Genomic DNA, 112,058 nt, shown 5'->3' on the forward strand with positions numbered 1-112,058 from the left:
AATCTCTTCTATAGGGAGAGCAGACTACAGCAAGGCTAAAGCTGGGATCGAGAGAACAGAACACCCATACTAGCCAAGCAAGAGGGAGATGTTTGGTGTTTGTGCGTTGCACATTGACCTTGGCTTTATCTGTGCTTACAAAAATTCATTTAGCAGCCTTGCTTTATCTCTTCTTATCATGGTCTCTGAGTAACCTTGTTTGAGGCTCGGTATTCTGCAAGACTGTTTGTGCCCATTAAGAGAACATGGCCCAGCTGTGAGTGCCAGGCCGGCGTGCAAATGTTAGAAGCTGTTGTTTTGTTCTTTTTTCCCCCCTTTCTCACAGGTTTCTAGCTTAATTACACTGTGGTCAGAGATCATGTTCTGAATAATTTTGATCCTTTGAAACATGTTAAGACTTGCTTTAGGTTCCAGTATATGGTCAGTGTTTTGTATGGCTTCCATGTGTGCCCAAAAGAATGTGCCGTCTTGCAACTAGGTGCAATGCTCTGTGCTTGTTCATTAGATTAAGCTGCCAATGGTTCAAATTCATATCCTTATTGATATTTTGTGTTCTTGATCTGCCAACTACTGAGAGAGGTGTGTTAAAATCTCCCAACTCCATACATGAATTAGTCTTGAAAAAAAAAAAAAAAGAACTGAACCCAAATCTGATCAGCCTTCTGATTCCTGCTACTAATTTATAGGAAATATCAAGTTCAAAGGAACTTGTTGAACTGTCCCACAGAGAAGCAGTCATCAACATCCAGGCCATGGGAGCTTTACAGTAGAAACAACACAGTTTTCTCAACAAATAAACTGCAAGAAAAAAAAATAGAGCTAGAGGAAGAACCTTCATATTAAAAAACACTTAAAAATATATCATTCCACATATGGACACCAATTGGTTCCTAATTCAAACAAACAAGGAAGAAAGAAAGAAAAAATGACAGTACACAGGACACAAAATCAGTATACAGAAATCTGTTGCGTTTCTATACACTAATAAAGAAGCAGCAAAAAAATAAATTAAGAAAACAATCAATTTATAGTTGTATCAAGCATAATAAAATATGTAGGAATAAGCTTAACAAAGGACGTAAAAGATCTGTACTCTGAAAAGTGTAAAACATTGGTGAAAGAAATTGAAGACAACACAATGTAATGGAAAGACAGTCCATGCCTATGGACTGGAAGAACAAATATCGTTAAAATGGCTATACTGCCCAAAGCAATCTACAGATTTAATGTAATTTCTATCCAAATACAATAGCATTTCTCACAGAACTAGAACAGTCCTAAAATTTGTATGAAACCACAAAAGACCCCAAACAGACAAAACAATCTTTAAAAAAGAAGAGCAAAGCTGAAGGTATCACAATCTCAGACTTCAAAATATATTACAAAGCTGTAGTAATTAAAAATATATATAGGGTACTGGCACAAAAACAGATGCACAGATCAGTAGAACGGAACAGAGAGCTCAGAGATAAGCCCACGATTATATGGTCATTTAATCTTCAGCTAAGGAGGCAAAAATACGTAATGGGAAAAAGACAGACTCTTCAACGAATGGTGTTGAGGGGCGCCTGGGTGGCCCAGTGGGTTAAGCATCTGCCTTCAGCTCGGGTCATGGTGCCAGGGTCCTGGGATCGAGCCCTGCATCGGGCTCTCTGTTTGGCAGGGAGTGTGCTCCTCCCTCCCCCTCTGCGATTTGTCTCCCTTTCTCTCTCTCAAATAAATGGATAAAATCTCTTAAGAAAATGGTGCTGGGAAAACTGGACAGCAGCATGCAGCAGAATGAAACTGGACCACTTTCCTACACCACACACAAAAATAAATTCAAAATGGATTAAGGCACTAAATGTGAGACCTGAAACCATAAAAGTCCTAGAAGAGAGCACAGCAGTAATGTCTCTGACATCGGCCATAGCAACATTTTTCTAGATGTGTTTCCTGAGGCAAGGGCATCCAAAGCAAAACTAAACTTTAATTTGTTCATTCATCTTCTTTATCATTGGTTTGCACTCACAAGTTTCCATGTTTTTAATGGTTTATAATTCATTACTGTCCTGACTTATTTGGTGCTCAAACCATCCCAGATTTAGCCAGTGTAAGCTCCATGACGCTAGCTTCAGTGTCCTTTTGACACACCACTTCCTTACTCAGTGCCCCAGTTCTGAGATTTGCCATTATTCTGAGAACCCCTGGTTTCTTTCAGTCAGGAATGGTAATAGGGATCAACATCTGATTGTTGGTAGTGTGCCTTTTCAGTGGAAAAAGCCAAGAAATATATGCATCGACTTAAATGTATACATGCTCACAAGGGCTCCTGGGTGGCCCAGTTGGTTAAGTGTCTGACTCTTGGCTTCGGCTCAGGTAATAATCTCAGGGTCCTGGGGTCGAGCCCCAGTGAGAACCATGGCCGCAAACAATGACACAGTCACGTGCCCAATCCTATCAGAGATAATTTCAAAATTGCTTCAAACTTCCCACTGCCAAAAACAAACTTACTAAGAGCTTGGGAATCTCTTGCTACTGCAACCTTGCCCAAGACTGAGAGTAAATAGTCAAAAAACTTTAAAGATCTTCCAGAAATAGTGTTTATGAGTTACTTGGTATTTTCTTTCCCTTTCAATGGGGCTATGGTATACACTTGATATACAGTTAGATTCGTTTACTTTCAGTTTTAAGCTTTTTCCCTTTCCCATCCTTACTGATTGTTCCTTCTGAACATGAAGAACATTAGTATGATCACAAAAGTCAAAAGTAATGAAAAAGGCCAACTCAGAGAAATACAGGTCCTCTTGTAAGCCTTCTGCTCCACTTCCCCCACTGCCCTGTGGATAACCTTGTTTTCTGGGTTATCTTTTTCATGCTTCTTTTTGGAATGATCAGCAGATGCGTGCATTACGTCCCCGTCTATATCACAGAGAAGATATGACCCTCTCTGTCATCTTTTCACTTCGCAGTTTGCACTCAGCAGTCACCCCTGCACCCCACTCTGTGTCAGTGCACACACAGCTTCGTCATTCTCGCACGGCTGCACCGTCCTCTATTGAGTGCATGTACCGTGGTCGCTCTGGTCCCTCGTGTGTGTTCAGACGTGTGGGTAGTTTCCAAATTCCAACATTTTTCCACTATAAATAAAGCTGCAACAGGCTACATTGTGTATGCATTTCCAGATTGCTAAAAGCGCATCTGGAGAGTAGATTCTTAGCAGTGGGATTGCGGCTTTGAAGGATAAACATTATATATATGTTATATAACACGATATAATATAAATAATATAATATATTATATACCAATATATCTCACTGCTTGTCACTGCCCCCTTCTTTGTACACTCTTATCTCCCACACCTGCTTCATCTTACCTCTTCGCACTTAGCACTGTCCGGTAAGCTATGCCCACGGCCACCATCCGCCTCCTCTCTTTAGTCCAAATGGATCTCTGGGCAACATTTCATCATATAATTACAACATGTCTTATTGGGCGCCTGGGTGACTCAGTCATTAAGCAGCTGCCTTCTGCTTGGATCATGATCCCGGGGTCCTGGGATCAAGCCCCGCTTTGGGCTCCCTGCTCGGCGGAGAACCTGCTTCTCCCTCTCCTGCACCCCCTGCTTGTGTTCCCTCACTCACTGGGTCTCGCTCCTCCTAATGGATGTTTAGATTGTTTCCAATTTTGCCCTGTTACTTAAAACATGTCTCAGGGAAAATCCATGTGTATGTCTCCCTGTAGGCAAGGACAAGACTTTCTTGGCATGTACCATACAGTGTTGGCTCTTGCTTTATGTTTTACTGTCAAATTGTTCTGGAGAACAGAATGACTCTATCAGTTTACATCCCCCTCAGAAATGTGAGAGAATACCATTTTCCCAGCACCCTGCCAGCACTTGAAATTTCTTTGGTCAGCTTGGTGAATAAAAATGGTAACTTACTGATATTTTAACTTATATTCCCTAATATCTAATCATATCTAATATCTCTTTATACATGTATTGGTCATTTTTATTTCTTCTTCAGTGAATTTTCTGCTTATATCTCAGGCTATTTTTCTGCTGCCTGATTAGTCATTTTCCTCCTGATCTCTAGTAGTTCTTTATTGAAGTCTTGAAATGAATTCCCTGTCTGTTTTATACATTGGTAATATCTTCTGCCCATCTGTCATTTGATTATATGCCATGTTAATGGTGATTTTCATTAATTCAATTTTTAAATTTGATGTAGTGAAATGTGTCTCTTTGTCTTTGTGCTTTTTCTGTCTTATTATAGAAAGGTTCAAAAAATTCCTACTACCAGGCCATTTGTCTTGTATTTTATTTTAATGGTATTTGAATTTTGTTTTTTCACATTTATGTATTTAATTCCTCTGGAAATGATTTTTGAGAATATAGTAAGATAAGAACTTATTTTCTTTTTGTCCACATGGAGCACTGAATTGTCCCATCATCATTTATTAAAGACACTCTTCTTTCCTACTTGCTCATGATCCCTCCTTTGACATATACTAGATATACAAAGATCCACTCTTTCAGAGCCAATATAAGGCTGCTTTAATTACTAGTGCTGAAAATTTTCTTGATATCTGATAAGGCAAGTACTCGTCTTCATTCTTTTGAAAACTCTTCTGTACAATCTTTACTTTACTCCTCGATATACATTTTAAGATCTGTTTGTCAGGTTCCCACAAATATATTGAATTTATATTTAATTCAAAGATTAATTTGGGTAAGAATTTTCATATTTGTAATGCCAAGCTTTCTCTTTCATGAGTATACTATATCTCTTCAAATATTTACTTGGCAGTCTTTTACATTCTTTGCTTAAGTTTGATAATTTTCTCAAAAATTATCATTATCAAAAATTATCAAAAAAGGTGTTTCACATTCTCTGTTAGGTTTACTCACAGATACCTTTTCATTGGTATTGATCTTGTGAATTGTATCTCCTTTGTCTCTGTCTCACTCTCTACTTGGTGACTGACAGTGTTAAAGACTATTAATAATTGGGTGCCTGGGGCCTCAGTTGTTCAGTGTCTGCCTTCAGCTCAGGTCATGATCCCAGGGTCCTGGGACGGAGCCCTCCCTGCTTGGTGGGAGGCCTGCTTCTCCCTCCCCCTGCTTGTGTTGCCTCTCTCACTGTGTTTCTCTCTGTCGAATCAATAAATAAAATCTTTATTTTATTTTATTTTATTTTAATTTTTTATTTTTTATAAACATATATTTTTATCCCCAGGGGTACAGGTCTGTGAATCGCCAGGTTTACACACTTCACAGCACTCACCAAAGCACATACCCTCCCCAATGTCCATAACCCCACCCCCCTTCTCTCAACCCCCCTCCCCCCAGCAACCCTCAGTTTGTTTTGTGAGATTAAGAGTCACTTATGGTTTGTCTCCCTCCCAATCCCATCTTGTTTCATTGATTCTTCTCCTACCCACTGAAACCCCCATGTTGCATACCACTTCCTCATATCAGGGAGATCATATGATAGTTGTCTTTCTCCACTTGACTTATTTCGCTAAGCATGATACACTCTAGTTCCATCCATGTTGTCGCAAATGACAAGATTTCATTTCTTTTGATGGCTGCATAGTATTCCATTGTGTATATATACAACATCTTCTTTATCCATTCATCTGTTGATGGACATCTAGGTTCTTTCCATAGTTTGGCTATTGTGGACATTGCTGCTATAAACATTCGGGTGCATGTGCCCCTTTGGATCACTACGTTTGTATCTTTAGGGTAAATACCCAGTAGTGCAATTGCTGGGTCATAGGGTAGTTCTATTTTCAACATTTTGAGGAACCTCCATGCTGTTTTCCAGAGTGGCTGCACCAGCTTGCATTCCCACCAACAGTGTAGGAGGGTTCCCCTTTCTCCGCATCCTCGCCAGCATCTGTCATTGCCTGACTTGTTGATTTTAGCCATTCTGACTGTTGTGAGGTGATATCTCATTGTGGTTTTGATTTGTATTTCCCTGATGCCAAGTGATATGGAGCACTTTTTCATGTGTCTGTTGGCCATCTGGATGTCTTCTTTGCAGAAATTTCTGTCATGTCCTCTGCCCATTTCTTGATTGGATTAATTGCTCTTTGGGTGTTGAGTTTGCTAAGTTCTTTATAGATTTTGGACACTAGTCCTTTATCTGATATGTCGTTTGCAAGTATCTTCTCCCATTCTGTCAGTTGTCTTTTGATTTTGTTAACTGTTTCCTTTGCTGTGCAAAAGCTTTTGATCTTGATGAAATCCCAATCGTTCATTTTTGCCCTTGCTTCCCTTGCCTTTGGCGATGTTCCTAGGAAGATGTTGCTGCGGCTGAGGTCGAAGAGGTTGCTGCCTGTGCTCTCCTCAATGATTTTGATGGATTCCTTTCGCACATTGAGGTCCTTCATCCATTTTGAGTCTATTTTCGTGTGTGGTAAAAGGAAATGGTCCAATTTCATTTTTCTGCATGTGGCTGTCCAATTTTCCCAACACCATTTATTGAAGAGGCTGTCTTTTTTCCATTGGACATTCTTTCCTGCTTTGTCGTTATTAGTTGACCATAGAGTTGAGGGTCTATTTCTGGGCTCTCTATTCTGTTCCATTGATCTATGTGTCTGTTTTTGTGCCAGTACCATGCTGTCTTGATGATGACAGCTTTGTAATAGAGCTTGAAGTCCGGAATTGTGATGCCACCAACGTTGGCTTTCTTTTTCAATATCCCTTTGGCTATTCGAGGTCTTTTCTGGTTCCATATAAATTTTAGAATTATTTGTTCCATTTCTTTGAAAAAGATGGATGGTACTTTGATAGGAATTGCATTAAATGTGTAGATTGCTTTAGGTAGCATAGACATTTTCACAATATTTATTCTTCCAATCCAGGAGCATGGAACATTTTTCCATTTCTTTGTGTCTTCCTCAATTTCTTTCATGAGTACTTTATAGTTTTCTGAGTATAGATTCTGTGCCTCTTTGGTTAGGTTTATGCCTAGGTATCTTACGGTTTGGGGTGCAATTGTAAATGGGATTGACTCCTTAATTTCTCTTTCTTCTGTCTTGCTGTTGGTGTAGAGAAATGCAACTGATTTCTGTGCATTGATTTTATATCCTGACACTTTACTGAATTCCTGTACAAGTTCTAGCAGTTTTGGAGTGGAGTCTTTTGGGTTTTCCACATATAGTATCATATCATCTGCGAAGAGTGATAATTTGACTTCTTCTTTGCCGATTTGGTTGCCTTTAATTTCCTTTTGTTGTCTGATTGCTGAGGCTAGGACTTCTAGTACTATGTTGAATAGCAGTGGTGATAATGGACATCCCTGCCGTGTTCCTGACCTTAGCGGAAAAGCTTTCAGTTTTTCTCCATTGAGAAAGATATTTGCGGTGGGTTTTTCATAGATGGCTTTGATGATTTTGAGGTATATGCCCTCTATCCCTACACTTTGAAGAGTTTTGATCAGGAAGGGATGTTGTACTTTGTCAAATGCTTTTTCAGCATCTATTGAGAGTATCATATGGTTCTTGTTCTTTCTTTTATTGATGTGTTGTATCACATTGACTGATTTGCGGATGTTGAACCAACCTCGCAGCCCTGGAATAAATCCCACTTGGTCGTGGTGAATAATCCTTTTAATGTACTGTTGAATCCTATTGGCTAGTATTTTGGTGAGAATTTTCGCATCTGTGTTCATCAAGGATATTGGTCTATAGCTCTCTTTTTTGATGGGATCCTTGTCTGGTTTTGGGATCAAGGTGATGCTGGCCTCATCAAATGAGTTTGGAAGTTTTCCTTCCATTTCTAATTTTTGGAACAGTTTCAGGAGAATAGGAATTAGTTCTTCTTTAAATGTTTGGTAGAATTCCCCCGGGAAGCCGTCTGGCCCTGGGCTTTTGTTTGTTTGGAGATTTTTAATGACTGTTTCAATCTCCTTACTGGTTATGGGTCTGTTCAGGCTTTCTATTTCTTCCTGGTTCAGTTGTGGTAGTTTATATGTTTCTAAGAATGCAACCATTTCTTCCAGATTGTCAAATTTGTTGGCGTAGAGTTGTTCATAGTATGTTCTTATAATAGTTTGTATTTCTTTGGTGTTAGTTGTGATCTCTCCTCTTTCATTCATGATTTTATTTATTTGGGTCCTTTCTCTTTTATTTTTGATAAGTCGGGCCAGGGGTTTATCAATTTTATTAATTCTTTCAAAGAACCAGCTCCTAGTTTCGTTGATTTGTTCTATTGTTTTTTTGGTTTCTATTTCATTGATTTCTGCTCTGATCTTTATGATTTCTCTTCTCCTGCTGGGCTTAGGGTTTCTTTCTTGTTCTTTCTCCAGCTCCTTTAGGTGTAGGGTTAGGTTGTGTACCTGAGACCTTTCTTGTTTCTTGAGAAAGGCTTGTACCGCTATATATTTTCCTCTCAGGACTGCCTTTGTTGTGTCCCACAGATTTTGAACCATTGTATTTTCATTATCATTTGTTTCCATGATTTTTTTCAATTCTTCTTTAATTTCCTGGTTGACCCATTCATTCTTTAGAAGGATGCTGTTTAGTCTCCATGTATTTGGGTTCTTTCCAAACTTCCTTTTGTGGTTGAGTTCTAGCTTCAGAGCATTGTGGTCTGAAAATATGCAGAGAATGATCCCAATCTTTTGATACCGGTTGAGTCCTGATTTAGGACCGAGGATGTGATCTATTCTGGAGAATGTTCCATGTGCACTAGAGAAGAATGTGTATTCTGTTGCTTTGGGATGAAATGTTCTGAATATATCTGTGATGTCCATCTGGTCCAGTGTGTCGTTTAAGGCCTTTATTTCCTTGCTGATCTTTTGCTTGGATGATCTGTCCATTTCAGTGAGGGGAGTGTTAAAGTCCCCTACTATTATTGTATTATTGTTGATGTGTTTCTTTGATTTTGTTATTAACTGGTTTATATAGTTGGCTGCTCCCACGTTGGGGGCATAGATATTTAAAATTGTTAGATCTTCTTGTTGGACAAACCCTTTGAGTATGTTATAGTGTCCTTCCCCATCTCTTATTATAGTCTTTGGCTTAAAATCTAATTGATCTGATATAAGGATTGCCACTCCTGCTTTCTTCTGATGTCCATTAGCATGGTAAATTCTTTTCCACCCCCTCACTTTAAATCTGGAGGTGTCTTTGGGCTTAAAATGAGTTTCTTGGAGGCAAAATATAGATGGGTTTTGGTTTTTTATCCATTCTGATACCCTGTGTCTTTTGATTGGGGCATTTAGCCCATTAACATTCAGGGTAACTATTGAGAGATATGAATTTAGTGCCATTGTATTGCCTGTAAGGTGACTGTTACTGTATATGGTCTCTGTTCCTTACTGATCTACCACTTGTAGGCTCTCTCTTTGCTTAAAGGACCCCTTTCAATATTTCCTGTAGAGCTGGTTTGGTGTTTGCAAATTCTTTCAGTTTTTGTTTTTCCTGGAAGCTTTTAATCTCTCCTTCTATTTTCAATGATAGCCTAGCTGGATATAGTATTCTTGGCTGCATGTTTTTCTCGTTTAGTGCTCTGAAAATATCATGCCAGCTCTTTCTGGCCTGCCAGGTCTCTATGGATAAGTCAGCTGCCAATCTAATATTTTTACCATTGTATGTTACAGACTTCTTTTCCCGGGCTGCTTTCAGGATTTTCTCTTTGTCACTGAGGCTTGTAAATTTTACTATTAGGTGACGGGGTGTGGGCCTATTCTTGTTGATTTTCAGGGGCATTCTCTGAACCTCCTGAATTTTGATGCTCGTTCCCTTTGCCATATTGGGGAAATTCTCCCCAATAATTCTCTCCAGTATACCTTCTGCTCCCCTCTCTCTTTCTTCTTCTTCTGGAATCCCAATTATTCTAATGTTGTTTCGTCTTATGGTGTCACTTATCTCTCGAATTCTCCCCTCGTGGTCCAGTAGCTGTTTGTCCCTCTTTTGCTCAGCTTCTTTATTCTCTGTCATTTGGTCTTCTATATCACTAATTCTTTTTTCTGCCTCATTTATCCTAGCAGTGAGAGCCTCCATTTTTTATTGCACCTCATTAATAGCTTTTTTGATTTCAACTTGGTTAGATTTTAGTTCTTTTATTTCTCCAGAAAGGGCTTTTATATCTCTCGAGAGGGTTTCTCTAATATCTTCCATGCCTTTTTCGAGCCCGGCTAGAACCTTGAGAATTGTCATTCTGAACTCTAGAGCTGACATATTGCCAATGTCTGTATTGATTAGGCCCCTAGCCTTCGGTACTGCCTCTTGTTCTTTTTTTGTGGTGAATTTTTCCGCCTTGTCATTTTGTCCAGATAAGAGTATATGAAGGAGCAAGTAAAATACTAAAAGGGTGGCAACAACCCCAGGAAAATATGCTTTAACCAAATCAGAAGAGATCCCGAATCGTGAGGGGGGAGAAAGGGGATAAAAAGAGGTTCAAATAGAAAGAAAGAAAAAAAAAAAAAGAAAAGAGTTTAAAAAAAAGAAAATGAATAAAGAAAAATATAAAAAAGAAAATATATATATATTAGATAAACTAGTTAAAAAACGTTAAAAAAGAAAAGGGTAAACGTTAAAAAAAATTTAGCAGAAGAAGAGAAAAAAAAATGAAAAAGAAAAAAATTAATTAACTGCAAGACTAAAAAAAATCACAGGGAAAAAGCCATGAGTTCCGTGCTTGGCTTTCTCCTCCTCTGGAATTCTGCTGCTCTCCTTGGTATTGAAACCGCACTCCTTGGTAGGTGAACTTGGTCTCGGCTGGATTTCTTGTTGATCTTCTGGGGGAGGGGCCTGGTGTAGTGATTCTCAAGAGTCTTTGCCCCAGGCGGAATTACACCGCCCTTAGCAGGGTCCGGGCTGAGTAATCCGCTCGGGTTTGCTTTCAGGAGCTTTTGTTCCCTGAGCGCTTTCCGTAGAGTTCCGGAGGACGGGAATACAAATGGCGGCCTCCTGGTCTCCGGCCCGGAGGAGCCGAGAGCCCAGGGCCGCACTCCTCAGTGCGCCCTCAGAGAACAGCGCCCAGTTACTCCGTCTGCCTGACCTCCGGCCGCGCTCCGAGCTCACCGAGCCTGCGACCGGTTCAAGGTAACACCGAGCTGTGAGCTTACTGTCGGCTCTGTCTCTGCAGCCGGCTTTCCCGTTCCAATACCCGCAAGCTCTGCGACACTCAGACACCCCCGATCCTTCTGTGTCCCTGCGGGACCTGAGGCCACGCTGAACCCGCGTGGGCTTCGCCCCGGTTTAGCCTCTGGAGCGATGTCCCTCAGCGGAACAGACTTTTAAAAGTCCTGATTTTGTGCGCCGTTGCTCCGCCGCTTGCCGGGAGCCGGCCCCTCCCCCCGGGGTCTGTCTTCCCGTCGCTTTGGATTCACTTCTCCGCCGGTCCTACCTTTCAGAAAGTGGTTGTTTTTCTGTTTCCAGAATTGCTGTTCTTCTTCTCTTCGATCTGCCGATGGATTTTCAGGTGTTTGCAATCTTTAGATAAGCTATCTAGCTGATCTCCGGCCAGCTGAAGTAGTCTCAGCCTGCTACTTCTCCGCCATCTTGACTCCTCCAATAAAATCTTTTTTTAAAAGAGAATATTAATGACTCATGGGGTTCCTGTGTGGCTCAGTCGGTTAGGTGGCTGCCTTTGGCTCAGGTTGTGGTCCCAGGGTCCTGGGATCGATCCCCTCATCAGGCTCCCTGCTCGATGGAGAGCCTGCTTCTCCCTCTTCCTCTGCCTGCTACTCTGCCTACTTGTGCTCTCTCTCTATCTCTGTCAAATAAATAAATAAATATCTTTTAAAAAAAAAACTAATGATTCATATTTACAATGGACTATTACTCAGCCATCAGAAAGGATGAAAACCCAACTTTTGCATCAACATGGATGGGACTAGAGGAGATTATGCTGAGTGAAATAAGTTGAGCAGAGAAAATCAATTATAATATGGTTTCCCTTACTTGTGGAACATAAGGAATAGCATGGCGGACATTAGGAGAAGGAAGAGAAAGATGAAGGGGGGAAATCAGAGCGGGAGATGAACCATGAGAGACTGTGGACTCCAGGAAACAAATGGAGGGTTTTAGGGTGGGGGGGATGGATGAGCCTGGTGATGGGTATTAGGGAGGGCACGGACTGCCTGGAGCACTGGGTGTCGTACACAAACGATGGATCACGGAACACTGCATCAAAAACTAATGATGTACTGTGTGGTGACTGACATAACACAATTAAAAAAATACTAATTATTTATATATGCTGATCTTCTATTTGACTACATTGGTGCAGTTTTTAAAATTTTAATAAGTTGCTCATTGATTCCCTTCTTTTTTGTAATATAGAATCCACAATTCAATAATTCTCAAATGCTGACAAGTCTTCTTTTTTTAAAATCCCCATCCTGCTCATTTTTTTCTCTCACTGCATTGGCTAGTACTTCCAGTCCAAAGGTAAACAGTGGTGGTAACAGGCAGAGGCAATTTTTTCTGTAGGCTGTAGGGGTTTTTTTTTATATATTTTATTTATTTATTTATTTATTTGAGACAGAGACAGGGAGAGCACAAGCACAGAGAGGAGCAGCAGGAGAACAGACTCCCTGCTGAGCAGGAAGCCAGATGTGGGGGCTCAATGCCAGGACCCCGAGATCATGACCTGAGCCAAAGGCAGACATCTAACTGACTGAGCCACCCAGGCATCCCTGGTGTAGGCTTTTGGGTAGCTAATCTTTTTTTTTTTTTTTTTTTGAGATAGAAAGAGCGCAAGCAGGGAGAGTTGCAGAGAGAGGGGGAGAAGCAGACTCCCCGTTGAGCAGGGAGCCCCATACGGGGCTCAATTCCAGAACCCTGCAATCATGACCTGAGTTGAAAGCAGATGCACAACCAACTGAGCCACCCAGGTATCCCTTGGTAGCTAATCTTTATTAGGTTAAGGAAGTTGTCTGTAATCTTAGTTTAATAAGAATTTTCATCAGGTGTTAAGTATTGATTTATATCTAATGCCTTTTCTGGATCCATTGAGATGGTTATATGATTTTTCTTTTTTAGTTTGATATACATTAAATGACAATGATATATTTTTTTGATGTTCAACCATCTTTATGTTCCCGGGATATATCTTACTTACTTGTAATGTGTGTGTGTGTGTGTGTGTGCACACGCGTGCATTTAATATACTGTTGGATTCAGTGTTTTTGTAACAACTCTGAGATATAATTCATACACTGCAAAAGTCACCCTTTTAATATACAAACTAGAGGTTTTCATTGCTGAATTCAATTTGCGGATATTTTCTTCAGGATTTTTTTTTTAGCTCTAACTTCCTATACTCGTCCATTTTTACGTTATACTAAATTCATAAAAATAAATTTTGGTAGATTTTCCTCATTTTCTTATACCCAGAATAGTTTGTATAATTTAGGAAATCCTTGAAATCTTGGTAGAAAAAAATGTTTTAATGTCTGGAGCCTATTTTTTCTGGGAAATTTCTGAATACTGCTTCAAGTTCTTAAATGGTGATTTTTTTAAACTGAGACCTCCTCCCATCCATCCTTGCCTAAGGGCTGCTTCCAAGAGCAAGGAGCTCACCCATTCAGATGGAATCACAGCCAGCCAGCAGCTGGGTCACAGGCTGGCAGGATCCTGAGCCGAGGAGCAACTAAGCCCACACTCCTACCTCAGGGAGACTGGGAGATAATAAATGTGTGCTGTCTTAAGCCACTGTTTTTGAGAATTTGTTATACAGCAATAGAAAACTAATACACCTGTTGTAGATAGTTGAATGGTGGTCCCCCAAAAGACATGGCCACATGGAAGCTGTGAATGTGAGCTTGTTTTCGAAAAGGGTCTTTGCAGATACAATTAAGTGAAGGATCTCAGTATGTGATCACCGTGGATTGGGGGGGCCCCAAACCCAACGACCGGCATCCACACAAGGTAAAGAAGATGAGAAAGACACACACAGACACAGAGGAGAAGACTGTGTGATCAGTGGGGCAGAGAGCGGAACGAAATGGCCACAGATCAAAGAATGCTTAGGATTGCCGCGGCCATCCGAAAACGGAGGAGCAGACTGTCCCTCAGAGTTCTCAGAAGGAACCAACCCCGCCCACGTGTCCATCTCAGACTTCCGGCCTCCAGAGCAGCTGGATGAGTCAGGGCAAGATGGGACTCACACTAGTCGAGGATCTCTCTGCTCCTGGGTGGAAAACGGCTTGGAGGAGACTGACCTGGAGGCCAGGCAAGCAAGAGGAGGCCATCAGTGGTCTAGAGGACAGAGGGGAGACGAGTGAGCAAAGTGAGTGGAGAGGGTGACACGTGGGAAAGTTGAATCCGCCAAATGGCAAGAGAAAAGGAGGTGAGAAAAAGGGCCCTAGGCCTTGAGCTGGGGTACAGAGAACCTGAAGCTGACAGGAGGGACAAAACGCAAAGAGCCCTTCTGACGCCAAAGAGGGGCCTCAATTTTTGTGCCAAAGTAAACATTGCTTAATGCTTGCTCATCTAAAGAAGCAGGAAAAGCAACCTCAACGGGAAACAAGACAGTTGTGCGAGGCCATGCCTCGAGCCTGTCCGAGCCCCTGGTACTCCCCAGTGGACTGATCAGTTCACCAGCTCCATCCCTGTTATGTGACTGCAGTGGCGATTCCCTCCATGGGCTGTGATTCCAAGGTCATTGGATTCCAGCTGGGCCATGGCCTTCCCAATCTTTCCCTGTTCACAAATAAGCATTATCAGCTTCAAGGTACATGAGACTCAGCTGTGACAGGGATTAAATATTTTAGACCTGTTCCCCAATTCTTACATTCCTTTTGAATTGTGTTATAAATCTGGGCAGAGAGCAGAATTTTCCAGAGGGGGCAGGCTTTGCTCTGGCTGTGCTCCCAGGCTTCTGTCTCTCTCTGTATTTCTCAGGGCCCAGGTAGCCAAGGCCAGTAGACATGTGGTGGCCCCCCAGAATGTTCACATTCTAATCCCTGGAACCTGTGAATGTGACCTTATACGGCCAAAGGCACCACAGATGGGACTGAGTTAAGGACTTAAGATGGGGATGAGATCCTAGATCATCTGGGTGGGCCCAAATCGCAACCATGTGTATCACCTTAGAAAAGGTTGGTCTGAAAGAAGTAAGAAGCAGAGAGAGATTGGAAGGTGCTCTGCTGCTGGTTTTGATGGTGGAGGAAGGAGCCATGAGCCAAGGAATGCTGCTCCAGAAGCTGGAAAAGACCAGAAAATGGGTTCTCCCCTGGAGCCTGCAGAGGGAACACAGACATGCGGACACACTGACCTTGGCCCGGTGAGACTGAACGCCCCCACTCCCACCCCCATACCTGGCTGTATAAGCTCCAGGGTCCTCACTGACACAGGCTCCTTCTCTGGTCCTGAGATGGGCCCTAGCAACTTTGTAATCATAACTTTGTAGTTATAATTCTACATTCCCTTTATTAAAGAAGGCCCTCCAAATTGCATAAGCTTTAGGCCCCAAAAACCATAGATCCACCCTCCCACTGGCCAACAGAATGAGACCCCCATGAGTGTTTCGCTGGGTCAGCAACATTCCAAAACAGCCCTGACAGACTCTCCTGGATCAAACTCTATGCAGGCTCTTCAGAGTCCTCTTCCTGACTAGGCCTCAACCTTGGCCTATAAAGACTTAAACAAAACACTAATGTAGTGTCTACAGCTCAACTCTGTATCCCTAGGATGACCCTACCCTCTCCTTAAAGTACCTGCCTAAGAAAATTCAAGGTTGCCAAAAGAATTTCCAGCATTGGTGGTAGAGTGGTGAGCATAGCTGCCTTCCAAAAGAATTTCCAGTTTGTTCCAGCCAATGCCAGAAGACCCTAGTCTGTCAGCCTTTGTGGGAGAATAGGAGCCTAACTTTGAGGAGCGCCAGTCAGGAAACTCAGACAGGTTTCATGTGACCCACCACACCTTCCTGCTTTTTGTGATTTTTCCCTCCCCTTACTCTACTGAGCCCACAAAACGTCTTCCTTGCTCCTTCCTTCATCTTTGAAAATGCCCACTCACCTCCTATGAGTCAAAATTGTGAGGGTTTACACTGTGCAGTAGCATATTACTAATGAAGATCTATCTTTGCCACTTTAACTAGGGTCCACTTTGATTTTCTTTGACCTCCCCAACTCTCCGCCACCTGGTTTATACTCCCTGTGTGATGCTCCAGCTTGAAAATCTACTAGGCAGCCAGGCCCACGGCCCAGTCCCAGGAGCCCTTTATACCTGGATCTAGAAGCCAGAGACAGGGAAGTCAGAGACTCAAATCATGAAGGGATTCAAGGCGAGGAAAATTCTCCTGCTGGCTTCGAAGATGGAGGGTACCACATGACCATGAAAGCAGGTGGTGTTTGGAAGCTAAGAGCAGCCCCTGACTATCAGCCAGAAAGAAACAGGAACCTCATTCCTATAACCACAAACAGGGAAACAGGGCCCATGACCTTCAGGAGCCTTCAGACCAAAGGGCAGCCTGGCAATAGCTTGACTGTGAGACAGTCAAGTGAGGCAGCCTGAGACCCACCCACGTCATGCCTGGAACTTTCAATCGACAGAACTACGAGCTAGTAAATGGGTGCTGGTGATTTGTTATGCAGCAATAGCTAACTTATACACTTGCCAGTCATCATCTGGGCCCTGGCCAGAGAGAGCTGAGCACAGGGCTCCAGATGGCTAAAGATGGGGGCTTTTCTCCTCCTCTTCCCACAGACTGTAACACAAGAGTCACTTCTTTGCTCTCCTCCTGGGCTAGATTCGCCTCCGTGACAGTTATCACTACTGGTAACTGTGGGGCTACTTTTCAAGGTCCGGACTATGACATCCATGAGGGCAAAGAGCTGATCGGTCCCAGTCCCAGCTGTATCCCAGCACCTACCAAGTCCCTGGCACACAGCTGGGGCTCAGTACATGGGATGAATGAGCGGGCACTCGGGAGGTAGGAATGCTGAGGAGGTAGTCAGAGGACAGCTCCGGAATCCCAGGTGGCAATGAAAGGGAGCCTGGAAGGGGCTGGGCAAAGGTGAGTAGAGACAGGGACTGGCACTGTCCCCCATCAAGGTCAAGAGACCGTAGAGGAGCTGGGCTGGTGGGAAGACAGAAGGAGGAGATGCGGGCCCAGAGGAAGCACCTCGGGGGCAGAAGAGGTGGAGGCAGGGAGGGCGGCAGGCCCAAGGTATGCCCTTGGCAGCTTGGAAACAAGGCCACTGTGGGAGGAGCGGGGAGACACAAACAGGGACGTTCCAGATGGATTTGACTAGATGAGGTGAGCCTAAAAGGGCCAGAGGAATGCAGGTAAGGAAGTAACACTGTAGGGCAAAGAGGGTGCCGGCCCCCTCCCTGTCTTGCCCCCGTGGTATGTGGGGCAAGAGAAGGAATGCAAGGTGGTAGCTGCTCAGTTGAGGCAGGAGGGAAAGGAGGAGGAGGTACGGGCAAGGGCAAGGGCAACAGGCACAGCAGAAGGCCTGGGGAGGATGTGAGGAGATGATGCAGGGCCCGCGTAGAGAGGGAGTGGGGAAGAAGACGGATGCCCAGCATTTCGTGTCCTCCAGCAAGAGTCAGGGGGTGAGTCTGGTGCAGTCGGCTGGGGCCAAGATTTTGCAATGGACCTTTGCAGTCACTGGCAGCCCCTGCTTGGGGTCCAGGTGTAGGGCAGCTTCCCTTCTCCCTCACCAGACTCTGAGCAACATGTCTATGCCCCACACTCCTAGCCCAGGGTGGCCAGAGTGGGTGTTGCACGAATGTCAGGGTCTTTGGAGGATCCCTCCTATGTGACCCGGCCTGCAGATGCAAAGGGCTTGGAACTAGGGATGCCTTAGGGAGACAGGCATTCCCTGCCTCCATGGAGTTTGTAGTCGCAAAGGGGAAAGGGGCCTCTCTGCAGGAAAGACATGGGGTCCCGAGGTACCGATGCTGGTGACAGAAGCTCTGAGCAGAGCAGGACTCTGTCACAAAACCCAACGCAGCGGAGCCACTCCCTGGCAGCGCCATCTCGGGCACACCATGCAGCAGCGTGGGCCTCAGTTTCCTAACACGGGCACACTTTGGTCACATGTACCACACGAGGCTTGTAAAGACAAAATGAGGTAAATTATGGAAAAGGGTTACAAAGCGCTGCTGGTATTTCCTTGAACTGTGAGATCGGAACGGAATGTGGCTTTCGGAAAGCTGGGAACCAAAGCAGTAGAGCCGAGAACTTTTCCCAGCAGGGCGCCTCTAATCACTTGGCCGCGGGAGTGCGTAAATCCCACCCCCTCCTCCAGCAGATGCCCAACCTGCCGCGGGCTCACGCACATCACCCGTGCCCAGCATGGCCAGCCTCGTGCCCAGGCAGCCCTCCGTTCTGCCCACGTTCTCTTTCCAGGCTGGTAGGGGGACCCCCTCATTGGGGTAGGGACTGGCTCACCAAAGACCATTCCAGGTGATGTCTGTGACCCCACAGGCCTGTCGGCCTTCCCCGGGTCCTCCTCGTCCCCCTCCTTCAGGCACACGGCCCACACGCTGCCTAACAGCCTCAGACTCCCACTTACCGGAACAGAGAGGCTGCTACCAAAGAGGGGAAGTGTGAGCTAGGAGGCGACTGACAACTGGCCTTGGGCCCCGAAATTAGGAGCAGGATTAAATCTTAAACCACAAGGTTTTGTTCTAGAACCATTGTCTGTCAGAACTCATTTGCCTAAAACCCACGAAGGGCGGGTGCCTTTAGTCCCGCCACGAGCTGGTGGCAGAGTTCCTCAGATGCTTAACTTGGCACAGAACAGCTCATGGCTGTTTACGAGGGCAAGGTGACATGTGAGTTTGCAGATGGAACTAAACCCTAAAGCCAGGTCAGGTGGAATGGCTCCTGTGGTGATATGTTGGTCACCATCGGCCGATTACTTATGTTGAACTTACAAGGGATTCTGTGCCTTTTAAGGATGTGGATTCCAGGTTCCACCGGAGTAAAGCCCGAATTGTCATGCCAGAAGGCGAGATCACTAGGCTGGGAGCTAGCACTTTGCAAATGGTTTTCCTTGAAAATCCCATCATGTCAGATGAGTAGTCTGCCGTTGCCGTGGTGAATTTGTGTTACACTGTGACCTTGATTCTGAGCAGAAGCGTACGTTGCCTTGACCATGATTACACAAAACACGTTGTCTAGGAAACAGAACAGGAAGGGCTAGATCATTCTTGGCTTTGACTGGAAGCCACACAGACTTATCTTGTACCCAGTGGGGTCTCAACTTTCCTTGGGGGCCTCTAGGCTTTGTGTGTGTGTGTGTGTGTGTGTGTGTGTGTGTGTGTTACAGACAAAGGCAGCAGCAGAAAGAGAGAGGCCCTAACTTCACTCTGCACACGCTGGGAAGCTTCAAGCCCAGACAAGCTTCTGTTGCTGCTGTTTGGAAGCAGAGGGTCTTGCAGTGCTCTCTCCCGTCTCTTGCTGAGAGGCTGCTGGAGAAGCGAGCAGTAACTCTGACCTTCCGCCTGTTCCCTGTTACCCGGTGCAGCTCCGGAGCTGAGGACGTGTGCTACCGTGGCAGGGCCCCACTGGGCTCTGGATTTGTTTTCCCATCGAAAACGCCTGAAGTGTGCTCACTCTCTCTCTCTCTCTCTCTCTCACTCACACACATGCACACACACACTCACACCAAGGGCAGACTGACACAAGAGTAGCTTGTTGACACTCCAGTCTGTTCCTTTCCCCCACATAAACCACACGTGCCCTCAGAGATGGTTTCCCAGGTCAGCCACAAAAGCCACCTTGACCTAGAAAGGTGCCTACAAGGAGGGATCCTATGAGCCTGTGGCCATAGATGCCCGTGTTGTGGCAGAGGTCACTTCCAGCAGGGCACACTGAGTAAGGCATTGTCTGACTTCCGGTCTAATGGCTTCCTGGCCCACTAGCCCAGGGCCCTTCCGTCTCCCAACCTGAGAACAGCCCAGATTAGGAGTACACCCTTGACTCCTCTCTGTTCCTCAGCCACAAGCTCAAATCCCTCACCAGTTACCAGGGACTGCTGTTGTCTCGACACCTGGGTAGACTTACAGCCCCGCCGTCTACCCTTCTCCACTCTCCCTGATGCTTACTGTGTCCCAGGCCCTGTCCTCACTCCATTGCCAACTGCATGTAAAAGGGATACCGTCACTACTTCCCAAATAAATAAGCAAGAGACAGAGATCACCATGAGACAAGTACCAAGGAGAGGACACAAGAGGATACACACACGGCAGAAAAAGTTAAGTGTTCCAGAAAAGTCCAGAGATGAGCTCAAATCCAGCCCAAATCCCGGCACCCAGAAATCCCCCTCATTTACATTGCCCCGGTGTGCACTGATAGAAAGATGGACAGATGTAGCAATACATAGGTGAGACAAAACTATTTCCCCCAAAGGATCATCCAGCATCCCCAGTTAAGAGGAGCCAGAATAAAAAAACCACGTAGCCATGAGAGACTATGGACTCTGAAAAGCAATCTGAGGGTTTTGAAGGGGCGGGGGGTGGGAGGTCGGGGTACCAGGTGGTGGGTATTAGAGAGGGCACGGATTGCATGGAGCACTGGGTGGGGTGCAAAAATAATGAATACTGTTATGCTGAAAATAAATAAATAAATTTTTTAAAAAAAGCCACGTAGCATATGATTCCATTGATATGAAATGTCCAGAACAGGCAAATCCTTAGCAACAGAAACAGATCAGTAGATGTCAGGGGCTTCGGGAGCAGGGAATGGGGTATGCCTGCTAATGGGCGTGGGATTTCCTTTTGGAGCAATGGAAATGTCCTGGGAGCCGACAGTCATAACAGCCATACGACTTTGTGAGTATACACAGAATGTATGGTACACATTGTGAGTATGCACTAAAGATACAGAACGGTACACTAAAAAGGTACATGGATTATGTCTCAGTAAAAATGGCGTCATGGCATATGCACCGCATTTCATCTAAAGTGTTACACTCACTCATCTCATTTGTGAACAAAGAAAAAAAACAAAATGAAAATACTGTTGAAATTGTAATAAGTGTTTCTTTACAAGAAGTCCTAGTTCCTAAGAGATCCCATGGAGGTTAAGGAAAGAAACCATGAAAAATGCTATGCTTTTTGAAATACCTGAAACATTATGCTTAATTTCATGCTCCAACACAGTATCCAATGACTACTCTAACAGCTGAGGAAATCAGCCCATGCTCCTCCTCCCGCCCCTCACTTTTCCACCTCTGCTTTGTGTTACATTAGGACTTGTACGTTGTCAAAGTTTCTAAGATTCGCACTGTGCCTGGAACAGGACAGGTGTGACTGCATAATCTCCCACTTGCCTCATATTAATTCCGCGCATGCGTGGGATCGGTGCTCGTTCTTCCACTCCTCTATTCTTTGCTGAAATGTCTCCTTATTATCCAGGGGTCATTTTGACTTGACAGAGAAGTTGAATGGAACAGGTTCTCCTCTTGTTCTCTTCTTCAGGAATACCGACTTTGTATACATGTGTAAAATTCCCTTTCCTGCCTTCTCTCCAACCCTCTGCTCTCTTGCATTTTGTACAGACCTTACAAACATGTCCCCACGTGGCCATGGCGCACGTGTTCTCTTGGATCATGTTTACTCAGAGTGAATTGCTTTTAGTGGGGCTTTCATCTCAGTAATATTTGTATTTCTCTCAATTCTTTTCTGACTTCTGCCTTTCTTTCATTTCCTTCTGTTTTCTCATCATCTCTTCATTAAACTGTCTTTTCTTTTGCGAAATCATGTTTTCTGGAATTGCTTTACATCACTGGAGGGTTTTTGGCTTTGTTTTTGTTTGTTTGGTTGGTTGGTTGTTTTGTTTTTTGTTTTTTCGAGTCTCCCTGTAGTTTTTGTGTAATTTTCCCTTGTGATGTGCTTTTGTCTGTTTGCTTCGATTCCTTTCCTCCTCTTACTATTTGTGTAATTGTTGCTGTTGCCAGTTTGCGTGTAGGACCCATGATGCACTGGGAATGTGCATGATTTTGCCAACATGTCCACATTGTCTCCGGCTTCCGCGTGGTCTGACCGCGTCTGCACACTGATGTGCCACTGCTCCTGTGGCCTGTCCCTAAGTTTCATTAGTCTAACCAGAGATTTGTTTTCTATTTGGCTACGACTTGCCGGCCTGTGATCCTTGACCTTGGAGCAGTCTGACTCTTGTTCCATCCACGCGGAGCCATCGCTGACCCAGTTGGCTCCCCAACCTCGTCCAGACAGTGTTTGGCTGGAGAGTGTCCTAATTTGTGGCTAGGGGTTGTTGCAGTTCCCAATGCCGTTTCTTTGAAGCTGCCTTTGAAGGAAAGCCAGCCCATCATTCCTCCGTAAGACTACAGAGGAAAGGAGCCCAAGGCCTTGAAGGAATTTCCTTTCTTGAGTCGGCCTCTTTTAGAGGCAGCGGAGACTCCAGCATGAGCACAGAGCTCCACCCGCCCTCTGGCTGAGCAAGTCACGAGGGAGTCCTGGACTGGCTCTGGCCCCTTTGATGGGCAAGATAAGGCTTCTTGGGCAGTCCCGAGTCTGAGCTGTTCTTAAACCGTAACCCAGCAGGGCGTTAGTTCGTGGAACTTCTCACTCACTTGGGAAGAAGCTAAAGAGAATGTGGCCTGAAGTAACCCCCGAGAGGCAACAGCAATAGGGACTGCATGGCAGGGGGCCCTGGCTGCCAGAAGCTCACAGACTGGAGCAAAGGGCAACAAGGAGCCTGCGGCCGTGGGCAGGGGGTGGGGGTGGCAGCTAGGGCAGGACAGCTCCAGGCAGGGAGATCTCTGCGGCAGGGTGGAGGAGGGCCTGGTGGGAGCCCAGGCTGTGGTGTGCCTGCCAGCTAAGGTGCCTTCGAAATCAGAACTCACTTCTTAAGGGGTACAGATGTTGTTCCATGGGGTACAACACCCCCCTCAGTGAGGGGATCTGTTCCTTTGGGGCCTGATCTCAGCAGAGCTGGCACAAAGGAAGTGAAGATGGTGAGAAGCGGGGTGGGGGTGGTGTAAGATCGAAGTGGAAGCCGCATCTGTGTCCCACCACATCACACCCGAACTAGGCAGATGACCTGCAGAAGGTGAGTGCCCCGCCCCACGGCGCCACCCTCACACCTGGCCCAGCACTTGGAGAAGTGGTAGGAGGCGATCCGGAGGCAGCAGCAGGTCAACACCACTGTGCTACCCTGACGTTCTGAGCATGTTTGTAAATGACCCTTGCTTCATTTCTCTCTTCCAATTTTTGTGCAAATTCCTCCTGTAGCCAATCCTAACTTGGGACCATAAAGGGCAAGGAATTCTGGAAGAACTAGTTGTAGCTTAACCCACATCTGGGGGTGTCTCCCTGCTTCCTCCACCACCTGTCTACATGGTGGGGGGTCATCCACTTTGTGTTTCAGAAACACACATGCCTTTGGCTCACTGAGCCCCCCATAGCCCTGTGAGCACTTGTCTCTGTGCGTACTGGTGGGCAGGACTGGGAGAGAGGATCACCGAGGGGAAACAGCCCCTGGGCCCAGCCACGTGGAGAGAACTTCCCGGAAGTGCTGTCCCTGCAGCAGTGTTGGAGCCCGCTCAAGCACGAGTTCCTGATGCGACCCCCTTGGCCAGCTTCCCCAGTCCACCACCATCCCAGCACATTTGGAATGCACCAGAATGCTCCAGATGACGGAAGCGGGTCCTAATGGGAACAGACTTGCACTGCCTCCCCAGCCCTAAACCTTGGAGAAGATCGAGTACTGGGTCCTAGAAGGTGGTCACTGGGGCATGGGTTCACCAAATGCTCCCTCGAGGCCACCTGAGCCTGGATGCCCTCTTACCCAGAAGAAGTAAGTTGGCTCGTTGGGGACCTAGCTTCTAGAAGAGTCTCTGGAGCCCTGCTCCAGGGGACTTGTCCCCTGAAGCCCTATGAGGCCATCAGAATGTGTTGGCAGAGCAAGACTCGGGCCCCCACATGAAGCCCCTATTGGGGAGCCGCTCAAGGCCAGTTCCTGAGTGCCCTCCAAGGGGCAGGCAAAAAGTGCCCCCCCCTCCAGGCAGCCAGCAGGCTTCTCTCTTTTTCATCGTTCAGGGCACTCCATACTGGGGTACTAGTTGTCTTTTGTTGAATACAGTCACCTCCTCTACAGATAGGAGACAGGCTGGGACCGGGATAGGCATGGGGCCAGGTGTGGGTAGCAGTCGCATCTGCACTGGGCTTCGGGGAAGGCGGTCCTCGCTCTCAACCTCCATCCCCTAGGCATCAGGCCTGGATCCGACCCCACGCACTGGAAACCGTGTGACTGCTGGGGTGGAGCAGCTCTCCACTCCTCAGGGGTCCACCAGCTGCCCCCGGGTACAGGCAAGGACAGAAAGGGGCTGGATGTACGTGGACTTGCACCGTGACCAGGCAGAGGGCACAGGAAGGAGACTAAGAAGGAAATGTGAACAGTGTTATGGAGGTCTGCCTGCGAGGGTGTCTCTGACCCACCCCATCTGAGACATGAGTAAAGACCGGAAGCTCTGGGGAACCGGGAACAAGGGCTCCCCCAGGAGCCTGCTCACTTGGCTGGATGCAGTGAACCAGTGTGTTCTTCCAATTCACACGCAGACTTCACTTGGGCCTGGGAAGGGTTCTCAGGCATGCGCCCTGCTGCCGACCCCAGATTGGGGGCTCCCTTCTCTCCACCAGACTGATGCCCCCTCAGACTTCAGCTATAGCACCCTGTTCCAAGATACAAGAGGCAAAGGCCCACCTACAGTGCCACATACCCCGGGGCCAAAACCTTAAGCTCCCCTGGTCTGCTTTCCCCCAACCTGCCCTGGAGGGCATGGACATGGCCTTCCCAACTCCCAGCCGCCCAGCAGGAGCAGCAGCAGCAATGTCCTCTCCTGTGCAGAGGGTGGGAGCTCTTTCAGCAAGTGTCATTTGCAGGCTCCTGCACCACGTGTCCTTAACAATCATATCCCACCACCGATGGAAGCTCAAAGGAAATTACCTGCAGAGTGACAGGTGTCTCATGGGTGTTTGGGGAGGGCTGGAGAGCCAGGCTTGGAGGCCTTGCAGAGAGGAGCAAGGGTCTGAATCACGCTGCCCTGGGCAGGTGCCAAGAGCTCCTACAACTTTCTCCCACAACTGGGCACAGACGCTCTGACTTACAGCAGTAATACAGGACACAGGTGTTGCCATGAGAACCACAGCCCCACTGCTCCTCAAGAAACAAGTCTCGACGTCCCTGCTGTCACCAGCACACCCAAGTGCAATCTATGTGGCCCCTGCTAGTTCCCTTCTCTGGCCCCAGATTCATCTGACCGATGGGTGCTGGTCATGTGCCCAGGCCCTAGCTTAGGGAAGCTTCAGGGGAAGCTGGGAAAATGCCAACCAGGCATTTTCTGCTCCTTCCAGCCTCAGCCTCAAGTGGCAGCTTACCAGGACAGAGGAAATGAGCAGTGTCCACTGGACCCACCTAAGTGGTGCAACTGCTTCCCACTTCCCTTAGTGTGAACCCAACTACCGCCATCCCAAAACATGACCCCTTCGGAGAGCAGACCCCTCCCCTCCCCCAGCTATCGCGCATCCCCCTTTCATTGTCCATCTAAGTAGCCTCTTCTTTTTTTTCCTTGACACCAAGCCTGTTAGCAAGTGGAGGCAATAGGAAAATACAACCATTCTCCCAGAAACCCAAGTGCCTAGACTTCTTCAGTTGCTCAGTAAGTGTTAATGTTGTTCCATGATGAGTTTCACGCTTAGAATAACAAAATACATTCGGGGTTCTTCAAAAACCTATCACTTTTTAATACTGACTTTCTCAACGAGGATGCTAAGGGCGTTGGAGCTATGACAGCTCTTTGATGCCTCACTCCATTCACTGCACACCTTAAGCAATGTACAATCCCAGGAACTGGATGTCAGCGACCCCTTTAACTTAGTAAAGGAGAAAACCATGATTACCCCCACTCAGTTTCAAAAGGGAAAGAGGACAGGGCCATCCCAAGACAAGGGCCAATGGAACCCCAAAATTTTACAATCCACCTATAAAATAGAAGAAAGCTCCTGATCATATCCTAGTCTTCCCGTCCAAGTGCCTCATATAACCTCTCCCTGGAAAAGCCTCCCATATGTACTGGATAAAAATCGTCTCTCTGGCTCCCTCCCCCAACCCCAGCAAACCAGCAAACCCTTCCTTATATTGGCCCAGAGCAGAGGCGAGACTCAGCTGAAACATGCAATGAACTTTATTGAAGAAAACATTTACTGAAACCATCAAAAAAGGAATGACAACAGAGAAAGGAACATCTAACAGCCACTAGAGCCCATAGGTTATGCCCCCCCCCCACCGGGTCCCAAATGAGGTGTCTCTGCTTCCTCCAACACTGTGGCCCTCCTGCTCCCTGGCGGCCCCACCATCAACCTCTGGCCAGGACGATAGAAACTGGCCACATCCCCTCACCCCAGGGCACCCTCCCTTCTGGCTGACATGCTGGGGCCTGGTGCCACCCTAAGGCCTGCACAGGACAGTCCCAGGAAGGTGGAAAATGCAGCAGGGGACACTCGGCCAAGCCGGGGACACGGAGTCACAAGAAACAACGTGGCACATCAGAGCACGGTTCCCGTGGAGACTCCTGCTGGCTACCTCGGTCCTTGGTTGGTTCCTCCTTCCCGAGGTCACGGGGCGAGCAGCAGCCATGCCCTGGCATCCTTCCGGCCGTCTCCTGGAACTGGGCTGGGGATCTCGGAGATGGGGCTGGGGACAGCCGCTCAGAGAAGCACACACACACATCTCCACGAGAACAAGCAGCGGCCGGCTTAAATCTACACCGAGAAAGCAGCGGTGGAGCTCACGACACTGGGAGAGAGCGAGCGGAGCCCCGGTCGCCACTGAGGCTCACGGCAGGTCCCCGGGCTGGGGGGTGGCTGCCCCGGTGGGCCAGGACACCCACCGCGGGCTCCTGCACACCTCAAGGCTCTGCACAGGAACGAGACCTAGTGGGGTGGGGGAGTAACGTGACACGTGGGTCATAAGGGCCCCACAGAGACACAAGCGGGTTTCCCAGAACATGGAGCGAGGTGCCTTGGAGGATGCACAGGAGGGTCTCCCTCTTGGGAGACCCAAGAGGCTGAAACCCTTGAGGCGGCCCCTAACATCTCCCAGTCCAGTGTAGGTGGCAGATGGCTCCGGGTGCCCCTCACCTAGGCTAGGGTCAGCCACCCAGGGGTGCTTCCCAGACTGGCTGCCTGAGGTGGCATGGATTGGGACTGGGGCTGGGGCCAGGTATGGTGCTGCCATGGGTTGCGAGGGGGCACCTTTCCCCGCCCCATGTGGTGTCAAGTGTGGTCATCCTGGTCACTTGGAAGGGCTCATGGTGGTGGCTACGGTGCCTTGGGGAGGTGGGGTCCAAGGAATTTGTTTGGGCTGAGTGGGCTGCTCCCTCGGCCCTGCCCCCCAACACGGGGTGAGGCTGCTGCCCCGGCATGGCCTCCCCCTGCCTCCAGAGCTCTGCTGCCTGAGAGGAGAGGGGGGCCCTGGGCCTTCTGAGCCTATTTGCCTGAGGAGGACTTGGGGGGGATCGTGTCCCAAGCTCCATCCTCATTTCCCGACTCCTCTGGGATAGGCTCCAACCCCTCCTCAGGGGACCCTCTGGCCTCCTGGTCTCCGGCCTGGGCTAGGCCCTCTGGCTCATAGCCAGGACCTCTTGGGCCCGCCCTGGGAACTCGGCCCATCTGGGGAGGAATGGGACCCCCAGGGGCTTCTGAGGGTCTTGCCTGACCTACACTCACAGAGATGGGAGCATTTTTATCTTCCTGAGTGGCAGAGAAGAACTTGGAGCTCTCCTGGGGGGCAGGGGCAGCCCTGGCAGCATCATGGGCTTCAGGAGCAGCCCTATCAGCTTCCACAGTGCCAGGAACTGCCTCACTGGCCTCCATGTTGGCTAGGACAGGCTCAGCAGGATCTTCATTGGCTGGGGAAGCCTGGGTTTGACCTACACCCACAGGGATGCCCTCGGTGACGACCTCAAGAGCCGAATCAGCCCGGAAAGCATCGTTGTTGGCTGGGGGATCCCCGGTTTCATCTGCAACCGCAGGGGTGACCTCGGTGACAACCTCAAGATCCGGATCAGCCCGGAAAGCATCTTTGTTGGCTGGGGGATCCCCGGTTTCATCTGCACCCGCAGGGGTGACCTCGGTGACAACCTCAAGAGCCGGGTCAGCCCGGAAAGCATCTTCGTTGGCTGGGGGATCCCCGGTTTCATCTGCACCCGCGGGGGTGCCCTCAGTGACGACCTCAAGAGCCGGGTCAGCCCGGAAAGCATCTTTGTTGGCTGGGGGATCCCCGGTTTCATCTGCACCCACAGGGGTGACCTCGGTGACAACCTCAAGAGCCAGGTCAGCCCGGAAAGCATCGTCGTTGGCTGGGGGGGCCCCAGTTTCATCTGCACCCGTGGGGGTGCCCTCGGTGATGACTTCAAGAGCCGGGTCAGCCCAGAAAATATCTTCATTGCCTGGGGGGGCCTCAGTTTCATCTGCACCCGCAGGGGTGCCCTCAGTGACAACCTCAAGAGCCAGGTCAGCCTGGAAAGCATCTTCGTTTGTTGGGAGATCCCCGGTTTCATCTGCACCCGCGGGGGTGCCCTCAGTGACGACCTCAAGAGCCAGGTCAGCCTGGAAAGCATCTTCGTTGGCTGGGGGATCCCCGGCTTCATCTGCACCCGCAGGGGTGCCCTCAGTGACGACCTCAAGAGCCAGGTCAGCCCGGAAAGCATCGTCGTTGGCTGGGGGGGCCCCAGTTTCATCTGCACCTGCGGGGGTGCCCTCGGTGACGACTTCAAGAGCCGGGTCAGCCCAGAAAATATCTTCGTTGGCTGGGGGATCCCTGGTTTCATCTGCACCCACAGGGGTGACCTCGGTGACAACCTCAAGAGCTGGGTCAGCCCGGAAAGCATCTTCGTTGGCTGGGGGGGCCCCAGTTTCATCTGCACCCGTGGGGGTGCCCTCAGTGACGACCTCAAGAGCCAGGTCAGCCTGGAAAGCATCTTCGTTGGCTGGGGGGGCCCCAGTTTCATCTGCACCTGCGGGGGTGCCCTCGGTGACGACTTCAAGAGCCGGGTCAGCCCAGAAAATATCTTCGTTGCCTGGGGGGGCCTTGGTTTCATCTGCACCCTCAGGGGTGCCCTCGGTGATGACCTCAAGAGCTGGGTCAGCCCGGAAAACATCTTCGTTGGCTGGGGGATCCCCGGTTTCATCTGCACCCGCAGGGGTGCCCTCGGTGACGACCTCAAGAGCCGGGTCAGCCCGGAAAGCATCTTCGTTGGCTGGGGGGGGCCCAGTTTCATCTGCACCCGCAGGGGTGCCCTCAGTGACAACCTCAAGAGCCGGGTCAGCCTGGAAAGCATCTTCGTTGGCTGGGGGATCCCCGGTTTCATCTGCACCCACGGGGGTGCCCTCAGTGACGACCTCAAGATCTGGGTCAGCCCTGAAAGCATCTTCGTTGGCTGGGGGATCCCCGGTTTCATCTGCACCCGCAGGGGTGCCCTCAGTGACGACCTCAAGAACCAGGGCAGCCCAGAAAGCATCTTTGTTGGCTGGGGAGGCCCCGGTTTCATCTGCACCCGCAGGGGTGCCCTCGGTGACGACTTCGAGAGTTGGGTCAGCCCGCAAAGCATCTTCGTTGGCTGGGGGATCCCTGGTTTCATCTGCACCCACAGGGGTGTCCTCGGTGACGACTTGGAGAGCCAGGTCAGCCCGGAAAGCATCTTCGTTAGCTGGGGGATCTCCGGTTTCATCTGCACCCGCAGGGGTGCCCTCGGTGACGACTTCAAGAACCAGGGCAGCCCAGAAAGCATCTTCGTTGGCTGGGAGAGCCCCAGTTTCATCTGCACCCACAGGGGTGCCCTCGGTCATGACTCCAAGAGCCGGGTCAGCCTGGAAAGCACCTCTGTTGGCTGCAGAGGCTTCAGCAACCTCTTCACAGGCAGGGGCAGCCTGGGCGGCAGCCAGCCCTCCACTATCCACACAGGCCCCTACTTCCGGTTGGAACTGCTCACCGCTAACTGGGATGGCCTCCCATGCTTCAGTCTCCCGAATCAGCCGCAACATCCCCAGGAAGCCAGGTGGTCTCCTCTCCAGTCGCATCCTCCTCAGCTTGTTTTGGAGCAGCTCGTTCGGCCGGGCGCGCATCAGCACCTGCCTGGCGCGAACCTGGTCCGCGACGACAGGGTGGAAGGCCCCCTTCTCCACAGCCGACTGCAGCAGGCCCTCAAGGCGCATCACATAGGCAAACAAAGTCTCCTGAGGCCGCTGAGCACAAGTGAGGAACTTGAGCCGGGCTGTCACGCAGGAGTCCTTGTCCCCAAACACCTGTACCAACGCGGCCAGGCAATCCTGAGCAGGCATGTCGGGATTTTCTGCCAGGAGGCTGCCCAGGAGCTCCAGTGCAGGGCCACTCAAGCTTTCCAGCAGCCGTCGCCTCCTCTCCCTTTCCGACACGTAGCGCCACGTGTACAGCATGTCATTGGCATGGTCCAGCCAACTCTCAAAGGACTCTTGCTCTTGGTCTGGCTCTTCCAACCCAGAAAAGGCTCTCAATTCCCCAAAGGCTATATTTTCCAGCACAAGCTGCTGGGCCTGGTTCCACTGCTGGGTCCAGGATCCTCCCGCATCTATGACTCCTGAAACCCCCACAGCTCCTTCCTCCCCGGCAGTGCCTGCCTCCCCAGCAGCTCCTGCCATGCTCACAGATCCTGCCATGCCAGCAATTCCTGTGTCACCTGCCGCTCCTTCCTCATCGGACACCCCCCCTTCATCTTGGGCTCCTGCCTCCCGTGCAACTCCTGCCACTCCTGCCACACCGGCAGCTCCTTCCTCACCTGCTACTTCTGCCACACCTCCAGCTGCTGCTGCACCTGCGGCTCCCTCATGGGACACTCCTCCTTCATCTTCTGCTCCTGCCTCCTCTGCAGCTCCTGCCTCACTCTCAGCTTCTTCCTCATCTGCAGCTCCTGCCTCCCCTGCAGCTTCTTCTTCATCTGACTCTCCTCCATCTTCAGCTCCTGCCTCCCCTGCAGCTCCTGCCTCACTCTCAGCTTCTTCCTCATCTGCAGCTCCTGCCTCCCCTGCAGCTTCTTCTTCATCTGACTCTCCTCCATCTTCAGCTCCTGCCTCCCCTGCAGCTCCTGCCTCACTCTCAGCTTCTTCCTCATCTGCAGCTCCTGCCTCCCCTGCAGCTTCTTCTTCATCTGACTCTCCTCCATCTTCAGCTCCTGCCTCCCCTGCAGCTCCTGCCTCACTCTCAGCTTCTTCCTCATCTGCAGCTCCTGCCTCCCCTGCAGCTTCTTCTTCATCTGACTCTCCTCCATCTTCAGCTCCTGCCTCCCCTGCAGTTCCTGCCACACCTGCAGCTTCCTCCCCTGCAGGTCCTGCCACACCTGCAACTTCCTCCCCTGCAGTTCCTGCCACACCTGCAACTTCCTCCCCTGCAGGTCCTGCCACACCTGCAACTTCCTCCCCTGCAGGTCCTGCCTCACTCGAAGCTTCCTCCCCTGCAGCTCCTGCCTCACTCGCAGCTTCCTCCCCTGCAGCTCCTGCGCCACCTGCCTGGCAAGCCACTGCTTGACTCTGGGGCTGTGCAGGGAAATCTGGTCTATCCTGTGACTCTGAATCAGGGGCCTGGGGCAGAAAGACCACAGGCCAGGGTCCTCCTTCGCCTGGTATCTGTCGAGGGATCAAACTTCGGTTTAAATACTGAGGAAACTCGACCAAGGCGACCTTGCATCCAAGCTCCTTTCTGAACACTTTGCCCAGCAGTCGGTACCTGCCCAGGGGCCACAGGGCAGCGTGCACGGCCTCCTGGAATTCCTGGTCCCCGCAGTCATCAGGGATGCCCAGGATGAGCAGGGAACGGTGTGCGTTCACACCCATCCACCTGCACCAGTCAAGCAGCATTGTCAGTGGCATCGCCATTGCTGAGAACCTGAGGGTGGAGAGAAATGACTAGATAGGGGCACACAGACTGTCACAATGTGAGCCTCAGCCGTGGGTTTCAAGGGGTGAGAGATATGTTCATACCTACCATACCATAGGCTACCCTACTACATAGTCAAAGCCTCACATCCTTTGCAGTGGTGCCCTGGAGTGCTTCCACTCCGCATTTTGTTTGAGTTTAGAAAAGTTTTGTGATGATACATTAGTTTATTTACCAGACATAAGCCTAGTCCAATTTTCTATTCTTTCTGATATCACTTTAAGAAAGTTGGTTTTTAGGGACGCCTGGGGGCCTCAGTCAGTGAAGGGTCTGCCTTCGGCTTAGGTCATGATCCCTCAGTCCTGGGATCAAGTCCCATATCGTGCTCCTTGCTCAACAGGGAGGCTGCTTCTCCCTCTGCTGTCCCCTCTCCCTACTTGTGTGTGTGTGCATGCGTGCATCACAAATAAATAAAATCTTAAAAAAATAAGGAAGTTCCTCCCCCCCAGAAATATGTCAAGTATTCAAATTTTTGGCATAATTTTTTCCAAAATATTCCCTGCGTTCTCTTTTTAATGTCTGTCTCATCTGTAGCAATAACACTCTTCCATTCCTGATGTTGGTAATAAGTATTCCTTCCCTTTTTTCTTGATTAGTCTCACTAAAGCTTTATCAGTTGTTTCTCCTTTAAAAAAAATGTATGGCTCTGTTAAATATCTACAATTTGCTTTCTACTACTGATTTCTTCTTTTAGCTATAACGTTTTTTCAGCCAATTCATTTTGCATTTAGTTCACTCTTTTTTTTTTTTTTAAGTTTCTTTAAATGGACCATTGGGTCACTGATTTTATGCCTTTCTTTTCTAATGCACCTACTTAGGAGTAAAACATTTTCTGCTGACTGTTTCTTTAGCTGTCTCACTAACTTGAGTAAGTTGTATTTTTTAAATTAATCAGTTTGAAATATTTTCTAAGTTCCTTCGGGTTTCCTTCTTTGAGCCATGGATTTCCAAATATTTGTTATTATTATTAATGTTTTTTATAAAAGATTCCATCTGAGAGAGGCAGCACGCACACAAGTGAGCACCAACAGGGGGAGGGGCAGAGAGATAAGCCAACTCCCAGCACAAGGTGCACCCTTAGCCAACCGAGCCACCCAGGCGCCCCTATAATTCTTAATTTTAAATAAAATTCCCTGAGACCGAAGAACTTATTATGCAAAAGCAGAATCCTTTAAAATTTCTGGAGACTTTTTTATGGCCCAGCATACACTGTATGTTGGTGGAAGGGAAGGAGACTTTACGTTCTGTGGAGGACAAGGTTTGCCAACTCCCCCTGCTGGAATCCGTCCGCCATTTCAAGCAGAAGCGGGCGAAGCCCCTTCCTGAGCCCCGCACGTGCTCAGCTGCCGGCCCCACGTGCCCGCGCATCCACCTCCCCTCGGCGAGGCGCCGTGCTGTTTGCGCAGGCGCAGAGCATCCTCGGGGGCCACGCCCGAACCGACCGGTAGAGCCCGCAGAGTCTAAGGCAAGCAGGGCGCCCCCACGGGCTGAGACGGCAGCCTCCGGCTCCACGACCTCGCCACACCCGCGAGCTCGGCCTTCTCCCAGGAAGACTCCCCTCCCACACTCTCCACAGCCACAGCCCGTCACCGTTCCTGGGCTCCCACCCAAGCGAAGCGCCCTCCCGAGGGGCGCATCCGCGCCGGCAGCGGCCCGCTCGCTAGCCTCTGGCCTCCCCCCACACGACGCAGTTCCCTCCCCCAGCAGCGCCGGCAGCGGTGGCGGCGCCTTCCCAGTACCCCCCCCCCCCCCCCGCCCGGTTCCTGTCAGGGGCAGTTGGCGTCCTCGCCTCCCGGCTCCCACCAGCCCCGTCGCCCCGTCCGGACTCTCCGGCACGCCCAGTCTCCGCGAGGGGGGGCTCCCCCTCCCCCACAGAGCGGCCGTTAGCCCTCCCGCGGCAACCCGAGCCCCGCGGGGCCCTCGCCTCCCACGCTCCCGCACCCGCAGCCGAGCCGGCCCCCCCCCGCGATGCGGACGTACCCCTGCCCTCTCAGCACCCCCCCAGGGAGCCCACAGCGCCGTCGCCTCCAGCCGCCCTGAGCCCCCCCCTTCCCACGCCTCACAGCGGCTCAGCCATCAGGACTCCTGAAGCCCGCCCCCACCAGAGCGGCCCCCCGCGACCATTCCCCTCACAGCCAGCAGTCCCCCCGTCGGGCCCCCAACACTGGGATGCCCTCAGCGGCCGTTCTCTCAGCGGCCGCTCCTTCGGCCCAGAACCGCCCCCCAACCCCACTCCCACAGCGCCACACGCGGCGACATTAGTCCTGCCCCCCACCTCCCCTCACCCCGGAGCCCTCCCCACCAGACCCCATCGCTAGGAACCATTCGGGCAACCCCTCCGCCCCCCAACAGGCACCCTCTCTTCCACCTCGGCTCCCTGACCGCGGACAGCCCCCCGGCCCACATCCCTCCTTCCCCGTAACTGCCGAGCCCGTGCCCATCTACTTACTTCGTCCCACTCAGAACAGCGCCACACGCCCACTCCGCAAGGCCTGAAGAGCTCTCGCCAGCCGCACAGCCAGGAGCCGAGTGCTGCAGCCTCCCGAGCACGCGGCGCGAAGCCCACAAGCGCTTCCGGCCACTCCCAGAAGCCTCCACGCGCTGGAGGCAGAATGTTCTCGGGGCGTCTCTCGACCAGGCAAACGATTGGCTGACGAGGGCACGTGACGAGGCACCGTGTTACCGAAGCGACCTGCCTCGGAGTCTCACGAGACTGATGTTCCGAGATCCGTGTTCCAAGACGGATGCTCCGAGGCTCGCGAGCCTCCCGAAGCAAAAGCCGAGCCAGCGCCGAACGACCTTCCGCCAATGACACGCTTTACCGACAAGGCAGCGCGGACGGCGGAAACTTGCAGATGGAGAGAGCTCTTTGCGCAAAAATGCTCGAATTTTTTTCGGAAAGTTTATTTTCTCTTCTTGGTAATGTCATGAAGGCATTCTATATTTTTATTGATTTCTTATCTAGCTGTATCAGTCCCTAAGGCAGAAGTGTTAAAATATCTACCTATAATTACGAAAAAGTCTGTTTCTCTCTTCATTCTGTCAATTTTTGTTTCATACATTTTGAAGCCCTGTGATTGTATACATTTATAAATTCTATGTGTTCCTGACTAATTGACCCTGATATCATTATTACCTTTCAGGTCCTATAATTAGTCCTTAAATATATTATGTCTAATATTCATATAGCCCTTCCCACTCTCTTAGGCTTACTCTTTGCATGGTATATAATTTGTGATTCTCTTACTATTAGCATATCTGAGTCATTATTTTTTTAAATTGTGTCTCTTGTAGACAACAAAATCCTTGCTCTTTCTTCATTCTGACAAATCTCTGCCTTTCAATCGGAGTGTTTAACCCATTAACATTGAGTATAATTTTTGAATGGTAGGATTTAAGTGTATACTTTTACTATCTGTCTTAAGGGGCTCATCAGGCCCCTTAACAAAATACCATAGACTACGGTGCTTATGAACAACAAATGTTTATTCCTCACAGTTCTGGAGGCTAAGAAGTCCAAGGTGAAGGTACTGTCACATTTTACATCTGGTGAGAACCCACTTCCCAGTTAACAGACAGCCACCTTCTCACCATGTCCTCACATGGCAGAAGGGGGTGAGGAACCTTTGTGGAGTCTCCCTTATAAGGGCATTAATCCCATTCATAGACTCCTCCCCATGACCTAATCACCTCCCAAAGTCTCTACCTCCTAAAGTATTGGGCATGAAGGTCCAGCATGTTAATTTTGGAAAGGACACAAACTCTCAGTCTGTAGCACTATGTTCCCTTTTTCCTGACAGAGATAATCAATTATTTTAAATTCCATTTTAACGTGTCTGTTGCCTTTTTTAAGATTTTACTTATTTATTTATTTATTTATTTGAAAGAGAGGGAGAGCAGCGGAGTGAAAGGGAGAAGCAGGTTCCCCGCTGAGCAGGAACTCCCAATGTGGAGCTTGATCCCAGGACCCCAGGATCATGACCTGAACCGAAGCAGATGTCTCACTGACTGAGCCACCCAGGCACCCCTTGTCTAATACTTTTTTAAGTAATTATCATTTTGCATTGGTTCATTGTGTTTGTTTTAGAGACCATTATATATAACCTTAACTGTTCACTTGTCTGCTTGCAGTAAATACTGTACTACTTCACATAAATTTGAGAAGATTTCCACCAGATAGATTCATTCGTCCTCTATCTCATCCCTTATGATGTAGTTGCCATACGTATTACATCTACATATATTATAAGCTCTACAATAGGCTATTATAATTTTTACTTTATATAGTCATATCTGTTATAAAGAAATCAAGAGCAAACAAGTACTCTTTAATGTTTGCCTACATGTTTACCATTTCTGGTGTTCTTCAGCTCTACCCAAAAATCACATTTTCCCTCTACTATTGTGTTTCTTTAGATTGAAAGACCTCCTTTATCATTTCTGTCAGCCCAGGTCTACTGATAACTTCTCCTGGCTTTCATTTATCTGAAAAAGTCCTTATTTCACCTTTATATTTGAAGAATCTTTTCGCCAGAGATAGAGAGTTCTGAGTTGAAAGTTGGTTTTTGTTGTTGTTCAGCACTTTAAAATGTTGTCCCACTGCCTCCTGATGTTCTGATGAGAACTCGGTGGAGAATCTCCTGAAGGTAGTGCTTCAGCTAATTCTGACTGCTTTCAAGATTTTCTTTTTATCCTTTGTTTTCAGTATTTTTTTAAGATATTTATTTATTCATGTGACAGAGATCACAAGTAGGCAGGGAGGCAGAGAGAGAGAGGAGGAAGCAGGCTCCCTGCTGAGCAGGTAGCCTGATGAGGGACTCGATCCCAGGACCCTGGGATCATGACCCGAGCCAAAGGCAGAAGCTTTAACCCACTGAGCCACCCAGGCGTCCCTGTTTTCAGTACTCCGACATATGACTTTTCTTTGTGTTTGTCCTCCTTGGGCTCCACGGAACTTCTTGAATCTGAAAATTGTGTCTATTTCCAAACTGAAAATGTCAGTCACTTTTTCTTTAAGTAGTTTATCTTCCCCCTTCTCTCTCTTTTCTCCTCAGATCCCAAATACACATGTTAAACCTTATCATGTTGTTCCACAGATCACTGAGGTTCTGTTCTGTTGTTTTCTTTCTTTTTTAAAATATTTTTTCTTCTCAGTTTCTCAAAATGGCTCATTTTTTTCTATCTGTTTTCCAACAAGTAATATGAAGCTTCTAGATACTCATAACTATTAACAAACACTAATGTTAAAAGAAGGATGGAGAAAGAAGAGTCAATAATGGATTAAGTAAAGACCTGCAAAGCTCTAAGAGCACGTGCTGACCCTGAACCCAGGGCAGGGAGTACCTAACGCAGTGGGAGATCACGCAGCCTCTGCAGAAAACCAGTCCGTTGTAGTTCTTAGCTGCACACAACAGAAGCAGACTGGCTGTTGGAAGCGCAAAGGGAATTAGCTGAAGGATGATGGATGTCCCGCAGGCGTTTGAGGATGACTGGTGAGCCAGGTTTGGAGGCTTTGCAGAGAGGAGCAAGGGTCTGAATCACACTGCAGGGCTGGGCTAGTGAAGGCATCTCCAAGGCTGCCTCCCCTGGCTGGGCACAGACACTGGTTTGCACTGGTTCGCAGCAATGGAAGATGCACGTGTTGTCGCGAGAACCACAGCCACCCCTGCTCCTTGGGAAGCGGGTCTTACTGCCTCTGCTGCTGCCCACCCACCCTTATGGAGTATGTGTGGCCCCTGCTTCTTCCTATCCCTGGCCCCAGAGTCAGTTGGCAGCAGGTGCATCTGATTGGTGGGACCAGGTCACGAGCCCACGCACTAGCTGCAAGGGAAGCTGAGAGAATGCCGACCTGGCATTTTCCGCTCTTCTTCTGGGAGGGAGGTGGGGTTCACATCAGTTGGGGGAACTGCATGCTTAAAGGTGCTGGGGTTGAAAGAAACATGGTGAGTATCGGACTGAGAGCAGACCAGTGTGGCTGGAGCAGAGACAAACAGAGAGATGCAGGTTGAGGGGAGCACCACGCACTAAGGCTGGAGAGAAAATACCATGTGGTCTTTATGGTTGGTCTTTACCTAAAACAGCTGGGAACATTGAAAGGTTCGAAGTCAGAGGTGCAAGTGCACTCACATGTGTGTATGACACGTTCACATTGTATTTCCAGATGCTTTTTCTGGCTTTCTTTTACAAGAATTAGGAGGGGAGGGGACGAAGTGGATGCAGAAAGCCTACTGAGCAGCAGCTGGGGCTGTCCCATGAGAGATGATGGTGGTCTGAACCATAGTAGTGGCAGTGTCATGGAACTGATAGGGCAGAGATTTAACAGACCTAAAACACGCGGAGAACTAATCAAACACCAGGAATAACCGGAAGAGGAAGGTGAGCAAGGGACACATCCTCGAATTCTGGCCTTTAACATGGGTGTGTGGGGATTCTACTCACTGTGACTGGGGACTGGGTAGAAAATCCTAAGTTCCATTTAGGGCATATGAGTTGGAAGCACCCAAGTGGAAAGGTCTAGAATCCACCTGGATATAAGGGGTAGGGAGGAGAGGTCTGGACTAGGGACAGAAGTGGAGCATCATGGATGAACCCGCTATACGTCACCTGCTCCCCCTCCCAAGTGTGGGCACGGGCCAGGGGATGGGCCGCTGGGAGGAACAGACCCTGGGCAGCAGGGTGCAGCGGGGTGCAGCTGGCTGCAGGCCGGCCTGAGGCTGAGCTGCTGTCCTGGGCTGCTGGAAGTTGACCCTCCCCCTCCCCCATCTCGGAAAAGCCGGTGATCCTTCTGGCCACAATTCCTGTCACCTAAAGGAATGCCTAGAGACTGGACACAGCTGGCCGCCCTCCCCGCAGCCATTTCCCCTTTCTTCTTTTTCCGGGAGGACCCCCTTTTGGTTTAGGTGTCTGTCCCTCCCCCGTGCAGCTCAAGGCATGGTAGCCACCACCCCCCCCGCCCCCGTCCTCAAGCCCAGAGGCAGATCTGATTGGTCTAAGGCCAGCTGTGCGTGGCATTCCTAGGGCAACTGTTAGCGACCTGGGAAGACCATCCCCCAAATGGCCCAGCAGGGTGGAAGGGAAGGCTTCACGTTCTGAGGAGGGCCTCTCTGTCTTTGGGCAGGATCAGGGAAGCCTGTGGTCCCGATTGCTGCTGACGGACCTTCCCCAGCACGCACAGAGCAGCCTGATGCCACAGCCAAGACTTGACACTAGAAAGAGGCTGGGTCTTGGGGCAGCGTGGCCCCTGGGGACACATGGTGTTGGGAGCATCCACACCGGGAGGGCCAGTGAAGGGAGAGGGTGGCCACACTGGAAGGGAGAGTTGAAGGACAGTGGTGGCCACACTGAGGAGGGACAGCAAAGGGACAGCGGTGGCTCCCCTCTGGGAAATCCAGGGGCCAGAGCAACAACCACAATCATCAGGACATCTCCAGCTGCAGCCGAGCTTCAGGCGCACAAATGTCAAGGTGGCCTATTCAGAAGGGAGCGTTTTGCTCCTTTCCTACACCCAAGCCCAGCATCGTTGCCCCCACCAGCCTCCCAATGAGGGCCCCCATCAAGCCTCAGGAGCCCTGAGGGTATGAGGACAGGCCCCACACGTGCCATGACATCCGCCACCACATGAGCCCCCCACTGTTCTGACCCTTGCACAGAGGCACAGAGGAGCCCATGTGACCGGGAGCACTGATTGCCACGTGCATTCCCAGCTACTACCCAGCCTAGGGCCCCTGTCCCCCAGGGCGACACTTTGGACACCCCCTCTCCTCCACCCACAGGCTCCACTCTGTCCACGCAGACGTGAGGGGACCTGCACAGAAACAGCTTATCTTGTCTGTCTGTCCACAAATAAGCTCCCCTCACACGTTGTCAGGCCTGGGCTCTATCTGTCAACCTATGTCTGGGGCCAAGAGAATACCACTCAAGGCTCCGCGCATGCCTGGACCGCCTCCCTCCAGGAATGCGCTGGCTGAGCACGGCAGTCACAGCATAGCTGGCATGGGGGCGGGGACGGCACCCTCCTGCAGGCACTGCCCCAGGCCGCCCCCTGCAAATTTGCCCACCCCTGGCCCAGACCTCTTCCTCCCCAGCAAGAGGCTCATTCACTTTCCACTGACAACATGGGATGTCCCTGGATTCCTTCTCCAGTCCCCTAACCCACTGGGGTCCCTGGGACCTGCTGCAGAGTGGCCAAACCTGAGCTTGCTGCCCTCAGGACACCACCCCCGGCCTCCAGGATGTGAGGCTGCCTCTGTCAAGGGAGGTTCAGTGTCCTCCCACAGCAGGGAGAGGCAGGTGGGAGCAGAGCTGGGGCAGGACAGCACTGGGCACAGTCACTGCTGGAGCTGACCCGTGCATCCTCGGACTTCGGTTCGATTACTCTATCTAGGCTTGGCATGTGTTTGAAATTCCTCATAAGAAAAAAGAAAATTGAGGGGCGCCGGGGTGGCTCAGTGGGTTAAGCCTCTGCCTTCAGCTCAGGTCATGATCTCAGGGTCCTAGGATCAAGCCCCACATCGGGCTCTCTGCTCGGCAGGGAGCCTGTTTCTTCCCCCCAACCCTGCCTGCCCACCTGCCTCTCTGCCTACTTGTGATCTCTGTCTGTCAAATAAATAAATAAATAAAACCGTAAAAAAAAAAAAAAAAAGAAAGAAAAGAAAAAAAATTGAACAAAATCTAGAAGGGAAATTTTTCTCCTGGTGACAATTACAGGTTTATCAATTTCTCCTCATAGGTCTCTCACTCTTGCTTTAGGCCTTCAGATGCTCTGCAGACTCACTGTGGCCATGCTACCGCCACCTTTATGGTAACCTATGACAGCTGAACACAGTTACGTATCGGCTCTCTTTTCTCTATTTTTACGGCCCTATTACAGCACCTCACCCTCACCCCTCTCCTTCCGTAAAGGTTGAATGCCCAAGGCCGAAGGAGCTACCTTATCCAAGGGAACACCCTGCCCCCATTCAGTTACTACTAGCTGATGTGGGGCATAAAGGCCTACCCCTCTTTCCTGAGCTGGCTCGGGGGTAAGGGGGTCCAGCTCCCTCCGTTGTGTATGAGCGCTCTGGAGCTGCGGCAATAAATTCCCACAAACCAGGTGGCTTGAAACAGTAGGAATGTTTTCTCTCGTGGTTCTGGAGGCCAGAAGCCCAAAGTAAAGGCAGGGTTGCACGCCTTCCAAAGTCGTGGTAGGGAGAGTCTTCCTTGTCTCACTCAGTTTCATGAGGTCCTAAGCATCCGTGGGCTTGTGGCCGCACCAGCCCGGCCTCTGGCTTTATTGGGATGCAGACTTCCCTCCCTGTGTCTCTTTTGTCTCATAATGACCCTTGTCATTGGACTTAGGGCACCTAGAGAACCTGAGACGATCTCAAGATTCTTCACCACGTCGGCAAAGACACATTTTCCAAAAAAGGTCACAGTCCCCGTTTCCAGGAGTTCGGATGTGACACATCTTTTGAGGGGCCACCATTCACCCAGCTACACCTCAAGAACCCCGGTCCAGGCCTGCCTAGCCAGTCTCCACGTGGGAAGACAAGAGTGAGTGTCAGAGCCCACAGCGAAGGACCACAGGGGACTCCTCTGCCTCTGTTCCAGGGAAGGGCCCCCATAACTGTGCTACCCTTGGCCTCCTAGGACGCCTGCTCCCTGCAACCAGAAGCTAACCCTAACCCTAACCCTAACCCTAACTCTAACCCTAACCCTCTAACCCTAACCCTAACCCTAACCCTCTAACCCTAACCCTAACCCTAACCCTAAGTGAGTGTCCCAGCCCTGTCCCTCCAGTGAGCGGCAAGCAGATGCCCTCCCACAAGCATGGGCATGCCGAAGACCTCTCACTACAGACCAAGGCTCTCCTGGCCAGGGCCTGGGACACTGGAAAAAGAGAGAGAGAGAGAGAGAGAGAGAGAGAGAGAGAGAGAAGCCTGAGCTCTGGTTTTGTAAGGAGGGGTACAGCTCAGAGGCGGAGAGGGTGCCCACCTTGTGCTCAATTCCCACCCACCCGCACTCGGGACTGGACGAGAGGATGGTAGACCCCGCAGTAAGCTGGGTCTTCTTTTTTTCCCCCCGTTTGGTGGCCCTTTTTATAGTCCTGAGCTCAAGTCACTCATTATCAGTGGAGTACGTGTCCTGAGAAAGCCGTGCATTTCGGTCCTGGTTTTACCACGTCAATGGTGACCTGTAGGGAAACGAAGAGCTCAAGGCCCGCCCTGCGGACCTGCTCGCACGTTCCGGGCAGGGCAGGGGCTGTGGAGGGACAGGTCCTGGGCAGGGCAGGGGCGGTGGAGGGAAGACAGACGCGGCTCTTGGCTTCTTCCCTTCTTGCTATTCTCTTTCCCTCCATCTGCACACGGCCCTTCCTAAGGCCCCCTCGGCGCACCCCATTTTCTCATCTTCGTCCTGTTGGCTTACTGGGTGCCCTGCAGCATCCCATGGATCCCAAATGGCTGAACAGAGGACGGGATGGATGTAAAGCCCCGGGGTCTGACCCACGGGAGGCGCTCGGCCAAAGCTGCCCCTCCCCATCCCAGCGGCGGACGGTGGCGCGCTGACCACCGCCACCCAAGTCCTGGAAGCAGCCCAGATGGGAAGCAGAAGTGCCCCAGGGCGCTCGGGGAGTCAGCCCAGAACCCCAGTGGGACGCGCGGGGACCCGCGCGGGGCCCCGCCGCCCTCCCGCTGCGACGCGCATGCTCCATGCCCCCCACCCCCCGCGCCGGGTTCCCACGCCGCCGCCGCCCCGGCCCCGCCCGCTCCCCGCCCGCGTCCTGGCCCAGCTCGTCGGCTCAGGACAGACGACGGACGGCCTCGCAGAACGCGCCTCCCGAGAGCAGGTCGAAACCCGGCAGGGAATCCCGCCATCTCCTGGGGCCGCTGTCCCGGAGGGCTTCTCGGAGGCGGCAGCCTTGGCCTCGGGCCTGCCAGAGGCCGGGTGCGGGGGAGGGGGCCGGGGCGGCGGGGCGGTGGGGGGGGGGAGGGCGGCGAAGGGGAGCGAGCAGCGCGGCGGCCCGCGGAGCCCCAGTACGCCGGCCTGGCAGGACTGTGGCAGCCCAGAGCAGGGCTCCGTTTGGGCAGGGGGCGAGGGGGCGAGGGAGAGGGTCCCGGGAAAGGCAGCCAGTGTTTCCTAGTTTCACGCCTTTGACTGCGGTTCGCCTCTGACCCTGGAGCTGGCCAGAGAGCACAGGCCACCCGGCGGTAAGTTTGGGTTTTTGCGCTCTGTGTTTGGGAGCGCTGGGCAGGCTGGCGCTGTGAGGTCGCGGCGCTCCCGCCTAGGGGCACCTGGTGACCTCAGCAGGCACAGGCCTGGAGCGTCCCAGACGTATTCCCGTGGCTATAAAGGGTGGGGGTTTGTGCCCCCTCGGTGGTGTGAACCCTTGGTGGTGAGGCGCACAGCAGAAAAAAGGCCTAAGGAGAGGAAGCCCGCGGTGGCATGGAAGGCCCCCAAGAGCAGGAGAAGGGAGTGGGCTGAGCTGAGCAGGGGAACTAGCTCGAGGGGTCCGCCAGTCCACCAGCTCCTCGCTGAGCCACCAGTGTCCGCCAGGGTGCTGCAGGCCTGTTAGGGAACAAAACAGCCAAACTCCCCCCACGATGGGTCCAGTTCTAGTGGCACCACACCAACAATAAACAGCAAACATTTTAAATTCGGAATTATAGAGTGTGTTAAATGGTGGTCAGTGCCATGGGGAAAACAGAGCAGAGGAAAGAAGGTGAGGAGTTGGGTCGCGAGTTTATGTAGTTGGGTGGTGAGGTTTCTGAAGAACCTGAAGGAAACGACAGAGTATTCCACAGAGAGGAAACAACCAGTGCAAAGGCCCTGAGGTATGAGTGGCGGCATGGTGTGTGGGAGGGACCGCTCAGAAGACAGTGTGGCAGGAGTAGGGAGCAAACGGGTGGGAGGAGGGGAAGGCCAGGTCAGAAAGAGCCATGTGGGTAAAACGGACACCCCAGGGAGGGCCGTGAGCAGAGAAGGACAGAATCCCACTAGGAGGTAGCCATCCCTAGGACCAGTTCAGCCTATGTCCCCCACACCCCAGGGCAAGGGAGACATCCGTTGCGAGGGTGAGGCTCAGAGGGCTTTGCTGGGTCAGGCACCGTGGAGGCCCTGGGCTGACCTGTGGCCTCCGTAGGGCCCCGGGTCCTCAGGCCTTTCCACCAGGTGGGCGGCGAGTGATGCAGTCCCAGGGGAAGACCGTCGGAGCAAGTAGGAGGCGGCTGGGGTCTTAAATTGCCAGACCTCAGAGGAAGTTTCACCGGGCGGCCGGGGCGGGGAGGGAGAAGCCTGACTGCAGAGACTCTGCGTCACTCCTTGCCGGTGAAACAGCCCCAACTCTTGACCCTGCCTGCACGGGATTGCTGACCGCCTTTCCCGTTGTTTGTTTGTTTGCTGTTTTCTTTTTCTGGGGAAACAGCCCCATCTCGTGGTCTTCTGTAAGCATCAGCACTGAAGTCCACTGGCCGCCTCTCCCCTTCCTGAGCCATGATGCGTTTCAGTTGGCAGCCCAGAGCCTTTCCTCCCCCAGGGGGGCAGCCCCACATCCTCGGCTTTACTTGGCCCAGTCAGCAAGCATGGTGGGATTCTGCTACCCTCCTAACCCAGGCTGACTGGGCCTTCCTGGCTTCGGGGCACTGCTGCCTGATGGACCGTCACCTGTCTGCCTAGTGTCGGGTTGCCAGGAGACCTGAGCTTCGGGGCCTGGAATCATCCTTCAGCCTCTCCTTTGCCCCGGTCGCCCACCAGGGTCTTAGGAGAGGCCCCTCTCCAGTTCCACAGTCTCCGATTCTTCCTTAGGCATATGCCCCATTCCTGCCTGGGCGTTCCTCAGGATCAGGGTCTGTGAGAAGAACTTCCCATATCTCTCTTTGCAGGCTTGAGGGTATGGGAGACTAGGTCTCATGGATGGACACTTGGGTGTGACCACTGCACATGACTGGCCCCCCTGATGCACCTTGTGGCGTCGAATTTCAGTGTCAGGCTTTGTCTGCAGGCTAACCCTGTCCATAGTGTGTTTTCCTCAGGAAGTCACAGCTCAACAATCTCTTCTCTCCTGGGAGCTTCGAAGGGACCCCAGCAAGGTGCGGGAGGTGGCTTTCGATTTGCATATTTTCCAAAATGGCTCATGACCCAGCAGGACAGTCATGGTAAGGAAAAAAGAAGTTGGTGCTGTCCTTCAGAACGTTCTGGTAGTGGCCTGAGAAGCCTTGCTGCTATCAGTATTCTTCGCCCGCACACACACCTATAGCTTGTGCCAGTCCCCTGGTGGCTGACAGTGTGTCATCATGAGACACACGTGACCTGTGGACATCAAGATTATTTGACAGTGACACTTTTTGCCCCTCCCCCCTTTTTTTGTTGAGATGGGATTCACATAACATAAAACTAGCCACTTCAGAGCCAGTGACTCAGTGGCATGAAGCACATGAAGCAACCATCTCCTCTTTCTAGTTCCAGAACATTTTTTAAGATATTTATTTATTCGTTTGACAGAGAGATCACAAGTAGGCAGAGAGGCAAGGCAGAGAGAGAGGAAGAAGCAGGCTCCCCGCTGAGCAGAGAGCCGGATATGGGGCTCGATCCCAGGACCCTGGGATCATAACCTGAGCTGAAGGCAGAGGCTTTAACCCATTGAGCCACCCCGGTGCCCCAGTTCTAGAACCTTTTTATCCCCCAGAGAGAAACCCTTTCCAGGAAGCCAGCGCTCCCAGCGCCCTCCCCCTCAGCCGCTGGCCCTCACTGATCTGCTCTCTGACCCTCCGGATTTACCTGTGCTGGAGATGTCACACAGTTTGTAAGACTTCAAGCTTTCTTGATGGGAAATCACAGGTCAGTGACATTCGGAGTGATCAAAGGCAGACCTCTTTGTTACAGCTCCGAAGGAGAGGAGGCAGCCACATGGGGCCTTAATGGGGCCGGGGATAGGGGGTGGGTACTGGAGGAGGGGTAGGTAGTTTCTGCAGGTCCCTGTGCGTTGGCTAATCTAGATGATTTCTCAGGCACTGGGGCATGGGGGCTCCTTAGTTGTCGGGTGCCTGGCCCCAGAGCGTGGGAGCCTGATAAAGTGGGGGAGGGTTGGGGGAGTGTGTTTAGTGGTCCCAGAGAGGAGCCCCAGTGGGGGAGATACTTAGGGTGGGGGCTTAGCCAACTGGCCAAGAAAGGCCGAGAAAAGAGAACTTTTTGACGTAACTTGGAAACTAGGTCAAGACGGCTCTTGTGAACTACTAGATGACGTCACATAGGCGGAATTGCGCAGCATGTGGCCTCTCACGTCCATGCCTGGCTTCTTCCACGGAGCGTGAGTTCTCCAGGGTTCATCTACACCGCAGCACGGAGCAGTACTTCCCTCCTTTTTATAGCCAAACAGCATCCCACCATGGGCACAGACCCCGGTTTGCTGGGTCCCTGTCTTGGGTTCTTCCGCCCTCTGGCTGCTGCCGGTCAGGCTGCACTTAAGCCCTGTGCGTTTGTTTTGATGTGAACACCTGTGGTCAGTCCTCGGGAAGGCAATTGCTCGGTCACGTGATAGAGGGACCACGGGACGATTCTCCCTTTTGATCGCTTGCGCCGCCGTGCAGACGACAAACAGAGCGCAGGCGCCCACCTCCCCGGAGTTGCCGGAGGCCTCCAGCTTGCCTTATTGGCATGTTTCTCTTTCTTTCTGTTCCTCCTTTCCCCTGCCCCTCCCTCCTTCTCTCGGTCTCTCTCTCTCTCCCCGTCTCTCTTGCCTTTGTTTTTACAGAAATATTTTAAAGTAAGTTTACATGCCATTTTCTCCGTAAGTGCTTCACAAAGGACATTTCATTCCATGACCTGCTGCCATTATCCAGCCAACACATGACCAGCACTGGCCCCACAGTCACCCCTCCAGGCCCCCAGTGCCTTTGAGTCCTCTGTCCTGCACACCAGCATCTCACCAAGGACTCCCATTGCACTTGACTGTTGGCCATGTACATCTCTTTTCCTCTAGAACAGTCTCTCTTGCCAGCCTCCTCTTTTCGCCATGACACTGATACGAAGAGGAGACCGAGTATAGCCCACCGTCTACACCGGGCTTGTTGCTTCCTTGTGGTCTTCCCTCTGTCCCCAGGATCCTTTATAAACTGGGTGTGGGTTCTCAAAGCTGCATTAGAATCCAGCCAAGCTTTGGAAGAGCTTTGTGCACTCCCCACGGTGCCATCCCCACAGCAGGCATGTCCCAGCTCTGCCCAGGTTAGCTTTCTGCCTTGTGAGCAGCAGCAAACAGGGGAAGACATTTTGACATCACGTGGCCATCCGCTTTCCCTAGGTCTTTCACCCAATGGTTTTAGTGTTCATTCTGCTTTAAGGGATTCTTTCCATCTTCATCAGATACATGAGTTTATTAATTCTCAGCCAATGCCGATTGAAAGCTCATCACTGGTGATAAGGGACTCGGCTGCACTTTAAATGCTGCGCCACCTCTCTCCTGTAGCAGAAATAAGCTGCAGTCACCCAGACAGCATAAGCATTCGCAGCCCACTCCCCGGCCAGCCACCACCTGGTTCCTCTGCTTCCCCATGGGGCACTCCACCTTGTGGCCTCCCGTTGGTGGGGACAACAGCCTTGGAGCAAACTTTCCTTTGCCGCACTGTTTTCCGGTATTGAAAATTGATGTGGCGAAATCTGATTCTGTCCGCTTTGGCAATGACATGCTCTTCCTGCCCTTAGGGTGAGCCCCAGCTCCTGTCTGTCCCCAGAGTGCCCACACGGCCTCGCCTTCTGGACACCCCACTCCGACCCCCGTTTCAGCACCATGACCGTCTGAGGGCCGGATATGGGCCATGCCCTTAGCCTGCTGCTCTCTCTGCTCGCCCCCAGCCTTCAGCTCTCGGCCTGAAGGTCCCTCCTTCAGAGAGCACCCCTCCCCCAGCTAATGTGGGTCCCTCCAAAGTGCATCTCACTATTCTGATCTTTCTCTATTCTTCGAGAGTAGGACTGCTTCAGGCGGAGTGGTGTGTGTGTGTGTGTGTGTGTGTGTTCTGGAGTTTTTCTGTAAGGACCCCAAGCTGAGAGGAAAAGGAGTTGGCACTGGAGCTTCCAGGAACGGCTGGGAAGTTGGGGGAGGGGCGCTGCTTCCATGGGAGGAAGGTTTCCTGCGCCCTGTCTGGCCGCCCACCACCCCGATGAGGAGAGAGGCCAGGAGCCCACAGAGACGTGCGGAAGTCCTGTCCCCCAGTGGCTGTGAACGGGACCTCACTGGGCTGAGGTCATGCTGCAGTAGGGTGGGCCTCATCTCATACTTGGCTTTTTCCAACCCCGTTAGCTTCTTCGCACCCCTGCGATGGCAGCCGTTCTCTTGAAGGCCGGACCCAAGGTGAGTGGAGCTCCCTGACTTTCCCCATTTGCCACCTCTTCGTGTCTCCCCTTAACTGATGAGTTCTCTGGGTCTCCCTGCCTCCAGTGCAGTTGCTGCCCGCCCATTCTGGGATTCATGGGGATCAAGTCCCCTGCAGCCACAGGAATGACTTGTTTTAGGTGCCAGTGTCTTTTGAAGATGTGTCCGTGTACTTCACCAAGACAGAATGGAAGCTTCTGGATGTCCAACAAAGGATCCTCTACAAGACAGTGATGCTGGAAAACTATCATCATTTGGTGTCCCTGGGTAAGGATTGGACACACATATCTAATTCCCCTACTCTGTTTCTGTTTCTGTTTAAGTTTCTTTGTTTGTTGGTTACTGTGAGCCCAAGAATAAATGCATTTTCCCATCGGAGCAGTAATCTCCTGGAGCCCGGCTTTTGTCTCAGTAGGACAGTTTTTAGCTAAATGGTTTTGACCTGCAAGTGGTAAATGCATGGGCCCCCATCGAACTTATTTTGCATCTAAAATCACAGGTTAAGTAAAAGATAGATGCACATTATCCTTGAATATTTATATGCTGCTGTAGACTTTTTTCATTATCAAGGTGGAATTGTACATTCATTTCATATTATGGAGTTCAGCTGCTCTTTTTCCTTGTATCAAGGCTAAGACGTGCACTCGGCTCTCCAGCCTATAGAAATCCGGAAAGGAGCTGGGCAGGACCCCCCCACACACACACACCGCTGCCGCAGGCTTGCAGGGGTCTGTTTGCTCCATTTCTTTCCTACAGATTTCATCTCCCTAATCTAACCACACAGAGGGAGACTAGTTTCTTCCCCTTGGTTCTTTCTGACCCTCACCATGCAGATCCAGGGCTCAAAGGGGAGTTCAGGATTCGTCCGCTGAGTTCGGCATAAAGGGACTGAGCCATCTGTTCTGTTCAATGATGGAAATGGGGCTTCAGCGCTCCAGGCGCAGGCGTGCCTCAGCTGTGTCAGTTCCTGACCCTCCCCAGGGCCTTTGTGTGCCACCTCCCACAAATCCCTGCCCTTAGTCCCGGGGGATCTTCAAACAGATTACCCCATTTCCCACATGCCTGCTGCCCTCCCCTGGGGCCAAATAGTAACATGGTTATGCTCTTGACCCCAGTCCCCATGGACTTTGGACTGCCCATGGCCACTGCGGGCTCCCATACGTTCAAATTCCTTTGCTTCCATCAAGAGAAATCTGTCCTTGCTCTGGACCTTTGCAGTGGCACTCTCTTAGAGGCTTCTCTGTTCTCTGTTCCGGACGATAGGAAGGCTGGGCTGAGTACAGGAATGTCACTGATCTGCTTCATTTCCATGGACAGGATTTTTATCCACCAAGCCTCACCTGGTGTCCTGGCTGGAACAAGGGGAGGGGCCCTGGACAACAGACATCTGGAGAACACCGGCCACCGCGGGGACGCAGACAGGTGATTGTGGGGCGCCGGGCTGGCTGCCCTGAGCCAGTCGCAAGGAGCAGCCGCCCAAGCAGGGTATTGTGACCACTTTGGGTGGGAAATTCCCTTTTGTGGCCCACTTAAATCGCCCAGGGAGTCCCCGTTGAGACCCTGGGTGAAGACAGCACCTCTTGCCGGTCCCTCCACTGCTTCCAGCTCCCTCCCGCGCCCCGTCCCCCTGTCCTGATCTGTTCCTTCTCAGCTTTGGTGTGGGCCTGAGGCGGGAGAACGAACCCTAAATAGAGCTGCGGGGAGAGCGACCCTGGTGGGTGCTCTGTGTCGTTACAGGAGGCGGGATACAGACTGGGACGTCGGTTTCCGCACAGAAGCGTGATCCCGAAGAACTCCCGGGTCCCGATCGTCGGGCTGGTGACGATCGCCCGGTGGCCTGGCCGCCAGGGGACGCGCCGGAGCAGGGAGTGAGACGGGCTCCCTCTCCGCAGACGGGGTCCAGCAGGGGTGACCCTCCCCGGGAGAAAGGTCCCGGCAGCCCGTCTGGGGCGGCGGGAGAGACGCGGCTGAGGAGCAGCCCCCGCGTCGGGCAGGAGAGGGTTCCCGGGCGGCAGGGAGCGCGCGGCGCCGAGAAGCGCTACGTGTGCCAGCAGTGCGGCCGCGCGTTCAGCCGCAGCTCCAACCTCATCAAGCACCGGGTCATCCACAGCGGCGAGAAGCCGTACGCGTGCGGCGAGTGCGGGAAGCTCTTCCGGCGGAGCTTCGCGCTGCTGGAGCACCGGCGCACGCACAGCGGCGAGCGGCCGTACGCGTGCGGGGACTGCGGCAAGGCCTTCACGCGCAGCTCCAACCTCATCAAGCACCAGGTCATCCACAGCGGCGAGAAGCCGTACGCGTGCCCCGAGTGCGGGAAGCCGTTCCGGCGCCGCTTCGCGCTGCTGGAGCACCGGCGCACGCACAGCGGCGAGCGGCCGTACGCGTGCGGGGACTGCGGCAAGGCCTTCCGCCGCAGCTCCAACCTCATCGAGCACCAGCGCACGCACCGCGGCGACAAGCCGTACGCGTGCGGCCAGTGCGCCAAGGCCTTCAAGGGTGTGTCACAGCTCATCCACCACCAGCGCAGCCACAGCGGCGACAGGCCTTTCACGTGCAAGCAGTGCGGCAAGGCCTTCCGCGGCTGCTCGGGGCTCAGCCAGCACCAGCGCGCGCACAGCGGAGAGCGGCCCTACGCGTGCCCCGACTGCGGCCGCGCGTTCAGCCGCCGAGCCAACCTCTGCAAGCACCGGGCGCTGCACCGCCGGGACCGGCCCTACGCGTGTCCGCGCTGTGGGCGGCGCCCCCCGGAGCCCCGGGCCGCGCAGGGGGCCGAGCCGCGGCGGCCCCGCGCCGGGAACGGCCGTTGCGCCGAGTGCGGCCAAGCCCTCCGGGCCCCGCGGCGGCCGGGCCGGCCCCAGAAGCCCCGCGGCGGGAGGAGGCCCGCGGGGAGGAGCGACGGCGGGGCGGAGGGCGAGGCGGCCCCGGGCGACGCGGGCTGTGCGGCGGCCCCCCGCGCGGTGTGACACGACCGGGCTTCGAAACGGGGCGCCTGGTGCTCCTCTCAGCCCGACGACGGTGCCTGCGGGCGCTGCAGCGCGTGCTCCCAGGCCCGCGGGCCTCAGGACCCCTGTGGCGGCGGCGGGGGGGGGCGGGGGCCACCCTGTGACGAGAGCCCCTGTCCCCGCCGCCCGCCGCCCGCACCCGCGCCTTGGGTTCCTCTTGCGAGACCGTGGGCTTCAGCCCCAGACTGCTTAGTGTTTCCGGGTAGAAGCACTCCGAGCACTTTAATCCTTTAAGCGCCTGTCCGCGGAGGGGACTTGAGGGAACTCTGCGACTGGACTGTGGCTGGACTGTGTGACGTCACCGCAGACTCATCAGTTCAGAAATTGTCTGGAAATGGATTTGGGCAAACACGTTCGTGGCCTGCCCCAGCCGGCTTGTCCCGCCGCAGGAAGTGATGTCTCTGAGCCTGCCGCTCGAGAGAAGGAACAGGACATCCCGCTAGCACGCTGAGCAGGGACCCCTTTCTTTCCCGGGCCACTTGTCCTTGTGCCTGAGAGCCACAGCCGCCCACGGGTGCCTCCGGCTGCTTCTCCGAGGAGCCGCAGCGTCCAGCTCGCATCTTCCCAGAGGCCTGGGGCGGGGCTGCGTATGGGAGACACTCTGATCTCTCACTGGACGGGGCTCCGGGCAAGGCGTGTCTTCCCTGTCCACCAGGCTCACCCTCCTCACTGCCTTCTGCTCCCCCAGACCCCACCAGCGAAGACCACCCCGGGCTCTCCGCCCCTCCTCCCCACCCTCAGTGCCTAGAGCTTCCCACAGCGCTGCGCTCTGCCAAGGCAAGGTCCTGCGGGAAGGCAACAAGCTGGGTTAGGGATTCGCACAGAGCGGCCGGCAGTGGCTCTCTCGTTGGATCTGCCTTTCATAGGACATTTCTTATAATACTGAAGATTCAGCTGCTTTAAATATTTTCGCATTCAGGAGTAATGTAAGTTAAAGATAGAGATATTTGCCTCATGAGAGAGTTAGAAAATCGCTCCTTAAATAAGACTCCCCCACCCTGTGAGAAGACCTCGGAGGAGAGAAAACCCGGACCCTCCTCTCTCCCTCCTCCTCAGCCCCACGGAGGCAGGGCGGCTGGCAGTGTCCTCACTGGCCGGCCACCTCCTTCCGGCCCTCTTCACTGCCAGGCTCTCCGGCGGGCAAGTGGTAGGTCCCCACTGGGCCTCCGAGGAGCCTGGGCGCCTACCCTGCCACACAGGAGAGGTTCGACTGGACATCAGGACAGTGAGGAAAAACCTGGAGATGCAGAATTCCTTCCGAGCAGGCATCTTGGAGCTCTGATCACTAAGATGACCCCAAAAAAGAGAGATACAGGTAGACAGAAACAAAGACATAGAGAAGTTTGATCTAGCTATATCAAAAAGAGTTTGATACTATTTATGGAAAGTTCTAGAGTTCTTATATCTTGCTTTTATCTCATAGCCCTTTACTGGGTCTGTGTCCCCTTGTCCTTTGTCTTCTTTGTGTCACGTTCATGTTTGCTAGCACTTCAGAAACATGTGAAATGAATATGGCCCCCTTAGCACTTTACCTCCAGCCCCATCTGAGGGGGTCAAATGGATCTGCATCTTGAGGTTCTCCAAGGGAAAAAGAAGTATCAGCAACAGTGTCTTTGAAGTCCATGGACAGGTCATTGGGAAGCATGTGTTTCCCTGAGGCACAGACGATCTTTGAAGGCAGGCAAGGGGTCAGGAAACCAGTCCCCGTGCAGAGCAAGGAACAGAGGCAGGAGGCCACGCACGTGGACTCCACTCTCATTCGGTTCAACCGTGGCCTGGCCAAGATTGGGACGACAACCACCACGTGAGGGGAACCAGACAGAGACCAGATCCATGGGCTCCCGTGTTCGTTTCCATCGCTCTCGTAAGTGAACAGCATGTGATGTCATCCCATCTGTCCCGCCGGACAAGCCGACTTCACTTCTCCCGTGAACTCCTTTTCTCATGGGACCCATACCCAAAGGTGACTGGCTACAGGGGGTGATGTACAGGTGTTTTCAGCAGAGGGTGCTGGACATTTGTGCTCTGATTTTGGAGCACCCGAAAGGTTCCAGGGTCCCCAAACACTTACCCAGATAAATGACATTTAAAATAGCAGTGCATCTTTTTGTCAGTTCTCTGTCTAATTTTGCTTGTCTTCATGACATTTTCACTGCAGTGTGATTATGAGTGTCATTTTCTCTCCTGTGTGGAATAAAAGCCAGACCACTTGCTCTCTGACACCTTGGATCCTTTGCAAGAGCTGTTTAAAGGCCATGGCTCCACCCCCATGTAACTGGGGGTTACATGTCCTGACTGAATTCATTTACTTTAGGGGCAAACAAATAAGGAGGCTCTAAGGTGCTAGCCTTGAACAGAGCCCTCTCGTGCTTTAAAGTGAGCAGATAGCAGTTGGGTTAAAGGTACCAGGAAAGACTCTGAGTGTGGAACTCGGGGGCGAGCCGAGAGACTATGTTTGCATGAGGGTAAGGCAGAAACCTTGGAGGGCGACACACCTGGGAATCAAGGGAAGCCATCCGAGACCGGTGGGACACCGTGACTCGGAGACCAGGAACGGCAGAGAGGCACAGCAGCACCATGAGAAACGCAGCTGTGTGTTCCCTCCAGTTGCCTTTGTATCTTTGGGCAACATGGCAGCACCCACACGCCCTCCGGTGTGGGCCCGTGCAGCCCCGCGTGGGTCTGGACACAAGACGGCTCCGCCTTCACCCTTCTGGCTGGCGCTCGGGCATCACAGGCGCCGCAGGATTGCCTCCTCCACAGACGACTCTCCGACTCCCCAGGAACGGCTCAGGACCTTCATGCCTTTGCCCAGCCTGAGGGACACAGCCGGCCCTCCGCCGGGGTGCTGACTGTGTGTCTTGCTAGGTAGCAGAGGTGACGACTGCGGTCCTGAGGCCAGAGCAGGGGTGAGTATCAGGGTGGTAGAGGTCAAGGGACTTCGGGCAGAATGGAGGGAAGAAGGGGGAGCCCACGTGTGGTCAGGAGCCCTGGAAGAGCAGAGGGGTTCCTACAGGATGGTTGTGGGGTCCCTGGGAGCACAACGCAGGAAAGCCTGGGATGCTGGATGGAGAATTTTGGTCTCTGGTTCCTGATGAGGAGCAAGTTTTTGTTAGCATGAAAGAATTATTCTCAGATGGAGGAGGGGAAGTTCACATACATTATAACACCATCATCAGCCAGACGGTTCTGATGTCCATTACGTGCGGAGCCATGACGGTCTGGTGCAAGCAGCCACAGCTGACATTCTCAGGCGTCCCATTTGCCGTGGCGTTGCCCACTGGTTGCCTCCGACACAACTCTGTGACTTCCCAGCACGGGGGTGTCTGTGACTTCACAGCACGGGGCAGTCTGTGACTTCACAGCACGGGGCACACCCAGGCTGGGAAGTCAGGGCTTCCTCATCTCTCTTATATAGAGGTGTAAGTGGCGTGTGTACACCTGTGAAAACGTCAGCACACTGAAGATGGTCACCATAAACACCCAGCACCCCAAAAGTTACCTGCCCCCCTCACTGCAGCCTCCCTGCCCTTCCCAGCTTCCCATTCCCACAACCGCATTTGCATGTGTGTCGGTCCTTAACTTCACACTACCAAGCACCGTTCAAATGGGTGGATGGACCACGAGACCTCCTGGACACTGGCTGATGCACTTACTTTCGGGGTGTTGCCCCGCGTGGGGCCATGACATTCGTGCACAGGGGTTTGTGGGGGTACATGGAACTCTCATGTCCCTCTGAGCCACCCATATCTCCTTTGGTAAAGCACTCAAATCTTTTGCCCGTTTATAATTGATTCATTTGTCTTTTCATGTGGTTGTAAAGTTCTAGATACAAGTCCTTTGGCACACATGTTTTGCAAATATTTTCTTCCAGACTGAGGCTTGCCTTTCTATTTTCATAACAGTGTTTTCTGAAGAACAGACGTTGTTTTATTTTGCAGAAGCCCAGGGAATGGGTTTTTTAATTTTATGGCTCGTACTTCCTGTGCCACAGTTAAGAAGCCTTTGCAAAACTCAAGTCACGACAGTTGGGCCCTCCGTCTTCCTCCGGGAACCGTGGAGCTTTCGCTCTTACATTTGGGTCTTTGACCTATTTGGACTTCATGTTTGTGTGTGGTGCCAGGTGAATTCACAATTTCCTTTTCTTCCGTGCGGGTGTCCAGCTTCTCCAGCTCCGTCCGTGGTGAAGGTGATCTTTGCTACTTGTCCGGCAGACTTCCACTTAGGTCTCAGCCGGAACTAGGTCACATGGCCACCCTGCACTGGAAAAGAGGCTGGGGAAAACCGGGGACAGGACTGTCATGACCTGTCACCTGAGGCTGAGCCCACTGATGCCCTGAACAAAATTGGGGTCTTATCCCCAGAGGAGAGGCCGGAATGTAAATTGGGTGATGTTATGGATTGAATTATGTCCCCCCAAAAGCCATGTTGAAGTCCTAGCCCCCAGTGACCTCAGAATGTGACCTTATATATAAATAGGGTCTTCGCAGATTAACGAGTTACGATGAGGCCCTACCCAGGTAAATCTGGATGATGTCATCTCCTGATGTTTAATGCAACTGTATCCACGGAGAACCAATAAGGGCACATTCGCACGGATGCTGTGTGAATGTGGACAGACCATTCGGATGCTGCCCCCTTGGCCCCCAGGAACATGCTTGGGGTGTCGGAGGCCATGTGGCTGGGAAGCCAGTGCCGAGTTCCTTCTCGCTCCCCACTGGGGCCCAGGACAGAAGAGGCACATGTGTGGGAAAGGTCCGTGACTCCCGGCTCCTTCTCTTTCTCCGCAAGCAGGATTTCCAGGTTCTCAACCGAACACCCCCGGCAGCCAGGTAAACTGCTCCGCACACCCAAGTTGCTGGGGTCAGAGAGCAGAGGCGTTGCTAGCCGTCAACAGCCAGCCCGCCTCCTCCTAGCGCCCTCCTGCCTGGCGCCCTGGGACCCCTCCCTGCCACCCCCCCCCACCCCCGTCATCCCAGCACTTCCTGCCTTCTCTTCCATGCCCCTGGGTCAGGCCCAGGGCAGCTGTGCAAGCACTTTCCAAGACTCCTGCGTCTGCCAGGCTGGTGGAAGTGAGAAGAGGTGCAGAGACAGCAGGTAGGGGAGCTGAGTGTGCAGGGGGGGGGGCTGCCCCCTGCATCCAGCGGAGAGCCGTCCTGGTGGGAGTCTAGGCGGTTCCGAGGACGCCGAGCGTGCTTCCGGCCTGCGATCAGCAGCACAGAGCTTCAGCCCGGCGCCCACGTCGCTCCGCATGGAAGAACAAATGTGGCAGAATTTTCCCTGACGGAAGGAGACCTTGCTCCTGGCCCTGTCTCCGAGCACTTGCATGAGAAACCGAAATAAGCCTCCTGCCAGCCTCAGAGCCCAGGAAGGTTCTTCACAAGGGTCCCAGAGGCACCTACTTGAAACGCACTGTCGAGGAAGGTAGGCCCCTTGGCTCCCGCTCTAGCCTCTGGCCACCTGCCTGCCACAGAGACAGAGCTTTCAGTGTCCTTAGGATAAAGGCGATTCACTAGCCCAGATGGCCACACTGGTTACCAGGCGTAATGAACCATCCTGGTTCATGGCAAGTTTGCCTGTGACTACCTGCGTGGCCTGGTGGGCAATTCCGTGTAACACTTCATAGTCACATTGTTTGCTTTCTTTTCTACACTTGTGAAGAGGACTGTGGGGGGGCACGACCTTTAGTTTCTCTCAAAACAGGCAGGTCAGGGGGAGGGGGCCGAAGTGAGAGGACGTAGATCGGGCACAGGGATGAACGTGGCTTCTACCCCCACCCTCCGCCTGTCTGGGACTAGAGACGGTCGCACTTCACACCACTTACGAGACCCTAAGAGCTGAGGCTGCATCTGAGGGCGGTTAAAAAGGAGATGGAAACTGAGCAGCTTTGTATCCGTGTATCCTAACTCCCCTGCACACCTATGGATCATAGGCAAGGTTTTATATGCTAGGCAGACCCCAATAAAGCTGGAAAGAAAAATTAAATTAAATTAAAATTCTAAAAACTTTTAAAAAATTAAGAGACCTGCCTGGAATGCCAGCCAAAATACAAGAAATAAAGAGAAGGGTCAGATAGGAAAGACGTTAACAACCGATTAAAGAAAACCCCCTTGAGAAGACAAAGGCCCCTCAGCTCCAAACCAGATTGCCCCAGAGCTGGGCCGTGCCTGGTGAACATTCCTGAACTCCCAGGATAACTGGAACCTCCTAGAAGCTTCCAAACAAAAGAAATCAGCCACAGCAGGAGGGGATCCGAGTGAGCCCGCTATCCAGGCAGCTCTGGAAGCCAGAAGCTGGAGTCATGCCTGCAGGCCTGGTGGTCGGGGGCAGCCCTGCTACTCCCTCCCCCAGCCAGTCACTCACCCAGCAGGGGACAGGAAGCCGAAGTTCAGGAACTATGCGTAGTGGAAGAAAAGCTGCTGGACCACACAGGGCAGAGGCCCCTGGGAGCAGCAGCTGCGGCCATCACCTTGCAAGCTGGGCAGTGCTGCCTCCGTGTGGGGCAGAAAGCCCAGAGAACAGGCACAGTGCTGGTTCATTCTGTGTGTCAACTTGGCTAGGCTAGGTTTTTGGTAAAACACCACTGTCAGAGTCACCGTGAGGGATTTTTTTCTTTTTTTAGGCGAGATTAATACCAAAATCAGTAGACTCCGAGGCGAGCAGATCGGCCTCCATAAATGCGGCTCTTCCCTGAATCTGCAGCCCCCAAAACTGTGTGGGCCCATTTCCTGGTCTGTTGCTCAGGAGAATCCCAACTGATACAGTTATAAGCCTGGAAGCATGAGCATGCAGCTACTAGACAGGCCAATGAACTGCAGTTATCACGGGACAGTTTCACATAATGTCACAGAATTGGATCGATGCAGTAGACAAAATGAGTCGGAATGTGAAGGAACCAAACAGTACAATCGTCAAACTAGGTTCTGGAGAAACACAGGAAAGTGCATGAAAGGAGAGGTAGTTTTTCCCAGTCTGTGGAACAAGTTTTCAAAGTTATTTATACATTTGGCTTCTCTTGTGGGTTGAACAGTTCCCCCCAACACCCAAACAAAAAGAGTCCTGACCGCCAGCATGTGCGAGTGTAACCTTATATGGATACAGGGTCTACCCAGAGGCCATCGAGTTATATGAGGTCGTTAGGGTAGGGCCCTGAGCCAACGGGACCGGGTCCCCTAAAAGGGGGTCATTTGGATGCAGAGATGAGCACGCGGGGGAAGGCCACATGAGGAGGGGGACAGAGCTCGACGTGAGGTTTCCCCAAGCCCAGGAACGCCACTGATGGCCAGTGACCACCAGAAACTAGAGGAGAGGCCCCGAGCCGACGGTCCCTCAGAGCCGCCAGGAGGAGCCACGCCTGCCCACACCTGGATCTCGGACTTCGGGCCCCCTGGTCTGTGAGGGAAGGGATTTCGTTCGTTTGAGCCACTCGGTGTGGGGGCCTTGGTCAAGGCGGCCCTAGGAAACTCATACTGTCCCCAAACACCCTTAAGCAACACATCCTCAGACCGTTACCCAATACAATTAGAAATACACAGTAAGAGATGACCACAAAGTCTTGACAACTCAGATAAGCTCTACTCTGCAAGCTTAATGTCCGTGAAGACGTGAACGTAGTTTTCCTCTTCAGAAATTAGAGGAAAAGAACAAAAACTAAACCCAAAGAAAATAGGCAGATGTAATTAATAAAAGTTGAAGTTAATGAAGCAGAAAACCAAAAATTTAAAAAGAAAAAAAGGATAAAGGAAAAATCAAAATCTTGGTATTTTTTAAAGACCAACGGAATGTATAAATGGTAAAGGAGCTATTGCTGCAAATGCCGAAGAAACAGAAAGACTCGTGGCAATACACCTGAACCTTTAGAGGAAACTGACTTTACAGACCCTGACACACGTAGAGGCGCTAATGATTTTTTTAGAGCAGCATCTGATGAGACCCCATTTATGCAGAATCACAAGCGTGTGTGTGTGTGTGTGTGTGTGTGTGTGTGTGTGTGTGTGTGAAGTATAGCTAAATGTGTGGGAGGGGCATCTGTGAGGAGTGTGTTTGCACTCTCATGAGCTGGTGTATGCGTGTGCGTGAAGGTGGGTGTGTGCATGGGGAGGGACGTGTGAGTGCCGTGCACGTGCATGGGCTGAGGCACAGAAAGCAGGGTCCCCTCAATGCCAACGCGCGAAACCCTCTTGCAGATACTTGTCTGCCCTGTAGGAATTCTGCACAAGGCCAGGCTTCGCAGGAAGCACCAACACCCAGTGGCCTCCCTGAAGAAACACAGCATAATTACTGTGAGCATCCCCTACCTCCAAAGCTCACGGGTGTGCTGTGCTTTGTCCCATCTGCTGGGCGACACGCGGGCTGGGTCCAGCCTGGGACTGGTATGAATACAGCCGCCACGAGCAGTCATATGTGAGTCTGTGTGTGGACACATAAACTCATCTGTAGGCTAAGTGAGTACCTGCTAGTGGAATCACAAGGTCATGGTGGCAGGTGCATACTGGCCATTTTAAGACGCGGCCCGACTGCCTTCTACAGTGGTCGTATCCTCCAACATTTCTACCGGTTCTTCGGCATCCTCGCCGACACTTGCCACCAGCAGACTTTTATCTCGCAGCCATTCTAATAGATGTTAAATGTACAGGAATTCTGAGAGCTGATGGTGAAACACCACCGTTAATAGAAATGAAACTGTCCGAACGTTCACCTGTATTAAAACAAAGGGGTACTCGGAACTCATCACGCCCTATTTCACCGGCTTACTGCCATCCCCGCCACAGCCGACAGCACAGCGCGCTCCGGTGAGTCTCTCCCCGGCCTTGTGTTCCATGACATGGTGCGGGTGCCTGGAAACTGGCCTGGTGGACGGCCTGACACCACCATGGGACTCGGCATACGCTACAAACCAGGGCTTGATCCTTTATTGCTTGGTTGATTGTGTAAACTTGAGTCTGTAGTCATTACACTGTGACTAGCAGAAAAGGGGGTGTGTGTGTGATACTCTTCCAGTATCAAAAACTATGCTCTAGTTCAGCAAAGGTGTGCCTCTTGTCACCAATGAACATGGGAAGTTCCCACGTACATCTTTGTTTCGCTTCCTCGTACTCATTAACACAAATGAAAACAGCGACATGTGTGTTTACATCCTTCGTATCAGTAAAATTGGAAACTCCTCACGAGTGTGGATATACACACATACACGCATACCGAGAGACACACGCACACATGCGCAGACCCACACATTTGCTTTCCTGGAGAGCTGCTGTCACCCGCCCAGCCTGTCTGTGCAGCACAGAAGGCATCAGGTTTGGCCTGGGAGGGTGCCTGAGGCCAGGAGAGCCCAAGGTGGGCCCGGAGACCACTCTGGGCCAGTGGCAGTGGCCACAGATCAGGCTGTGAACCTGGCTGCCCGGGGCCTACAGTCAGGCCCCTCCTGACATGCCTATTGGGTGAGAGAGGGACCCTCTTGGCATCAGCTGATAATTATCAGCTAGATAATGGAGACCCAACCCAGCTTGGGCACCAGGGAATCTGAGGGCTCCTGGCTGCCTCAATCCTGGTGGTGCCCCTACTCTCTCAGCCCCGGCCTGGCAGGCTCTGGGGCCGTGGGCCCACGCTGGCCTGGCCTGTGGCCCTCTGCCAGGTGGGTGTTCTCCTGCGCAGGGAGCCAACCAGCCTTCCCTGGGAAGCCCAACAGTGCACAGACCACACTCCCTGACTAGCCCCCACAGGTCCTTCCCCCACTGCTGCCATCCTGTCCTTGGCCAGACCAGGGGCTTCCCTCCACCCGAGCCCCAACCCCGTTGCTCTTCTCCCCCTTAGTAGCCGTCCCCCCCCCCGACGCCTGCTATGGGCCATTCTCCAGAGGGCAGCCCGAGAGGCACTGTAAAAACATAAAATTTTGCCCCTCTCCTGCCTACAACTTTCTGTGACTCCCCATTACCCTCGGGGTCAGCCCAGGCCCCCCTGTCCGAGGAAATGGGCATGGCCCCAGGTGGTCACTGCCTGTGTTCTGACCTCACCATTCTACCTCACGCATTGCTGTCGCTCTAGTCACTCTGACCTAGTTAGAGTAGCCCCAGTGGGTCTGGCTGGCTCAAGGCTTTGCTCCTGCGAGTCACTCTTGGGTGTGGCCGCCCCACCCACCCCACCCCTTCTCACCTGCTCTCCCTGTCAGACATCCCGCCCCTGCCTTGCCCCATTGTTTGTGACACAGGTGGGGCCCCAGAGGCAGGTTAGCTTGCTCCCGGAAGCCTGACCAAGCCATAAACTTCTTCCCAGGTGCTGCCGTCACAGTACTGGCCGGACCTTCTCTCCTGCACACGTCAGGCGCCCCTCAGCTCACACGCACCAGGGGGCCCTCCTAGAGACCGACTTGCACATGTAAGGCCCCTTCCGCGTATGTGCCTGTGTGCAAAAGGGGGCGCCCCCCGATTTCTCCCGCACCCGGAGCAGGTCAGGCTGTTCTACGGGCCCATCTTTCATCCTGTTGCCACCGCGCAGGGCAGGGACAGAGGCTTCGGGAGAGGAAAGAGCTGCCCAGGATCCACAAGGGGCAAGAACTGGAGCTGGGCTGTGCACCTAGGCAGGCACGGGGCTCTGCGGGCACAGCAGCCCGGGCTCCCCGGAGGCGCTCCTCCGGTTCCGTCCCCAGCTCAGATTCGGGGCCAAGGCGGATGATCCTAAGGCCCCCCACCACCAATTTCCTGAGCCTTGGGGGTGACAATGCAGGGAGTGGGTGATGAGCAAGGCAACAGCAGACCAGAAGGGGAGGAGGCCCGTGGTGGGGGACCCCCAGCCCTGCCCGTCAGCTCCCTGGACCAGCCTTTCAGCAAGGGATCCTCACCCGCACACCCACCCACGAGGCGCACCGCCAAGCATAGGTCACAAGGGGGCGGCTGGGGAGGGGGGCTCTGCTCTGGCCTGGCTCCCCACCTGCCCCCTCTGTGCAGGGCGTAGAGGGGCAACGGGAAACTCGCTGGTGAGTGGTTGTTGATGTTTATTGAGACCAGGTGAAGGGCGGGAGCCTGCAGCAGCAAACCACTAGAGCACAGGCCGGGGGGCCGGGAGAAAGCTCTCGGGCCACAGGGCTACACAGGCCAGGGCCAGGAGCAGGCCCTGCACACACCCAGGGCTAGCAGGCTAAGAGGACAGGGAGAAACAGCAGGGCACTGGTCCGGGGCTAGCTCCAGGCCCCAAAGCCCAACGGAACAGTCAGAGCCGGTGCCACCCACGATGCTGGGAGTGGGCCTCATCCCCGCTGGGAGGTGGCCTCGCCAAGCCCCTGGCACTCAGGCTTCAAGGCTTGGGCCATCGGGTGGCACATACATGGGCTCGATGTGGGCCCAGCTTCGGGCCTGCTCGTCGGCCCAGCCAAGCAGCTCGGCAGCCCGGTGCAGGAAGACCAGGAGCAGCGTGTGGACATCGCCCTCGGCCGAGTGGGCTGCGCTGGGCTCCGCCTGGAAGTAGCGGCGGAAGAGGCTGCCCAGGCTGTAACCCTTGCAGCCCTGGGCCCTGGTGCCATGGCTGTGGGCGCGGTCCAGGCTCCGCAGCGCGGGCAGCGTGTCCAGGCAGACGGTGTCCGCGGGCAGGCGGGCGCCCAGGCGCCGCAGCTCCGTGCACAGCAGCGGGAAGTCGTAATCAAAGCCGTTGTGGGCCACGAGGCAGACGGGGCCCTCCTGGCGGCTCAGGAAGGCCTGCAGCGTCCGCACCACGGCGGCATCGAAGCCAGCCTTCCGGCACCGCGCCAGGCTGGCACTGCTCAGGCCAGTGATCTCACTGGCCTTGGCCGTGAAAGGGCGCTCCGGGCTCATGCACAGCGTGAGCTTGTCCAGGACCCGGGGCAGCACAGGGGCACCAGCCTCATCTCGGTCTGGGTTCTCCAGGGAGGAGCGGTGCACTGCAAACAGGGATATCTCAGCCACTTCAGGATTGACACTGGGGAGCCCGGTGGCTTCCAGATCCAGGAAGACGAACGTCTCTGCCCGGGGCGCCTCGGACATGGCGGTGTGCTCACGGGGACAGCAAAGCCTAAAGCTGCCAGGGTAAGAGGCACAAAACCTGAGGGCCGGAGTGATGGGGCTGCCTGGGCCCGGCCGCACACAGCTGATTCCGGGGCCAATGTTCCAAGTCCCTTTGTCCAGGATGAGGCCTCCCAGGGCCTTGGCACACTCTCCATTCTGTGTCCCAGTCCCTCCCTGGCCACTGTCACTACTACCAACTAGTAAACAGCAAAAGGTAGGGCCGGTCTGCGCAGATCCCAGCCTGGAGGCTTCTGCCACCTGCCTCCAGGTACCTGAGAGGCCAAGTGCACCAGGCCCGTGTCACTAGGGACCCAGGGAGGGGCCAGCCCGGGATGGTATCTTCACTGAGACACCTTGGCTGGGAGCCTGCAGTCCTAGGGTCATTTGTCGGGAAACAGGCAGCCAAGCCTCCTTGGTTTGGACTCCTCTGGCCTCCCTGGCACACCAGGTGCCTTCCCCAACTGGGCCACCTGCCTCTGGGCTCCCGGCGGCTGTCCTCACCAACCCTGCTGCGATGGCTTACCTGGGGCGGGTGTTGGCCGGCTTCCTGGGCTGCTGGGCACCTGTCTCCACACAGGCTGCTCCAGGCGGCCTTTAATCAGTGGCCATGGCCCGCCCCCAGCCGCCTGTTGGGCAACGAGGAGGCCTAAGGCCGCAGGACCTGTGCAGCAGGCTCACCGCCCCCTCGCTCACTCACAGGCTGCTAGACACACGCCCTGTGTTTACAAATTGGAAAGCAGGTTCCTGGGCCACACGCAGCCTCCCCACAAGCCGGGCCATGGGCTGGAGGAACATGTCCTCACAGGCTCAAGGAGGAAGCACGAGCCACCCGGCCTGGCCTCCAAGTCTGACCGGGGCCAGGACTTAGCAGCTGACTGGGGCGACTCCCAACAAGGTGGCAAGTCCCTTTCTCCAGGGCAGAGCTCCACCCGTGTCACAGGGACCAGGCTGGCCCTCATGAGGCTAAAGAGAGCTCGGGAGTGGACAAGAGGTGTATGCATGTGCCCTGCTTAGCCAAGAAAGGGAAAGGCACCCTCGGGATGGGACCTAGGTGTCACCCCAGTGACCTCGAACACTTTCCACGCTGCCTGGCTCCCACAGGCTCTCACAGGCTCGCCTGCCAACAGGAAGGGGAGATGGTATCTGTTTCACGGGCACAATGACCCATAATATCGAAGAGGCCTTTAGCTGAGGCTGCCAGGAAGGAGGAAGAGGCGAGGCCTCACCTGGCAAGCCATGTGGGCTCCAGCTGAGCCAATCCTGCCCCACCAAATGACGAAGGATGAGCAACGGGAAAGGTGGGTGTACAAGGCTGCCTCTGCGGCACCCCCAGCCCCGTGGGAGGGGGAGGGAAGGCCAGCCCCTCAGAACCCGGACAAGAAGGCCCTCCCTGGCCAGAAAGTGGGCAGCATTGTCCTGAGGATCTCATTCCGGAGCGAGACGTGTCAGCCCTCGGCAGTGGGTCCCCACAGGCCCAGCCTCCTGCCAGGGGCACAGGCAGGCAACTGAGAGGCTGGCGGCCTGCCCGCTGCGGGCCCGCATGAGTCCCTTGGCAGGTGAAGCTGTGGGTGCAGCCGGGCAGCAGTGAACCTGGGCCTCCGCCAGCGGTCTCCTTGTCTGCAGCACCCACGGGGGGGCTTGACGAGGTGAAGGCACAGAAGCAGGTGAGGCCCATAGCCAGGGCCAGCCTCTGCAGTGGACCAGGTGTTGGGAGGGAGGCCCCTCCTTGAGGCCCCTTTGGCCTGTGGCTGGTCTGAGGGAGGCAGAGGCCCCACCAGTCATGCCTGTTCCCATGCTTGCAGGGAGGGAGGTGGCCGTGACAGGCGCACTGCTCAGGGTTAGGGAGATACTGGGTCACCCTGGGAAGCCCAGAGAGCAGCTTCCTGGACAACCAGTCAGGCTACCGGCAGGAATTCCCCAGGCCGGTGCAGGGAGCCCTGGGGAGGCCGGAGGAGGGAAACACAGGGCCTGGCCCCTGGGTCCCAGATGGGGCGGGTGCCCGGGGCTGGGCCATGGCCCTCACGTGGGACCCCAAAGGCCAGTCCCAATGGATGCAGCAGGGGGCAGTCAGGTGCAACGGCGAGATGCAGACTTCTGGGGCTTGACATCGATCAGTTTAACTGGGCAGGGGAAGTAAGAGGGGTAGGAAGCCCACGGCCAGCTGCGGCCTGGGATCCAGGGTGCCAGCCCGGGAAGAGGAGCCGACGGAGCAGCGGGGTGCCCTGGCCCCTCAGCTCTGGCAGGCTTGAGGCAGCCTGGGGAACCCGAGCATTCCTTTCTCTCCAGCTCACCTCTGCCTCCTCCCTCCTTCCCTCCCAAGCTGCTTCTCCTGCCCGAGGCTCGCCCTGCACCCCCCGCCCCCCGCCACCTGGCTCTTCGGCGCGGAGCTTCCTGCTCACAGCCTACTCCATGCCCTTCTGCAGACTGTCACGGAAGATCTTGTATTTCTGGGTTAGTTCTTCCATTTTGGTGGCTGCAGAGAAAAACAAAACGAACAGCAAAGTGATGCCTCGCGCTTCCCAGCCTGGAAGAGGCCGCCGCCTGCCCCCACCCCAGCGCTTCTTCCCCCGGGCTTCCCTGCGCCTGACCCTCGGGGGGCCTGCAGCCGGTCCAACTGCCACCGAGATCTGGAAGCTGCTGAGCTGGGAGCTGCTAGGAGGTCGGTGACTGAGAGCAGAGAATGGAAGGCCCTGGGGGCTCCAGGCTGAGCCCCAGAGCAGGTTCTTCTCCCTGGGCCACATCCCTGCCCACCACAACCCCCACCACAGAGCCCAGGAGCCAGGGGTCTTCCGAGCCGCACGGCACGCCGCAACTGAGGTCCCGATGCAGGTAATGAGCGCAGGGTGCCAAGTACAGGGACTTCTGCTCACGGCCCTCTCCCACCCTGGGGCCTCCGGGCTCTTTCCTTCGGTTCCCGGGTTAGTGGCGCGTTCCCTTAAATACACACCTATTCTCTCCTCACCTCTCTGCCTCCAGCCCGGCCCCTGCCCCGCCCCACGGCAAGGTCTTTAATCGACATTTGGTCCCGCCTGTCCAGAGGGGGACACTGAGGCTCAAGCATCATGTGGTGTGCCTCAGCGGGACGAGCCCGGCCCCAACACCCCTCTGCGACCCTCCGCTCGTCATCAGCGCTCCCGCTGAGCACATTCGACTGTGCTTCCTGTCCCCATCACCTTCCTCCTCCCGTGGGGTCTTCCTAGGTCCCTTCCGGAGTCCTCCGCCTCTGCCACAACCCCTGGCCTGCCCACTGTGCCTCCTGGGGCCACCTCAACGCTGGGTGCCCCACCAGCTCACACGTCCTGGGCTCTCTTGGCCAGAAGCCAAGGAATTAGCCTCCGGAGGCTGCAGTTCACGCTCCGAAAGCTTGGACCCCAGCATATCATTCGGGGTTCCAGCCTCTATTTCTCCCTCCTCCTCCTCCTCCGCAGGGCCTGCTAGCCACTGGGACTGGCCCTCGCTTTGCTGATCTGTGTGCATTTCCTCTCTATTCTTACACACTTGCTTGCCTGCTCCTGCTGTCCTGCCCCCACAGAGCTCTCGCCCTTTTATTTTTTTCAGCACTCTGGCAACCACTTTTAACTTCTAAGGGTCTTTGCTTGTTTTCCTCTTTGTTGTTTTCTCATGGTTTTCTAGGTTAGGGTGTGCTGGGAAGCTCTCATGTCTGAATGACTTTTCCAGGTCTTTCTTCTCTGTTCCGTAGTGCTGGGCCACGCTGGGGAGAGAAGGCCTGGGAAGCTGCTGTGCTGGTCTCGCCTCGCTCTGGTGGAGACACCTGCGTCCCACGTCCTGCACAGCGTTTCCCAGCAGGGGCTCTGCAGGCGGGGTGGGGGGACAAGGCAATGGACATGGCCATCATGTCATGGACACTTGCACCAGAAAAAAGTGAGCTTCAGTTGGGATGCTGAAGCCATGCCAGGAGCCTGGGTTAGCCATTTATTTCAGTCAATTTCTTTATGAAAGGACAGGCAAGAGTCTCACTGGGGGCAGCACTCTGTACAGACTGGCCTTGCTCGCACCCTCTGCTTCCGGCCCACTCCCCACCGCCCCCTCCCCCTGCCCCCCAGGGCTGCGGGCCACACGGTCCTGGGACAGCAGCCCCGCTACCAGACAGGCCCCACTCTTCTCCCCTGGGCTGTGGCCTTCTCCAGCTCTCCGAGTTGGTGCAATCGACTCCCCTCCCACACTCCCCACAGAGGCGACGGGGCTTCAGGGCCACTCAGCAGAGACGGCGACTGGTGACCGATGATGAGAGGAGCAGCCCAGTCTGTGCCGCCAAGGCCCTCTCCACACACGCAGCAGCATGGCTCAGGACACGGGCCCAGCAGGCACCCCCAGCCCCCCCACTGCGACGTGGGGATGTGCTACCAACAGAGCCTGGCTACTGACACACAGAGAGGACGCCCAGCCTCCTGTCCTGGGGAGGGAAGGGCCACCAACACGCAGACCTCCCACAGCTGCAGGTCCTGAAGGTCCTGAAGAGGCCACAGGCCGAGGCCTTGGGTTCGGTCGGGTGGGACACAGGGAAGGCGGGAAGGCCGTTCCGACTGGCCCTGGCATGGAGTCGGCATGGACTGCTTCCCTGGTGTGTCTGTGGCCCAAGAACTCATGTCAAACAACATCTGGAGGGGCCGTGCTTTCCCTCCCCACTCTCCAGACCCACCGAGGGGGCCAGGATCTCAAGGGTGAGCCTGTGGGGCACCCCACAGAAGGAGGGGGAGAGAGGGGTTCACACAGCTCAGACGTCACGGTTAGCCCTCCAGCAGTCCTGTGAAAGACACTAAGGACCATCATTCCATTAACGATGGCATTTTATTAACAGCAATTATGTACAGTGGCGGGGGGAGTCACAGTGACAGTGGTGACTAGGATAAATGTTAGGACAAATTTTAAAATGGATGACCTTGTGGCGGGTCCATCAGGAAGAAGAGACCCGCGCGTGCCCGGTATACACATGCCAAGAGCGGCAAGGCAGCTGACTGCTTGCTGGCTGGCAAGTCCACACAGAGGGAGGGCTCAGAGCTCTGTGACCTTAAGGTACTTCTTGGGGGTGCCCTGCGGGTAAACATTTACAAGCAAACGCCAGGGCTTGGGAGCAGGTGGGGAGTGGGGTGTCCACAAGGGCTCTGAGGAATTCCGCAGGCCTAGCAGTCTAGAAGGCCACATGCACACCCAGGGCTGTGCCAGTACCCAGGAGAGGACGGACAAGGACCTGAACGATCGCCTCTGGCTGACCTCGAGGCTCAGAACAAGCAGGAAGTGAAGAAGGAAGAGCTGTCAACTGTCTGGCTGAGTGCTGATGAGAAGCCAGGCTCCGTATCTGAGAAACTCAGCGAACTCCGCAAGGGAGAAAGTCAAGGCCATCTGCACCAAGACTGATTTGAATCTGACTGTCCAGAGCCAAAGACCAATTGGTTCTTGAGCCCCAGAGGAGCAGAGGGCCCGTGGAAGGGTCTCCGCAGGGTCCGCAGCTGGGCTCACATCACAAGCCGAACACAAGATTCCTACCTGGCTCCTTAAGACTTTGCCAGCATCAGCTGTGGGGCGCTGAACATGAACAAATGACAGACACACATGGCACACGAGTCTCCCAGAGATGTGACCACCGTCCGGTTAGGACGGCAGCTAGCCGTCAACAGGAAAAGACACATGGGGCTTCCTAGGGTGCTAGCGTGTTCTAGTTCTTGACCTGGGCCATGGTTACACAAGTATTCACTTTAAAATCACTTGAATCGGGCTAACGGGGGTTGGCCAGAGCGCAGGGAAAATACCCAACTATCTCCCATTCCTATTCTACTCCCTCTGAATTGAGGTTCCTCACTAAGCACTATTTTTCTTATAAAAAAGAGCTTTTCTGAATGCATATTTCCATAATAAAATGGTAAATTTACTCAGAAAAAAAGTTTACTTGAAACTAAATGCAGATCCCATCTGCCACATCCAATAACAGAAATGTCAGAAGGATCCGATCTGGCACAGAGGCCGCAGTTAGCCCACAGGGACAGGCCTCACCACCACGACACCGGCAGCCCCATCCTCAGGGCACAGTCAATGATGGGAACACACTTTATGTCCACATGCTTCCTGCACCCTTTGGCAAGCTTGCCAGGGGAAGGAGTGCATTACCCGTGTTCAATAGGAGTATCTGAAGACTACAGAGCAGGAGAGAGAAAAGAAATGAGTAACACCGCCTCTGATTACAACACGGAGGAAAGCAGCGTCCACATCCCAGCTCGCTCCCTACAGGGGTCTTCTACATTGTCTGTCCTTTAGACAGGGGAGATGGGCCTGCAGCTTCCCTTTGCCATTGTGTGCCGTGCAACTCTACGTCGCCGTAATCAACCTTGGAAACAACAAACACTATCCCACCATAATCCTACACCATCATTTACCAAAGCACCTCCCAACGTGAAAACCTTAAGGGCTGTATCCATTTTCTGCTATTCTAAGTCTTGCAACAGCATCATATATAATAGCAAAAAACTGCAAACGACCTATAGGCCAGACAACAGAAAATGTTAAGCGACTTACAGCAAACACCCCAACAGGAAGTGCGTTTCACAACTGAAAACGTTACTTCCAAAACACAGGAAAATGCTTGTAACATTTGTTTTAAGTCATCTCTACATCCAACATGGGGCTTGAACTCACAACCCCAAGATCAAGAGTCACATGCTCTACTAACTAAGCCAGCCAGGTGCCCCAGGAAAATGCTTATCATGTGGTCCCAGGAAAAGAACATAATATAAAAGTGTGTATGTGCTGTGATGACACTTACACAAAGAAATAAAAAAGGATAAAAGGACAAAAAAGAGAGATAAATAGACCAAAATATGAATATCAACCATCTCTGGGCCACCGGGTCATGGGCTGTTTTTAGTAGACCCCTGCACAGCTTGGGGTCATCCCAATTTTCCCACAATTGTTTTATTTTATAATCTGTAGAAAGCATTTTTCCCCCAGGGAAGAAAAACCTTATGCATCAGAAGAATAAGAAAGTGAGGGACGGTCCCCAAATACTCCCCAAATCCTGGTGGAGCAAGCAGCAGCCGCGTGTGAGGCAGGCACCAGGCCGAGGCGCACGGGGACGGCCCTGCCTCTGACCACGGAGCAGGCAGGCCCAGCCCCAGGGAGCGGCAACCACATACCTAGACTCATGACAGAGTTGCTGCTGCCCCAACAGATCTGCTCGCCTTGCTGCCGCTTCGCCATCTCCACGGCTTTGGCGGAGGTGTCCGTGACCTCCACGACCGCTTTCAACAGCTGGGAGGGAGAGGGAAGCACGCAGGCATTAAACGCTGGTGGGCTGATGTGCGGACGCCATCTCCTGCCCCACCCCCCGGGTTCGCATGGAGCATGTGCTCTTCCCCAGACCCTCAAGCACGGGGCCTTCACCCCCAAGGACAGCCCCGGGAGAGGACAGGACTGCCAGGAGCTGGAGAGTCACTGAGCAGAGCTCTCCATCCTAAGTCCCTTCTTCCAGGCCCAGTGGGGACGCCACACAATTACGTGTCCTATCCCACACGAGTAGCCAAGCAAAGCCACGGGCACAGTGGGAAAAATCAATGTCCCAAGATTAACAAAAGGGGAGGGCCTTCCTGATGAGAAAGGAATGTTCCCTCTCTTGCCCTGCTGGCAGAGCTGCAAAGGACAGGCTGGTCAGAGCTTTGGAAGTCTGGGAGTCTTCGTGTTAAAAAACCAAGGCAATGCTTGCTTCAGCAGCACTTAAACTAAAATTGGGAAAAAAACAAAGCAAATGTGGCGGAAGCCCTGAGCCAACATCAGAGGTTTAGCTTGGACTCCAGGGGTCTGAAAGGCGGAACAAAGAAATGAGTAAGTAAATATTTATGTGGTCGACTCAGCATCGTGAGACCACTTTTTCCCATGTGAGCTGGGTCAGGAGCACAGACTGGCAAACATCTGTCTGTGTGTCTGGCAGAGTTCTTGGTCATACACAAACTAGCCATGATACATTCGGGCATCACGTGAAGACCGAGTGACACTGATACAGCAACAGAGGCTAGGAGCTAGGACCCAGTGCAGGCAGGACAGGCCCAGGGTCTTGGCTCAGCTAACAGACCCCGAAGCGCAGTGCGACGGACTCCCAGGGGAACATCCATGCCAGCTCTCATCCCTTCCATGCACCTCCCCACCTGCCCCAGCCCCCAGGCCGAGGCCAGAGCCCAACTGCACCAAGCCCCTCCCAGCACACCCGCCAGCTGTGGCCGAAGCTGCAGCAGCAGCTGGGAGGGAGGGAAGCACGGGAGGAAAGGGGGATTCTTACTTGGCTGCACGACGTCAGAGTCTGGTACACGGCCTGGATGATGGGGCCGCACGGGTGGAGGTAGGGGCCCGGGCGTGGGCAGCACTCACCCAGCTCGTCATCATAGACTTGAAGAAAAGCCACGACGAGCTGGTGGAAGTCCGAGATGACCAGGCGCAGCTTCTGGTCCAGGGTGCTGGGGTCAGCCGCACTCACAACAGCCCCCTGCTTGTGCTGTGCAAAGCACTGCAAAGCCAGAGGCAGAGGGACCCTTGAGGCTGCCTTGCCCGCCCCAGGGCTACCAAGTCTCTTCCCGCACCAGATACTCAGGACCAAAGGCAAAAAAGAGCAAGTGGGTTTTGAGCAAAGCTGCCACAGGCCTCTGCCTGTGGGGGCCACAGCCTCCTCCTTGGGAAAAGGAGGCCAGGACAAGGGCTGCTGGGAAGGCCACTTGTAAGAAAGCGCATGAAAGCCCAGACCCCAGGGCCCAGTGCATCGCCTGCAGGAGGCCAATCCTTTCCATTCTTCGGAAAGCCTCCGCACATCTGTCCGAAGTTTGCCTGCCTCTCTCCTTCCCATGGGCTGAGCATTCTAGAACCCACTGAGCCCTGTGCCTATACCGCCTCAGTTCTGCCTTGTAACACATTCATGGTAAAGGCAGGCCAGCCGGGCCTGGGGAAGCGACACTCCCTGCCCTGAGCCACGAAGGGCCCGGTCAGGCCCTCCCGCCCAAGCACCGCAGCCCCCAGGAGCTGGCGCCCCTCACCTCTGCCCTGAGCATCTGCAGCTTGGCAGCACTCTCCCGCAACTTTCCGGCCAGCTCTGTCACCTTCCCCTCCTCCGGCCGCACAGGGGGGCCGGCCCTGCAGGGAGAGAGGACACATCCGGCTGGGCGCCGTGCCAGGCGTCGGAGCACCCGCGGGCCACACGTGCAAGGGCTGGTCTCAGGTGACGGAACCAAGTGGGACACATACCTCGGCCAGTCAGTGCTCTGCTGGTCAAGGAGGGGCTGCATGTCCAGGGGCCACAGGTCACACTCTGGGCTCAGGAGTGTCCGCAGGCGGGGGCCGGAGAAGAGCTCCCCCAGCAGCGCCTCGTTCTTCTCTCGGGCGCCCTCTAAGTGCTCCTTCACACTGCCAAGGCAGCCCCAAGGCCGTGCTGTCACTGGCCAGACCATGGCCTCTGGGGCCTGTCCGCAGACTTGCTGAGACCCCTGGCCAGAGGGCAAAAGGAGCCCGGGCAGGGGAGCTAGGAGACGATGTCTCCCCCAGTCCCTGCCCTGCTTGGGTGGCCAGGACCGGGCCCCGGTCCTTCAAGAGCCCACCTTCCCCGGCAGGTGAGGTGGACTCACCCGCGACCGGGTCAGCATGTAGTTGCGCTGCCCACGCGGAAGTGAAGACCCCAGCTGGAGATGCACCTGCTGCTGGGCCTAGGCGCCCCGTGGGCCCCCTAGACTCGCCAGCTCCACATAAAGCTCCAAAGGCGCCCACTGAGCCTTCCGCGGAGGGCCCACCCTGAGCCTTTACCTGGGGCAGCTGGAGTATCCGACGGTCAGGCTCCGGACGGCATCCAGCAGCTGGTCCAGGAGGTGCAACTGCTTCTGGGCGCAGGCCCGGCCCTGGGCAGGGAAGAGCGGGCGCTCTCACTAGCCGGACGCACGGGGACCCCACCCCACACCCTGCCCTGCTGGGGCCGCTGGAAAGGAGCACTTGGGCCGGCGGCGTTTGCAACTGGCTTGGGGACTGCAGTCCCCAAGGACCCAGCAGGACCCAGCACGCATCCTCCAGCGCGGCTCCTTGGGAGGCCTTCCCCGCCGGCCTGGCCCTCGGCTGCATGGCCACGTCGAGAGCGGGGACTCTGGAAGCTCATCAGCCTAAAACTGGCTCCTTGGACCAATCACTGCCTCCCGCTGCCTCGTCCTCCCAGTCTGCCCCAGTGACAGAGCCCGAGAGTCACACCCGCACACAACCCTGGAGCAGAGCTGAGGTGTAGGGCACTGGGCACGACCTGGACAGGAGACAGCCTGGGCAGAAACGCGAGAGCAGCTATCACCCAGGACCCCACAAAGCCTTGACCAGTGGCCAGAGCTGGGACATCCTGCCCGCTGCCCCCTCCTCAGCACAGCCCTGACTCTGACAGCTGCCCCCACCCCGGCCCAGTGCTCAGGGCTCGGCCGGCCTGGGGCAGAGCTGGGACTGTGGTGCCGATCACACCAGCAACCCTCTTCGTTCAGCCCCACTGGTATCTGTATTGAGATGCACACGCCAGGAAATGCTCCTCTCTAAGGCTCAGTGGTTATCAGGACAGTCAAAGAGCTGTGCAGCCACTGCCATTTGCTAAGTCCGGGACATCACCACCCCCCACACCCACCCTAGTCCCCAGCACCCACAGATCTGCCTCTTCTGGACACTTCCTATAAACGGAATCTCACGTGTGGGGGCTTTTGGGACCGGCCCCTTCACTCAGCATCGCGTTTTCAAGGTCCCTCATTATTGCTGGTTTGTGCATTCCCCAGTTAAGGGGAACTGGGGTTTTTCCCTACTTTTTGGCTCTTAAGCAATACTTCCCGCTCCGGGACAAGTTTCTGTGCGGCCCTACAGCTGACAGCGGAAGCACGGGTCACGGGGCCCCTGTGGGGCTCACCACTCGGAGGAGCCACTGGACCACGTGCCCCTGTGGCTACACCGCCTGGCGCTGCCCGTGTCTGCTCGCGCTCGGGGCTGTGCAGCGGGACTTCATGGCGGTTGGGTTTGTGCCCCCGATGACGGGCAGCACCTGAAAACATGCTCCTTGGCCATTTGCTGATCTTGGAAGAAATGTATTCGGAGCTTCTGCCCATTTTTGAGTCGGGCTACTTGTTTTTCTCACAGAGTTGTGAGAGTTCTTTGTACACTCTGGATGGTAGACCCTTGCCAGATCTATGACTGACGAAGACTCTCTTTCGGTCTGTGGATTCTCTCCACTTTCTCAATGTCCTTTGAAGCACCAAAGTGGCTCATTTTAGTGAAGTCTAACTGATCTATTTTTTTCCTTTTACTTGTGCTTTCAGTATCAAAATGACTTTTTAAAAATATTACGAACTCACGGATTTGAGTTCACAGAAGGGGCTCAGTCTGCTGCATCACTGTCCTTCACATGTAACACAAGTCTCGGGTATCTGCCCTGCTCTCTCATGTGACAAGGTGCTCCTGACACAACTGGTACATTTCTCGCCCCAGGCCTGTGTTACAACCGGAGTGTCGTTGTTCTTGGCCTTTTAAGAGGCCAAGAAGCAAGGAAATACATATATATCCACACACTGTTTTTGAGTTAAAATACATTAAAAGCTTACCCTGATAATCCCAGCTCAAATTCCAGACTATGGGCTTTGACCAAACCTAATGATCTTATATCCGTACCCCAGCTCCCAGCTTCCAATATGCTGACATACATTATTTTTGTTTTTATTTTGTATTCTATAAAAAAGGAGTGAAGTACTGATCCATGTGCAAATATCATGCTAAGTGAAGAAGCCATTACGAAAGGCCACGTGCCATATGACTCCATTTACGTGAAACAGAGACCATAGAGTGATGGAGGCCAGGGTCTGTGGGTAATGGGAATGACGGCCTAATGGGCTTGGGATCCCCTTAAGGGTGATGAAAATGTTCTGAAACTAGATAGATGTACTCAGTGCCACTGACTGCACCCTTAAAAATAGTTCAGATGGTAAATTTTATGTTATGTGTATTTCACCACAACAAAACAATGTTTTTAAAAAAGAACCCTTCAGATCCTGCTGGGAAATCTTTTTAATGGTCAAAATGGTAAATATTAGGGTGCTTGGGTGGCTCAGTCAGGCGTCTGCCTTCAGCTCAGGTCATGGTCCTGGGATCCTTGCATCAAGCCCCACATCAGGGTCACTGGGGAACCTCCTTCTCCCTCTCCTCCCAACTGCCCACTTGTGCTTTCCATCTCTCTCTATCTAAAATCTTTTTTAAAGGGTAAATATTATGCTATGTGCAATCTACCACAATGAAAAAAATATTTACAGATAAAAAGAAAGAGAGGGGTTAGAGTTCCAGGTAAGACCGAGGGACCAGCTTCCCCCACCCAATGAGCACCCACACCTAGGAGTGGGACAGAATGTGTGCATCGGGTGTCTAAAGTCTTGGAAGGGCCAATATCAGCAGGCACGTCAGGGAGGCACACCAGAGTCCAAGGTTACCACTAAGACTGGTGACAACTTACCATGTTCTAACCTGCACTCAGCCTAGGTCAAACCCAGAAGGGAGCAAAATGGTACAGAGAGCTCCAGAAAAGGAAACCCCTAACACTCAGGGAGAACAAGAGAAATCCCTGGCCTTCTCTCTCTCTGCTCTACGACCCCAGAGGCCAGGTAATGTCATGGCAGGGGCGGCAGCATCAACAAAGGTAGCAAATAACAGAAAACTGCTCTGGGAGCAGGGAACCTTCCTCTCCATTCAGTGGAGCTACCGGGGGGGGGGGGGGGGGGGGCAAACCCTTCACGGCTTCTTCCACTCTGCCCTCCCAGCACGGTGTTACAGTCACAGAAGTGGCTAGTTTATGGCCAGGGGACAGCAAAGGATGGCCCTTTCCCCAGAAGCCAGATAGAACCAAAGAGATGACAGGAAGGGAAGATCTAAGGAAAGTAACCCTACAAATTTGTTTACAAATGCCTGGGCTCACCCCCACACATGCAGGGGTAGATCTGATCTTGATGACCATCCCAAAGAATGATTACAGGGGAGAGGCCAACACCCAGGTCCCAGGCGACCGTCAGATGGTGCGCACGCAGGACAGGGCTGGGCAGCAGCACAGAGGCTGCAGACACTGAGCTGACACTGGTTGGAACCACAGGCCAGAGGAGGAGGCCGGACGTCATGCAGCTTAACCCTAAGCAGGTCACGTGCCTGCTGAAACACAAACACCCACATTCCCCATAAAATTTAACAAGGCCCAGAGACAAAGTCATAGTCAGGAATGTCCAGGATGCAATCCACAATTATTTGGCACATGAAGAAGACTGTGAAAATCACAACTTGCACGAGAAAAGAAAATCAGCAGACACCCGTCACAAGACGGTGCAGATGCTGGAATTACCTAACAAAGTTAAAGTGGTCATTACAAAAATGCTCAGTACGTCACCGCGAACGCTCTTGAAACAAAAGTTAAAGAGAAAACGTTAGCAAAGAAATTTTTTTAAAAACAGGAAATATCTTTAAGAGCTGGAAAATCAAATAACCGAAATAAAAAACTCACTTGTGGCCCAAACAGCAGATTGGAAGGGACAGAGGCGAGAGTCAGTGAACTTGAAAACAGATTAACAGAAACTATCCATTGTGAGCAACAGCAAGGAAAAAAACACCGAAAAAAATTAAGAGCCTCATGGACATGTGGTACAATAATAAAAGGTCGAACATGTGTGTCATAGAAGCCCCAAAAGGAGGGGAGAAAAACATGTGGGCTGAAAAAATATTTGAAGGGATGATGGCTGAAAACTTCCCAAATTCAGAAAAAGACACAAACTTACAGATCTGAAAAGCTGAGTGAATCCAAATAGGACAAACCCAAAGAAATATTTTCACAAACACATAATCAAATTGCTGAAAACTAATGACAAAGAAAAGTTTTAAAGCAACAGGAGAGAATTAATGCATGACCCATAGGGGCAAAACTATTCAAATGACGGCAGATTTCTCATCGGAACCTATGGAGAAAGAACTGTCAACACAAAACTCCGTATTCAGTAAATATATCCACCAAGAACAAAGGGGAACTGGACATACTCAAATAAGTGAACGCTGAGAGAACTTGGACCCACCCAGCAGACCACTTCCAAAAGAACTACTAAAGGCCGTCCTTCAGAGAGAAGTGAAGTGATACCGGAAAGAAACTTGGAACATCACAAAAGAAGGAAGAATAAAGGACAAAACCTCACAATCAGCTCAGCAGATGCAGAGAAAGCATTTACAAAAGTCAACACCCTTTCAGGATACAAACACTAACAAACAGGACAAGAAGGGAGCACCCTCCACCTGATATAGGGGTAACATCACACTCAGTGGCGATCGAATGCTTTCCCCCACAAATCACGAACAGGACAAGGATGCCCACTCTTGCCACTTCCATTCAACACCACCCTGGAGGTGTTATCCAGAGCAATTAGGCAAGAAAAAAGAAATTTAAAACATGCAAATTCAAAAGGCTGGGATAAAACGATCTCTATTTGCAGATGACACAACCTTATATATAGAAAACCTTAAGGGATCCACTAGAAAGATCACCGGAACTAGTATGCAAGTTTAGCAACCCGGCAGGATACAAGAGCAATATGCAAACGTTAATTGTATTTCCACACGCTAGCAAACAGTAACACAAAAATGAAATTGAGAAAACAATTCCAGGTCGAGCGGTAAGATGACAGAGGAGTAGGGTGACTGGAACACAGCTAGATAAAGACTGGATCATTCTGAACACCCACGAAATCAATCAGAAGTCTTGGAGAATATCTCGCACATCGACAAACCAGAAAAAAGACCCACAGAAACTTCTCGTCACATGCAGACCAAAGCACACCTAGGATTTAGGTTCTCATATGTATTTTATTTTATCTTACATAATTTTTAAAGTTTTTTTTTCATTTTTCTTTTTTCTTATTTCTTTTTGTATTTTTTTTTCCCTCCAAAATGACAAGATGGAGGAATTCACCCCAAAAGAAAGAACAGAAAGAAATGATAGCCAGAGATTTAATCAATGCAGACCCAAGTAAAATGTCTGAACGAGAACTGAAGACAATTATAAGGATAATAGCCGGGCTTGAAAAAAGTATAGAAGAAACTAGAGAATCCCCTACTGCAGAGATAAAAGAATTAAAATCTAGTCAGGCCAAAATTAAAAATGCTATAACCAAGATGTAGTCCCAAGCAGAGGTCATAAAAATGAGGATGAATGAGGGCACCTGGGGGGCTCAGTCATTAAGCATCTGCCTTTGGGTCAGGTCAGGATCCCCGTGTCCTGGGATCGAGCCCCACATCAGGCTCCCTGCTCAGCAGGAAGCCTGCTTCTCCCTCTGTTGCTTCCCCTGCTTGTATTCCCTCTCTCACTGTCTCTCTCTCTCTCTCTCTCTCTCTCTGTCAAATAAATAAATAAAATCTTTTTTTTTAAAAAAAGAGGATGAATGAAGTAGAAGAGCGAATCAGGGATCTAAAAGATAAAATGATGGAAAATAATGAAGCTGAAAAGAAGAGGGAAAGAAAATTATTAAATCATGAAGGTAGACTGAGGGAACTCAGTGATCCCATAAGGCAAAATAATGTCCATATTATAGGATTTCCAGAAGATGAGGAGGAGAAAGAGGCAGGCAGCTTATTTGAACAAATTACAGCTGAGAACTTCCCTAATCTGGGAAGTTCCCGTCCAGAAGGAACAGAGAACACCCCTCAAAATCAACAAAAATAGATCAACACCTTGACATATTACAGTGAAGCTTGCAAATTACAAGGATAAAGAGAAAATCCTGAAAGCAGCTCGTGACAAGAGGTCCTTAACCTACAAGGACAGACACATAAGACTGGCAGCAGACCTACCACAGAGACCTGGCAGGCCAGAAAGGACTGGTATGACACATTCAATGTTCTAAGTGGGAAAAATCTGCAGCCACAAATACTTTATCCAGCAAAGCTGTCATTCAGAACAGAAGGAGAAGTAAACAAGCTTCCAGGACAAATAAAAACTAAAGGAATTAGTGAACTAAACCAGCCCTGCAAGAAATATTAAAGGGGATCCTATGCGCAGAGAGAGAGCCCCAAAATAACAAAGCCCAGAAAGGAACAGATATAATGGCCAAGAACGACAACTTTATAGGTAATACGATGGCACTAAATTCATATCTTTCAATAACTGTTCTAAATGTAAATGGACCAAATGCTCCAATCAAAAGACATAAGGTATCACAAAGGACAAAAAATAGATAAAATAAGACCCACTGATATGCTGCTTACAAGAGACTCATTTTAGACCCAAAGACACCTCCAGACTGAAAGTGAGGAGGTGGAGAACCATCTATCATGCATCAAAAACAGTGGGCATCAAAAGAGTGCTGGAGTAGCAATCCTTCTATCAGACCAACGAGATTCTAAACCAAAGACTATAAAAGGAGATGAAGAAGGGTACTATATCATAATAAAGGGGTCTGCCCAAGAAGAAGATCTAACAACTGTAAATACTGATACCCGTAACGTGGGAGCAGCCAAATATGTAAACCAATTACTAACAAAATAAAAGAAATTCATTGATAATAATACCATAATAGTATTAACACTGCATCCATAACAATGGACAGATCATCTAAACAGATCAACAAGGAAACAAGGGCTATGAATGAAACGCTGGACTGACAGACTTCACAGATATATTCAGAGTATTTTATCTTAAAGCAGCAGAACACACATTCTTCTCTAGTGCACATGAGACATTCTCCAGAACAGATCACATCCTGGGTCACAAATCAGGTCTCAACCGGTACAAAAAGACTGAGATCATACCATGCATATTTTAAGACTGCCACAATGCTATGAAACTTGAGGCAGCCACAAGAAGAAATTTGGAAGGACCATAAATACATGGAAGTTAAAGAATAACCCACGAAAGAATGAATGCGACAACCAGGAAATTAAAGAAGAATTTTAAAAATACATGGAAGAAATGAAAATGAAAACACAACAGTTCAGAACCTTTGGGATGCCGCACAGTGGTCCTAAGAGGGACATATATAGCAATACAGGCCTTCCTCAAGAGGCAAAAAAAGTCTCAAAATATACAACCTAACCTTACACCTTAAGGATCTGGAAAAAGAACAGTAAATAAAACCTAACTCAAGCAGGAGAAGAGAAATTACTTAAAGATTAGAGTAGAAATCAATAACATAGAAATTAAAAAAAAAAACCCAGAACAGATCAACAAAACTAGGAGCTGGTTTCTTGAAAGAATTAATAAGATTGATAAACCCCTGGCCAGACTTATCAAAAAGAAAAGAGAAAGGACCCAAATAAATAAAATAAAGAATCAAAGAGGAGAGATCACAACCAACACTGAAGAAATGCAATTATAAGAACATATTATGAGCAACTATATGCCAACAAATTAGGCAATCCGGAAGAAACAGAGAAATTCCTAGAAACATATAAACTACCAAAACTGCAACAGGAAGAAATAGAAAATCCAAACAGACCAGCAAAGAAATTGAAGCAGTCATCAAAAATCTCCCAACAAACAAAGAGTCCAGGGCCAGAGGGCTTCCCAGGGGAATTCTACCAAACATTGGAAGAATTATTCTTCTGAAACTCCTCCAAAAAATAGAAATGGAAGGAAAACTTCCAAGCTCATTCTATGAGGCCAGCATTACCCTGATCCCAAAACCAAAGATCCCACTAAAAAGGAGAACTAGAGACCAATAACCCTCATGAACATGGATGCAAAAATTCTTCCCAAGACACTGGCCAACAGGATCCAACAGTACATCAAAAGGATTATTCACCATGACCAAGTGGGATTGATTCCTGGGCTACAGGGTGGTTTGACATCTACAAATCAGTGTGACACACGACATAATTAAAAAAAAAGGACAAGAACCATATGATACTCTCAATAGATGCAGAAAAAGCATCTGACAAAATACAGCATCCTTTCTTGATCAAAAACCTCCCGCATAGAAGGACAGAAGGAACAAACCTCAACACCATAAAGGCCATGTATGAAAGACCCACAGCGAAGGTCAGCCTCCATGGGGAAACACTGAGAGCTTTCCCCAAAGGTCAGGAACATACAGGGGTCCCCACTCGAGTTCACCACTGTTGTTCAACATAGCACTGGAGGTCCTAGCCTCAGCAATCAGGCCACAAAAAGAAATAAAAGGCATCCAAATCAACAAAGTCAAACTTTTGCTCTTTGCAGATGACATGATACTCCATGTAGAAAAGCCAAAGGACTCCATCAAAAAAGAAACTGCTAGAACCGATACAGAAATTCAGCAAAGTCACAGAATATAAAATCAATGCACAGAAGTCAGTTGCAGTTCTTTTTTTTTTTAAGATTTTATTTATTTATTTGACAGAGAGGGAGAGATCACAAGCAGGCAGAGAGGCAGGCAGAGAGAGAGAGGAGGAAGCAGGCTCCCCGCAGAGCAGAGAGCCCGATGCGGGGCTCAATCTCAGCACCCTGAGATCATGACCTGAGCCGAAGGCAGAGGCTTAACCCACTGAGCCACCCAGGCACCCCTCTTTTTTTTTTTAATTTTATTTATTTATTTTTTTATTTATTTGAGCGAGAGACAGCATGAGTAAGGGGAGCAGCAGGCAGGAGAGAGGGAGAGGAAGGCTCCCTGCTGTGCAGGGTGCCCAATGTGGGCTCGATCCCAGGACCCAGGGGTCATGACCTGAGCCGAAGGCAGACGCTTCACCAACCGAGCCCCCCAGGCGCCCCGTCAGTTGCCTTCCTATACACTAACAATGAAGCAGCAGAAAGAGAAATCAAGAACTCAATCCCATTTACAATTGCACCGAAAACCGTTAAGTATATAGGAATAAACCTAACCAAAGAAGTAAAAAATCTGTACTCTAGACACTACAGAATATTAAAGAAATTGAGGACAACACAAAGAAATGGAAAAACATTCCATGCTCATGGGTTGGAAGAACAGATATTGTTAAAATGTCTAAGCTGCCCAGAGCAATCTACGCATTAATGCAATCCCTACCAAAATACCACCGGTGTTTTTCACAGAGCTGGAACAAAAAAATCCTAAAATTTGTATAGAACCAGAAAAGTCCCTGAATAGCCAGAGGAATGCTGAAAAAGAAAACCAAAGCTGGAGGCATCACAATGCCAGATTTCAAGCTCTATTACAACAATGTAATTTATCCAGACAGCATAGTACTGGCACACAAAGAGAAACATAGATCCATGGAACAGAGAGTCCAGAAATGGACCCTCAACTCTATGGTCAACTAATCTTTGACAAAATGGGAAAGAACATTCAATGGAAAAAAGGCAGTCTCTTCAATAAATGGTGTGGAGAAAACTGGACAGCCACACGCAGAAGAAAGAAACTGAACTATTTTCTTATACCATACATAAAAATAAACTCAAAATGGATGAAAGACCTCAGTGTGAGACAGGAATCCATCAAAATCCTAGAGAAGAACACAGGCAGCAACCTCTTTGACCCTGGTCACAGCAACTTCCTGCTAGACACATCATGTCTCCAAAGGCAAAGGAAACAAAAGCAAAAATGAAGTACTGGGACTTCATCAGGATAAAAGCTTCTGCACAGCAGAGGAAACAATCAGCAAAACTAAAAGGCAACCTATGGAATGGGAGAAGATATTTGCAAATGACGTATCAGATAAAGGGCTGGTATCCAAGATCTATAAAGAGCTTATCAAACTCAACACCAAAAACCCAAATAATCCAATCAAGAAATAGGCAGGAAACATGAACAGACATTTCGCCAAAGACATACAAATGGCCAAGAGACACATGAAAAAATGTTCAACATCACTTGGCATCACTCGGGAAACACAGATCAAAACCACAGTGAGCTACCACCTCACACCAGTCAGAATGGCTAAAATTAACAAGCCAGGAAATGATAGGTGTTCAAGAAGGATGTGGAGAAAAGGGAACCCTCTTGCACTGTTGGTGGGAATGCAAGCTGGTGCAGCCACTTTGGAGAACAGTATGGGGGTTCCTCAAGAAGTTGGAAATAGAGCTACCCTATGACCCAGCAATTGCACTACTGGGTTTTTATTCCAAAGATACAAATGTAGTGATCTGAAGGGACACGTGTACCCGAATGTTTATAGCAGCAATGTCCACAATAGCCAAACGTTCATCAACAGACGAATGGATAAAGATGTGGAGTGTGTATCTCTCTCTCTCTCCTTCTCTCTCTCTCTCTGTCTCTCTCTCACACACACACACACACACAGGAACATTACTCAGCTATCAAAAAGAATGAAATCTTGCCATTTGCAAAGACATGGATGGAACTAGAAGGTATTATGCCAAGCGAATGAAGTCAGAGAAAGACAAATGTCATATGAATTCACTCATATGTGGAGTTTATGAACATGGGAGAAGGAAAAATAAAATAAGATGAAAATTGACAGGGAGGCTAACCATAAAAGACGCTGAACTCTAGGAAGCAAACTGAGGGTTGCTGGAGGGGAGGTGGGGGGGATAGCTGGGTGATGGGCATCAAGGAGGGCACATGATGTTGTGAGCACTGGGTGTTCTATGCCACTGATGAATCACTAAATTCTACCCCTGAAACTAATGATACACTGTGTGTTAACTAAATTGAATCCAAATAAAAATTTTCAAAAAAGAAAACAAGCCCAATTATAAGATCATAAATAATAAAATACTTAGGAACAAATTTAGATGTGTACACCAAAAGCTACAAAACAGCTTTGAAAGAAATTAAGGAAAACCTACATAAATGGAAAGACACCCCATGTTCATGGATAGGAAAACTTCATACAGTTGATGGCAACACTCCCCAAAACGATCCACAGGTTCAACACAATCTCCACCAAAATTCCAACTGGCTTTTTTGCAGAAATTGACAAGCTAATTCCAAAATTCATATGGAAATTCAAGGGATTCCCCATAGCCAAAACAATCACTAAAAAGAGCAAAGTTGAAGGATTCACAGATTACAACTGATTATAAAGCTACAGTAATCCAGATAGCATGGCATTAGGACAGATATACAGATCAATGAAGCAGAATGGAGATTCCAGAAATAAACGCACACATTTACAGTTAATTGATTTTCAACAAGGATGCCAAGACAATTCAATGAGGTAAGAATGGTCTTTTCAACAAATGGTGCTAGGAAAACTAAACAGCCATGGTGAAAGAATGATGTGGGACCCCTACCATACACCACACATAAAACTAACTCAAAATGGATCAAAGGCCTAACTGTGAGAACGAAAACGATAAAACTCTTAGAAGAAAGCACAAGTGTCAATTTTCATGACTCAGGATTTGGCAGTGGATTCTTAGAACGCCAAAGCACAAGCAACAAAAGAAAAAGTAAATAAAATGGGCTACATCGAAACTAGAAAGTTTTGTGCTCCAAAGTACACATCAGGTATGGGAATAGGAGAAAAGATCTATAAATCAAATGTCTGACATTGCTTGTATCCAGAAAATATAAAGAATTCTTACAACTCAACAATGAACAACAAATAACCCAATGAAAGAGTGGGCAAAAGAACTGAATACAGACATTTCTCTAAAGAAGATCTACAAATGGACACAAGTACATGAAACGATGCCCAACATCATTAGTCACCAGGGAAATGCAAATCAAAACCATGAGACAGCCCTTCCCACACACCAGGATGGCTGCAATCAAAAAGACGAGCAGATGTGGGTGAAGATGTAGAGAAACTAGAAGCCTTGCACGCTGCTGGTGGGAATGTAAAATGGTGCAGACACTTGGGGAAACAGTTTGGCACCAAGTTCCTCAAAAAGCTAAACATGTGATTATTACACTGACCTATCGATTCTGCTCCTAGCTATACACCCAAGAGAACGGAAAACACGTCTTCAGTTAAAAACGTATACAGTGACGGGGCGCCTGGGTGGCTCAGTGGGTTAAAGCCTCTGCCTTCAGCTCAGGTCATGATCTCAGGGTCCTGGGATTGAGCCCCGCATCAGGCTCTCTGCTCGGTGGGAGGCCTGCTTCCCCACCATGCCGCCTGCCTCTCTGCCTACTTGTGATCTCTGCCTGTCAAATAAATAAAATCTTTAAAAAAAAAAAAAAACCGTATACAGTGACATTCATAGCATTATTTGCACTACCCAAAATGTGAAACTAATTATTCCAAAAGCCTGACAAGACTTTAAGGGCAGAGGGGCGCCTGGGTGGCTCAAACGGTTAAGCCTCTGCCTTCGGCTCAGGTCATGATCCCAGGGTCCTGGGATCGAGCCCCGCATTGGGCTCCATGCTCAGCAGGGAGCCTATTTCTCCCTCTGCCTCTGCCTGCGCTGTACTTGTGCTATCTCCCTGTCAAATAAATAAAAAACTTAAAATTTAAAATAAAAAAAAGACTTTAAGGGCAGGGGCAGGGTTTCTCTGACTGATGCGGACAGGGGCTCGGGCCACCTCTGTATAGAAAGCTGCAGGGGAACAGCCAGGAAGGGGAGGTGCAGAGGCTTCAGACCAGGGGCCTGGGACTGAGGCCAGGCTCTGTCACTAGGTGACGCAGAACAAGCGGTCTGACCCCTGCCCTGTGAAATGGGACTAGGACAAGGACCTAGTACCATAGGTGAGCGCGACAACTACTGGCATACGAAGTACTTATCGCAGTGCCAGTGGGTATGAAGTCTTCAACTGAGGACAGCATGTGCTCTGCCCTATCAGTCACCGTAACTACAGCTCTGCCTCCCACCCCTGACCCAGCCTCACTGAGGCCCCCAGCCTGTGGGGACAGAGGACCCTCTCTTACCTTCACGAGCTCCTGGTCATCCAGCCCACACAGCATCAGCTCATGGCCAAGTTTCACCATCTCTGTCGGAACACAAGGACCCTGTTGCTGCAGACACCCGCCCGCACAGGAGAGGAGGCCGTGCACCCAGCAGAGTGCCAAGTGCTGCTCCGGGGAGACGGCTTCTGCTCTGGCATTGGCAGGCCAGTGCCCAAGAGGCCAGGCTGGGCCCAGAAAGCCTGCATGAACAGGGAGGTGGGGGGACAGCATGCCCAGGACTGCTTCTTGCCATGGGACTTGCTCCTCCTGGGCGAGAGTTTCCTACACTGAAATAAGGGGTCACACTGGATGTTCTTCCACAGAAGGAAATCTGGCTTCTAGCAGAAGCCAGCCAGCCACATGAGGAGCTGAGAGGTCAGGGAACCTTCTGAAGTTGCTGCATGCCCCCCTTTCAGAGAACTTGCCAGGCCAAAGCAAAAGGAACCATGGCTCCCATGTGTCAGTTTTGTACAGGCCTTTATCAACATCACCTCCTTTCATCTTGCTGGCAACTCTAAAAGGTGGGCCGCAGCTCCATTTTATAGATTGGAAAACTGAGTCAGTGCATGGGACAGGGACTGCCCAGCCACCAGCTGATACATAAAGGCCAGGACTCCAAGCTAGAAGGCCTGCGGCCAATGCCAGCTCAGCATCCCTGACCTAGCTCCATGGCAGCGTCTTTACTCCTTTGTAGGCAAGGCCCATCTCCTCCCCCCAGCACGTTCAGTAGTGGAACAGGCATAACTCTGGCATCTGCTCTGGAAGGTTTGGTACAAGAAGCAAGCAGGATATCTGTGTGAAAACATCAGTAACCCTGGAAACACGGAAGGAATACCAGTTATACCCTCAAGCATGCCCCCTGCCCACAACCCCGAACCCCAAACCCTCTGTCTTCCACACTTCCTCTCCTACTTAGCCTGTATCCAAGTCTTGGTGAGTCTGGCCAACCCTCCCCTCACGATAAATCCAGGATCTGGCCAACAACACTCCCACTTCCACTGCCCCCTCCCATGTCTTGCCTGCATCACTGCAAAAGCCTTCCAGTAGTCTCCCGGCCTCTGCCCAGGCTTCCTGTACTCAGCTCAGTGGCCTCAGGGACACTGTTAAATCCGCAGTTCGGCCACACCTTTCCTCGGAATAAGAGTTGTCCTTCCATGGCCTGATCTGGCTGGCCCTCTTGCCTCTCTGCCCTCACCACTCTCCCCTTGCCCTCCACTCTGCACCAGCCACCCAGGCCTCCTTGGTACTCCTCACAGCTGCAAGGCACATGCAAGCCTACCTCAGGCCCTTTGCACCTGCTGTTCCTTTGCCCTGAATACTGCTCTTCCTGATATCTTTCTGGCTCGCTTCCTCCCTTCCTGCAAATGTGTGTTTAAAAGAAAGGGCCTCCCCAATGATCTTAGATCAACAGTGCCACCCCTCTCCCAACCCAACCCACGTACCGCTTTGCCCTCACCTGGCGTGGTTTATGGCACTTCTCAGCACCCCTTACAGAACAGCCCTGCCTTCATTTATCACTGGTCTCTCTCAGCCTGCACACGAGGCCCACGTGAGCAGCACTACCTGCTCCCAAAATGACACGAGGTGCGTAGGAGGTGCTCCTAAACACTGGTCGAATGAGTTAGGAATCACCCTGATCCTCCTCGGGAGGGTTATACCCTCTGACAGACACTCGTATCTGCCGCCTGCTCTGACACTCAGCGCACTCCCCAGAGGCAGGCAAGGCTCAGGTTATCACCCTTGCTTGACGGAAGAAGAAACTAAGGCTGGGAATGGCAAGTCAAGTCTCTGGTGGAGCTAAGGGCGGGGTTGGCATCCATGTGCAGGTGCGTGTTAAAGAATTCCGATGCAGTCTGATGGCCAGTTTCACCTGGCCTTGACACGGTCCCATCAGTAGGAAAGTGCCAGACATAACACACGGAGGGGAGGGGGAGCACTTCTGTGCAGCCCAGACCGGCCCACAGGCCAGGCCTACAGGCTCCAAGACACAACACCCTGTTCTGTCAGCCCGTTTCAGCCTCGGGGGGCAATATCCCTGGGTAATTAATTTGGCAGTGACAGCGGGGGCCTGCACTGGGGTTCCAGGGTCCAGGTCACCCACCCTGGAGTAGCTGAGCCAAATGCAGGCCCACAGAAAGTTTGACTTTTAGACACCATTGTGAGGACTGTAATTCCCACCCCTTTACCTAATGTTCGTTACCAGATTACAGACAGTTTCTGCCCACAAAGGATCAAAAAGAAGCCGCTACAAGACAAGCCCCTACGGACGGTTGCCCAGGAGAGCGGCCCAGAGTGCACACAGCAGGAAGACAGGGACAGAAACACCGGAAGCATCAGCCAGAACCAGTCTCTGCCTCCGGTGCCTTGCTGGATGGGCCGCAGAGGGCAACCATCCTTGGTCTCATCTGCACGCCCCTACGAGAGGAACTGTCCTCCTTGCCCATGCACAGTGTCTAAGTGTGTGGAAGGGCGTGCCCTGATTCTAGAAGGCTCTGGCAAGATCTCCAGGGTGTGCACCAGCCAGAAGTAAACACCATCCAATAGGAAATTCAGTACAACTTGCTAAGAAGGCCACGCACCAGCTCAGAATTGTCCAGAATCCACCACCCAACTCCAACTCCATTAACACAGACCCACCTTGGACCTTCACCTCGACCGGGGCCCCCTTTAGCGAGCTGAACTTGTCCTGCCAGGACGGACAGACCCTGCAGGGAAAGAGCAAAATTCATCAGTCCTGAGCAGGCAGCAGAGGTCTCCTCATGACCCCTCCTTACACATGCTCTAGAAAAGCGAATTATTTGTGCATGTGCTAAATTACACTGAAATATTCACTTCAAGATGGTAATTTTATGTGATGTAAATTTTATGTGATGTAAATTTCAATTCCATAAATTGTCTAGGGAAAAAAAACACAAAATATTCCTGAAAGCATAGCTCAGAAATGTGAATCTGAATACTGAAATTTTAAATTCTCACGATAGGGCTCCCAGGTGGCTCAGTTGGTGAAGTGTCTGCCTTCGGCTCAGGTCATGATCCCAGGGTCCTGGGACCCAGTCCCCTATCGGCAGGCTCCCTGCTCAGCTAAGAGCCTGCTTCTCCCTCTCCCTCTGCCCCTACCCTTGCTCGTACTCTGTCTCTCACACTTGTGTGCACACTCTCCCTCAAATAAATAAGTAAATAAAATCTTTAAATTCTCACCATAAAAACACAAAATGACTGCCCAAGAGGAAAATCCTGAATTCCTTGGAGCTCTGAGCTCTTTCTCAGAAGGAACCATGGCGCAGGCTCATTTGAAGGATGCCCACCAAGGCCCCGCCCGCTCCGGCACCCTTGCGCATCCTGCCTGGGTTCCGCTCACACTTCTCCGCACACATGTACGTCTGCTCTTCTGGGCCTGTAGTACTTTCTTCCCACCTGACGCAAGCGCACTGGCTCGGCCTCATCCCAAGGAGCCCACGGCTGACACCGTCTCCCCAGGGAAGCTGGGGAAGGGCCAGGCAAGCCCATGGACCCTCTGGCACCCCTCCGGCCCAGCAGGACCTGGGCACCGTCCTCCCACCGGGCTCCCAGACGGCAGGCTCGCTGAGGCCACGCGATAAGCTTCCATTCCATACTTTTGGGGCCTAAGGCCACGGCAGCCGGCACAAACAAGGCAACCAGTGCATGTGAACAAATAAACGCCACGGCCTCTTGCCACCGAATAATCTGCCATTAGTACACGTCCATGCTTCACTCTTTCAAAACAAGGACATTTTCTCTTTTTAGAAAAGCTTAAATCACTGTGAGATTATCCTACTCCAGGTCACAGCTTCAAACCGTTTGAGGGCTCCCAGTGTGACAGGCTCTGGGATCACAGCTGCAGCCTCTGGACTGGGAGACAGCAATCCTAGCCGCCTCCCGTGGGTGCAGCAGGGCCCCAGCAGGGCCCCAGCCTTGGCGAGACCAGACAGATAAACGGGACAGTGGCCACTCCTAAGCACCTTGCCTAGAGACAGCAAGCTGATGGGCAAAACCGTTTCCACACACAGACCACATCCAAAGGCAGTAAAGGGCTACGATACCTGGCAGGCCTCCCGGACGTCTCCACCGGGAGCAGGGCCCCGTCTGAGCACTACAGCCCCACACATGAGCTCCAGGCCTAGCACAGCACCTAGGCCATGGGAGCCTCGCTCACACAGCCGAGACTGCTGCCCATTTGCCGGGGAGCCCCAGGAGCTGGCTGCCAGGGCCAGCCCTCCCTACAGAAAGCTGAGAGGCTCTTTCCACAGGACAGTGAGGGCCAAGACTCTACTCTGCCATCACAGTGTGGACGCCTGCCAGGGCTAGGGACCTGCCGACCTAGCGGCAGAAGAGGGCACAGTAGCTGTCCCATGGAGAGGGCTCACTTCCCCTTCCCCAGGACCATGCCTCCAGATGAATGCCCACCTCCCAGGCCGCACCTGCCCTGGCTGTCCTGGGGCCCTGGGAGGAGGCGGGGCTGTCCCAGACCTGAGGTCCGGGGCCCCGCACAGCAGGACTACAGTTGAGGGGTGGGCCTCAGCTGCGCTGCCTGTGACTTTGTGACTCAGTGAGGCAACCAGCTCTTCTGCCAAAGAGGGACAGGGCAGAAGGGGCAGAAAGAGGCCCTACCACGGAAAGTGCTGAGACGCTGGGTCCAGGGCCTGGTCGCTGGGCAACATTCCCACTTAGGAGGCACCAAGGAACAGAGCGTGCTCAGCACCCCATCAGGCTGGAGCCCACTTCCACACACTGAAGAACAAATCCACAAAAGCCGAAGTGACCTCACTGAGGGTGGGCTTCCGTTGAAGCGGATCTTCCTGAGGCAGCAGGGAGCAGGGCAGAAAGTACAGGCACTCAAGGCCTCCAGAGCAAGTATAGTTCAGGAGCCAAGGAAACGCAGGTGCCTTGAATTCAGCCACGCTGGGGGCCCTGCAGCTCTGCCCTGCCCCCACACCGAGGGCCTGCTCAGTGCCCGGGCCACCCAGAGCCAGCATGCCGAGCCCCAAGGCCAATGCTGGCTGCAGCTTCCAGATTCCACCCAGAACGGGCAGGACAAGGCGACCCTGACCGAGGGCTGAAGGGGTGAAGGCACGTGCAGAGAAAGCCGATCTGAAATGTGGGAGAAGCTGAAGTCTATCCAATCCTCTTTTTGGGACCTTAAAAGGCCTATGGCCTTTTGCCAGCTTGGGATCACAAGAAGTAACTGTACGTTCCCTGTGTATTCTTTGAAAGAATTCAGCTGCTTGTATTTATAAAAGTACTAAAAGCATCTGAAGAATGTACCCAGAGACTACCACCCATCCCTCCCACCCAGCAGGGTGACCCACTGCCCAGCCTCAGCCTAAGCCAGGCAAACCTGGGCTCCCTCCCATGAGAGCTTCTCCAAGACATGGCTGTGGCCCCCCCTCCTCCTGGGGGGAACACTCGAGACCCCTGCACTGGCCTAGGCATCCCCACCACTGCCCCTCCTCCCAGAGTGCTGGACCACACACTGGTCGTCCCAGGGCTGGCGGTGGCCATCATGTGAGCCAGGCTCCTGCCATCTTTGCCTGGGACTGTGGCAACAGTTTCCATACCAGTGTCCCCACCTCCACTGTCTCCCCTCCAAATCCATCCACCACAGAACCCCTAAGTCACCCTGCCGAAATGCCAACTTTAGTATGCGGCGTCCCGGGCCCCATGCTTGCCCTGCCCAGAGCAGAAAGGGGAAAGGCCCTCCTGTGGCTTGCAAGGCAGGAGCTGCCCCACGCTGCTGGCCAGGACACTGCTGCCCAGCTCTGCCTCCCACACCTCGATTCCACACTCCTACTGAAACAAGCACCCACCATTACCTGTCCCCTCCCACAGCAAGTGCCACCTCCCCCACGCCAACATCCATAACATTCGGAGTGCTGAGGTACGCCCAACACCAAGACTCATGCCGGGGCCTTTTGCAGCCACCAGAGCCCCCACTCCTTGTGGACACCCATCCGTGCCTGAGGCTCCCGGAATGATACATGGGTGTGCGTGTGTCCATGAACCTGCTTATCAGCCAACAGACTGCAGCACATTTCAAGGGGCGCATTTCTGGGGCTGACTCACAAGTCCTGCCTGGTATCTGCCCTCCAGCAGCTTCCAGTGCTTTGGAGAGCCAGAGAGGACAGCAGGCCAAGACAGAACCAATGTGCTGAGGGCTCTGGGCGGGTGTGCTCGAAAGGTCGTGGGGGTCCGAGGGAAAGAGGGATAGGTTTCGGCCCAGGAGCTGGAGACTTTTCAAAAGGAGTTGGGATGTGTGAGCTGGGTCTTTGAAGGTTATGCACAGACCTGAGAATGTTTCCAGGGGAGAGAGCAAAAGGGTATGAGAGCTCTCTGAGCAGAGCCCTGGGGAGGGGCCTGGGGGAGGGCCTGGGGGCCACCAGGACAGGGGGCTTGAAGTACAACGGCTCAGACATGAAAATGCCTCCACTCCGTCCCAGCCATTCGTAGGACACCCAGCCCAGGGCCAGGCCTGCTGACCTCCTACGGTCCAGTAGGTGCGCCAGCTGGGGGCAGGCCACATGCCCACTGCTCCACCAGCAGGCTTGTGCCCAGGCATCTTCCTGAGCTGTGAGGGTATAGGGGCCAAGCTGAGGAGGAATGGGCCCAGAGCTGGCCTCCCGAGGGACTCCCGTACCAACCTTGCCATCTGGGTAGCCCTCGCTTCCCTTGCACAGAGCTACACACACTCACCACAGCACTTCTTGAACTGAAGGACTGGGAAAACAGGGTCTTGGCCCTGCCTGTCACTCCTCAACGGACAGACGCATGACAGGCCACAAGTCCAGTCTGAGAGTAAAAGAACTGAAGCCCCCGCCAGCTCTCAAACTAGTAGAGCAAGGTGGCAAACAGACCAGCTAAAGCACTGGCCGGGGCATGGGGAGCAGCACTTCCAAGGCAAATCTGCGCATGGTTTGCACGGCTGGCACTTCCTACCCAACCTGCTGCTCTCATGGTGGCCTGCAGCGGGGTGTGGAACTGTGTGGGAGTATCGAACGCCCACGCTTTCCCAGGTGAGCTAAGTGGTGCCTGGTGCACCCCGGGGCGGGGAGGAACAAAGGAAGACGTTACCGAACACATATCCACTCCAGGATTTCCAAGCGGTACTTCGAGGGACTACAGAGCAGTTCCTGAATGGTCGTAGGTTCTGTGATATAAAGACCCTCAAGGACCGGGCACTTGAGATCCTAAGCAAGGCAAGGAAAACCAGGAAGCTTTAGAAAGTGAGTATGACTTAAGGATTGAAATGCTACTTCCTTCACACACACATTTAGTAACCCCCAAGCACACACCAGGCTTGTTAGCATACACAGGCTCTGCAGCTCGCACCCCGGGCGGGGGGGGGGGGGGGGGACGGCGCTCCCTCCATCTTGCCCAGTGTTAAGTCTTCCTTGTTCTCAGTGCACATCCCCAGCGGCCTGTAAGTAACCTAACCTCCTGTAAGTACGCCCGTTCTAGGCTCACACAGCAGTGAGACTTAGTGGCAACTAGAGGCTTTGGCAAGATTCTTGAGATTCTGAGCCAGGCTCCCAGCTATGGGACCAGAGGGAAAGGCAGCATAGCGCCTATGTGCAGTGTCAGGGTGGGAGGAGGGGAAAGTGATGGGAGACGGGTGACGGAGTGAGGCAGGGCAGCGGCTGTGCGCGCGGCACCTGGGATGGTTATCTGACCCCACTGTTGTCACCACGGGCACCTGACACTGACTCGACAGGGTGGCACGGGCTCTGCCTGTCTCCCTCTAGACCCCGCGAGCTCCCAGAGGCCAGGGCCCGTGCGGTCCCCGCGTCAGATGCTTCGGGCGCACGGCAAGGTCCGTAAGTTAAGGTGCAGCACGCGCGTGGCGTCGGCCGGAACTAGAAGGCGCGGACCACGGAGACAGCAAGCGCGAAGTCCCAAGGCCGCCCAAGGAGCAGGGACGCCAGAAAGGGCCGCGGCCGGTAACTGAGAGACGTGGCCGCGCTTGTGGCGCTGTCTACTTCCGCAGTAGGCCCTGCCCAGCCCGCCGCCCGGCCCCCGGCTGCCCCAGGGAGCTTTCCCGGATCCGCGGCACCTTTAGCTTCGCGAACACCTGCACGGCCGCCTGCAGCACGCCCTCGTCGCCCTCATCGCCGTCGTTCTTGTAGCCGCCGCCACGAACGCCGCCACCCACCCCAGCCATGTTTCGCGCTCTGATCCGCGGCCGCCCCCGCCTCGGGCTCACTGGCCGACCCGGCTGCCAATCACACGCAAAGCCCCGCGCTCCTCCCGCCCTCCGGTCCGCGCCGGCCTTCCCACCCCTCTCCCGCCGCGCCTTCCCATTGGGCCGCAGCTCCACACGCGCCTGGGCACCACCCAGGAGGCGGGCCTCGGGGAAGGGGCGGGGCGCGGGAGAACTGGGCGGGACTCTCTTCGGCCCCGGCCGAGCGGACGTCGGGAAGAGCCTTCCCCAGGAGAGGGCGCTCCTGCCTCGGTCGGCTGCTCCTCTAGAGGATGGGGAGGCGCCTTGCGGGTGCGACTCAACCCGGACTGGAGCGTCCTGGCTCCCTGTGCGGGGCTCTATCTCCCGTTTCCCACGCTCACTGCTGTAGATAGAGGGCAGTTCCTGGGTTCCAGTCCGGCCGCATTACTCACTAGCTGAATGACTTTGGGCGGCTTCCCTAACCTCTCTGTGCCTTCTTGCCCTCACCTAATGGGGAATAAATGAGAGCGCTTGCCTCACGGGGTTGCAATAAACATGGAATGAGGTAATAATTCCTATGACAATGCCTGCACGTCCAAAGCGCCATGTAGATATTCACTGTTATTGTGCTGGACCCTGCTGCTTACCCCCCTTCCTCCCCGACTCTGTCTTTCATCTTCCTGGAAGGTTCTGTGGCTCCTTCCCACCCTGTCCACTTACAAATTTCTTTGCATCTCTCACAGCCCTTGAACTTAATGAGTCTGGCATAATATCTGACGACCCATCTGCCTCCAGACCGCCAACGCCCCCATCCCTGACACCTGCTGATCTGAGGAGGCGGGAAGGAGCTGAAGGTGTTTGGTGCCCAGGGAGTCCAGAGCCAGTGGCAGGCAGCTGCTGCCAGCTCTGTCCTCTCGGGAGTTCTCCGTCCTCTGTTCCCTGCCCTGCCACCTTCTGAAAAGAGGGATCAGGAGGCAAATCTAGACACAGGGACACCCAGGGACCTCGCAGGACACAACTACAGTAATTTGAGTGACAGGAAGGGGCTCTCAGCTCTGTCCTCAGACGAAGGGGTCTCCAAGAGTCTGGGTTAGAAAAAGACCCGAGCCTGGCCTTGTGGGGCAGGATGTGATTGCTTACTGAATGGTTTGTAATTCCAGGCTGTTCTGAGGACACGGAGCCTTGGAAGTGAGCTGAAGGGGCATGCAAAGCGCCATAAGGTCCCTTCCTCTGTCCAGCATGGCTGCTGCCTTGGGCCCTTCTGGCAGCTGAAGGCTGTAGGGGCTTTGGACTGCTTTTTTTTTTTTTTTTTTAATCTTTTTTTCCCTCTTTTTGTTTTTGTTTTTCTTTCTTTCTTTTTAAAAAATTTCATTTCAATCACAGCCCCAGCTCAGACATTCAAATTCTTGTGGGTTTTTTTGTGGATCTTTCCTAGGACTAGGGAATTTGGCGGGAGAAACCACAGCAGTGTGGTGGCCTCCCCCGCCCTCCCATATCCTCTGCTCCTGAGGATCAGGAAGAAACAAGCCCCTGTGTATTCTGGAAGAAAATTCCCCTTCTCCACCCAGCCTGATGGAGCCAGTGCTCTAAGCAGCCTTTCCCCAACTCAGCAGCTCTGTCTATGGCATGGGGTGCGACGTGGAGGGATTGGCATGCCCTCGAAGGGAGAAAACCATCTTCAGAGGTCATGAGGTCCATCGTCCTGTACAGAGGACGTGCTGGCCAGCCCTCAGCTCATGGAGGTGGCTGCCGAAGACCTGTGCACACCACCACTAAATCATGGTGCCTCCCGAGCATCCGCCACTGGAAAGGTTGGAGACTGGGTGGGAACAGAGACTGCTGGGCCTCTCACTGGCGTGGGAGGGGAGAAGGATCCAGCTGATAGAAGCTTCTGGAAACTTGAACTCGAGCTCAATACAGGGAAGCGCCTCTCCCAGAGGACACTGCCCAAACCCCAGCTGGCTGCCTGGAAAGGGAGAACGTTCCCTATCCTGGGAGGTGTGTAAGCCCAGGGAGGTGGGTAGGGATGTGAAAGGGCAGATAACCACGGAGAGGAAGGAGAGGACGGGCCTCTAAGAGGCCTTTCTGCCCAAAGCCCCCTGGGTTCTGTGAAGGAGGCTGCGGTGGGTGAGGGGCCAAAAATGAGGGTGAAGGACTTGTCCACTGAGGAGGGGATTCGGTGGGGACTGGGGGTCAGTGGAGAGTGTGGCTCCCTGGGCAGACAGATGCACTTCATGCCACAAGAGCCAGCCTCCTGATCATAGGGGAAACTTGGCCATGGGTCCCAGCCAGGCCTCGGCCATGTGTCAGTACTTGGAAAACAGGTTGGAAAATGAGGCCAGTTGACAGGCACCGGCCCCGCTGTGCCGGGGATGGCCTGGCAGCCGGTGCGGCCCAAGGCAGCCAGCCACGTGAGGCACCTCACTTCGTGCAGTGGGCATAGAAATGGGCAGCCAACCAGGCTGTGAAGGAGGCCTCCCAGCCCTGGACCAGCAGCTGCTGGTGGGAGCTGTGCAGGGCATCAGGCAGGAGGAGGGGCCCTGAGAGCCTCCCCACCATAATGCTCAGATCCCAGGGTTCGGTGGGGGGGGACCCACCCCCCCACCCCGCCCCCCACCAGCACACACAGCCAGTCAAGGGAAGCTGGAGTTCAAGGGGTTCCCCTCTCCATCGAGGAGGAGGAAGCAGACTGGCTTCTGCTGCTTCTGATGGAAGCTGAAGGCCTTGTTCCCCATAAACTCCTGCCCCTGAAAGAGGGGAGCCTTTGAGGGACAGAGGCTCCTTCCAACTCCCACTCTCCTCAGCCCCAAGTTTAGAGGAAGTGAAGGGACTCGTCACCACACGCCCTGGTAAGCACCACATGCAGGCACTTGAAGAAAAGGCAAGTGGGGAGCGTGTGACATTTTAGAGGAAGGATTCAGTTATGGAACAAGGAGCCTCTCCAGTCCTGACACTGGATAGGGGGAGGAATGAGACATGGCAATGAGGTCAGGCTGACGACGGTCTGAGGCCAGGACTCTCCACTGGCGAGATAAAGTCTGTCTCTTCGGTGCCCCCTTCCCCCTCCTTCCCCGACTTCTCTCTTCTGCCCCTGACTGAGCTACTGTGCCAAGCTGTTGGGTACCGTCAGCCCTGGTGCCCCGGTCTCGCAGCCGGCCCACACACCTGTGCCAGCCAGGAGCCCACTCAAAACCAGCCACGCTCCCACGGATGAGAGGAGGAGCGGAAAACCGGGAAGTAAGCACAGGGAGTTTGTACGTGAGCGCCCAACCTTCCACATGGGCCATGAGACCTAAGGGGCCCCTGGAACACAGGTGATGTCAACATAACCTTCGGGGAGCTGTTACTCACCCACCTCAAGGCCCTGGGGACCGGTCTGGCCAAGGACACACACCTGGAGTCTTGGAAGTCCAGAGGGCTCTAGAGCTGCCACCACAGACCTGACAGATGGCAGCCTGCCCCAAGCACAGGACAGATGAGACTATCGATCTAGGAGCTGACTGATGACAGCGCATTCTAGAATGCTGTCTGTCTAGACCTCCGTGTGGACGCCGGGAGTCCACCAGCACATGAGAATGGAGAGGCTGTTCTGGGACCTTGGCCGCCTCTTCCTGTCACTTCTGGTCCCTGTGCTAAGGCAGGGACAGCAGGCTCCCTGCCCGCAGGAAACCTAAGGAAACCTTGGCCTGTCCTAGGCCTCCTATTCCAGGATCCCGGCCTCACCTCCTGCTGCTGAGCAGTCCTTGGAGCCAAGGGGATGCCAGCCCCTCCCAGGCCACAGTCTCCTGCAAGGATGCATCTCACACGCCTAAGACCCAGATCAGATCGCAGACCACCCCTAGGGTCTGAGAGGGTCTGTGAAGTCCTCCCACCCTGCAGGGTCTTGTAGGGGTGTGGACAGAGCTAGGGTGCCAACCAGGAGGTGGACCCCCAGGAATCCCATGGATCCGTTAGTGAGAATGAACACGGGGCTGGAGGGGCCAGGGCGGACACAGTCAAGCTGTTCACTTGCCCTCTTGACCCAGACTCCAAAACTGAGGTGGGGAGGGGTGCAGGCCGGGCCCCTGGAGGCCTTTGGGGTCCCAGCTCAAGCCCTCATGTTCCTCTTGGGCAGGGGCCCGGGCTGCGATGTGCCCCGCAGGGTGAGGGGTGAGGGTGGCCGCGCTGTGCTGGCAGAGGCCCACAAGGCAGGGGGCAGGGGCAGGAGCAGGGGGAGAGGGGGCGGCTGCACATGTGCGGGGGCTCAGGCGCTCCCCGGGCAGCAGAAGAGGAAATGGCCAGCGGGATGGCCCCCTCCACAGGGAGACACTTGGGTCTAGACGGCTTGGCAGAGCCGGCAGGGCTGAGTCACATACGTCTGGAGCTGGAGACGCAGGCGCCAGGACTGGAACACGAACGTGCCCACTCCGGAGGGCCAGGCGGGGGAGGGGGGGGTGCTCGGCCTCGGCTTCCCAGAACCCCACCCCCAGCCAGCACCCAGCCTCTGCTTCCTGCCTGAGCCGCACCCCCCATGCCCATCGGGAGGGGCAGAGGTTAGCCCCCACATGGAGTGGAGCGGGGCCCACATTATGGGCAGGAACAGGCTGAGTTTCAGAGGGGGAAGGGAGATGGGCAAGTGGCCCCCACATGCCCCCATTCCAATCACAGCCCTCCTCTACCCCGAGCACCGCCCCACCGCCGGCCGTCATCGTCCTGCTTGGGGTTCCCTGTACCCCTTCCCTCTTTCCCCTTTCTCAGTCTCCCTGTCTCTCTTGGTCTCTTGCCCTCCCTCTCCCCCCGCCCCCACTCAGGAACACCAGGTCTCAGGATGGCCTGATGTATTTAGTGCTCACAAAAGCGTCTGCAAAAAAAGTTGTTTAATTGGGACCAGATCCTCTGAGGTTTTAACGGCATTACAACAAGATGGGCTTTCTCTGGGGAAGAAACTGCAGGCAACATGAAGAGAGCATCGGAAGTTTGGCTCTTTTCTTCTCAAAGCTTGAAGGGGGAAAAGGCCCCCATACCCTTGTTTATATACTAGAGATGCCCTCCCACGGCCTCCCACAGACAGAGCCCCGCGCCCATGTAGCTTGGACACATGACGAAGGCTCAGGAATGCGCCTGCTCCCTCGTCCTGGTGGTCATGCCGAGGGTGTGTCTCTGGCTGCAGAGCCACTGTGGAAGGGCCTGGTACATAGTGGTGGCTCAATGCACTGAGCAAGCGACCGATGGTGGGCGAGCAGGACGAGCAGCCCGGACCGTGGCCTCAAGCTTTGGAGATGCATGCGTGGAAATACCCTCCGGACCTCGCCACTCGGCTGTGTGATCACCTGTCTGAGCCCGCCCCAGGCTCACTCTGCCCTCAGCATCTGAGTCTCCCCGCTCCCCTTACCTGCAGCCTCTACCGTGCCGGAGCCACACTCCTCTCTCCCCCAGGGGGTGCAGCTGGCTCATATCTTCTCACTTGTGCCCTGATAAGTCGCCTGTGAAACCCTTCTATAATGGAAGTCAGACTGTGCGAGGCCTCTGCTCTGAAGCCCACCATGGCTCCCTGTTTCCTTCAAGGTTATGGGCAAAACCGGCCTGCCGCGCACAGAACGCCCTGCGAAGCCAGCCCGGCTCCTCCCCCCCGCGGGCTGCTGCGCCACACCGGCCTACTGGCTAACTCCTCTGCCCTTTTGAGGGGCAGGCAAAGCTCCAGGGAAGAGTCCCCCCGAACATCCCTTCCTCACGGCCCTCATATGAATCCCCCTCAAAAGTAGCCCTCCCTCCAGCCACCGTGGCCATTTCTTTCCTTCTGACGGGGTTCCCCGTGCTCCCCCCTACACAGCCAGCTCGAGAAGCACGGGGAAGCTGGAGGCGGGGCTCCCCACACAGTGCCCGGCATGGTGTCACCCGGAGCAGGGGGCCTAGGAACATTCCCTGAGCGAAGAACCCGTTTTCCAGTCCTCTCTTGATGCGAGAACTGTCAGCTGTGTGTTTCTAAGACTTGAGGGACGGAAGTGTTGCTTTGGCCCCTCCTGGCTGCCAGTCAGAGCCCCTGACTTGTATGGGTACGTGTGTGAATGGGTGTACATGAGCGTGTGGACAGTGGCCCACGTGGCAGGGCAGGGCAGGAGGAGAAGATTCTAGAACTTGGTAAGCAGAGCACACCCACTACATTAAGATGGAGAGGCCGCGGCCCTGAGCAGGGAGACTTGCTCCCGACATCACATGGCCAGTCTGTCCAGGGCAGAGCTGTGAGCCCAAAACTCTTTCCAGCAACCCCCAGGCTGTATCCCTGGTTCCTGGAAAATCCCGACACCCCTCCCACCCTGCGCTCCAGACACTAGGCTCAGGGTTAGTGTTGGCCGGGGGCCCTGCCTGCCCCAGCCCAAGTCCACGAGTGAGCTGTGTCTCGTTCTGCTGAGCCCTCTACCCCTGCAGGCTGGGGGTTTCCTCGAGGTCCCCACGATGTCCAGGTGCTGCAAGACTGGACATAGCAGGTGGCCAGGTGGCCACTGGGTCCCCAGCAGGAGAAGCACAGCAAGACAGGACTCCATAGGAGCTGGGAAACTGACAGGGCCCAGGCCTCACCCCTTCCTGCCTAGGTGGGTAGAAGCGGGGTCCCTCCCTCCTCCAGCCTGCCGTGCCAGAGAAACCTGGGAGCAGGCTTCCTCCCGCCCCCAGCCCAGCTAATGGGAACCAGATGGCAGGATGTTTAGTCAGCGCCTGGGGAGCGGCACGAACAGGGGAAATGGGTTGGGGGCCAGGATTCCAGAATCCCTCCCCAGGCAGGGGGAGGGTCAGAGCAAGGGCTCCAGCGCAGTCCCACTCCAAGGGCCCATCTCAGGACCCCTCCTCAGACAATGCCTTGACTTGGGCACGCCCTACCCCCTCTCGTTTCCTTCTTTGTACTGGGGAGGCTGAGAGTGCTCTCCACGAACTTCCCGTGTCTCCCCAGCATATCTCTGGCCTCCCTCGCCTGAAGGTTCCCCCTCCCAGAGCTTCAGCAATCCTCTAGCCCAGGACACCCTGTGTGCCCCAGGGCCACACGGGCTCGTAGGAGGCTTCATCCTTGGCTCCCAAGGTACTTGATCACGCGCACTCTCCAGACAGTCTCTGCCTCTGGTCTGTGTGTGGCATAGTCCCAGATTCAGGCCATAAACAAGAGCCCTAGATGGGACAAGGGAGAGGGTGCCAGTGGACCCTGTGTGGCTCTCAAAGGACTGTCAGCTGGCATGGGGGCTCCTTGAAGGCAGCAATGCCCACATCCCCATTGCACCCTGCTCGCAGACCCCCATGTACAAATGTCGAGGAGCCCAGCCAAGACCATCTTGCTGGAAGCTCCCATCCCCGACCGCCCCCCACCCCCTCCTGCATCTCACACACTCCTCTGCGGCCCTGGACGGAGACCTTGAACCCCAGATGGTAGTGCGAAGCTCCTTCCACATGGCTCTTCCTGGCCTGCTCCCCTCTCCCTGCACCCTCCCCCAACTTCCCCCTCTCCCCTCCACCCAAGCCTTGCCCACAATTAACTCATTTCTTCAGATTGCTTCCAAACATAAGTCAACGCTGGACAGAACTGTAGGAAAAGCTTCCTCAAAGCTGGCCCCAAAGAGCCATGTGGTGAGACGAGGCCTCTTTGCCAGCCCCCAACCGCCCGCCCGCCCGCCCTCGGCTCCCACAGCAAGGCCTGGGGCTGGGGCCTTCTGAGGGTCGGCCCAGAGGCCAATGGTCAGCCACCCCCTTCCCTCAGGCCCGGCTTCCTTCTCACCTCGTCCCATCGTGATCCGCAGGTGTCCCTCTGACCAAGAGGGCATGCCCAAGGCAAGGGGGCGTTGTGGGGCTGCCCGATGACAATGGTCACACTGGGACCCAGCAGCCCCTGGCTCACAAACAGTTTAGTGTGGGGGTGGGGTGCAGCTGGGGAGGCTGGGGGATGTGGAACTTCCCACCCCCGGCTTTTTCCAGAGGACAAAATGGGGTTCTCCGGGGAAAGGAGCTGCCTCGAGGTAGTCAGGGAGCTGGTAGAAGCACCAGCCTGAGCTGGCCTGTGCCCAGAGGCCGCTGGGGCCCTAAGGGCTGGGGTCCATGCTTGCCACCCTAGCTCTGCCCAAGTGTGCTTTGCTCAGGAATTGGGAGGCCTTGGCCCCGGAGCCCATGGCAGAAGCCCACAGGCTGCTTGCAAGGCCCAGCCCCTCTCCTTTCCCAGCCGTGGCCATAGGACCTGGCAGCCTGGGGCGGGCGGCTTGGCCTGTGGTGGGCCTCACAGGTCTGCTGTGTATAGAGACAGAAACCCCATTCATGGGGGACCCTGGGCCCAGTCCAGTGGAGAATAAATGCAGGCCTCAGAGCAAAAGACCAAGAGCACTCAAGTCCAAGAAAAAAATCAATCTCTCTTTCTCTTCAGGTGGGAGAAGGGGTTGTTGGGAGGAGGTTCAGGGCAAGGCCTAGGGAGGTATTTGTTTTGAGGGGGGTCCTTCCTGGGGGAGGACTGCCGTAGGTGGGGGAGGCTCCTGGCGCCGCAGCCAGGGCCGGGAGGCCAGGGAGCAGGACTGTGGCGCACCGTCCCACTCGCGCCCCGCCCCGCAGCGGCCGCACTTCCGCCGCCCCCAGCCGTTCACCCCCTCGGCCGGCCCAAGCGAAGTGGCCATGAAGAGCTTGATGCTCCCAGTCCCAGCTCCTTGGGTGGGGTGCTGCCCTGGAGGGGCCCTGGCCAAGCAGGGGCCGAGCCTGAGAGAGCCCATGGCCACACCGGCCCCTGTGGGCCCGCTGACCCCACAGCCGCCGCTGCCCAGCTGGCCTGGACCCCCCAGGGGTGAGTAGGTGGCACCAGCAGGAAAAGGCTGACAGGAGGGGACCCTCTACTTTGTTATTGGACTCTCCCTCCAGGGGTGGGGGCAGAAGGAGAGAAGCCTGGTCACCCCAAGTCTGCCCCAAGGCTGCCCACCCAGTGCTCACCTTGGGTGTTTCTGAGGGGGCTGGGGGGTTCCCACGGGCCTCAGGGAACCCTCTCTGGAGGGCAAGGGGGCACGACAGACTCTGGGAGGCCTGGGGCCCATAGCCCAAGGGGAGGGCAGGGGAGGAAAGGCAGCCCCCCCGGGGGACTGGAGTAATGGAACCAGGTTTGCTGGGTGGGGAGTCGGCTGCCCTAATAACTACTGAAGAGACCGGGAGATGTGTGGGAGGCTGAAAGTGCGGGACTCAGGGCTTGGGAGAGGCAGCGCAAGGGGCCCCAGGAGACCATGTTTGTGTGCCCCACCCCGAGGCCCAGGTGTGGGATGGGAGGAGCTGGTGGTTGGGCCCAGGACCCCCAATGGATGCCCATGGTCAGAGCTTGTTAAGTTGGGGCTGCCCTGTGTTAGAGGGGAGGCAGGCAGGGTAACCTTGCACTCTGCTCTCTCTCTGGTGCTTGGGATCCTCTGCTCTGGGGCTGTGGAAGGGCAGGCAGGAGATACTCGGTGGCCTCCAGGGTCTGTGACAGAAGGCCGAGAGCTCCTGAGGGTAGGAGAGACAAGCAGAAGTGAGGCTTGGGCGGAGAGAGGAGGGAGGGGTGCCAACCTGTGACTGATGGAAGTGTTGCTTCTCAGCCAGGTGGGGGCCAAGCACCTCCTGCCAGTCTCTATCAGCCCCTTCTACAGGTCAGGTGCGGCACGCCTTTGACAACAGTGGCCTGGACAGACCTGAGGAAGGGCACCTGGACTGGCCACAAGTGCAGCCTGCCTTCAAGGAATGAGCCCACAAAGCCCCCAGCCAGGCCCCAGCACCCAGCTGGAAGGCTCCCGCCAGGCCAGGGCCAGCTCAGAGGAAGGAGTCGCCACAGCAGTCTGGGAGCAGAGTGGAGTCCCAGCCACGGGCCCTAGCCAAAATGGAGGCTGAAGCAAGGTCCCAGGCTGCCAAGCTCAGGCCCTTGCAGGCCAGCAGGATCCCCCAAGCCCAAGAGGGAGCCGTGGCTACCAAAGAGGGCCAAGGCAGGAAAACAGGAGGTCGGGGAGCCAGGAGAAAGGGCCCAAAGCCCAGGAGGCCTCCCAAAGGTGAGAACTGGCCAGGACAGGAAACCCCCACATGGAGCCCGCAGCGGGTGATGGGGCTGTGCCTGATCTCCAGTGGCTGAGGCTTGGTCTGGTCCTCACCAATCACACTGGCATCACTGGCCCCTCGGCCCCACCCTGCTCTGTGTGCCCGACCTAAGCGGCCCCAGGGCAGGCCAGAGAGGAACCTCCAAAGGCAGCTCCTCTGCCCTAGCTTCAGGGCCCCCATTTGAGCTGTTGTCCTTTGTGCTGTGCTGCAGTTTGGCTGGTCAATCTGCCGGCAGGCCTGGGGGGCCCAGGCATCTCCTGTCCCTCGGCAGGCCTCTCGCTCTGTGACCAGCCTGGGGCCGTGTCTGTTGTCCTCCAGGGGCCTTCCAGCACCCCGGCTCAGGGGGCCGGCATCAAAAGAAGGATCACAGCCAAAGCCAAGGTAGCAGCAATAGCAAGGAGACCACAGGCCGCGGGTGGAAAAGGCCTAGAAGCCGGCAAGGGCCCAGACACAGGTTCACAGACCTGGGCACTGCAGAACGGGTCATGCCCTCTCTGCCCGCCTCCTGCGTCCTGACCCAGGCAGGCAGATGTCGCCTGCAACAATCTCAAGGCGAAACACATCCCTGCCCTGGCTGACCCTGGCCTATCCGTGCTCTACCTGGCAGGTAGGTGACCCCCGCCCCCATACCCACCCTGTGACCGGAGTGAGAGGGCCACACCCTCAGCCACTATGACTGCTGCCTCGTGGTCCCTGGAAATGGCCCTCCTCCCTGTGGGTCCTGGTTGGCAGTGAGAAGATACCCCGACTTGGGACAGTCAGAAGAGTCAGCTCCAGGGGCACCTGGGTGGCTCAGTCAGTGAAGCATTTGCCTTTGGCTCAGGTCAGGATCCTGGGGTCCTGGGATGGAGCCCCGCATCAGGCTCCCTGCTCCGTGGGGAATCTGCCTCTCCCTCTGCCTTTACTCCTCCCCCTAGTCATGCTCTCTCGCTCTCTCTCGCTCTCAAAGAAAAAAACAGAAGCGCCAGCTACTCTGGCTCATGTTGGGGAAGTCCTGGCAGAGGGGAGGGGGACAAGGGAATAAAACCACCCCATGTCTGCACAGAGAATGGAATTGCCAAAGGTCCCAGCGCAAGAACAAGCTGGATGCCGAGGCCTGCACCCCTATGCCTTCCTGGTGTGCAGCAGCCCCCCCACCCCCACCGCGACCAGGGGGTCAAGCCTGGGGAGGAGGGCTGGCAGGTCTGAGATGGCGCCAGGTGTCGACTGCTTCTCTCCTGGGGGTTAAGGCCTGGAGGGGGTGCTGTGCGGAGTCCCCAGCATGGCGGGGACCCAATGATTTGGGATGACACGGCCCAGAACTGGGTGTGGAGAGCAGCACAGATCCTCAGGCCCCACAAGGGAGAGTCGGTTCTGTAAGAAACTGAGTAGCGGCTCTCTAAACCCTCACGGACCTGGTCCAAGTGGGAACAGGGAAGCCACAACGCAGCCAGATAGGTGTCCCCTGGGCAGGATCGGCACAAAGCCATGCCCAGAAAGCCTAGCCTGGCTGGTGACACCTCAGTCCCCAGCCTTCTTTTCTCCCCTCTGCCACACGGCTCCCCAGAATCTGACGCGGCTGGAGCGGTTGAACCTGGATGGGAACTCGCTACCCTCAGAGCCAGCCAGCCTTGCCCGCCTCCCTGCAGGAGCTCAAGCTCAACGACAGCCTAGCAGCTTCCGGGGTGTGGCCAGGCCCCAGGGGAAGGGGCTGAGGGGGCCTGGGGAGCCAGGGAGGCCGAGGGAAGGCGTGGTTGAGGGAAGGGTCTGTGGGGGGGGGGGCAGAGGAGGGAGCACCGGCCTGGGAAAGCAGCCCTAGCCTCTAGGGGTGGGGAGTCTCCCTCAGGGGGCCTCTGGAGCTCTGCAGTGGGCTCACTGCCCCTCCGCCCACCTGCCCTGCAGGGCTCAGCCAGCTGCTGACGCTAGAGATGGAAGGGAGCCCTTCCGACCCCTCTGCAGCCTGCTCTACCTGAGGCCGGACTGAAACCGTCTTAGGACCGTCCCCCACCCCACCTCGTCCCGTCCTGCCAGCCTCCCTGCAGGTGAGCTCCAAGGCCAGGGGCGCCGAGATTGCAGGCAACCTGCAGCCAGCAGGTACAGCTGCCCGGGAAGGTAGTTTCAAAGATAAACCCGCAAGGCCTTGGTGGCCAGGGTCCTCTCCTCTGGCTGACCCAAACTTCCAGAGGCCTGGAGATGGGCTTTGAGGATAGTCTGGGACTTTCCAGGTGTCCCTGAACAAGGCTCAGGCCCTCCCTGGGCCATGTGGTCCCCTTGCTTGATGGCACTCCTTGGGGCTGTGCCTTGTGGGGCTTGGAGGAGCAGCAGAGATGGTGACACCTGGGTCCCACAGATGGGGCCAGGGACAGAGGGACGGGGAGTCGGGCCGGGCAGGCAGACCCTCACCCTCACCCTCAGCCCCAGCCTTAGAAGCTGCACGTGGGCACCAGTGTCATCAAGGAGGTGACCGAGGGCACGCTGAGCCACGGCTGCAGCCTCAGCGTGCTGGGGCTCAGCCACAACCCGCTCCAGAAGGACCAGCTGGCCTCCCACGCTTGCACTCTCATGAGTGCTGCCACCTGCCCTGGCACAGTCCAGGCTTTACCCCGATGGGCACGTGGTGGCCAGAACAACCCAGAGAGTAAGGAGGAGGGTCTCAGGTGGGTCATCGGCCTCCGTGCCTAGGGCTCAGGGTGACCCGGGCCCTCAGCCGCCCACCTACTCCTCCAGAATTCCCCTGTGCCGCCCACCCAGCAAAATCCCCAAAGTCACAGGAACCTCTTCCTCTGCCCGTACCTGGATTCACCCTGTAGGCTCCCAGCCAGCTTTCTTGGGCGGCACCGTGGGCCAAGACAGGGACAGCGTGGGCGCTGAGAACGGTTCAGCTTCGGAGTTTAGCTAGGGGGTCACCAGACAGATACAACAAACTGGGGAGCTCAGGACCCACAGGGATTTCTACTCCCACAGCTCTGGAGGCCAGAAGTCTAACATCCAAGTGCCAGCAGGGTCACACTCTATCTGCAGGGGACAATGCTTCCTTGCCTGTTCCAGCTGCTGGTGGCCCCTGGTGTTCCTCGGCTCATGGCCGCATCATTGCAGGCCTCTGCTGTCACATGGCCTTCTCTTCCGTGGGCCTCTGGGTCTCTCCCCTTCTGTCTCTTATAAGACACTTGTCATTGAATATGAGGTCCTCCCTAATCCAGGATGAGCTCATCTCAAGATCCTTTGCTTACATCGACAAAGACCCTTTTGCCAAATAAGTTCGCGTTCACGGGTTCTGGGCAGATATGTTTGTTACTATTCACCCCCACAGGAAGGGTCCAGGACGAGGCTCTAGGATCTGGTTTGGAAAGCTGGGTGGAGGCGCCAGCCGAAGGGGTCCAGGAGGAGACCCAGCTCTCATGGGCCCTGCCTGCGGAGTAGGATGTGGTCTGGGAAGCAGCAGGAGAGCTGGGGGGTACAATCCATGGGTCTGGCGACCAGCGCGGCAGGGCAGGGGGTGGTGATAGGTTGGGGGTCAACAGACAGTCCGACCTGACATTCCAAGGACCAGAGCCTCCTGCCCTGCACCCTGCTGTTCCACGAAAAAGTTACCAGGACGTTTGGGTTTAATTATTCTTTTTTCCTCTCCCCCTCTTACCAAGGGGGCAAAGGGAAGCAGACAGCAGCCTAGGGTGGGGCCATCCAGCCACTGGTCCACTCCCACCACGGGGCCTGGGCAGGGGGCTGGCGGCCAGTCAAGCTGCTGGAAGGAGAGGGGGCTGCTGGCAAAGCAAGCTGGTGGCGGGGGGCACTTTTCCTGTCTGACCCAGTGTTTCTGGTTTTCCTCGCCCGACCCTGGTCCTGATCCATGGCCTGCCACGGAGTGAGTGACCTGGGCTCACGGCCACCCAAGCTTTACTGCCTGCTTCCCTGATCCCTCAGCATCCCCAGCCCTGACCCCTGGGAGACCCTTAGTGTTCTTTCCCTCCCCATCTTTCTCCTGCTTATCAGCCCGGGTAAGACAGGAAGACAGCAAGAGAGCATAGGGACAAGAGGCAAGGGCCATGAGACCAGGCTGGGGTGAGCCGTGCTTCCTTCGTCCCGTCGAACGTTCGAGGAGTCCCTGAGTTGGGGGCACGACTGGCCTCACTAGCCGTGCAGTGAACAAGGAAGGACCCCACCCAGATCCCCTCTTCCCTGGCTCTTTAGACAGGGGAGGATGCAGAAGCCAGACGAGGCTTGGCGGGGCTCACAGTAAGGCCGAAGCTGGTCTCCTCGCCCTTTCCCAGCTGCTGGGAGCTCTGGCAGCCTCTGCCACCGCCATCAAGGAGCCAACCCCCCACCCCCTTCTGGGGTGTGCACCAGGCACCTTGATTTGGGGCTCCGGCCGTGGGCTCCAGTTCCTGCCGGACTCCCCGCCTTCACTCCACGCCTGTATGCCCTCCTGCAGCAAGCTGGAGACCCTTGACCTGTGGCTGGTGCCCTGGGGGCCTTCAGCATCTGACTCTGCACCACAACCCAGCTGCCGGCCCTCGGGTGCTGCACCTGAGCCACAAGAGCAGGTGGAGCCCACCGCTGGCTCTCCATGCTGAGGCCAGGGGGCCCTCCCGGGGGGGGGGGTGCCTCTGGGAGGAACCCTTCACCATCCCCGTCTCTCCATCTCGGTTGCCATAACCGGAGGCTGTGCCCGGTGCTTCGCGGGCCCAGGGTAGCCCAGAGGGAGAGGCGCGGACAGCAAAAATCTGGGCAAGGATGGCGAGGGGGAGGCAGGAGGGCCCTGGCCCAGAGCAACAAGGGCTGAGCCTCAAGCGAGGACCTGCTGGGTGGCGGCAGGGACCTGCCTGACCCACCACCCTAGGTCCAGTTGCTGTGACTCGGTCGTCCTGCCACCCTCTGCTTCTCTCCTCTTGTGTGATACCTGCTTTCCCTCTTGGGGGCCTTCTCTCCTTTCCTTGACTCTGCTGTCCCCACCCTATAGACACGTGGCCCTGAATTCCATCTATGACCCTCTAGTGGCTCAGGACCCCAAGCTCATCTCCACGCACCTGGGAAACAACCTTATTGACCCACAACACCTTCTCCTGCATCGGGGTCTACCCAGCGCGGTCCTCTGGCCTCAGCAGGGGGAGGGGGCGGCAGAGGGCTCCTAGGAGCACCCTGCTCCTTTAAAACTGGTGGCGGGGGCAAGCCTAGCTGTACTTGATCTTTGCACTACTTGGAGAAAGATCTGGAAGACACTGCTGCTTCAGATGCTCCCCCTTCCCTTCGACTGCTGAGGCCCCTTCACTCAGTGTACGGCCCAGCAGCCCAGCGGGGTGGTTGGGACTCGAACACAGTAAATGCATTTCATTCAAGCCAGGAGCCTCCACCAACCCGCCCCTGTCTCTCCCAGATTTAAGCTGCATTTGTTCTGCAAAAAGCCCCCAGGGAGTAAACACAGCCTGGTTCCAGAAGCTTCTCCAAGAGCGTGCCCACCCTTACCTGCCCTGGCCAGGGTACTGAAGTCACCCTCCACAAGTTGCAGCCACTCAGCGGTTCAGACTGCATCAGTATCTCTCTTCCAGGAAGCACCTCTGCACCAGGTGTGGGCCCAAGACACGGTGAGGAGGAGGAGGAGCGCCTGCCCTTTGTTCTAAAGCCGCCGCGCTCACGCCGGCACCAAGGCCGGAGAGGCCTTGCCTCTCCCTCTGCCCCTAATCCAGTTCCCAGGACCCTTACCCTGGTTCCCCCCAACCTTGGTGCATACACATCCCACCCCCCAGTCTGTGGGTCACCAGGGCCCCACTGAAGGGCCTTAGGGGCAGGGGCAGGCATGCAGTGATGTGGGACCCGGATGTACCCCTGTGAGACCTGGTGCTGGCGAAGGGTGGGGAGGGCGTGGTCTGTGGGAGGCCAGGCCTGGCCCTGGGAACCCAGGGGTGACTGACCCCTGGCCAGCGTCGCAGCCTGTCTGCCTGGTGGGGGTGGCAGGGGCAGAGACAGGTAAGCTGCGAGAGCTCGGCCCTGCCAAGCCCTGAGGACAGGACAGGACAGCTGGGTGGGGACACAGGAACAGGAGAGGGTCACCAGGTCAGTCTTGACGGCTCATGATGCCGCTGCACCCGACGCTGGGGAGGCCAGGAGCAGCAGAGAGCACAGCTGATGTAGCCCCTGCCCCCAAGGTGGTGGAGGCTCATGGTGGTCTGGGGGCCAGAGAGACAGCTAAGTGACAGGCATCAAGGACGCGGCAGGAGCAGGACCAGCCCTAGCTCTCGGGGCTACCCGGCTGTGGGCGGAGTGAAGCAAACGGGACCACTCGCTGCAGAGTCCTGGCCCGGCCACCACCAGTGGCTGGGGTCTGAGCCTGGGAACTGCAAGTCTTGTGCATCCTACAGCCAGGCCCCGACCCCCAACCCTCACCCCCGCTCTACCCCCAAATTCTCAGCAGAGAAAGGGCCAGACTCAGGCAGGGGGCGGGGAGAGGCCTGGGAAGCTTGGGAGTGTTTGCTTTGGACTCACCCTTGCATTCCTTCTTCTCCAGGGCCCACAGATATGGCACTTCCTGTTTGGGCTGGGTCAGAGGTCAGCAGCCCTCGAGGCGCTGGCCCCTGTGGGAGGGAGGGCTTGCTGCTTTCCCAGCTCTCATGACCCCTCCTCCCCAGCTGGCTGTCCGGCCTGGTCCCCTGCTCTCCTGCTACGGTCAGCCCCCAGTCCCCTGGTTCCCCAATCACAGAGGTCAGGGCCCGGCGGGCACAGGAAGTTCAGGCTGGGAGATGCCCCTGCCTAGCCGTCCTCTCCGCCTGGCAGCTCTCGCCTCTACTGAGCAGATGAGGCCCAAGGGCCTGGGACAAGAAGGGCCACATCCCAGGGCCCACAGTTTCTCAGGGCCACCTGGCCTTGAGCTAGGACGAGAGGGACAGACAGGGGCAGCCCACAGGTGTTACTGTGGTAAATTCCACTGTAGCCTGGAAGCTCCTTGGCCTGTGGGGTGCTGTCAGGTGGGCTGACCCCAGGCCTAGAAGCCAACCCTGGACGATCCGCGCGCAGATGCGGCCAAGCCCCCATGGGTGTTGGCCACTAAGCTCCCCAGAAGCCCACTAGGGCTAAGAGGAAAGGGTCAGCTCACAGGAAGTTTACTGGGAGGCTCTTGGGGACACCACCTCGGGGAGGGGAGGAGAGTAGCCCAGGAAGAAGCTGGCCTGTGACCAAGGTGCACCGGCCAAGCCACATCGGCGCTCACTACAGAGACTGCCATGCGAGGAGTACAACTCTCTCGTGAGGGCCAGGAGCTCACGGCAGGGGGAGTCAGCAGCTGCAGGCCAGGGGGCTTCCGTCCTAGAGGGGAGATGGCTCAGGCAGCCTGGCATGGCCCCAGTGGGACATCCCCAGACAGAGCCCCAGCCAGGGCAGTGAGCACAGTATGTGTGATGCCTGCTGGCAGGACCAAGGCCCCCCTCCACCACTACCACCCCACCAGCACCCTGCAGCCGCCCCTTCTCCACCTATGTCCCTGACCCTGTACCTGCTGCTCGCTCATCAGCCCTCGGGTGGAGACGGGCACTGAGGTAGGGAAGGGAGGGGTCTCAGACAGTGGGGACCAGGAAAGGGACACATAAGCCAGCAAGTGCCACTGTAGAGAATGGGGACAGGAAGAAGACGTGTACCGGTTGGAGCTGGACCGACCTCTCCTTCCAGGACCTCAGCAGAACCTTGTATCTCTGCCCACCCCTCGCAGCCACAGTCCCGGAGTCCTGGCCATCAGCTTCCAAATTCTCCTCCAGCCGGCCTACTCCTTTCTAGCCTTAGCTACCCGCGGTGAGGGCCAGCCTCCCCGCTCCTTCACCAGGCTCCCAGCCTA

The 112,058-nt window shown here is 53.8% G+C and overlaps 4 protein-coding genes across 12 annotated transcripts; 1 reads left to right on the forward strand and 3 right to left on the reverse strand.

Annotated features, from left to right (window-relative positions):
* Positions 1-26,095: 26,095 nt before the first annotated feature.
* Positions 26,096-34,464, reverse strand: PNMA6E (PNMA family member 6E). The gene is made up of 6 exons (XM_032329743.1): positions 34,344-34,464; positions 31,339-31,843; positions 29,304-31,161; positions 28,764-28,943; positions 28,519-28,673; positions 26,096-28,428 (listed from the first exon to the last, which is right to left on the reverse strand). Exons 2-6 carry the CDS (start codon positions 31,831-31,833, stop codon positions 27,415-27,417), a joined length of 3,702 nt encoding a protein of 1,233 aa, XP_032185634.1. The 5' UTR covers positions 31,834-31,843; positions 34,344-34,464; the 3' UTR covers positions 26,096-27,414.
* An 8,403-nt stretch (positions 34,465-42,867) lies between these two features.
* Positions 42,868-54,496, forward strand: ZFP92 (ZFP92 zinc finger protein). Of its 5 annotated transcripts, XM_032331364.1 has the most exons (6): positions 43,110-45,024; positions 45,555-45,667; positions 48,162-48,212; positions 48,374-48,500; positions 49,551-49,655; positions 49,971-54,496. In XM_032331364.1, the coding sequence occupies exons 1-6, from the start codon at positions 44,826-44,828 to the stop codon at positions 51,191-51,193; spliced, it is 1,818 nt and encodes a 605-aa protein (XP_032187255.1). In that variant the 5' UTR covers positions 43,110-44,825; the 3' UTR covers positions 51,194-54,496. The 5 variants fall into 5 exon arrangements, with proteins under 5 accessions (XP_032187256.1, XP_032187255.1, XP_032187259.1 ...); XM_032331365.1 differs by lacking the exons at positions 43,110-45,024; positions 45,555-45,667 and adding an exon at positions 42,868-43,080 and having other exon boundaries at positions 49,971-54,495; XM_032331368.1 differs by lacking the exon at positions 43,110-45,024 and having other exon boundaries at positions 45,487-45,667; positions 49,971-54,495.
* Positions 54,497-62,202: 7,706 nt separating this feature from the next.
* On the reverse strand, positions 62,203-65,490 carry TREX2 (three prime repair exonuclease 2). Of its 2 annotated transcripts, none has more exons than XM_032329483.1 (2): positions 63,770-65,490; positions 62,203-63,283 (listed from the first exon to the last, which is right to left on the reverse strand). In XM_032329483.1, the coding sequence occupies exon 2, from the start codon at positions 63,223-63,225 to the stop codon at positions 62,515-62,517; it is 711 nt and encodes a 236-aa protein (XP_032185374.1). In that variant the 5' UTR covers positions 63,226-63,283; positions 63,770-65,490; the 3' UTR covers positions 62,203-62,514. The 2 variants fall into 2 exon arrangements, with proteins under 2 accessions (XP_032185374.1, XP_032185373.1); XM_032329482.1 differs by having other exon boundaries at positions 62,203-63,259; positions 63,770-65,489.
* Positions 65,491-65,538: 48 nt separating this feature from the next.
* HAUS7 (HAUS augmin like complex subunit 7) lies at positions 65,539-94,302 on the reverse strand. 4 transcript variants are annotated; one of them, XM_032329475.1, is made up of 10 exons: positions 94,115-94,293; positions 93,136-93,251; positions 88,687-88,754; positions 86,032-86,093; positions 73,033-73,124; positions 72,481-72,639; positions 72,273-72,369; positions 71,528-71,752; positions 70,392-70,506; positions 65,539-65,719 (listed from the first exon to the last, which is right to left on the reverse strand). In XM_032329475.1, the coding sequence occupies exons 1-10, from the start codon at positions 94,220-94,222 to the stop codon at positions 65,649-65,651; spliced, it is 1,113 nt and encodes a 370-aa protein (XP_032185366.1). In that variant the 5' UTR covers positions 94,223-94,293; the 3' UTR covers positions 65,539-65,648. The 4 variants fall into 4 exon arrangements, with proteins under 4 accessions (XP_032185366.1, XP_032185365.1, XP_032185369.1 ...); XM_032329474.1 differs by lacking the exon at positions 65,539-65,719 and adding an exon at positions 66,753-67,058 and having other exon boundaries at positions 94,115-94,302; XM_032329476.1 differs by lacking the exon at positions 65,539-65,719 and adding an exon at positions 67,065-68,298 and having other exon boundaries at positions 94,115-94,295.
* Positions 94,303-112,058: the final 17,756 nt, after the last annotated feature.

The sequence above is a fragment of the Mustela erminea genome, chromosome X, assembly GCF_009829155.1.
Source record: "Mustela erminea isolate mMusErm1 chromosome X, mMusErm1.Pri, whole genome shotgun sequence".
NCBI lineage: Eukaryota > Metazoa > Chordata > Mammalia > Carnivora > Mustelidae > Mustela > Mustela erminea.

Coding starts and splice junctions, on each gene's coding strand:
- PNMA6E (XM_032329743.1), bottom strand. CDS start 31,833: ATGGCGATGCCACTGACAATGCTGCTTGACTGGTGCAGGTGGATGGGT. Junction 31,162..31,338: donor CAGGACCTGCAGGGGAGGAA/GTTGCAGGTGTG, acceptor GAAGAAGCTGAG/AGTGAGGCAGGAGCTGCAGG. Junction 28,429..28,518: donor AGGCTGACCTGGCTCTTGAG/GTCGTCACTGAG, acceptor CTGGCTCTTGAG/GTTGTCACTGAGGGCACCCC.
- HAUS7 (XM_032329474.1), bottom strand. CDS start 94,222: ATGGCTGGGGTGGGTGGCGGCGTTCGTGGCGGCGGCTACAAGAACGAC. Junction 86,094..88,686: donor GGTCGAGGTGAAGGTCCAAG/GTGGGTCTGTGT, acceptor GTGTTCCGACAG/AGATGGTGAAACTTGGCCAT. Junction 67,059..70,391: donor CAACTCTGTCATGAGTCTAG/GTATGTGGTTGC, acceptor CCCCGCCTGCAG/AGCCCCTGCTGGGAAACGCT.
- ZFP92 (XM_032331364.1), top strand. CDS start 44,826: ATGCACCTTGTGGCGTCGAATTTCAGTGTCAGGCTTTGTCTGCAGGCT. Junction 45,668..48,161: donor TGTGCTGGAGATGTCACACA/GTTTGTAAGACT, acceptor CAACCCCGTTAG/CTTCTTCGCACCCCTGCGAT. Junction 48,213..48,373: donor TCTTGAAGGCCGGACCCAAG/GTGAGTGGAGCT, acceptor GACTTGTTTTAG/GTGCCAGTGTCTTTTGAAGA.
- TREX2 (XM_032329483.1), bottom strand. CDS start 63,225: ATGTCCGAGGCGCCCCGGGCAGAGACGTTCGTCTTCCTGGATCTGGAA.